Here is a 144,179-nt window from a genome sequence, read left to right on the forward strand (position 1 = left end):
GTGCTGGCGGTAAAAATTAAAAGTGTAAATGGCATTATGCATTATTCGAAAGTGAATATCTCTCCAAGTTTCGTTTAGTATTGATTTTTTCATCACCCACCACCCTTTTAGTATCTTGTTCATCTGGCTTCTTGGTCCTCCAGTATTCGCGCCCATGGTCTAAACGTCAGAAGGGGCAGACCATCCCCCAAAACCTCCCTAACCTGGGAATATAGGAAAGAGATGGACTGAGGGCCTGCTCCTCTCTGTAAAATCTTGTCAAAATTATTCTGTTTCGTTTATTTCGAGGGGTCAGATAATCTATCTGTAAGGAATTTATGAATTTGAGCAAACTGTATGTTTTGGAAGGGACTCAAGTTATATTTATCTTTAACTTCCTGACAAGTCATTCATCTATTTTCTAAATCATTCATCATATGTTTAGCCGTAAGGATCTTCTTCTTTTTTCCATTCCCTAAAAGGCTGTTGTGTCTACCTTGCTCAAATTCTGGATGATTCCATAGTGGCAAATATTTAGATACATAATCGAAATTGCATTCTGATAGCTTTCCAAGCCGCCCAGGTATGTCTAAAAAGAACCGAGTTTCTAAGGTTCATGGGTACATCTTTTAATCTGACATGCAACAGGGTACCTGGGTCCCATGGGGAGCATAAGTTTCCCTCCAGCACATAGTCGGAGTGGAAATTCGTATGTCTTATCCAGTCCATAATGTATCTTAGAAGACAAGACAGATTGTATAATCTGATGTTTAGGATATTCATTCCTCCCTTCCATTTGAGAGCCATGAGCTTTTTAATCCCTATTCTAGGGCGTTTCCCTTGCGACAGGAAATGCGACATTTCACTATGTAACTTAGTTATGTCCATGTGCTTAATTAGGAGAGGTAGGGTTTGGAGGGGGTACAGGAGTCTCGAGAAGCTTATCATTTTGATTAAATGAGCTCTTCCCAGCAGCGACAAGGGTAAATTATGTAATCTATGTAGTTTTTGTGTTATTTTGAGCACTAAGGCCGCGTAATTAAGCTTGTACAAGGAGTCTGTTCTATGTCCTATTTTAATTCCTAGATAGGTTATGTAGTCGCTTGCTATCGGTATGACACATAACATTGGATTTTGAGGAGCCCTCTCCCTATTTTTCTTTAATTGCAAGAGTGAGCTGTAAGATCCTCACCTGCTTTGCACTCCAGGGGAACCAAGAGGGGTCCTCGTGGAGTTGCGGGACAGGTTATGCGTGTCTCTGATGCACCAGCGCTGACCCCTTTGCGAACCAGTGCGGGGATGCGTTCGCGTGGACATCGGAGGGGAGGACCGTCGGAGTCCCGGGGACAGAGTGGTCAGGCGAGTGACAAGACGCCGCGGCCAGGGTTGTCTCCGGTGTCTCCTGTTTCCGCATCTGGGTCCACGCGCTCGCATACTCGCGCTGAGTCAATCATGCGTCCGTGCGTACGCACGAGGGCAGGTTCGCAAAGGGATACACGGTCGCGAGTACGCGCTTCTTATGCGCTTCGTCGACCAGTGGCGCATAATATACTGACTCACAAGAGCAAAGTGGATTAGGGAGCCAGCCATGGGTTAATCAACTTGTGATTGCCTTAGGCCATATACTCAGGTGCAGGGCAATTTGTTCACCTATGGTAGTGGACACTTGGCACCCTGGGATTGGTCAGCAGGCATTTAAAAGGAGGTCTCTCAGGGTGATCAGTGCCCACTGTTATTTTCCCTCAACCAGGTATAGGTCACAACTGCTAGTGACTGAAGACTGCCAGGAACTTTGTCCTTTGCAGCGGACCCAAGATCTGGAGTGACTCGACTGCCAAGTGCACAGCATCATTCAGCACTGGTTGGGACTATTCCTGGAATCTCCTTGCCAAAGTCTTTAATGTTGTTTAACACTTAGGCTACTTTCACACTAGCGGCAGGACGGATCCGACAGGCTGTTCACCCTGTCGGATCCGTCCTGCCGCTATTTCGCTCATTGGTGGCGGAGCTCGGCGCAGCACGGCAGTGCACGGCGAAAGGCCGCAGTACTAAAAGTACTGCATGTCCGACTTTTTAGTCCGGCGGCCTCTCACCGCGAACAGCTGTGCTGCACCGTAGCTCCGCCCACGTTCCCATTATAGTCAAAGGAGATGGAGCGGCGGTCCGGCGGCACGGCGAATTAGCGGCAGGACGGATCCGACCGGGTGAATAGCCTGTCGGATCCGTCCTGCCGCTAGTGTGAAAGTAGACTTAGTGAAGGACGAACATCGGCCGGGACGGTTCGCGAACGCGATTAATTGTTCGCAAACCACAAGTTCGAGGCGGGCCCTATTCACTTTAATGGCAGGTGAACCTGGAAAACCTTTAGGTCATATTTTCAGCCACCAAATACTTGCTAGAAGTGCACAAATAGTCCCACAACATGGACAGTGACATACTAGAGGGGGATCAATGACAAAAATTCCCACAAAAAATATGTATTTTAATCAGGGGCCATTTTTATGCGTCTCAAAAATGTGCCCTGCTGGAGCCTAGAAAATTTTTATTTTAGGCCATGGGAGTACCGGTCCTTAAAATTAGACATTCACCTGACATAAAAGAACAAGTGATTAAGTGGCTCAAGGTAAATCATGCGGTCAATGGATAAAAAAAATTCTGTAGCCCACTGGAGTACAGGCCCCAAACATTAGGCATTCACCGTACAGAAAAGATAAGTGATTATGTGGTTGGAGGTATATTAGGCGGTCACCGTATAACAATTTTACTGTTGGCCAGTTAGATTACAGGCCCCAAAAATTATGCATTCACCGTACAGAAAAGATCAAGTGATTATGTGGCTGGAGGTATATTAGACAGTCATTGGATATCAATTTTACTGCAGGTCAGTGGAGTACAGGCCCCAAACATTAGGCATTCACCGGAGAGAAAAGACCAAGTGATTATGTGGCTGGAGGTATTTTAGACGATCAGTGGATAACAATTTTACTGCAGGCCAGTGGAGTACAGGCCCCAAACATTAGGCATTCACCGGACAGAAAAGATCAAGTGATTATGTGGCTGGAGGTATATTAGACGGTCATTGAATAATGATTTTACTGTAGTCCAGTACAAATACATGTCAAATACATATGTTTAAAAGAACTAAAAATATAAAATTGGATTAAAAACATGGCTAACGAAATCCCCCCTCTTGAATAAACCCCAAATTATAATAGGTGAAATTCGAGAACACGTGATCATCACAGGTGTTGAATTCCTCTGAGGCCACAACAATTAGGCATTCACCGTACAGAAAAGATCAAGTGATTATGTGGCTGAAGGTATATTAGACGGTCATTGGATAACAATTTTACTGCAGGCCAGTGGAGTACAGGCCCCAAAAATTATGCATTCACCAGACAGAAAAGGCCTTTTATGCCGCTGTATTTAGATAAGACAGGGACCATTCTTTGTTCTGGGTCGTGGCGGATATGTGTGGGCTGGCAGGAGGAAATTCAATTAAACGTGGTCGTCACAGATGTTGAATTCCTCAGAGATCCATGCCTCATTCATTTTTAGAAATGTGAGGTAGTCCATACTGTCGTAAGCTAGCCGAGTACGCTTTTCGGTCAAGATCCCCCCTGCTGCGCTGAACGTCTTTTCGGACAGGGCACTCGATGAGGGACAAGCCAAGAGTTCCATGGCAAATCGTGCCAGCTCTGGCCACAGGTCAAGCCTGCACACCCAGTAGTCCAGGGGTTCCTCGGTTCTCAGAGCGTCCACATTGCCCGTTAATCCAATGTCGTCGGACACCTGTTGGTCTAGGCATTCCCTGAGGCTGGATCCGGAAGGCGGCTGTCGATGGGTTGGCTGCAAGAATGATCTCATATCCGAAGTGACCAACATCTTCAAACCGCCCTCTTTTTGCAGGAGCGGTAGGATTGGTACCCGCACCGGTTTCACTGTTGGTGGAAATTCCTCTGCCAGCGCCCACAACAGCAGAATGCAGCATCTCTTGCAGCAAGGCCTGGAAATGCTGCATTCTGACAGCCCTCTGTGTTGCTGGTAACATGTCTGCCATTTTGTGTTTGTACCGGGAATCTAAGTACGTTTCCACCCAGTACAGGTCCTTGACCTTTATGTTTTTTATACGGGGGTCCCTCTTCAAACACTGGAGCATGAAGGCCCCCATTTGCACTAAATTGGAAGCGGTGGAGCGCCCTGGCTCCTGCTCATCGCTGAGGAGAATGTCGCCCTCGGTCTCCTCCCCCAGCCACGGACAACACTAGGGTTCCCTGAAAAGTTTAAAGGGATTCTGTCACCAGGTTTCACCCCTGTCAGCTAAACATATGCTGATGTTCAGGGCCTCATCAGGATTCCTAATGTGGGCTTCTAAATGTGATCCGTAGTCTTATTTTGCTAAAAAACAGGTTTTACTAACCTGTCACTCAAAGAAATAAGGTGCCCAAGGGGATGTCAGGGGATGTCAAGGGATGCAAGGTGCCCGCCGCACCCACCGCCGTTCGTGCCCAGCGCTGCCTTTCCAGACTTCTGCACCGCCTCCTAATCCTCTGTGCCGCCTCTCGCTCTCCCTCCATCCCCCCTCCTCCCTCCATCCCCCCTCCTCCCTCCTCTTGCTGTAAGATCTCAAGCGTGCGCACAGGGCTCTGCCTGATGCGCCCGTGCGGACTTCTCGATTTGGCTTCTTCAAGCGAAGTGCACATGCGCCGGCACTTCGCTCAACCTTCAAGCCTGCTCTTCTTGCTCCTCCTCCTCCTTCCCCCAGCCATCATTCTCCTCTGACTCCCCTTCAGACTCCTGCTGACTTGTCTCAAATGGAGTAGTCCCCCTGGGAATTCATTCAGCATTGCGACTTCCTCTTCTTCCAGCTCCTGCTCCTCGACAGCTTGATCAATGACACGACGCAATGCATGGTCCAGAAAGAAGGTGTAAGGTATGATGTCACTGATGGTGCCCTGGCTGCGACTGACCAGTTTGGTGATCTCATTAAATGGCTGCAGAAGTCTGCATGCGTCGCGCATGAGCAGCCACTGGCGCGGTGAAAAAAAAAAGAAGCTCCCCAGAACCTGTCCTGCCGCAGAGTTCGTACAGGTAGTCATTAACGCCACATTTCTTCTGGAGCAGCCTATCAAGCATGACTTGTCTCAGATGGAGTAGTCCCCCTGGGATTCATTCAGATTGCGACTTCCTCATCTTCCAGCTCCTGCTCCTCGACGGCTTGATCAATGACACGACGCAATGCACGGTCCAGAAAGAAGGCGTAAGGTAGGATGTCACTGATGGCGCCCTGGCTGCGACTGACCAGTTTGGTGATCTCATTAAATGGCTGCAGAAGTCTGCATGCATCGTGCATGAGCAGCCACTGGCGCGGTGAGAAAAAAAAACAAGCTCCCCAGAACCTGTCCTGCCACAGAGTTCGTACAGGTAGTCATTAACGGCACATTTATGCTGGAGCAGCCTATCTAGCATATACAAGGTGGAGTTCCAGCGCATCGGGCAGTCACAAATCAGACAATCGATGTGCAAGTGGTGTCGCCACTGAACGTCAGCAAGGCGAGCCATGGCAGTGTAAGATCTTCTAAAATGGCTAGAGATTTTCCTGGCCTGCAGCAAGACATCCTTGACCCGGGGTATTTGGCAACAAATCGCTGCACCACTAAGTTCAGGACGTGTGCCATGAACGGCACTTGTGTCATTTTGCCCTTTTTCAGCGCGCTCAGCAGATTGGCACCGTTGTTGCACACCACTTTTGTAGCTGGCCAGCTAAGACCTGTCCTAGGTTGCTACTATAGCTTATATGTGTACACAGTTAGACCTGCTAATAACCTTTATACAGTTCCTATGTTTATTTGTTAAAGATAAAAGCAGAGTTATTTACTGTGACATCATGTTTTGCATGTCATATAACTGATATATTTTGTGTTCACAGAAGTAGAAAAAGATAATATGCCTTTAAGATTTATTTTGTAATGAAAGGTAAGCTCAGTGACACAGCAGAAACAACAGAAAGAATAGTGTTAATTTGTTGCTACTGGGCAGAGCAGAAGTCTAGACCAATCACAGCCAGCTTCTCACACAGCAAGAGTTTTCACCAATCACAGCCAGCCTCACACACAGCCTGTCTGGGAATTTCCCCAGCTCCTGCTGCTAGAATCATTATTCACCAGAGACAGGAGCTGAAGAGACATTCACTCCACTGAGAGCTGAGTTTTATGGGAACAAGAGGCCAAAATAGGTATTTAAAACAGTTACAGTGGGATGCGAAAGTTTGGGCAACCTTGTTAATCGTCATGATTTTCCTGTATAAATCGTTGGTTGTTACGATAAAAAATGTCAGTTAAATATATCATATAGGAGACACACAGTGATATTTGAGAAGTCAAATGAAGTTTTTGGATTTACAGAAAGTGTGCTATAATTGTTTAAACAAAATTTGGCAGGTGCATAAATTTGGGCACCACAAAAAAGAAATTAAATTAATATTTAGTAGATCCTCCTTTTGCAGAAATTACAGCCTCTAAACGCTTCCTGTAGGTTCCAATGAGAGTCTGGATTCTGGTTGAAGGTATTTTGGACCATTCCTCTTTACAAAACATTTTTAGTTCATTCAGGTTTGATGGCTTCCGAGCATGGACAGCTCTCTTTAAGTCACACCACAGATTTTCAATTATATTCAGGTCGGGGGGACTGAGATGGCCATTCCAGAACGTTGTACTTGTTCCTCTGCATAAATGCCTTAGTGGATTTTAAGCAGTGTTTAGGGTCGTTGTCTTGTTGAAAGATCCAGCCCCGGCGCAGCTTCAGCTTTGTCACTGATTCCTGGACATTGGTCTCCAGAATCTGCTGATACTGAGTGGAATCCATGCGTCCCTCACCTTTGACAAGATTCCCAGTCCCTGCACTGGCCACACAGCCCCACAGCATGATGGAACCACCACCATATTTTACTGTAGGTAGCAGGTGTTTTTTCTTGGAATGCTGTGTTCTTTTTCCTCTATGCATAACGCCCCTTTGTTATGGCCAAATAACTCAATTTTAGTTTCATCAGTCCACAGCACCTTATTCCAAAATGAAGCTGGCTTGTCCAAATGTGCTTTAGCCCACCTCAAGCGGCACTTTTTGTGCTGTGGGCAGAGAAAAGGCTCCTCTGCATCACTCTCACATACAGCATCTCCTTGTGTAAAGTGCGCCGAATGGTTGAATGATGCACAGTGACTCCATCTGCAGCAAGATTATGTTGTTGGTCTTTGGTGCTGGTCTGTTGATTGACTCTGACTGTTCTCACCATTCGTCGCTTCTGTCTATCCGAGATTTTTCTTGGTCTGCCGCTTTGAGCCTTAACTTGAACTGAGCCTGTGGTCTTCTATTTCCTCAATATGTTCCTAACTGTAGAAACAGACAGCTGAAATCTCTGAGACAGCTTTCTGTATCCTTCCCCTAAACCATGATGGTGAACAATCTTTGTCTTCAGGTCATTTGAGAGTTGTTTTGAGACCCCCATGTTGCTACTCTTCAGAGAAAATTAAAAGAGGAGGGAAACTTACAATTGACCCCCTTAAATACTCTTTCTCATAATTGGATTCACCTGTGTATGTAGGTCAGGGGTCACAGAGCTTACCAAGCCAATTTGAGTTCCAATAATTAGTTCTAGAGGTTTTGGAATCAATAAAATGACAACAGTGCCCAAATTTATGCACCTGCCTAATTTTGTTTAAACAATTATAGCACACTTTCTGTAAATCCAATAAACTTCATTTCACTTCTCAAATATCACTGTGTGTGTCTCCTATATGATATATTTAACTGACATTTTTTTATCATAACAACCAACGTGGCAGTTGCTTCAATGCATTTAGGGGGGTGCTCCTGGTCAAGACAATCTCCTGAACTCCAAACTGAATGTCAGAATGGGAAAGAAAGGTGATTTAAGCAATTTTGAGCGTGGCATGGTTGTTGGTACCAGACGGGCCGGTCTGAGTATTTCACAATCTGCTGAGTTACTGGGATTTTCACGCACAACCATTTCTAGGGTTTACAAAGAATGGTGTGAAAAGGGAAAAACATCCAGTATGCGGCAGTCCTGTGGGCAAAAATGCCTTGCGGATGCTAGAGGTCAGAGGAGAATGGGCCGACTGATTCAAGCTGATAGAAGAGCAACATTGACTAAAATAACCACTCGTTACAACCGAGGTATGCAGCAAAGCATTTGTGAAGCTACAACACGCACAACCTTGAGGCGGATGGGCTACAACAGCAGAAGACGGCAAGGGGTGCTGGCGGGCACCCTGGGTTAACGTAAAACCCCTTGGGCACCTTAGGTAGGTGAGTGACAGCTTATAAAAACCATTTTTTTGGGCTAATAGAGCCACAAGCAGGTTTAATAAGGGCAGTTTAGGATTCATGTTATTAGTACGGACCTGGCCATATGTTTAGCTTATAGGGCTCAAATCTCATGACAGAATCCCTTTAAATGTGATGATACACACAGGTCAGGGGTAGCCCCACCAGAGTGGCCCTGCTCAGGGGGGAACCCAGAGCCCTGGGAGCCTGAGGCTGAAGGCCCCGCAGTGGGGGTATCCACCTCTGAGGAGGAGGAGACAACCCCACTAAATGTGATGGTGGGAGACGTTGAGGAGTTGCCACCAGGACCGGAGTTGGCAGACCTCAACGTCTCTGGTGAAAATGTTGGTACTGCACAGCACCGGGATCCCACCCTGACTCGGGCCTGGGAAAATGTGGTGATAGTAGAGGGTGAGCCGCAACAACCGGGGGCGGAATCTATGTTTACCCGATTTGTCGTTAGCCAAGAATTGCTATACCAGGAAAATCAGTTACGGGGGGAGCAAATTGAACAGTTGGTGGTGCCCAAGCCTTACCATAAGCTCGTATTAGAATTAGCCCACCAATATGTTCTTGGGGTCACCTGGGCCAGCAGAAAACACAGGACCGAGTTCTACAGCATTTTACTGGCCCAGTGCGTTTAAAGAGGTGGCACAGTATTGTGAGTCTTGCCCAACTTGCCAGATTACTAGCCCCCAGCCCCATTTCCATAGTCCCTTGGTACCCCTTCCGATCATCGAGGTACCGTTCGAGCGTATCGCGATGGACCTCGTAGGCCCCGTCCCGAAGTCCGCTAGGGGTCACCAACACATCCTAGTAATCTTGGATTATGCCACACGGTACCCCGAGGCAGTGCCACTTCGTCATACGTCGGCTAAGTTAATAGCCCGGGAGTTAATGGAGATGTTCTCCTGAGTGGGGCTCCCTAAAGAGGTGTTGACTGACCAGGGAACCCCATTTATGTCCAAGGTTATGAGGGAGCTATGTAAATTTTTCTGCATAAAACAGTTGCAGACGTCCGTGTACCACCCGTAGACAGACGGCCTCGTAGAAAGGTTCAACCAGACCGTAAAAAATATGTTAAAACGGGTGGTATCTAAAGATGGGAAGGATTGGGATCTTCTGTTGCCCTATTTTATGTTTGCGGTGCGAGAAGTGCCCCAGGCGTCGACGGGGTTCTCGAACTGTTGTATGGTCGGCATCCGCGAGGTCTTCTGTACATAGCCAAAGAGGCGTGGGAACAACTTACTCCCCATAAGAGCATGATTGAGTATGTCACCCAGATGCAGGAACGGATGGAGACAGTGCTGCCACTGGTAAGGAAACATATGGAAGCCACCCAGCGAGCCCAAGGGGGGGTTTATAATCGCCAGGCTCGGGTGCGGAACTTTAACCCTGGAGACCGGGTTCCGGTACTGGTCCCGACAGTCGACAGTAAATTCTTGGCTAGGTGGCAGGGTCCATACGAAATACTTGAGAAAATGGGAACGGTGACCTACAAGGTACACCAGCCCGGACAGAGGAAGCTGGAGCAGGTGTACCATGTGAATTTATCAAAGCCCTGGCAAGATAGGGAGACCAGTCCGGACGGCCATTCTCGGCCGGGGTTTTTAGGGTTAGAGTGTCCAGTTTCCCGGTCTAACTCGGGGGAAGCTGTTGCCACGATAAAGGTTGCTAACAATCTGTCCTCTAAACAGGCTCAAGAGGTCAAGGAGTTCGTTAGCAGGAACACGGATGTGTTCTCGGACCTTCCGGGACCCACCTCTGTCACGGAAACTCGGGTCAGGGTCCGTTTGAGACCATATCGGGTACCTGAGGCCCGCTGACAAGCCATTTCGGAAGAGGTGCAATGGATGTTACAATTAGATGTCATCGAGGAGTTGAAAAGCGAGTGGGCTAGTCCAATAGTCTTGGTGCCCAAGTCGGACGGGACCCTACGCTTCTGTAACGACTTCCGCAGACTAAATGAAGTCTCCAAATTTGACGCATACCCTATGCCCCGTGTGGATGAGATGATTGAAAGACTAGGACAAGCCCGGTATTTTTCTGTGCTAGACCTCACAAAAGGGTACTGGCAGGTACCCTGAATGGAGTCTGCCAAAGAAAAAACGGCTTTTGTTACACCGCAAGGCCTGTATTAGTATAAGGTATTACCCTTTGGTAATAGAAATTGGCCCCGGCCCGTCACTACTCGGCAGGTAAAATCATTTCTGGGAATTGTGGGATATTACATGAGGTTTGTGCCCCACTTTGCCACAATAGCTGCGCCACTGATAGGGTTATTAAAGGGGCGTAAGAAAGGGGCGTAAGTCAGGGACGGTCTGCTGGAATGAACAAGCGGAAAAGGATTTTTCCTCCTTGAAGTCGGCCGTGTGTGGGTCCCCGGTTTTGGCAACCCCCGATTTCAAGAAGGAGTTCATAGTCAGACCGACGCCTCTGAGGTTGGCCTTGGGGCTGTACTGTCTCAGGAAGTCACGGGGAGGAGCATCCAGTTGTCTTTCTCAGCTGTAAACTCACCCCAGCCAAGGCCAGGTATAGTATAGTGGAAAGGGAGTGCCTCGCTATCAAGTGGGCACTCGAGGCTCTCCGTTACTATCTGTTGGGCAGAAGCTTCCGCCTGGTGACTGACCACTCCCCTCTCAAGTGGATGAGCAGGCCAAAGAAAGGAATGCCCGAGTCACCAGGTGGTTTCTGTCTCTACAGAATTACTAATTTGTGGTGGAGCACAAAGCTGGCCGATTATTGAGGAATGCGGACGCCCTCTCCCGGGTACACTGTTTTTCGGGTGTCCACCCCCTCAGGGTTGATGAAAGGGGGGGGGGTGGTAAGGTGCAGGGTACCGTATTGGATGGCAGGTACTTGTCACCGAGGTTTCTGGCCTCGGTGAAGTAGAGCCCGGGTTTTGTGTGTTAGCAGCAGAGGCTGTTGACACCTTTAATACTTAGTATGGCTGCAAAGCCAATCCGGGCCGGCCTTTATTGGGAGTAGGTAAAGAGTTGGGCGGGTGCCTACTCCCCACGTTCCAGAACCAGGTTTTGGAGCTGGGATTTAAATTCCCAGGCAGCAACCTCAGCTGTGAGGAGAAGGAAGGAAAAATCACAGTGAGCCTGGGTGTTTTTTTGAAGTGTGTGGAGCTGAGGCCTGGACCCCGACACAGGCATACAGAGCACCCAGCATCTTGTGGGAATACCTTATGTGGCTGTGCGATCAGCCAGGACAGGACTCATTCAAGTAAAGGAGCCATGTGAAGCTCTGTGTTATTTTGTGTGTGAACTAACACCAAGTGACTGTTTTGCTTTTTCTGTTTGAGCAAGTGTAAAATAAATGCTCTTTTGCTTCGTTACCTGTACTCCATTTGCCTCTATACTGCACCCGCACCCCTGTCTACCGGAGTAAATCTCCACTGTATACAGGGATCTAGAAGGCAGGGAGACCTGGGAAATGGTCCCTGCCTTCTTTCTAGGTTGCCCTGCTGTCACTGACAGCAGGCCCCCCCGCTTGGCAGCTGCACGATTAGCGTGAACGTCCACCCATAGGACGTTTATTTGATATGGGCGGATGTAAAGTGGTTAAGAGTAAAATATTCCTGCAGGGCGGTGCGAAATAGAAGTAAGTATTCAGGGTTATTCAAAATGGAATTATTCAATCTCCACGGGGCTCGCGAGGGAGAGTATTGTAGGTTAATGAGTATAGAGGTAGGGGCATGGTCAGACCAAGTTATGGTACCGATATCTGATGAAATTATATTTTGTAGTAGTCTTTTATCCACTAATACCATATCTATGCGGGAGTATGAGTTATGGGGGCTTGAGAAAAAAGTAAAGTCTTTTTCAGACGCATTGAATATGCTCCATGGGTCAAAAATCTCCTCTTTGTGCAATAACTCTCTTAATGAGAAGTCTGTCCTTACTGTCCACGGGTGTCTTGTCAATCGTAGGGTCAATAACTTTATTATAGTCGCCGCAGAGTATTAAAAACCCCTGTCTTATTGGTGTCAGTTTGTTGAAGAAGCGATGAAGGAAGTGAAGCTGTGATTTATTAGGTGCATATATGGATGCTATAGTGTATAGCTGATTATTGATTAGACAGACAATGATAATGTAGCAGCCTTGGCTGTCTGTAGTAGTAGATGCCATATAAAATGTACAATGCTACATAGAACAGAGTGCAAAGATGCGTCAGTAAATCAGAAGCGGGTAATGAATGACATGTCACCCTAAAAAAAAAAAAGAATAAACAACAAGGAAGTAAAACTTTTAAGAAACCTTACAGTCTCTACTAGATCGCCAAACCCAGTCACAATTGCCATGTGTAGCGTTGGAGAGAGAGGGGGAGATCCAGTTTGCAATGTAAAAACAACTACATCAGCTGAGAAAAAGAAGAACAAAAATAGCAAAAAACGAAAAAAATAATTATATGTGGCGAAAAATCTGAATTTTATCTAACAGCGGACGTCCAACAGCCACCGCCAAGACATGACTTATTCGATGTCCCAACAGGCAACCAATATCTCGTATATGGGGTAGTCTCCGAAGTAGATGAGAAAGTCAAGGACTATAACATTTGTGTGTTTCGAGATATAAAGATGGGTCAAGAGTGGAGGAAAGCAGACCCAAAGTAGAATGGTGTAGGCAGGTGAGGTAACCTACATGGTTGGCACCTATGGAGGTTATCACTTCATGAATTTCACCACAGTCCATTCTTGGGTCAGCGTGGGTGGCTTCTGTTTCCATGGTGATCTGGCTCCCTCTTGTGGCTGCAGTAAGGACCACATCTCCAGAAGGTTTGCAGCTTGAGATGGAGAAAGTAATATAACGTTAGAGCCATTTCTACTGACAATAAGTTTTACTGGGAATGGGATTCCATTCTCTCTCAGGATTGTGGTATATTTAGCAAGCTCCCTCCTCCTGGCTAGAGTTGCTGGAGAGAGATCAGCATAGAAAGAAACTTGTTTGAAACGCCCAGGAATGTCTTTTTTTTCTTCCTGTGTTCTGTCTTCATACAGGTTCACACAGTGTGCAGTCTGACATTCAGCATAAACCATTCCTGTCTTCCAAATAAGAGGACTGTTCTTTGTAGTCTAACTTGTTTATTGGTCAACAGGTTTGTTCGATTGGCAAAACAGGATTGTTTGATTGGCAAAACAGGATCGTTTGGTAAAACTACTAGAATACAAATAACATGTATAAGTATAAAGTATAGATATCATGTACTAAAACATTTGCATTAATACTGAAGCACATGGTAAAATGGCTGCCTATACATAAGATTACATGTCTATCTAACAGTAGTAACAACTTCCCTGAGTAACAGTTACAACTGACTGAACAGCTCTGCATCACACAATATCCGTGAAATGAAGGTAGATCTCTTACCAGATATGCTTTTACAAGGATGGTGGAGTTTGAGAAGAAGACATGCATAGAACAGCTCTGAACTGTGTCCTGGAGATTTGAGGCTTCTCTTTCCCAGGATGCTTTGCACTCCCACAATGCTTTGCACCACCCACAATGCCGTAGTCTTTGTAACAAGAAAAACAAAGTGTGATATAACTTAACACCGCTAGATGGTGCTATAACCACACTAATCACTACAGAAATACCAAAACTGGGGCAGACGTGATCTGTAATGATTCTCAAACTCAGATGGGCAGAACACTTCCTGTCTGGTGTCAACAGACTCCACTACTGAATTCTTCTTTCTTAGCAATCAATTTTGGTCAATGGAGTCTCAATGGAGACTGTTTGGCCTTTGCTGAGGTAGTCTATTTCTTTAGCATAACATTCACATTGCATAGCGCGAATTATTATACTCTTGGACCTTTCTATATTGGGAGCGTTAAAGGCGTGTTTACAGTGATGCCAACCTTTGCAGGGCTTCTGGCTCATAGGTAGTGTCGACTTGTAAGACTGAGCTATATGAACTACACAGGCTATAGCACAAACAAGCAACATCCAGGTGGAGAACCTGTTGAAACGATGGGATTTGAGTTGGTGGTCCGAAGTTACTGTACGTAGAACAGATACTTCAGGTCAGATTTCTTCATCTGGATCTGGGTCTACCAATTTGAATGTGTCGGATCCGATGCTGCAAGAAGTTGAATGATACAGAAATGCAGGACCCGTAAACCATGTTGTGTCCTTAAGGTGGCTCGCTGTGACAGATCTAGTCGTATGGTCTGCAGGATGATGCTGTGTAACCACCTAGTGCCACTGTTTAGGACAAGTGGATCTCCTGATCCTTAGCACCCGATTGCTGACATAGATGTAAAATCTTCTAGTTTCGTTGCAAATATATCCCAGGACTATTTAAAGAGGACCTTTCACTAGAATAAAACATCTAAACTAACTATACAGACATGGAGAGCGGCGCCCAGGGATCTCCCTGCACTTACTGTTATACCTGGGCGCCGCTCCGTTCTCCCGTTATAGCCTCCGGTATCTTCATAGTTAGGCTCCACCCAGGGGAACCTGTCACCGTCTCCTTCTCCCAGGCTGTAGCGCTGGCCAATCGCAGCGCTCAGCTCATAGCCTGAGAGGCTTTTTTTTCTCTCAGGCTATGAGCTGAGCGCTGCGATTGGCCAGCGCTACAGCATGGGAGAAGGAGATCCCGGCAGGTTCCCCTGGGTGGAGCCTAACTATGAAGATACTGGAGGCTATAACGGGAGAACGGAGCGGCGCCCAGGTATAACAGTAAGTGCAGGGAGATCCCTGGGCGCCGCTCTCCATGTCTGTATAGTTAGTTTAGATGTTTTATTCTAGTGAAAGGTCCTCTTTAAGTACACAAAAAATACGACCCTTAAAACTACAATGTTTATTAAGACTGTTTAAAACCTAATGCCCAAACTATGATTGGATTAGGATACCAATCTAACAAATACCACACTTGATAGCACAAAATTCATAATATATATATATATATATATAGTGAGGGAGGAGTGGGGGTCTCGGGGGAGGGGGATAAATGTACCCTAATTATCACCCTGTAGTACCCCTCAGCCCAGAGAAGAATCCCAATGGTGGAGACTCTCTGTCCTCGTTCCTCAACTCCAATGCCCTAATTAACCCTAAAGGTGTTCAGGGGGAATGACCCCCTAGAGACCCTGATGCGTTTCCCCCACTAAAATGGGTTCATCAGGGGGTAGGGGGCAATTGTAACTTCATGCCAATAAGAAATCTGACTGAAGCAAAAAGACACTTAGCTACAATTACCAAAGCATATAAACAAAGAGATACAAGAAAATACAAAAACGATATGGTAAGTGGGTGGCAAGAATAGACAGACAAAGGATGTCAAAATAAATGTTTGTCTCACGGTTTGGAAGTCCGCTGGAAGGATATTGACTGCCTGATACTTTGACTTCCAAACTACGAGGCCCGCCACCCCTTACTGACACCTGATGCTGTGGGCATATCCTAGGACTACCTTGCTGTCCGTGTAAAGCTCAACTTCCTCGATTTCCAGGTTCATTCCTGTTGCTATAAGTTCAGTCAACTCCACTGCAAGCGCAGCAGCGCAGAGCTCCAGTCTGGGAATCATGTGTTCGCGGAGTGGCGCCAGTTTGGTATGGCTCACGACAAATCCTATATGGCATTGTTCTTTGACATCAATGGTCTTTAGGTATGCTACGGCAGCAATTGCCTTGACTGAAGAATCATAGAAGATATATAGTCTTTGTATATTGACTTCAGTTGATGGCACGGAAGCATAGGGTCGTGCCACGTGAAGGCTGGTCAAAGCTTCCAGAGACCTCCTCCAACCTGTCCACAGGTCCTTTTTCTCTGTGGGAAGCGGATCATCTCAATCAGACGTCTCTGTGGTGAAGTCCCTTAGCATCATTTTACCTTAGATGGTTACAGGCGCTACGAATCCTAGAGGATCATATAAGCTGTTTATGGTAGACAGGACTCATCTGCGTGTAAAGGGCTTTTCTTCCTTGCTAATTTGGAAAGTGAATGTGTCTGGCTTTAAATCCCAGAGCAAACTGAGGCTCCGCTGCATGGGAAGGGAGTCGGTGCTAAGATCCAAGTCCTTTAGATCACTTGAATGGTCTTGGGGTAAGAAGGCCTCCATTAACTCACGGCTGTTGGAGGCAAATTTGTGCAACCTCAGATTAGATAGAGCGAGCATTTCTTGAGCCCTTTTTAAGAGACTGATTGCGGTCTCGTTCATGGGTGTGGATTTCAAACAGTCGTCCACGTAGAAATCTTTTTCCACAAAGGATCTGAGATCTGACCCATACTTTGCTTCATCCACTCGGGCTGAATGTCTGAGACCAAAGATAGCAAATGCAGGCGAAGAACTGTTTCTGAAGATGTGCACTCTCATTTGATACTCTATAATGTCTTCATTGGGGTCGTTGTTGCGGTACCAGAAGAACCTGAAGTAGTTTTTATGTTCTTCCTTGACGAGGAAGCAGTGGAACATCTGTTGTATGTTGGCCACAAATGCTACGGAATCTCTGCGGAAGCGTAGAAGTACCTCCAGAAGTCTGTTGTTGAGGTCTGGACCAAACAGTAAGACATCATTTAGCGAGACGCCTTCGCACCTGGCGCTCGAGTCGAATACTACTCTTATCTGCCCTGTTTATTTAGGATGATACACGCCGAATATGGGTAGGTACCAACACTCCTCAGAGTCTTGGAGCGCAGATGCCATTTCTGCATGGTTGTTCTGGAATATTCTTTCCATGAAAGGTAAAGAAATGTTCTTTCGTCTCCGGTGTCCTCTGAAGTTTGTGATTTAGGGAGATGAATTGACTGTAGACAAGTTCTTTGTTGTTAGATAAGCGTCGTCTCCGGGGTTTAAACGGTAAAGGTGCGACCCATCTTTTTGACTTGTCTATTACTATTCCTTGATCCATGATATCCAAGAACAGCCTTTCTTCTATGGACATTGCGACCCTGTTGTCTTCTCTTGTCCTGTGGAAGATTGTGCACCCTAAGTGATCTTGCTCACCATCACAGGCGTGGTCTTCACAGAAGGTATCTGTGAAAGGACAAGGCACAGGAGCTCTGTGTGGCAATTCTTTTATCAGGAAACTGCTGTGACATGTCTGGAATAGGGAAGGACGTCCATTTTCAAGTGTGTTGGTGAGCATACTGTTGACTGAGGTTGGCTTGTGTGCTTCTCCTAGACAGACATCTCCTATGATGACCCATCCTAAGTCAAGTCTCTGGGGGTATGGAGCATTTTGGGGACCGTTAATCTGTCCTTTAGCCTTATGAACTCGTAGTATGTCTCTTCCAAGGAGTAAGACTATCAGAGCTTTTGGGTCCAGTTCTGGTATCAGGTGAGCTATACGCCTCAGGTGGGGGTGGTATGCTGCCACCTCTGGTGTAGGTATCTCAGACCAGTTGTCAGATATGTGATTGCACTCCAGTATGGTTGGCAGGGACAAGCAGGTCTGACCATCTATGGACTCTACCTTGTACCTAGTTGCTTTCCTCCCCGCCATCTCAACGGTACCTGCACATGTCCTTAAGGAAAAGGGAGAACCGGAACAGGGCCCTACAATTTTGAAGGTGTCGAAGAGGGTGGATTTAGCTAAAGACCTGTTGCTTTGATCATCTAAGATTGCATATACTTTGATCGCCTTATCTCGGTGGCCGACCAGATAAACTCTGACAAGGCAGATTTTTGAGCAGGACTTCCCTCCTGCAAGTCCTTTACAGATCTCTGTACAGTGAGAAGTGACTACTTGGGTATCTATGTCTGTGTCTATCTGCTTTCCGTCATGCTCCTCTGCTTGGGATGATACCTGAGAGGGTGGTCCAGGGTGTAAAGCCGTGTTGTGTTCTGTGCTACCGCATTCTGTGCATGTCACACTGACCTTACAGTTCCTGGCGAAGTGCAATGTTGTAGTGCAGCACCTGAAGCAGATGTTGTTTTCTTTGAGGAATTCTTTGCGGTCCTCTAAAGACTTCTCCCTGAAGGCTCTGCATTTTAGTAGAGGATGTGGTTTCTTGTGAAGTGGACATTGTTTGGTAAGATCTTTGGGTATGTTCTTTTCTTGAAAAGACTTAAACGGCTCATAAGGAGAACCTGTGGAGGCAACGTTAGTTTTGTGGACTGCCACTGGTGTTTTATGAGGTTTGACACAAGGGGTAGTGAGACATGACAATGTAAAGTCAAAACTGGGATCATTTCTAATCCTCTCCTGTTGAGTAAAAAAAGTCTACAAACACCACGAAGGGGGGGGGGGGGAATGGTACATTATGAACCTGTTTATAATGGGAACCATGCGTGATCCACTTCTCCTCTAGATTATAAGGGAGTTTTTGGACAATCGGATTGACACCTCTGGCGATGTCCAGGAATGCTAGCCTTGGCAGATCTCCTTCTGCCTAAGCAACCTGTACCTCTATCAACAAGTCGCTGAGTTCCCTGAGCTTCTGGTAACCCCTACCTACTATTATGGGAGAATTATCAATTCTCTTATATAAAGCATTTTCTCTAGCTTCTATTGACCCATAACACTCATCAAGTCTTTCCCACACCATCTTTAGGCTTTTTCCCAGATAGTTTATGTTAAAGTCTTTTGGCATGTTCAGCAGACTTGTTTCCAAGCCACTTTACCAAGAGATCTAACTCCTCATTACAGGAAAGATCTAAGTCTCTTATGGCGTTTTGGAAGGAGTCTCGCCATGCCCTGTAGTTCTTGGGGCGATTGGTGAACTTTATAAGTCCTTTGGTAACCAGCTACCGTTTAGCAAAAAACTTAGCGAAGTCTATGGCAGCCTGGTTAGCGCTGCATATGTGGTGTATCATTATACCTTTTAGGGGTTTCTGGCTTAGGGAAGTCTGTATAATACCGTTCTGACGTGAAGGTTGTCCCTTTAAGTCGATGCAAAGGTTGTAGCTTCTGTTCTGTAGGGCGGTAGTTGTGGTCAGCATCGCTTTGTCGCATACCGTCCTCCTCAAGGTACTGTGGTTCAAAGTAGGATCTTTGACACTCTGTATATGCTGGCTGATATTCTGGATCATAGTCATCTTCTGTCTTGGGATGCTGATGGACGTAATCTGAGACATGCTGTGTTGGATCTTGTTCATCTAGGTCCGGCCCAAGTACTTGGCTGTGTTTCTTGGGTTCGGGGAACTCCAAGGCTTCTAGGAACTCTGCTTTGGCCACTGTGGCTGCCGCTTCTTTCTCTGCGGTGGGTTTTTACAGTGACGCTTGCAGGCATGCTGTCTCTTCTTCCAGTGCCACTTGCAGGTGTACTCTCTCTCTTTTTCCCTTAGCGCTCTCTCTTTCTTTAGTTGCATCTCTTGTGCAGCAAAGGAAGACCTTACTTTTGCAGCCTCAGCTTCTGCATGGGCCAGAGCAGCCTTTTCTTTTATTGAGGACTTGCTAGAGCAACTTGCTTGTGACCTGGTCCTGTATGATGATGCCTGGCTAGCGGACATTGCGTGCCTTTTGCTGGCTGCTTACTGTCCATGTGCGGATTCAGTCTATGTAGAAAAGGACTTCAGCGTGGTCTGGATCGTATTGCACATGCTGGGGACTGCACTTTCACTTCTTGTGACTGTATGGCAACGACTGCAATCTTGTACGCAGGACCATGTGTGTAATGGCGGCTCGGTATAGTCAGATCCACTATCGCTGGTGTCTAGCATCTGTTTTACTGTTCTGTCTTCATACACGTTCACACAGTGTGTAGTCTGAAATTCAGCATAAACCATTCCTGTCTTCCAAATAAGAGGACTGTTCTTTGTAGTCTAACTTGTTTATTGGTCAACAGGTTTGTTTGTTTATTGGTCAACTTCCCTAAGTAACAGTTACAACTGACTAAATAGCTCTGCATGACACAATATCCCTGAAATGAAAGTAGATCTCTCACCAGATATGCTTTTACAAGGATGGTGGAGTTTGAGAAGGAGACATGCATAGAACAGCTCTGAACTGTGTCCTGGAGGTTGGAGGCTCCTCTTTCCCAGAATGCTTTGCACTCCCACAATGCTTTGCACCACCCACAATGCAGTAGTCTTTGTAACAAGAAAAACAAAGTGTGATACACTAATCACTACAGAAATACCAAAACTGGGGCAGACGAGATCTGTGATGATTCTCAAACTCAGCTGGGCAGAACATCCTGCTTCCCTGAGAAGCTTGTTTTTAAAATGGAAGAAGTGAAGGCGAGCTAGTACATCCCTTGGCGTGCTGTCCAGCATAGATTTGGGTTTAGGGACTCTGTGCGCCCTATCTATAAATAATAATATAGGAAAAGAATCCCAGCAGACGTGTCTTGATGCAAGTAGAGTATCATTTATCCCATAAATGGAAAAAGTCCTATGACCAGGACGCATTTCGGCAATGTGCCTTCATCAACAGGTAATCCAAAAATGATTCAAACAAGCTATATATATTACAGGTACCACCCACAGGGGCGGGAGGTCCATCCCCTAAATGGGAATGGCCGCACAACAAAATAGCCTGTGGTTCGATGCTCACGCCATCAAGTCTTTTAAGCAGGTCCATAGTGTCCCTGACATAGGATGGCAGGGACACTACGACACATCGACGACATCTTCATCATCTGGAACAATTCTAAATCATCTTTCTCTGACTTTGTCGACAAATTGAACTGTAACGACATAGGTCTGAGATTCACACATGAATCTGATCCAGTAAGCCTCCCTTTTCTCGATATTTCCATCTCCAAAAAAGGCATTGATGAACTTTCAACAACTATCTTTAGAAAGCCCACTTCTACCAATTCGGTCCTTCACTGGAGCAGTAGCCACCCTACCCCCCTTAAGAGGGGTATTCCGTGTGGTGAATACCTACGCCTCAGGCGCAACTGCTCCGAGGGACCAGAATTTAAGAAAAGGGCAAATGATCTAAGGACTAGGTTTCTCAATAGGGGGTACCCTGACAATAAATTTAACACAACCAAATTAAGTAGGTCAAACTACTGTTGATGCAGGTATGCTAAACCCTTCTAATCCAGAGAAAATCACTATAAGTGGGTAGCTTGTTTAAAACTTAACATTTAATAATGTCTAATAATAAAATAATGGGCCCAAAACACATGAAACATACAAAAAGCTGCAGCAGGAGGCTGCGTTATCCCCTTGGGCAATTGATGCTAACAAGGAGATGAAAGGGGACCTGCAGGGATAGCGGTGTATAAATAGAGCAGGAGGAGAAAAACATATAGAAAGAGGGACACAGTGCTGGGTCGATCGCCCTAGGTGTCCCTTGCTCTAGTCCCTGTCCTACTACCCTACTACTTTAGCCCTGCCGTCACCCTCCCTAAAAATGGACTGCCCAGCTTTGCCCGATAGACAGAATAAGGTCCGTAGGTTCCCTTAGCTAATCGGTCAGTATAGGAGGGCAGGTGAACTGACAGAAAAATCTGGTTGATTGAACTAAATTGCGGTCTAATGGAAACAGACACTGCAAAAAAATAGTATAATCAACAATCTGACATATATAATATATAAAATGCTAGACACGCAGACAAGAGACATCTGGCAGCATGATGGAGTCAATAGAACCAGGTGACAACTGGGGCTGACGCCACAGTGTATGGTATAATCAACCAACTGGCAGATGTATGGTGTAGCTGCGTATCTAGATATAATGGTAGTCCCGACGCGTTTCCTCAGAGGTTCCTGATTCCTCAGGGGACCAAAAAATGATGATGTCAGTGACCAATCAATCAAGGTCACTTTAATCCAATGGGGTATAAATGGAAGACCAAGTCTTGTACAACACCCTGCAGTGTTAAGCTGCAGTCAATCATGGGTGCTGATGGTCATGTGAGGTCCGTTTATTAGTCCAGTCCTCAACAAATTTCCATTTAAACCGGGCCAGGTAGCACCCTACAGTCAAGTGCTCATGGCCAGGTTTCCCCTCAGTTCATGTGACCAAATCTGTTAGGGTCACTACTCGACTGTTATAGAAACATTCATTCAACAGTGAAGGTAAAGTCCAGATGTATACAAAGCGCAACCTGGATCCTGCACACCTATGTTCATAATAGTGTTTAACTACCACATGTTGAATACAGCTCTCCTGACCATTCACATCAAGAAATATTCAAAGAGCTCTTCAAATGTGTATGCTCCTACATGCTCAGCGGCGGTTTTAAGTAGGTGCATAAGACAACAATGTCACTTATCTGTACAGTCAGAAACAATAGGGACACACCCTTGGCGAAACACGTCAATGCGGTACACGGCGGTGATGTGTCAGGCCTGAAGTGTATGGGCATTGAAGTGGTCGTACGTTCGAGCAGGGGAGGGGACTGGGACAGGAGGATTTTGCAGAGAGAGACCTGGTGGATCTTTCGATTGAAAACTGTAGTCCCTATGGACTTGATGTGAATGGTCAGGAGAGCTGTATTCAACATGTGGTAGTTAAACACTATTATGAACATAGGTGTGCAGGATCCAGGTTGCGCTTTGTATACATCTGGACTTTACCTTCACTGTTGAATGAATGTTTCTATAACAGTCGAGTAGTGACCCTAACAGATTTGGTCACATGAACTGAGGGGAAACCTGGCCATGAGCACTTGACTGTAGGGTGCTACCTGGCCCGGTTTAAATGGAAATTTGTTGAGGACTGGACTAATAAACGGACCTCACATGACCATCAGCACCCATGATTGACTGCAGCTTAACACTGCAGGGTGTTGTACAAGACTTGGTCTTCCATTTATACCCCATTGGATTAAAGTGACCTTGATTGATTGGTCACTGACATCATCATTTTTTGGTCCCCTGAGGAATCAGGAACCTCTGAGGAAACGCGTCGGGACTACCATTATATCTAGATACGCAGCTACACCATACATCTGCCAGTTGGTTGATTATACCATACACTGTGGCGTCAGCCCCAGTTGTCACCTGGTTCTATTGACTCCATCATGCTGCCAGATGTCTCTTGTCTGCGTGTCTAGCATTTTATATATTATATATGTCAGATTGTTGATTATACTATTTTTTTGCAGTGTCTGTTTCCATTAGACCGCAATTTAGTTCAATCAACCAGATTTTTCTGTCAGTTCACCTGCCCTCCTATACTGACCGATTAGCTAAGGGAACCTACGGACCTTATTCTGTCTATCGGGCAAAGCTGGGCAGTCCATTTTTAGGGAGGGTGACGGCAGGGCTAAAGTAGTAGGGTAGTAGGACAGGGACTAGAGCAAGGGACACCTAGGGCGATCGACCCAGCACTGTGTCCCTCTTTCTATATGTTTTTCTCCTCCTGCTCTATTTATACACCGCTATCCCTGCAGGTCCCCTTTCATCTCCTTGTTAGCATCAATTGCCCAAGGGGATAACGCAGCCTCCTGCTGCAGCTTTTTGTATGTTTCATGTGTTTTGGGCCCATTATTTTATTATTAGACATTATTAAATGTTAAGTTTTAAACAAGGTACCCTGACAATGTACTCAGGCAGGCCTACCACAGGGCGGCCGATACGGCCCGCTCGGACCTCCTGGTGCCTAGGGTGAGAACACCTGAGGACCAGAAGATCCGATTGCTAGGTACCTTTGATGGTTGTGCCAACAGAATACGAGGGATCCTCAGTAAGCATTGGTCCATCTTGATGATGGATCCAGACATTAAGGAAGCCATACATGACTACCCCCAGATAACTTTTAGAAGGGGTAGCAATCTGAAGGACCTCCTCGTGCACAGCCATTTTACACCAGTGCCGAGACAGGGCACCTGGCTTGACCGTAGGCCCTCGGGCTGTTTTAGGTGCAGTGGTTGTGTAGCCTGTGGTTTTATTCAAACAGGTAAAACCTTCTTCAGCTCCAACCTGTCAAAAACGTTTCCCATTAAGGATTTTATCAATTGCAAGACGCAGGGCGTTATTTACAAGATCACCTGCGACTGCAGTTTAGAATATGTGGGAAAAACTTGGCGAGCATCTTGGCGATATTGCCAACAACAGGGACACAGCAGTGTCGAGGCATGTTCATGACCACCATCAGGGGAATCCCAATTGCCTTAAGGCAATGGGAATTGAGAAAGTTGTGCGCTCAACCCGTGGTGGAGACTGGGACCGTGTGTTACTCCAGAGAGAATCCCGCTGGATTTACACACTAGGTACAGTCTCACCCACGGGACTTAATGAACAGCTCAATTATAGCTGTTTCATTTAGTCAATCTGTGTTTGATTGTATACTTCTTAATTCAATATTTGTGTCCATGCCGTTTCCCTTTTTGTCTCCTTTGATTCCTTTTCCTTCCCCGCCTCCCTGCCCCTTCCTTTGATATCATCCTCTCTTCTCCTCTTCATATGTGTTCATATACTGCCAACATATTCATGATTCTAATATTGCTCCCTCTTTTGCCATTAAATACCATATATATATTGAGCACAGCTACATATCTGGAGCTGCGCGGTCCGAAGGTGCCTGGAAACAGCGTCCCGTTTGCTTGGCAACCGTCGCGTGATCTCGCGCGTACCAGCGAGATAGGACGCGATGACGTCATCACTATCATTCACGTCCGCCCACTGACCTCCCTCTCTCTATGCGATTTGCCGCTCTGCGCACGCGCGGGCGTGCACCGCTTCCTTTGAGTGAGGTAGGAGTGTCTTAGCCAAGCCTCATTCTGAGGCTGGCTCTCTCTTTAAAAGGTAGCGGTTTTCTTGCGCTACCAAGGCTACATCAGCCCATGCGTCAGAGTTGGTTATCAGGAGAGGGGCTTTATACCTGTACTCCCCTCTTCCCTTATAGCTAGTCTGCCCTCGTGGATCCATATCTGGATCGTGGTCATACTTTGTCTCTGTGCAGAGCGCACATCTGACACTATTGTCAGTGCACCCTGCACAGGTCCAGCCCAAGCTCCCGTGTTTCCCCTGATGAGCTTTTTACTCATCTCCTTCAGCGAAACATTCGTGTAGGGACCAGGTAGGCGAGGGCTTTCTAGGGCGCACTAATTCCAGGGTGAGGTTCCTGTAGGTGACTGGTGGCGGGCTTCCGTTATCCGGTCACATAGGCCATTGTAGGGCTCTAGGGCATCACTAGGGCCAGCCAGCACTACATACTGCCCTGTTTCACACAATTGCCGCTAGCAATGGTGTGCCCATCTATCAACGCCGGCTAGACAATTGCTGTTTTAGGAGCATCTCATCAGAGCGGTAGGACCACCTGGTTATTTTCTGGTGCCGCCGAGCACCTTTTTCTATTGTATGACTAGGTTCTGTGCACTATTACTACCTGTGTGGCAAACCGCCGCGTTGCTTCTTATTTATGTATTGTAATTTATTATCATGGGACCTATTTTCTAAAATTATCAAATTAAATGTTAAGTTTTAATTTTGACCACTCATTACATATTTCTTTTGTCTGATTCAGGTGGTCGCCCATAATTATTAACCACTGTGCCAACCAACAGATTGTTACAGATTGTGACGAACACCGAGGGATCAGGCTAAACCACAGTCAGGGACAGGCTGAGGCCAAGGCAAGCAGAGTAGAAGCGATCCGATCCGCAGTCCGAAGTCAGGGCAGACAGAGAAGGGTCAGCACAGAAATCAGGTAGAGGTCAGGTAAGGCAGTAGAAGGTCAAAATCCAGGAAATAGACAGAAGTTGGTACATGGGCAGACTGAACAGATACAGCACACCTTTCCAGGAACTATCAAGCTAGGAAACCTATTGCTCAGGCATCTTCCTATTGGAAAAAGTGCCTTAAGTTCCCTAGGTTTGCCAGCCATTGGCTGGTGAGAATTTGTAGAGTGGCCTAATGACCCTTAATGGTGTTGAACTTGTCATGGTGCTCCTACCTGGATATCCGGGAACCCCAGGCGTAGCCATCCGAAAGCAATGAAAAGGGGGGGGGGGGGGGGTTGTTGAATAATGGGATGCAAAAATAAATTTAGTCCAGACCTTGTGATGAACTTCATAACAGCTTTAAGCCTCATGCACACGACCGTTTTTCGGGTCTGCATCCGAGCCGCAGTTTTTGCGGCTCGGGTGCGGACCCATTCACTTCAATGGGGCTGCAAAAGATGCAGACAGCACTCTGTGTGCTGTCCGCATCCTTTGCTCCATTCCGTGGCCCCGTACCAAAAATATAGCATGTCCTATTTTTGTCCGTTTTGCGGACAAGTATAGGCATTTCTACAATGGGCCGCCCGTTCCGTTCCGCAAATTGCGGAATGCACACGGGTGGCTTCCGTTTTTTGAGGATCCCCGGTTTGCGGACCGCAAAAAACGGAACGGTCATGTGCATCTAGCCTTACTCGAATAAAAACTTTCATCAGAGAAACAATCTTAAAATTTTGTCTTGGTTACCAGCAAGTTTTAGCATAAATTGGCAGGCAATAACAATCGCGGCTCTGCTACATCAGTTGCTCTCTGGCTCTGCTGTGCTTTCAGGATTAAATAGGAATCTTTTCCTTTGCTTTCTGCTGTATGCTGCAACTTAACTTTTGTAATCTGGTCTGTCTCTACTTTATCCAGGGAACTTTCTCTTCCTGGCTTCTGAGGCTTCGGGCTTTGGCCTCTGTGTCCAGCAGAGCTGAAGGTGCTCTAGCTGGCTTAGGCAGGGCTCGCCCAACAGGGACAAGCTCCTGCAGTGAGCCAGCCCGACAGGGGAATTATACGTGAGGTCACGTTGTGAGCATTAGGTGGGCCGAGGTAAATACAGTTCTGGTTACTCACGGTTATGTCGTTCCTGGGCAGGCTCGCATAAGTGATGAGGAGAACGGCACAGGAATTCTCTGGGGCACACTCTGGTGTAAGGGACACAGGCCAGATGGTGGTTCGAGGTGCCCTTGATGGTCTGTATTAATGTGCCTATGGCAAGGTCCCTTGTAGTCGTGACGCCAGTACCTTTTGTGGTGGTACAACCATTTACTGTAGTGTTAACTGAGGAATTGGAGACTGAGACAAGGATGGTGCAATCCAACGTATAACTTTTACTGAACGTTGCTCCTGGTAACATTACATCCAAGTATAAAGCAGTCTTTGGTACATCCAGGTATGAAATACAGTCTCATGCATATGAGGGTAGGGTAATGTAAGTCCTCAGAATAAAAAAGGCTCTCTGTCTTTTATATGTGAAAGCTACTGCTTCAGACTAGGCTTTGAAGTATAAAAGTCTCGCCTGATTCTAACCTGCATTAAAGGTGGTTTTCTGAATCCTTGAACCTCTATTTCCAGTGTTTTCTGGCAGATGGCCTATCTGTCCTCAGGGTTTAAACTGGAGGTGTGGATGTCGAAAGCTGTGTCCTACACCTGGTTGCAAAGGTGCCTGGGAAGACTTTAAGTATGGCCATTTGCTATCCTTTGACTTTAAGAAAAATATAATAATCCTCTTGAAATACTTGCAGATGAAGCTTGTCACTGGTCACCCTGGAGGAGCGAGCTTTAGAAGTGGCCACAGCAGGCCAGGGAAGATGGAGAAGAGGACTCAGGTGACCAGACCAACCGCAACGAAGATAGACCAGCGGGTCTGGCCCACTAAAAATGCAGCAGTAGGGAGAGTTGAGAGGCAACTGTGGCCGCCCAACTTTGGATGAGCAATCATGACGCTATGTACAAATTGATAGTCACCATTAGCTGTAATCATAGTGCTAGCATTTGATAGTCTGTCGGGAGAAGGAAACTGAAAAATGGGTTCTGCTATTAGGAATAACATTCACCGCTTGAACAATGTGAAAACCAAACAGTAGTTGAGAAAACCGAAAAGATGGTGGTCAGGAACGTAGCTATAGATGCAGAGTTAGCAGTCACACCTGGGTTTTGATGTCTAAGGAACCAAAGGACCCCACATGCCATATGCCACAAAGGAAGACACAAATGTTGGATGGGGCCCTGTTGTAGATTTTGAATTACATGTTACACTTCCAATAGTAGTGTAGCACTACATGTTATGCATGTTTTCCAACTTATTAAAGGGGAAGTTAGGTATAATTAAGCATAATTACCTCCACAAATAACCAGAGCCTTCTCAAATTTTTCCAAAATAATATCTTTATTCTGGCTATTTGTGACTCATTTGGCCTTGTGTCCACGTGTCTCCATCAGCCAAAAATCCTTTTCTATCCTCCTCCTCTATTGTCCATCTTCCACATTCATAACGAGCCTGAGAAGACACTGATATTATAAATCAACTTCATTTTGTGAATTTCCCGTCTTCCTATTTCACAGATATCACAATGTTATTCAATGGAACCAACACAGTTGAATTTTTCATTGTTGGCTTCTCCGATGTCTTGGATTTGCAGATTCCGCTCCTTTTGTTTTTTCTCTTGGTCTATTTGCTGACCATAATGGGGAACCTGATCCTTATTCTTCTAATATGTTCTAACCCTACACTAGACAATTCAATAATCCGCAGCACTCGCCGGTAAATGATGAAAATAGTGGTGATTTATTCACTCAAGCAGCCAGTATACAGCGACGTTTCGACCTCAGTTGGTCTTTATCAAGCAGTGAGTGATAAAGACCAACTGAGGTCGAAACGTCGCTGTATACTGGCTGCTTGAGTGAATAAATCACCACTATTTTCATCATTTACCGGCGAGTGCTGCGGATTATTGAATTGTCTGGATGAGTTGGGACCCCCAGCCAGGATCCCTATCTGCGCGCACCATCTGGCTTGTAAGCCATTTTACTGGTCAGTACCCAAATGAGTGGGATGAGTAGTGCTGCCAACCCCTGAAGTTTCTAACCCTACACTAAACACCCCATTGTACTTCTTCCTGGACATTGTCTACACAACCATCACCTCTCCCAAGTTGATCCAAATATTTGCCACCAGAAATGGAAGGATTACCTTCGCAGGATGTATTTCACAGCTTTTCTTTTTTGTTACCTTTTGGAATACCGAATATTTCCTCTTGACTGTGATGTCTTATGACCGGTACGTCGCCATCTGTAAACCACTACATTACACAATGATTATGAACCGGAAACTGTGTATAATAGCTGCTGTAGGAACTTGGATAGGTGGAATATTGGGGGCAATCTCGCCAACCACTGTCGCATCTATGGCAAGTTATAAGCCTTCCAATGACCTTAACCATTTCTTCTGCGATATCAAAGTATTAGAAACTATAGCTATCAGCGATACTACAAGTATACAAAGCATGATTGTAGTCCAAGGTACTCTACTGGTAATGACTGCATTCCTGCTCACGTTAGTCTCCTACATCTATATCATTTCAGCCATTTTGAAGATCCGGTCTAGAATGGGGAAGTACAAGGCCTTCTCCACCTGTGCTTCTCACTTAACCGTTGTCAGTTGTTTCTATATTTTACTATTTGATTTGTATTTGAGGCCGAAATCAGATGTATCTCTAAATCAGGGCAAGGTGTTGACTGTCCTGTATGCTTACATCATTCCTTTGTTGAACCCTGTGGTATATAGCTTTAGGAATAAGGATGTGAAGGAGGCATTTAAGAAAAGGTGTGTAAAAAAGTAATTTTGTGTAAATTAGTGAAAAAAAATCATTTTTAATCATTTTCGTCCTGTGTTATAATGACCCTGGACTAGTCCTCTGGGAGGAGCCATTTGTTACATTTCTGGAGGTTTTGACTGACAACATTCTTTTTGAAAATATTGTTCCATTTCCCTTTAAAGGCTATGCACACCTTCGCAGACAATTTTTTATATAATTGCATTTTACTCATTTTGGGCTAAAAATCATTTTTTAAATTGGTCTTTATTGAAAAAAAACTTTTTCTAGCTGTGTGAATGGTACTTTCACTTTGGTCATCTAATAACCCCTATCTCTAAATTACTAAAAGGTCATAAACACTTTTTTAAGCCACATTTTTATCAGTAAGATTGAGTGTTTAATGACTGTTTATAAGGTCAGAATCCGAGATAAGGAGCCCGTCAGCTCCCTGCCTGAGGGAGCAGAGAAAATACAGATACTGCTAGTAGATAAACTTAAAGCTGTGCAGGGAAAATGACTCATCATTTTTTATAAAGACCAATTGAAAAAATTATTTTTAGCTCAAAATGAGTACAATGCATTAATAATAATAAAAAAAATTGCCACCAAAGATGTACATAGCCTTTAAGTCTTTTAAGTTGTGAGCTGGGGCTAATTTTTCCAGCAGATTACACAGATGCCAGCGCTTCCATTTGTAACCTCTTCCTCGGTATACGAATACAGTTGAATAGAATGGTGCAGGCTCAAGCCAAGAATGGACCTAGATAGTGGTCACCACTAATGCAAAACCTCTTCTCTCCTTACTCCCCGTTTTGCCCACCAAACTGGGTCATGAAATTATCAGAGGTCAGGACATGGTGTGTAACAGAGCACACAACGTCCTGACCAGGGCCGTACTGGGAATGAAATTCAGTCCTGCCGTTTTAAAACAGACGGGCCTATTTACTTTTTGGTGAATGTGAAATATATTTTTGCATCATATCCAACCTCTTCCTCCCGCTGCAGTGCTAATGGCATATTTTGATGGGCATTACATTCAGCACTACCAAATGTACAGAAGAATATCGAGCTACATACCTAGTATATCCTCCTGTGACGTAGATGTTCTCTTTCCTCATCTTCTCCATTGGGATCAGATCACTATGATGACATCTTTCAGCCACATCTCGTCGCTGCAGAGTTTGCTACAAAGACATCTTAGATTCCTCACTTTTCCATCATCCTCCTCCGCCTGGTGCCCCAACAATATTATCTTGCTGATACCCCCAATACTGTGCTCCCCAATGCCTCCAAACACTACACTGAAAAAATAACAGATAGTCTCCCATATACTAATAGTGCTCCTAAAAGTCCCACCAATAGTAATTCTCTGAGTGCCCTCATCCTATTGTGATAATGCTCCCAGAGACTGCCCCCATTGGTAGTAGCAGCCTCCATATTGTGCCCAATAACAATAATAATGCCCCCACATTACCACTACTAGTAATAATGTCCCATCATGCCCTCAGTAGTGATATAGCTCCCAAAGTGCCTCCAGCAGTAATAAGGCCCCCTAAAGTGCCCTCAGTTGAATTAATGCCCCACAGTGCTCCCAGTAAAATTAAGGCTTCCTAAAGTGCCCCCAGTATTAATAAGGCCCCATAAAGTACGCCAAGTAGTAATAAGGCCCCCTAAAGTGTCCCAGTAGTATTATGGTCCCCTTTAGAGCTCCCAGTAGAAACAAAAGCCCTTTATAGTGCTCCAGTAGTTACAATGTCCTCTATAGTGCCCAAGTAGTTATAAAGCAACTCTTTAGTAACGCCGCTGTAGGTATAATGTCCCCTGTAGTGCCCCTTGTAGGTATGCTGCCTCTATATTGCCCCAGTACTAATAATGTGCCTCCAGTAGTTATACTACTACCTTTATTTAAAAAAAACTCACTGAAATAACAATTATATCACAATTGGGTAGGTATATGGAGGAGTGTCACTGAACAAACTATTTTCTCTTAAAACCTCACTTTTTTAAAAATAATGACTAAAAATATTCCCACATCAAAAACAATAATACTTACATAATACAAATGTTCCAAAGGAGACAATTATCACTATACTGTTGTAGGCATCAGTTATTACCACAGATGTGGTTACTCACGGTACTTTGGACCTCAATAGTGGGGGGATTTCGTTCACCGGGTCACTTTGTGGAGGTGCTTGAGTGCCAGATGCTACAACGCTATTCAATGGATCGTTGAACCATCCAGGGGGACACGGGAAACGACTGGAGCAAATCCACTTGTAGGCAATGGGATACTATCCCTGTTGATCTAGACTGTCCCTGCCTAAAAGTGGAGTAATCGCCCTGAAAGGGGCGGCCCCACTTATTGGTGGCTGTTCCCTCTCCTAAGAATCCCTACTTATCCAAAAAAAACTCCCATATATGATGCTGCCTATGTATAAAAAGATAATTTCCCCATATAGCGTGATGTCTCCAAATTACAGTGCGTCCCGACGCGTTTCCCCTATATACAATAAATCGGTTCATCAGGGGACCATTTCTGTAGGGTGCACGGTGGCAGTTAGATGGAAGAAGCCAGTGGATGTACTGACCTGCAGCAAGGAAATGATTATCCCCCGCAGGTTTAAAATATCCTTCACTGTCCAATGCATCCTAGTCAGTTGCGCATGCGCCCGCAATGTACGCACGTGTGTGCCTATTACGCATGCGCTCGCACTCCTGGCAGGTGGTGTCAGATCACAGTATTGCGCACGCGCTGACTTAAGGAATCTCCTTCTATTGGGTAAAGCTCAGCGCCCCTTTGGGCTGCAAAGGCACTGGAGCATTCAAACACATATGGAGTGCATACACATCAGCCAAAACAGCAGAAGGCACCTAAAGACCATCGTGATACCCCAATAGAAAGAAAAGAAAGGTGTGAAAGATATAATACACATGAATAAAGGCCAGGATGACATTTACATATTGTCCATATGCCTAGCCTACTAAAAACACTGGCTCAGATGTGGATCAAAAATGAGAGATGGGTTACATCAATCTTGATCAAATATATATTAATATTATATCTTTCACACTTTTCTTTTCTTTCTATTGGGGTATCATTTTTTTGGCTCCAAAGTGAGCACTAAGGTCATTACACATGAGGTTACATTTATATAAAAGAAGTATATCTGATTTATTTTGCAATTTAGTGTGACACTGAGGGTTATTGGCACTATATAGGTAATTATCTGAGCTATCTTGAGACCCATTTGAGGTGGGCACGATGCTCTTTAGGTGCCCTCTGCTGATGTGTGTGCACTCCATATGTGTTTAATTGCTCCAGTGCCTTTGCAGACCGCGCAGTACTGTGATCTAACGCCACCTGCCAGGAGTACTTATTCAGTGTGCCTCATAGTCTGCCACTTTGCAACCACCCGTGCTGCCTCATACGCTTCAGGCCTAGTAGAGTAAATGGCAGGGCCGGGAACCATTGGTTTCTATGCTTCACCGCACTATTCCACAGTATTTTCGTTCTGAGGGCTGCAATACAGTTGTGTGGTAGCCACTACTTTTGGGACCCTGGGCAAAAAAATCCCAGGGCCCAAGCCCCAAATGTTTTTACCTAGCAACAAACCAGCAGGTAGCCCACTCCCCCACCAGCCCATCTGGCATTTGCCAGATGGGCCCTGGTCCTGACACTGACATCAGAAACCAGTGTGTGGCAGTCGGCATCAGTAGTAAAAGACGAGTAGGAGCGAAGAGCAGTGAATATAAGTAGTAGTTTGATCTGGGGTCTAAATATTCCCCACCCTCCCTGGTCTAAGATCTGAATACAGGGGCCTGCTTTTGGATTTGAAATCATTTTAGGGTCTTAAATTTTGCTGTGGGGCCCAGTCATGCACCCACATTTATCTGTAGCTGCTGTCCTCAAGTATTATATTTTTGACAGTATATTATTTGAAGGCATTGGCTACACCGTAGTAACAGCAATGGGGGGGCACAACAGACATGTTATTGGTGGGATTAAAGTATAAGGAAGTATTGCAATAGAGGCTGGAGATGGGCTGCAGGAGTTAGGGGCCAATGATGCCGTCATGGCGGTCTGGGCCGGATGGAAAAGATAAGGAAAGTGAAGACATCACCTGTGAGACACTTTTTTCCAGTAATGCACAGGTTCTTTTTGGTTTCCCAGTTTCTCTTCTTCTAGTTACTCATATTTATACACATATATATATATCTTCTATCTATCATACTTTTGGCGGTGTCCATCATTTTAGCTTGTGTTGTATAGGATTGTAATTAAGCAACATTTTAATTAATAGGATACTTGACACTATCTTGAAATAAGTGTTTTAGAAAAATCTCAAATGTTAAACATAATGAGAACTCCCAAAGTGAAAGAGCCAAAGAAGGATGAATAGCTGACCTGCAATACCCCACATAACCTGTGGGTGGACATGTACGGTACTGGTTTTGGAAGAAAGCAGCCATGTTTTTTCCAGTCCTATACAAGCCTTTAAAGATCTACATCCACTTTATTACGAGCTACAGTACTGCCCATGGTAAAATATTCTCAGAAACCTTTTCATGTTTTGATCTATTCACTATAAATATAGACAGGTGTAAGGTTTTACAATAAAAACAGTCACCAAAAATATTCTGCTTGTCATAAAGAATAAGGGCTATATAATGTAAACACACCAAGAGAAAAATTGTATTTGGGTCTGTAGATGGATCCATTTTTTTTTATTTTTTTTTAGTAGGAGAGGCCGGCCATGCAACTATGGTCTAACAGGACAGACACTGATCTGCCTGACATGCTTCACACATAATCATATTGTTGGTGCCCTGCAGCCACCACTAGGGGGAGCTTGCTGCTAATAGACTTATACAGCTGCCTTTGAACTCAATATCTGGCTCTTTACATCAATAGGCAGTTAGCACCCCCTAGTGGTGGCTGTCAAAAAATGAATGTCCTCTTGAAAATGTATGGGGGAAAAAAATCACAACTGAGCATTACTAGCATTTATCCCTGGCAGGCATGCCTCATTCGCAAAGGGAATGATAACAGTAGTCACCTTATTTATATATTTCCAGGAGGAAAAACAGAGGACTAGCATAACACATAGGGGGTCATTTACGAACTGCTATATGCCAGTTTTCTGGCGTATATCTGTCGCAGATTGCGGCACAAAGGTTATTTGCACCGCTATTGGCGACTCACGCCAAGTCTAAAAAAGGGGGTGTGGCGTGGGCCGGGAAGACCACTAGGTCTGTCTCATTTATCATCTTCTACGCCATGTTCCAAATGTATACCAGGTGCCTCTACATAACTTCGGCGGATCCACCGCCAGCGCAGGGGTTATTAGGACCAGTGTCTACAATGCCGGTCTTAATAAATGACCCCCATAGTCTTAAAGCGTAACTGAGATATCAAAAGAAGTTTGCATAATGGCTGTGCTTCCTTGTACGATCATAACTGTGATGGAACAGTGATGTCTGAGCTTCCCTAAAGTCTCTTTCAGCCATATTATTCCCTGTTTTAGATGCATAGCTAGATGCATTTCTCTCACAAGCAGTGGGTGTCTCCCTTCTGGCAGTATTGTATGCAGTCATCTCATTTCCCTTACTTCCCATTATGTTTTATTCTAGAGAGCTCAGAAAGCTGATTAGCAGGAATAAATCACACTTACAGAAAAAAAACAAGACGCAGTTGATTTATTAGGCTCAGAATCTTTGCTAGTTCTGACACGCCAACACTTCCTCTCTGCCGTCTTCTGAGTATCTGTTACCAGTGAAAGATCTTGCCTGCAGGCCAGGCAGTGGACTGAAAATTAGGTGGAAGTGAGACCTCTTGTGGCTATGACTTTACAGCTTTTTTTTTCGCGTGGATGCAGGCAGATTTTGTAAATGAAGTAATTTCGAAATTTGCTATTTGCAACCTTCCCTATTGAATGAAATGAAAGTGTGAAAGTGCAGTCACCCTTTAAGAAAAGAGTTGGCAGTACTGACATTTTATAAAGAATGCTGAACCCACAGTGACTTCACCCTTTAATATCCTTTTTTATTTTTTTAATACTAATTTTCCGATTTTAATAGTACTGGCCTTTTTTGGACGTGGCAATGCCTAAGATGTTTATTTTTTAAATGATTTATTTTTATTTGGGGGAAAAGAGGGTGGTTGGAACACAAACATATATATTTACTTATTTTAAGTCATCATAACAAGCAATCATAAGAATGTCATTTGTATGCTGTAATACATTTTTATCCATTACAGAATACAGCATTCAGTGCCAGCTGCAGGCCTCTAATGGAATATACCACTGACAGGCATCACCGCCTCAAGCAGGCTCCAGCCTATCACTGTAATGTAACAGCCTCCCCGATCTTAGCAGTGGAAAGATGTTACTGGTTTGGGAGCATGCAGCTTCTGCATTTTCAAGGGCACTTTTGACCACCACATCTGAGGAGTTAAATGTCTGTGATTGGCAGACATTAGCCCCAGGCCTCTGCTGTGTAAAACAGCAGAAACCTGGTAGCTATGGCGCCTGCTGCAATCACAAGTGAGTGCAATATTTAAAGACCAGACTTCTGCCGTAAGCGGATGTCCTGAAGGGGTTAAAGCACTCCGGGACTTTTTTCTTTTCTTTCTATAGTAGTGTAGGATAGGCCATTATTAAAGAGAACCTGTCACCTCTCCTGACATGCCCGTTTTAATAGCTACATGCATTCCCCATGTAATAACAATTCTGGAGCATCTATTCTTATGACTCTATGTTGTGCCATTCCTCTATTATTTCTACTAGAAGTTGATGAATGAATTGCTATTAGCCTTCAGTAAGGGTACAGAGAGTGGTAACCAGTTGGGGGTGTGTACCTGCACAGAGTCACTCTATCCAATCAGTGCTGCCATTTTAAGACTGTGCAGGGACACACCCCCAACTGGTTACCGCCCCTCTGTACCCTTACTGCAGACTGCTAGCAATTCATTCATAACTTCTAGTAGAAATAATAGAGGAATGGCACAGCATAGTCATAAGAATAGATGCTCCAGAATTGTTATTACATGGGGAATGCATGGAGCTATTAAAACGGGCATCTCAGGAACGGTGGCAGGCCCTCTTTAAGGAATAAGACAGAGGCTCTTGTGTATGCCTTGGGTATACCGATTTTATTTGATGTGTAATTTGTGGGTTGGCAGCCATATTAATTCCTTCTCCTCTCAGTTATGGTTTTCCTAATGAATCCTGCATTTCCTCTCATGCTTGGCTTTGCAGAGACAGAGGGGCCGGAGTCGCACCACATTTCACTGCTCTGTGTTCCCTGAGGGCAGCAATGACAGATTAGTGACACAGCTGCTGTCCCCCTTCACACTGCAGACATTCTATGTATTCCTATGTGATGCGGCTTGAGCCTGTCTGCCCTGTTATCTTTCTCCCACCCGTCGGCGCGAGAGCAGTGTGAAGCTACATCCCATAGAACTACACTGGAGAGTCAGCATCCACAGACAGTACAGGCAGGACGTGTGTGGCCTGAGAGCTGCTAGGAGGGATTTGATTGGTGAAGATATCATCCTGTAGTTCACAGGAAGTCAACCACACAGGATAGAATGAGTTCCAGTTTACACAAGGTGTCAGACTTGAGATCACATAACTAGGTTCACATAATGAAAAGGTTCAAAATGCATGGATGCAACTGAGTCAAGGTATAACAAACCACACTAGAATACTGGAGGTTAGTAATATAGGTAAAATAAAAAAGGGGAGTGCTTCTTTAATGGCTGATAACAAGGAACTACAGAAAATGTACATAAGATACAGTACGACTTCTTGAAACAAACCACGTATGGATTTACGATGCAGTTATGAGTAAGGTGCCAGACGAATTTGTTGAAAGCACAACATTTTATTAGTGGATCCTGTGGTAAGAAATAATAACACAGTGTTTACAGGGGGGAAAAGGACACACGACTTATCTCTTTGCTATTTAAGACATCGGAGAGAGCACATTTTCATTCTAGACACATTTATTAGCATAAGCACAACATCTCCTGCACTCAGGAACACAACCACAAATCCCACAATGGGTTAAAAACTGGTTGAATGGAACATCTACCCTGCAATGTCGGCACCCAGGTCCCCTCTGAACAACCTACACCCAACATGAACTGCAAAATTTGGCGTTCTCGGCAGGAGGTCTTTGCTGTCATCTAGCCTTAGTCTTGCATTAAGGTCTTTCTGAGGCGTACTAGTTAGCAAGTAATGATGAAGTAACGTAAGTACCTTGATTACTATAAAATCAATTAAAAATAAATTGAACAACCATAGGTGAAATGTATTTACGTGATTGTTTAGTAGATGATGGAAACGAACATGTCTTCCTCTAAGCACTGATTTATCTTCTCATAGAGATGTATAATCCTAAATCCATAAACTGAACGTGGCAAGACTGAGATGTTTCCTACAAGGTGACCTTTCACGTCAGTACGAAAGAACGACCGGGGGTGTCGAGTTAAAGAGGGGGGTGAATGGTCACTAGGAAGGACAGGTCTTGTGGGGCTCACTTTTTTAACCCGATTATACCCTCGCACATGCAAACAGACCAACTGATACCTGTGATGAACTCACGGCAGGCATCCCTTACATACGGGTATATGTACAGAAGTACATATACATAGATATACGTGTGTATGAGTGATGTCATACTCGTGTCTCCTAGACTGTTGGTATCTGCTCCTAAAAAAAAAAGTCACTGCCCCCAAGATTTAAAAAAAAAAAAAGCCAGGAATCGGTAAATCTTTTGGAAATAACTCATCTTGGAAAAGGAACGGAATCATGGGGCAGGAGATTTAGTTTGGGTCTAGCCTAAACTAGTGATGTTGGCACGGCCACCGGGAGGCGCCACAATGCGCTGAGTAGTGCGACGAGGAACCATGTCATCAACCTGTGCCCCTGTAAGAACAAGACATTAGAAAGTATTAGACACACATTGAACCTCCTTGAACACAATTCCGATTTTCTATCTATCTATACACACAGTACTGTGCAAAAGATGCAAGCAAGTGTGGAAAAAATGCTGTAAAGTAATAATGCTTTAAAAATCGTTTTTCTTTCTTTCTGCTAAGTGAATAAAGCAAAGCAGAAATCAAAATCCAAACAATATTTGGAGAGATCACCCTCTGCCTTCAAAACAGCATCCATTCTTCTAGGTGGACAGTCAGGGATTTTGTAGGATACAGGTGTTTGATTAACCAATTATACCAAACAAGTTTGATATTCATTTTCATATGTAAGTTGAAACACTATCATTATCTGAAACAAAAAAAAAGCTGTAAAAGAAACTTAAAACTGAGTGCAGAACAGACAAACTCTGCTACAAAGGTGAGGTTGTGGAAGTTCATTTAGTGTTACAGGTCCTACACAAGACTGTCCACAGCATCATTGTAATCTATCAATGCCGCTCCAGGACATATGGCCCGCTCACGGATCGCATATCTCGGAGGGCATACGGTCGTGGGCAACAGGCCTAAAGAAGGACAAGGAGTCCTGGAAGTGATGATATAGCCCCCACAAAGCCCTGATCTCAACATCAAGTCCGTGAGGGTTTACATGAAGAGACATAAGGATTTGAGCAAGCCTACATCCACAGAAGATCTGTGGTTAGGCCGCCAAGTTGTTTCCAACAACCTCTCTTCCGAGTTCCTTCAAAAAGCTGTGTCCAAGGGTATCTAGTAGAAATAATGCTGTTTTGAAGGCGAAGGGTGGTCACACCAAATACTTAATAGATTTTCATTTATAAAAAATATTATTTTGGCCTCCATTTGCAGATATCTGCTGTGTCTTTTTATTTAGTTGCACTAAGTATCCAATTCTTATCACATATCGTTCCTGATATGCAGTTTACAACCTGTTCCTAGTTTTAGAAATTTCTCATGTGGACTTTTCCTTCTGAGTAATACTTGCTGGGTATGAGATATCGGTGTGTCCAGGATGCTGCCATCTCCACTAGCTCTCGTGTATTAGCACAGCTTTGGTTTTCTCCTATCTCTGTAAACTGATACACAGCATGTGCAGTGTGTGTTTTGTACCCTATCTGCATTTACAATATCCTTCCCCTCCCCACTACTATCTCTTTTATTGAGAGAAGGGAGGAGGAGAAACAGGGGCAGTGTACTGTGATCTATATTAGAAGAAGCAGGGCATCCAGTTATGTACTGGAGTTGCAAAGACTCTGTGGCAAAATGGTAGGAAATGAAGATTTAGAAAGTCACTTAATTTTGCATTATGCAACAGAACAATAAAAATAAGAGCAAAGGTGTTCATGTCCTTTAAGAACTCACCTGACAGGCTGAATCCAGACTGGTGTAGGTTTCTTATGGGCTGCTGCACAGGTTGTTTGGCAGGTGACGTCTTGGCAGAAGAGGCAGGTGTTACTGCTTTTGGAGTCACAGAGACTTCGCAGACAGGTCCATCGTACAGTCCACGAGGAACTCCACGCAGCTCAGCAAGCTGGAGAGACAATATCTTATCATTTAATAAAAGACACCGCAATCGACAAGCACTTCCCATGCATCTTCTACTCCTGGAGGTTTTACAAGACCACATGAAAAACATTCATGTGAGGTGACCCTAGAACCATGCAAAGATCAAACCCACTCTTTTTCTTTTCTTTATGATCATGCTCTGTCATCATGAGGAAGTAATCCTAGAAGCTACCAAAGTGACCAGTCTATTGCTTTTCATCACCGCATCAACTCTGAGTACGTTAGGCACTAAAGTAGTGCCCAAGTGCCGACCAGAGGTCTGATATTGCAGCTCGGCCCTTTTCAAGTCAATGGCCTGAGCTGAAGTACCAGGCACGTCCACATATGTACGCTGCTCCAATGGCCTCATGATCCACAAGGTTCCTCACGATCAAGAACTGATGACCTATCACTTTTCTTCCATGACAGATCACTGTTTTCTCCCTATGGTTTTGCTTTTCGTCTTCCAAAATCCATCAAATGAGAATCCCCGGTATAAATTATTTTCTGTCACAGATACAAGTGAGAATATCAGAGGGGATCCGCGAGTTGGGACCCTACAAATTACCTGATCAAAAAGGCTGTGGAGCCTAGCAGCATTAGGTTCCACACAATCTCAGACCTAGTCCACAGATCTCCATTGCTATTTAATGGTGTAAAAAAAAAAAAAGTGTCATACATATTGGGCACTGTCCTAAGGGGTTTGTGGCCCCCAAGAGGTTGGCGACCCCCAAGATTTGCTATTTTAGTGCACATATTACTCCCTACTAAAGGCAGGGACCAACAGGATGCCTATCAGTGTTATTCTGATAAGCATAATACACTGCAGTACAGAAGCGTGTCAGTCTAGTATGAGCTATCAAGTTCACATTCTATTGGAATGTAAAAAAAAAAAAAAACATTAAAGAAAAAAATGTATTATGTCGAAAAATCTGAAAAAAGTAAAAAAAAAAAACTATTGCTATTCTCACATCTGCAAGGACCAGTTTAACCACCTCAGCCCCCAGTGCTTAAACACCCTTAATGACCAGGCCACTTTTTACACTTCTGACCTACACTACTTTCACCGTTTATTGCTCGGTCATGCAACTTACCACCCAAATGAATTTTACCTCCTTTTCTTCTCACTAATAGAGCTTTCATTTGGTGGTATTTCATTGCTGCTGACATTTTTACTTTTTTTGTTATTAATCGAAATTTAACGATTTTTTTGCAAAAAAATGACATTTTTCACTTTCAGTTGTAAAATTTTGCAAAAAAAACGAGATCCATATAGAAATTTTGCTCTAAATTTATAGTTCTACATGTCTTTGATAAAAAAAAAATGTTTGGGTAAAAAAAAAATGGTTTGGGTAAAAGTTATAGCGTTTACAAACTATGGTACAAAAATGTGAATTTCCGCTTTTTGAAGCAGCTCTGACTTTCTGAGCACCTGTCATGTTTCCTGAGGTTCTACAATGGCCAGACAGTACAAACACCCCACAAATGACCCCATTTCGGAAAGTACACACCCTAAGGTATTCGCTGATGGGCATAGTGAGTTCATAGAACTTTTTATTTGATTTCAAACTCCTTACCACACATTTGGGCCCCTAGAATGCCAGGGCAGTATAACTACCCCACAAGTGACCCCATTTTGGAAAGAAGAGACCCCAAGGTATTTCGTGATGGGCATAGTGAGTTCATAGAAGTTTTTATTTTTTGTCACAAGTTAGTGGAATATGAGACTTTGTATGAAAAAAAAAAAAAAAAAATCAGCATTTTCCACTAACTTGTGACAAAAAATAAAAAATTCTAGGAACTCGCCATGCCCCTCACGGAATACCTTGGGGTGTCTTCTTTCCAAAATGGGGTCACTTGTGGGGTAGTTATACTGCCCTGGCATTTTCCAGGGGCCCTAATGTGTGGTAAGTAGGTAAATGACCTGTGAAATCCTAAAGGTGCTCTTTGGAATATGGGCCCCTTTGCCCACCTAGGCTGCAAAAAAGTGTCACACATGTGGTATCGCCGTATTCAGGAGAAGTTGGGGAATGTGTTTTGGGGTGTCATTTTACATATACCCTTGCTGGGTGAGAGAAATATCTTGGCAAAAGACAACTTTTCCCATTTTTTTATACAAAGTTGGCATTTGACCAAGATATTTCTCTCACCCAGCATGGGTATATGTAAAATGACACCCCAAAACACATTCCCCAACTTCTCCTGAGTACGGCGATACCAGATGTGTGACACTTTTTTGCAGCCTAGATGCGCAAAGGTGCCCAAATTCCTTTTAGGAGGGCATTTTTAGACATTTGGATACCAGACTTCTTCTCACGCTTTGGGGCCCCTAGAATGCCAGGGCAGTATAAATACCCCACATGTGACCCCATTTTGGAAAGAAGACACCCCAAGGTATTCAATGAGGGGCATGGCGAGTTCATAGAAAAAAAAATTTTTGGGCACAAGTTAGCGGAAATTGATATTTTTAATTTTTTTCTCACAAAGTCTCCCGTTCCGCTAACTTGGGACAAAAATTTCAATCTTTCATGGACTCAATATGCCCCTCACGGAATACCTGGGGGTGTCTTCTTTCCGAAATGGGGTCACATGTGGGGTATTTATACTGCCCTGGCATTCTAGGGGCCCTAAAGCGTGAGAAGAAGTCTGGAATATAAATGTCTAAAAAATTTTACGCATTTGGATTCCGTGAGGGGTATGGTGAGTTCATGTGAGATTTTATTTTTTGACACAAGTTAGTGGAATATGAGACTTTGTAAGAAAAAAAAAATAATAATTCCGCTAACTTGGGCCAAAAAAATGTCTGAATGGAGCCTTACAGAGGGGTGATCAATGACAGGGGGGTGATCAATGACAGGGGGGGTGATCAAGGACAGGGGGGTGATCAGGGAGTCTATATGGGGTGATAACCACAGTCATTGATCACGCCCGTGTAAGGCTTCATTCAGACGTCCGTATGCGTTTTGCGGATCCGATCCATCTATCAGTGCATCCGTAAAAATCATGCGGACATCTGAATGGAGCTTTACAGGGGGTTGATCAATGACAGGGGGGTGATCAGGGAGTCTATATGGGGTGATCACCACAGTCATTGATCATGCCCCTGTAAGGCTTCATTCAGACGTCCGGATGCGTTTTGCGGATCCGATCCATCTATCAGTGGATCCGTAAAAATCATGCGGACGTCTGAATGGAGCTTTACAGGGGGTTGATCAATGACAGGGGGGTGATCAGGGAGTCTATATGGGGTGATCACCACAGTCATTGATCATGCCCCTGTAAGGCTTCATTCAGACGTCCGGATGCGTTTTGCGGATCCGATCCATCTATCAGTGGATCCGTAAAAATCATGCGGACGTCTGAATGGAGCTTTACAGGGGGGTAATCAATGACAGGGGGGTAATCAATGACAGGGGGGTGATCAGGGAGTCTATATGGGGTGATCACCACAGTCATTGATCACGCCCCTGTAAGGCTTCATTCAGACGTCCGGATGCGTTTTGCGGATCCGATCCATCTATCAGTGCATCCGTAAAAATCATGCGGACATCTGAATGGAGCTTTACAGGGGGTTGATCAATGACAGGGGTGTAATCAATGACAGGGGGGTGATCAGGGAGTCTATATGGGGTGATAACCACAGTCATCGATCACGCCCCTGTAAGGCTTCATTCAGACGTCCGTATGCGTTTTGCGGATCCGATCCATCTATCAGTGCATCCGTAAAAATCATGCGGACATCTGAATGGAGCTTTACAGGGGGTTGATCAATGACAGGGGGGTGATCAGGGAGTCTATATGGGGTGATCACCACAGTCATTGATCATGCCCCTGTAAGGCTTCATTCAGACGTCCGGATGCGTTTTGCGGATCCGATCCATCTATCAGTGGATCCGTAAAAATCATGCGGACGTCTGAATGGAGCTTTACAGGGGGGTAATCAATGACAGGGGGGTAATCAATGACAGGGGGGTGATCAGGGAGTCTATATGGGGTGATCACCACAGTCATTGATCACGCCCCTGTAAGGCTTCATTCAGACGTCCGTATGCGTTTTGCGGATCCGATCCATCTATCAGTGCATCCGTAAAAATCATGCGGACATCTGAATGGAGCTTTACAGGGGGGTAATCAATGACAGGGGGGTGATCACCACAGTCATTGATCATGCCCCTGTAAGGCTTCATTCAGACGTCCGGATGCGTTTTGCGGATCGGATCCATCTATCAGTGCATCCGTAAAAATCATGCGGACATCTGAATGGAGCTTTACAGGGGGGTGATCAGGGAGTCTATATGGGGTGATCACCACAGTCATTGATCATGCCCCTGTAAGGCTTCATTCAGACGTCCGGATGCGTTTTGCGGATCGGATCCATCTATCAGTGCATCCGTAAAAATCATGCGGACATCTGAATGGAGCTTTACAGGGGGGTGATCAGGGAGTCTATATGGGGTGATCACCACAGTCATTGATCATGCCCCTGTAAGGCTTCATTCAGACGTCCGGATGCGTTTTGCGGATCCGATCCATCTATCAGTGGATCCGTAAAAATCATGCGGACGTCTGAATGGAGCTTTACAGGGGGGTAATCAATGACAGGGGTGTAATCAATGACAGGGGGGTGATCAGGGAGTCTATATGGGGTGATCAGGGGTGATCAGGGGCTAATAAGGGGTTAATAAGTGACGGGGGGGGGTGTAGTGTAGTGTAGTGGTGCTTGGTGGGACTTTACTGAGCTACCTGTGTCCTCTGGTGGTCGATCCAAACAAAGGGGACCACCAGAGGACCAGGTAGCAGGTATATTAGACGCTGTTATCAAAACAGCGTCTAATATACCTGTTAGGGGTTAAAAAAAAACACATCTCCAGCCTGCCAGTGAACGATCGCCGCTGGCAGGCTGGAGATCAACTCTCTTACCTTCCGTTCCTGTGAGCGCGCGCGCCTGTGTGCGCGCGTTCACAGGAAGTCTCGGCTCGCGCGAGATGACGCATATATGCGTGACTCTGCGCAGGGCTGCCACCTCCGGAACGCGAATCTGCGTTAGGCGGTCCGGAGGTGGTTAATCACATTATTTCTCCTTCGCCTTAAAAGAGACGAGAATGGCTTTTTTTACCATCCCACCTCCCAAAAACATACAATAAAAGTCAAAAAAAGTTGCATGCACCCATGAAGACATCTGCTTATCCCACAAAAATAAAAAAAACTCACACAGCTCTGTCGACGCCAACATTAAATAAGTTATGGCTCTCTGAAAATGATGATCTAAAAACAAAAGAATTTTAATAGATTTTTGCTTGTGTGCCAAAGTAGTGAAAGGTAAAAAAAACTATATAAATTTGGTATTGCTGTAATCGTACCGACCAGCAGAATAACGCTAACATGTCATTTCTGCCACACTGTAAAAATGAATCCCTAAAAACATGTCCAAATGATGTATATCCCCTGGAAGGCGGGGATAAAAAAAAACAACTAAATGCTGACAAATAAGGCCACGCCCCCAAGGAGCTCATTATAAAAACACCCACCCTGCTTCGGGCCTTGATCCTCTTGTACACGTAGTCCGGGAATGGTTTCCTGGGGATGTACCGTCCAGATCCCTCGGTGACGTGGAGAGTGCCATCTTCCAGAACGATCTTTCCTTGGCTGATCACCACCAGAGGACCTCCGCGGCACTCCATTCCTTCAAAGATATTATACTCCACAGACTGCAATGAGATACAGTGCAAGTCAAGGACTGTGAAAACTAGGACCACCTGCTTCCACTGGACTGGAAATCTGAAAAACTTACACTGTTGTGAGTCTTGGCTGAGACTGTCCTTATGCTATCTGGGTCCCAGATCACCAAATCAGCATCAGATCCCACTGCAATGCGGCCTTTTCTGGGGTACAAGTTGAAGATCTTGGCAGCGTTGGTACTGGTGACGGCAACAAACTGGTTTTCATCCATTTTCCCAGTGACCTAAAAAGACAAAAAAACAACACTTTAGCTCAGGAACCCACACTTCTGATACTATACTGCAGATGTACTAGAAGAAAACTGGAAAATTCTCTAGTGTATATAAAATGTGAAAACCCTTTTATATCCTAATACTTTCCTGAGATCAGCTTGGTTAAAGTTACAGGCCCAAAGCCTGAGACTGCACTACTGAGAGTCAAATACAACAAAAGCTGTTCATATATGTCAGTCTTCAATCGTCTCCTCGACTACATTGAATTTGACAGAAATTGCTTTATGTCTATAATTACAGTATCAGAACTCTGAACTGCTTTAGGCTACTTTCACGCTAGCGTTTTTTGATGGACCCGTCATGGATCAGCAAAAACGCTTCCGTTATGATAATACAACCGCCTGCATCCGTTCTGAACAGATCCGGTTGTATTATCTCTGAAATAGCCAAGACAGATCCGTCTCTAAAACCATTGTGAGTCATCAGGGGATGGATCAGTTTTCTATTGTGTCAGAGAAAACGGATCCGGTACCATTGACTTACATGGTGTGTCAGGACGATCCTTCTTGCACCGCACCACATAGCGGTGCAGCATTATTCTGTCCGTGATGGGGACACAGCCAAACGGAACGGAACGCATTCTGGTGTGTTCCGTTTCCTTCAGTTTTGTCACCATATGACAAATCTCAATAGCGGAAAGGGAAAGCGCAGATGCGAAAGTAGCCTTACATTGTTTTCAGCTTCTTTTTTTTTCCTTGTCTTTTTTACCCAGTTCCCTATTTTCTAGTTTGTAATTCCTAAAACCCAGTGCAGGTACTTCTATGTTTTTCCCCTTATTCCACACCACCACCTTCAATATATAGTAGCCATAAATATAACCCCCAGTAAGTTCCCAGTCAATCTTCTTCATCCTCTGGAAGCTGTAAATAAAGGCCCCAGTAAGTTCCTCATTCAGTCGCTTTCCCTCTCGGCCAGCCATTAATATAATCCACAGTAACTTCCTAGTCAGTCTCCTACATCCTCTGGCAGCTGTAAATAAAATCTCCAGTAAGTTCCTCACTCAGTCTTATTCCCCCTAGGACAGCTATAAATATAATCCACAGTAAATTCCTAGTCAGTCTCCTACATCCCCTGGCAGCTGTAAATAAAGTCCCCAGTAAGTTCCTCACTCAGTCTCCTTCCCCCTCGGGCAGCCATAAATATAATCTAAAGTAAGTTCCAAGTCAGTCTGCTCCCCATTTGATAGATGTTAATGTAGCCCCAGTCAGCCTCTTTCTCCTTCTGGCAGCCATAAATATAGTCTCTGGAAAAGTCCCAGTCAGTTTCCTTCCCCTTCTGACTGCCAGCAATGTAACAGACGAGTTAGTTGAGTACATCCTCGCTGCAGCACTGGTCTTGCTACAGCCATGATGTACCTCACTACCTTACATGAACAGTGAGGCCTGTGACTGCCTGAGCGGCAGGGGATTAAACACGAGTAAGGCTTTTTTTTATTATTATTATTTTAAAACATTACTTTCATTTAACAAATTTTTGGGGGTCCTGGAAAACCCCAGCAATGAAGAAAAAACCCGCACTCACCCTTTAAATGGACTGCTACTCCCGTTCCTGCAGTGGTCATGTGCCATTCATCATTCACGTGACCGCTGTAGTGAAAAGACCATGAATGGCACATAACCACTGCGGCTAGTGACTAGTCATGTGAATGATGACCAGCACATGACGCAGGGATCGGAGCGGCGCACATTTAAGTGTAGGTTCCTTCTTCATTACATACAGCCCCTTGCTCTATGACAGTTTTTAGAAAATCGTAGACAAGCCCTTTAAGTTTCATTTTGTCCAAGTCTTTGCGCCAACACCCGCCTGTCCATAAGATCTCATCATATCTCCTAGGCTATAAGCTCTGCTCTCATCCAGCTCTGTATACCCACCACAGCTCGGTCCCAGACGATGCTCATCCTCTCCTCTGTTCCATTGGTCCCCTCTGGGATGAGTGTAAAATTGTCTTTTCCAACAGCTTTTTGAGCCGTATTAAAAGTGCAATGTGCACTCCCGCAGACCTGCAGGTCACCACTGGAAAAGGCAGAACAAACATTATCCTTCCAAGACCCAAGTAGCCCTTTACGTCATACCTCTTTAAGGGGTTGTCTGGGATTTAACAACTGATGACCTAGCCCTAGGGCTGATCATCAATATCACATCGGTCCGACACCCTACACCCAACACAGATCAGCTGATCGGGAGTAGCAACAGAACTACACAGCTCCATCCCCTGTCTCCTGCGCACAAGCTACTCCCGATCAGCTGATCTGTGCCGGACCCCCACCCTATTCTAGGCATAGGTCATCAAACCCTGGACAACCTGTAGAACATCCAGGTCTACAATGACTAAGGGGACTGGCTCACTGTTTCATGAAGTGTTGGGGAGACGTGAAACCACCAGCCCCACCACCTCTCCAAGACCACAAGGAACCTCAGCAGAGACCTCAGTTCCATACCACGTGGACTGGTAGCACTCACCAGGCAAGCAGAGAGTTGAGAAAATCAGGAGTACTAGGATCAAGGTTCAGAGGAGGAGATGTGACAAAAGCTGCAGCTTTTGCCCAATTTTTGCTCCAGTAGTGAGAACCATCAGTGCCCAAACTCGCAGTAATGGGCTCTCCATAGACAACCGCACCTGTGAATAGAGAAACCTCATTAGTTTAGCCAAATCTCACACACGTGGATCTGCTCAGGTCATGGGAAAGGGCACACGTCTGCATTAAAGGGAACTTGTGATATCAGTCATGGTCCACCACCTCAAACCCCTGCTGATTTCCAAAAAGGAACGGCTCGCGGCTCTCATTCATCTACAGCCGGGAGCCGTCCCGTGAAAGAATTCTCCAAATCGGCCTGAAAGGTTTGGGTTGGGCATGGGTAACCTCTACTTAGAAGTGGACCAAGCTCCAAGAGCAGCGCATGCACAGCAGAGCAAGGTGTACCGTCTCAGCTTCATGCGCCTGATTCCACTGAAGAAGGGTCCAGGACTCCTTTCCCGATGTTGGAATCTGATTTACTTGTTTTTTGTGGACAGATGGGTTGGCTATGTGCAAGTACGAGACCCTAAACCCCAGCTGTATCATGTGCAGGTTGTTTAGTGGCCCCAAACCAGGTACCGGGTTCCCTAGTAGATCGGCGCTTCATATACAGGGTTGGCCCATCTCACACATTGGGTGGTATATCGCTATGATATGCCACCAGTGTCAGATGGGTGCTATCTCTAGAACAGGGTCCCCAAAGGGAAGGAGGCTGCACCACGCATGCATGACATGCTCTCCATTCATTTCTACGGGATTTCCAAGCGTGCTCGGCTACTTCCGCAACTCCCATAGAAGGGAAAGGAGAGCGCACCAGGCAAGCTCGCTCACCACTCTATTTACCCCTATGGGAGTTTTAGCTCACCCCACTCCCATAGCACTGAATAGAGGGCGGCCAGCCGCACTTGCATGGTGCACCCTCATTCACTAGAGATAGCTGTGTGTTCCACCTCTGGGACCTGCACCTATCTGACATTGGTGGCATATCCTAGTGATATACCACCAATATGTGAGAGGGGCCAACCCCTTTAACACCAGCATATGAAATGCTGACTGCAGAATAGGACTCCTTAATGAACATCCTAAAAGGCATAATGGTGGTCATTAAGGGGTTACATGTCCACATTTAAAGGGGTTCTTTGGGATTTTATGAAAATCTCAGAGCCTTCAGACCCCGTGGAGGAAAGATCCGCTTAGCCCTCAGTCACGCTCCCGATGCTGCCATCTCTGCTGCGCTTGGACAGGGTGCAGGCTCTTCCGCTCAGGGCCGGATCTTTCCCCGAGTCTTCCTGTCCACCTCCATAATGTAAATGCAGCTGAAGAGGGAGACTCAGGGACACATCCGGTCGGAGACGGCAGCATTGGGAGCGTGACTGAGGGGTAAGCGCAGGGGAAACAATCTTTCCTCCACAGGATCTGAGATTTTCATAAAAGCCTGGAGAACCCCTTTAATGCATCGGCGAGCTCGTGCCGTCAGAACGCACCTTTTTTCCTGGACTGTGCGATCACTTCCGCTGAGCTTTTGCTCATCACCTTGGTGACGTAGAGCGGACAGTTGGTCTGGTTGGCGATGGTGATGGAGCGATTGACAGCCTCGGCCTCCACCTGTACAGGGAGGGGAAAGGTCAGACACAGGGACCACTTCTCAAGCAACAAGAAAGCACAGAAATCCCCTCATGCATCAAGTTAAAGGGGAACTCCACACTGACGACGTGGATTTTACTGGCCTATCACAAAGGTGGAGGTGTCATTTCTAGTCCATGGAAAGGACGGCTCTTCTGGGGTGTCTGAGAGCGGAGCGCAGATCTCCCCATGCGACATCTAAATGACTAAATAGGTGATATTGTCTGGGGTTATCTTCTAAAGACAACCCCTTTAGGAGTAAAAATTAAAGGGATTATCCAGTGTATGAAACCCCTTGTTGATGGTGTCGGAGGTTCCATTGCTCAGGATACTCATCTCTTTGTCTACAGTGTTATCTGTCGCTCTGAATGTCCTGCCCTGTGTTACACAAACAACCCGCCATTCATTTGAATCAGCACTTTGCAATTCTTCATTTCCCCTGTGGTGGCGCTGTAGGGAAACACTTTTGTAATTCACCATGTAATTAAAAATTTAGCATGGACACAGTGTTATTCAATAAAATGTATCAGTATGGCGCCACCTGCTGTTTGCTTATTTCTTTGTCCTGCTCACTGAGATGGCCGCACATGCTCAGTTCCATCCTTCACCTGCCTCCTGAGCTGTGATAGTGAGAGCTGAGACACGCCCCCTGAGCTGTGATAGGGAGAGCTGAGACACGCCTCCTGAGCTGTGATAGGGAGAGCTGAGACACGCCCCCTGAGCTGTGATAGGGAGAGCTGAGACATGCCCCCTGAGCTGTGATAGGGAGAGCTGAGACACGCCCCTTTAGCTGCAGCAGAAAAGACACTCCCTTTGAGCTGTGATAGGGAGAGCTGAGACACGCCCCTTTAGCTGCAGCAGAAAAGACACGCCCTTTGAGCTGTCAGCTTGATATAAATCTAGCAGAGCAGTGAATGTGGAGATCTCTGGATCCATGTGAGGTACAGGGCTGGTTCTAGCTTTGTTAGAAAGAGATTGTCATGTCCTATATGATGTATGTTGTTTATTTTTTACATTAGTCATGGGATAACCCCTTTAATGGAGTGGGTCCCCCAGTCAGGACCCAGGGCCCAAAGAGTGTCTTCTTCACTGGAGGACCCAGCACGTCCTGCATTACATGGGCAGATCACCAATTTCAGTGGGAATTGTATATGCAAAGCAGTAATTTCCAGAGACAAAGATGTGTCCCTCTAGCGCCACCTTCTGGAAATGGCTCCCTATAAGTCAATGTATAAGTTTTTTAAATACCGTATTCTCCGGCATATAAGACGACTGGGTGTATAAGACGACCCCCAACTCTTCCAGTTAAAATATAGGGTTTGGGCTATTCTCGCCATATAAGACTACCCCTCCAACGCTATTTACTTTGGCATCAAGATCTGCAGGTAATTGTTGTGCAGTTTTTCGAGTTCTGACCAATGTGGGGTGCCTCTTCTTAATGCACACTTACCCCTTGGCATACTCTTTAATGCTTTTTCATTTGCTTTCCAGTCCCGAACCATCTTTTCTCATACTCCATATTGTCTTGCAGCAGCGCAGTTATGTTCCATGGCAAAGTTTACAACTTTAAGTTTGAAACTGGCTTCATATTTCTTTCTTCTTGCTGGTAGAGCCATGATGGGGTCTTGACTGTTAGCCATTTGTATACTGTACTGTATGTACTGGTGCTGTACTGTATGTACTGGTGCTGTACTGTATGAACCGGTACAGATACTGGTGCTGTACTGTATGACCTGATACTGGTGCTGTACTGTATGACCTGATACTGGTGCTGTACTGTATGTACAGATACTGGTGCTGTACTGTATGTACTGGTGCTGTACTGTATGTACAGATACTGGTGCTGTACTGTATGTACAGATACTGGTGCTGTACTGTATGTACTGGTGCTGTACTGTATGTACAGATACTGGTGCTGTACTGTATGTACAGATACTGGTGCTGTACTGTATGTACTGGTGCTGTACTGTATGTACAGATACTGGTGCTGTACTGTATGTACAGATACTGGTGCTGTACTGTATGTACAGATACCGGTGCTGTACTGTATGTACTGGTGCTGTACTGTATGTACAGATACTGGTGCTGTACTGTATGTACAGATACTGGTGCTGTACTGTATGTACAGATACTGGTGCTGTACTGTATGTACTGGTGCTGTACTGTATGTACAGATACTGGTGCTGTACTGTATGTACAGATACTGGTGCTGTACTGTATGTACAGATACCGGTGCTGTACTGTATGTACTGGTGCTGTACTGTATGTACAGATACTGGTGCTGTACTGTATGTACAGATACTGGTGCTGTACTGTATGTACAGATACTGGTGCTGTACTGTATGTACTGGTGCTGTACTGTATGTACAGATACTGGTGCTGTACTGTATGTACAGATACTGGTGCTGTACTGTATGTACAGGTACTGGTGCTGTACTGTATGTACAGATACTGGTGCTGTACTGTATGTACAGATACTGGTGCTGTACTGTATGTACAGATACTGGTGCTGTACTGTATGACCTGACACTGGTGATGTACTGTATGTACAGATACTGGTGCTGTACTGCATGTACAGATACTGGTGCTGTACTGTATGACCTGACACTGGTGATGTACTGTATGTACAGATACTGGTGCTGTACTGTATGTACAGATACTGGTGCTGTACTGTATGTACTGGTGCTGTACTGTATGTACAGATACCGGTGCTGTACTGTATGTACAGATACTGGTGCTGTACTGTATGTACAGATACTGGTGCTGTACTGTATGTACAGATACTGGTGCTGTACTGTATGTACTGGTGCTGTACTGTATGTACAGATACTGGTGCTGTACTGTGTGTACAGATACTGGTGCTGTACTGTATGTACAGATACTGGTGCTGTACTGTATGTACAGATCCTGGTGCTGTACTGTATGTACAGATACTGGTGCTGTACTGTATGTACAGATACTGGTGCTGTACTGTGTGTACAGATACTGGTGCTGTACTGTATGTACAGATACTGGTGCTGTACTGTATGTACTGGTGCTGTACTGTATGTACAGATACTGGTGCTGTACTGTATGTACTGGTGCTGTACTGTATGTACAGATACTGGTGCTGTACTGTATGTACAGATACTGGTGCTGTACTGTATGTACAGATACTGGTGCTGTACTGTATGTACAGATACTGGTGCTGTACTGTATGTACAGATACCTGTGCTGTACTGTATGTACAGATACTGGTGATGTACTGTATGTACAGATACTGGTGCTGTACTGTATGTACAGATACTGGTGCTGTACTGTATGTACAGATACTGGTGCTGTACTGTATGTACAGATACTGGTGCTGTACTGTATGTACAGATACTGGTGCTGTACTGTATGTACAGATACTGGTGCTGTACTGTATGTACTGGTGCTGTACTGTATGTACAGATACTGGTGCTGTACTGTATGACCTGATACTGGTGCTGTACTGTATGTACAGATACTGGTGCTGTACTGTATGTACAGATACTGGTGCTGTACTGTATGTACAGATACTGGTGCTGTACTGTATGTACAGATACTGGTGCTGTACTGTATGTACAGATACTGGTGCTGTACTGTATGTACAGATACTGGTGCTGTACTGTATGTACAGATACTGGTGCTGTACTGTATGTACAGATACTGGTGCTGTACTGTATGTACAGATACTGGTGCTGTACTGTATGTACAGATACTGGTGCTGTACTGTATGACCTGATACTGGTGCTGTACTGTATGTACAGATACTGGTGCTGTACTGTATGTACAGATACTGGTGCTGTACTGTATGTACAGATACTGGTGCTGTACTGTATGTACAGATACTGGTGCTGTACTGTGTGTACAGATACTGGTGCTGTACTGTGTGTACAGATACTGGTGCTGTACTGTATGACCTGATACTGGTGCTGTACTGTATGTACAGATACTGGTGCTGTACTGTATGTACAGATACTGGTGCTGTACTGTATGTACAGATACTGGTGCTGTACTGTATGTACAGATACTGGTGCTGTACTGTATGACCTGATACTGGTGATGTACTGTATGACCTCATACTGGTGCTGTACTGTATGTACAGATACTGGTGCTGTACTGTATGTACAGATACTGGTGCTGTAATGTATGTACAGATACTGGTGCTGTACTGTATGACCTGATACTGGTGCTGTACTGTATGTACAGATACTGGTGCTGTACTTTGTGTACAGATACTGGTGCTGTACTGTATGTACAGATACTGGTGCTGTACTGTATGACCTGATACTGGTGCTGTACTGTATGTACAGATACTGGTGCTGTACTGTATGTACAGATACTGGTGCTGTACTGTATGTACAGATACTGGTGCTGTACTGTATGTACAGATACTGGTGCTGTACTGTATGTACAGATACTGGTGCTGTACTGTATGACCTGATACTGGTGCTGTACTGTATGTACAGATACTGGTGCTGTACTGTATGTACAGATACTGGTGCTGTACTGTATGTACAGATACTGGTGCTGTACTGTATGTACAGATACTGGTGCTGTACTGTATGTACTGGTCCTGTACTGTATGTACAGATACTGGTGCTGTACTGTGTGTACAGATACTGGTGCTGTACTGTATGTACAGATACTGGTGCTGTACTGTATGTACTGGTGCTGTACTGTATGTACAGATACTGGTGCTGTACTGTGTGTACAGATACTGGTGCTGTACTGTATGTACAGATACTGGTGCTGTACTGTATGTACAGATACTGGTGCTGTACTGTATGTACAGATACTGGTGCTGTACTGTGTGTACAGATACTGGTGCTGTACTGTATGTACAGATACTGGTGCTGTACTGTATGTACTGGTGCTGTACTGTATGTACAGATACTGGTGCTGTACTGTGTGTACAGATACTGGTGCTGTACTGTATGTACAGATCCTGGTGCTGTACTGTGTGTACAGATACTGGTGCTGTACTGTATGTACAGATACTGGTGCTGTACTGTATGTACAGATACTGGTGCTGTACTGTATGTACAGATACTGGTGCTGTACTGTATGTACTGGTGCTGTACTGTATGTACAGATACTGGTGCTTTACTGTATGTACTGGTGCTGTACTGTATGTACAGATACTGGTGCTGTACTGTATGTACAGATACTGGTGCTGTACTGTATGTACAGATACCTGTGCTGTACTGTATGTACAGATACTGGTGATGTACTGTATGTACTAGTGCTGTACTGTATGTACAGATACTGGTGCTGTACTGTATGTACAGATACTGGTGCTGTACTGTATGTACTGGTGCTGTACTGTATGTACAGATACTGGTGCTGTACTGTATGACCTGATACTGGTGCTGTACTGTATGTACAGATACTGGTGCTGTACTGTATGTACAGATACTGGTGCTGTACTGTATGTACAGATACTGGTGCTGTACTGTATGTACAGATACTGGTGCTGTACTGTATGTACAGATACTGGTGCTGTACTGTATGTCCAGATACTGGTGCTGTACTGTATGTACAGATACTGGTGCTGTACTGTATGACCTGATACTGGTGCTGTACTGTATGTACTGGTGCTGTACTGTATGTACAGATACTGGTGCTGTACTGTATGACCTGATACTGGTGCTGTACTGTATGTACAGATACTGGTGCTGTACTGTATGTACAGATACTGGTGCTGTACTGTATGTACAGATACTGGTGCTGTACTGTATGTACAGATACTGGTGCTGTACTGTATGTACAGATACTGGTGCTGTACTGTGTGTACAGATACTGGTGCTGTACTGTGTGTACAGATACTGGTGCTGCACTGTATGACCTGATACTGGTGCTGTACTGTATGTACAGATACTGGTGCTGTACTGTATGTACAGATACTGGTGCTGTACTGTATGACCTGATACTGGTGCTGTACTGTATGTACAGATACTGGTGCTGTACTGTATGTACAGATACTGGTGCTGTACTGTATGTACAGATACTGGTGCTGTACTGTATGACCTGATACTGGTGCTGTACTGTATGTACAGATACTGGTGCTGTACTGTGTGTACAGATACTGGTGCTGTACTGTATGTACAGATACTGGTGCTGTACTGTATGACCTGATACTGGTGCTGTACTGTATGTACAGATACTGGTGCTGTACTGTATGTACAGATACTGGTGATGTACTGTATGTACAGATACTGGTGCTGTACTGTATGTACAGATACTGGTGCTGTACTGTATGTACAGATACTGGTGCTGTACTGTATGTACAGATACTGGTGCTGTACTGTATGACCTGATACTGGTGCTGTACTGTATGTACAGATACTGGTGCTGTACTGTATGTACAGATACTGGTGCTGTACTGTATGTACAGATACTGGTGCTGTACTGTATGTACAGATACTGGTGCTATACTGTATGACCTGATACTGGTGCTGTACTGTATGAACAGATACTGGTGCTGTACTGCATGTACAGATACTGGTGCTGTACTGTATGTACTGTATGTACAGATACTGGTGCTGTACTGTATGTACAGATACTGGTGCTGTACTGTATGTACAGATACTGGTGCTGTACTGTATGTACAGATACTGGTGCTGTACTGTATGTACAGATACTGGTGCTGTACTGTGTGTACAGATACTGGTGCTGTACTGTATGTACAGATACTGGTGCTGTACTGTATGACCTGATACTGGTGCTGTACTGTATGTACTGGTGCTGTACTGTATGACCTCATACTGGTGCTGTACTGTATGTACAGATACTGGTGCTGTACTGTATGAACCGATACTGGTGCTGTACTGTATGTACAGATACTGGTGCTGTACTGTGTGTACAGATACTGGTGCTGTACTGTATGTACAGATACTGGTGCTGTACTGTATGTACAGATACTGGTGCTGTACTGTATGTACAGATACTGGTGCTGTACTGTATGTACAGATACTGGTGCTGTACTGTATGTACAGATACTGGTGCTGTACTGTATGTAATGGTGCTGTACTGTATGTACAGATCTATACTGGTGCTGTACTGTATGTACAGATACTGGTGCTGTACTGTGTGTACAGATACTGGTGCTGTACTGTGTGTACAGATACTGGTGCTGTACTGTATGTACAGATACTGGTGCTGTACTGTATGTACAGATACTGGTGCTGTACTGTATGTACAGATACTGGTGCTGTACTGTATGTACAGATACTGGTGCTGTACTGTATGTACAGATACTGGTGCTGTACTGTATGTACAGATACTGGTGCTGTACTGTATGTACAGATACTGGTGCTGTACTGTATGTACAGATACTGGTGCTGTACTGTATGTACTGGTGCTGTACTGTATGTACAGATACTGGTGCTATACTGTATGTACTGGTGCTGTACTGTATGTACAGATACTGGTGCTGTACTGTGTGTACAGATACTGGTGCTGTACTGTATGTACAGATACTGGTGCTGTACTGTATGTACAGATACTGGTGCTGTACTGTATGTACAGATACTGGTGCTGTACTGTATGTACAGATACTGGTGCTGTACTGTATGTACAGATACTGGTGCTGTACTGTATGTACAGATGCTGGTGCTGTACTGTATGTACAGATACCGGTGCTGTACTGTATGACCTGATACTGGTGCTGTACTGTATGACCTGATACTCGTGCTGTACTGTATGTACAGATACTGGTGCTGTACTGTATGTACAGATACTGGTGCTGTACTGTATGTACAGATACTGGTGCTGTACTGTATGTACAGATACTGGTGATGTACTGTATGACCTGATACTGGTGCTGTACTGTATGTACAGATACTGGTGCTGTACTGTATGTACAGATACTGGTGCTGTACTGTATGTAATGGTGCTGTACTGTATGTACAGATCTATACTGGTGCTGTACTGTGTGTACAGATACTGGTGCTGTACTGTGTGTACAGATACTGGTGCTGTACTGTATGTACAGATACTGGTGCTGTACTGTATGTACAGATACTGGTGCTGTACTGTATGACCTGATACTGGTGATGTACTGTATGACCTGATACTGGTGATGTACTGTATGACCTGATACTGGTGCTGTACTGTATGTACAGATACTGGTGCTGTACTGTATGTACAGATACTGGTGCTGTACTGTATGTACAGATACTGGTGCTGTACTGTATGTACAGATACTGGTGCTGTACTGTATGTACAGATACTGGTGCTGTACTGTATGTACAGATACTGGTGCTGTACTGTATGTACAGATACTGGTGCTGTACTGTATGTACAGATACTGGTGCTGTACTGTATGTACAGATACTGGTGCTGTACTGTATGTACAGATACTGGTGCTGTACTGTATGTACAGATACTGGTGCTGTACTGTATGTACAGATACCTGTGCTGTACTGTATGTACAGATACTGGTGATGTACTGTATGTACTAGTGCTGTACTGTATGACCTGATACTGGTGCTGTACTGTATGACCTGATACTGGTGCTGTACTGTATGTACTGGTGCTGTACTGTATGACCTGATACTGGTGCTGTACTGTATGACCTGATACTCGTGCTGTACTGTATGTACAGATACTGGTGCTGTACTGTATGTACAGATACTGGTGCTGTACTGTATGTACAGATACTGGTGATGTACTGTATGACCTGATACTGGTGCTGTACTGTATGTACAGATACTGGTGCTGTACTGTATGTACAGATACTGGTGCTGTACTGTATGTACAGATACGGGTGCTGTACTGTATGTACAGATACTGGTGCTGTACTGTATGTACAGATACTGGTGCTGTACTGTATGTACAGATACTGGTGCTGTACTGTATGTACAGATGCTGGTGCTGTACTGTATGTACAGATACTGGTGCTGTACTGTATGTACAGATACTGGTGCTGTACTGTATGACCTGATACTGGTGATGTACTGTATGACCTGATACTGGTGATGTACTGTATGACCTGATACTGGTGCTGTACTGTATGTACAGATACTGGTGCTGTACTGTATGTACAGATACTGGTGCTGTACTGTATGTACTGGTGCTGTACTGTATGTACAGATCTATACTGGTGCTGTACTGTATGTACAGATACTGGTGCTGTACTGTATGTACAGATACTGGTGCTGTACTGTGTGTACAGATACTGGTGCTGTACTGTATGTACAGATACTGGTGCTGTACTGTATGTACAGATACTGGTGCTGTACTCTATGTACAGATACTGGTGCTGTACTGTATGTACAGATACTGGTGCTGTACTGTATGACCTGATACTGGTGATGTACTGTATGACCTCATACTGGTGCTGTACTGTATGTACAGATACTGGTGCTGTACTGTATGAACAGATACTGGTGCTGTACTGTATGACCTGATACTGGTGCTGTACTGTATGTACAGATACTGGTGCTGTACTGTATGTACAGATACTGGTGCTGTACTCTATGTACAGATACTGGTGCTGTACTGTATGTACAGATACTGGTGCTGTACTGTATGACCTGATACTGGTGATGTACTGTATGACCTCATACTGGTGCTGTACTGTATGTACAGATACTGGTGCTGTACTGTATGAACAGATACTGGTGCTGTACTGTATGACCTGATACTGGTGCTGTACTGTATGTACAGATACTGGTGCTGTACTGTATGTACAGATACTGGTGCTGTACTGTATGTACAGATACTGGTGCTGTACTGTATGTACAGATACTGGTGATGTACTGTATGACCTGATACTGGTGCTGTACTGTATGTACAGATACTGGTGCTGTACTGTATGTACAGATACTGGTGCTGTACTGTATGTACAGATACTGGTGCTGTACTGTATGTACAGATGCTGGTGCTGTACTGTATGTACAGATACTGGTGCTGTACTGTATGTACTGGTGCTGTACTGTATGACCTGATACTGGTGATGTACTGTATGACCTGATACTGGTGATGTACTGTATGACCTGATACTGGTGCTGTACTGTATGTACAGATACTGGTGCTGTACTGTATGTACAGATACTGGTGCTGTACTGTATGCACAGATACTGGTGCTGTACTGTATGTACAGATACTGGTGCTGTACTGTATGCACAGATACTGGTGCTGTACTGTATGTACAGATACTGGTGCTGTACTGTATGCACAGATACTGGTGCTGTACTGTATGTACAGATACTGGTGCTGTACTGTATGTACAGATGCTGGTGCTGTACTGTATGTACTGGTGCTGTACTGTATGTACAGATACTGGTGATGTACTGTATGACCTGATACTGGTGCTGTACTGTATGTACAGATACTGGTGCTGTACTGTATGTACAGATACTGGTGCTGTACTGTATGTACAGATACTGGTGCTGTACTGTATGTACTGGTGCTGTACTGTATGTACAGATACTGGTGCTGTACTGTGTGTACAGATACTGGTGCTGTACTGTGTGTACAGATACTGGTGCTGTACTGTATGTACAGATACTGGTGCTGTACTGTATGTACAGATACTGGTGCTGTACTGTATGTACAGATACTGGTGCTGTACTGTATGTACAGATACTGGTGCTGTACTGTATGTACAGATGCTGGTGCTGTACTGTATGTACAGATACTGGTGCTGTACTGTATGTACAGATACTGGTGCTGTACTGTATGTACAGATACTGGTGCTGTACTGTATGTACAGATACTGGTGCTGTACTGTATGTACAGATACTGGTGCTGTACTGTATGTACAGATACTGGTGATGTACTGTATGACCTGATACTGGTGCTGTACTGTATGTACAGATACTGGTGCTGTACTGTATGTACAGATACTGGTGCTGTACTGTATGTACAGATACTGGTGCTGTACTGTATGTACAGATACTGGTGATGTACTGTATGACCTGATACTGGTGCTGTACTGTATGTACAGATACTGGTGCTGTACTGTATGTACAGATACTGGTGCTGTACTGTATGTACAGATACTGGTGCTGTACTGTATGTACTGGTGCTGTACTGTATGTACAGATCTATACTGGTGCTGTACTGTATGTACAGATACTGGTGCTGTACTGTATGTACAGATACTGGTGCTGTACTGTGTGTACAGATACTGGTGCTGTACTGTATGTACAGATACTGGTGCTGTACTGTATGACCTGATACTGGTGATGTACTGTATGACCTCATACTGGTGCTGTACTGTATGTACAGATACTGGTGCTGTACTGTATGACCTGATACTGGTGCTGTACTGTATGTACAGATGCTGGTGCTGTACTGTATGTACAGATACTGGTGCTGTACTGTATGTACAGATACTGGTGATGTACTGTATGACCTGACACTGGTGATGTACTGTATGACCTGATACTGGTGCTGTACTGTATGTACAGATACTGGTGCTGTACTGTATGTACAGATACTGGTGATGTACTGTATGACCTGACACTGGTGATGTACTGTATGACCTGATACTGGTGCTGTACTGTATGTACAGATACTGGTGCTGTACTGTATGTACAGATACTGGTGCTGTACTGTATGTACAGATACTGGTGCTGTACTGTATGTACAGATACTGGTGCTGTACTGTATGTACAGATACTGGTGCTGTACTGTATGTACAGATACTGGTGCTGTACTGTATGTACAGATACTGGTGCTGTACTGTATGTACAGATACTGGTGCTGTACTGTATGTACAGATGCTGGTGCTGTACTGTATGTACTGGTGCTGTACTGTATGACCTGATACTGGTGATGTACTGTATGACCTGATACTGGTGCTGTACTGTATGACCTGATACTGGTGCTGTACTGTATGTACAGATACTGGTGCTGTACTGTATGCACAGATACTGGTGCTGTACTGTATGTACAGATACTGGTGCTGTACTGTATGCACAGATACTGGTGCTGTACTGTATGTACAGATACTGGTGCTGTACTGTATGTACAGATACTGGTGCTGTACTGTATGTACAGATACTGGTGATGTACTGTATGACCTGATACTGGTGATGTACTGTATGTACAGATACTGGTGCTGTACTGTGTGTACAGATACTGGTGCTGTACTGTATGTACAGATACTGGTGCTGTACTGTATGTACAGATACTGGTGCTGTACTGTATGTACTGGTGCTGTACTGTATGTACAGATACTGGTGATGTACTGTATGACCTGATACTGGTGATGTACTGTATGACCTGATACTGGTGCTGTACTGTATGCACAGATACTGGTGCTGTACTGTATGTACAGATACTGGTGCTGTACTGTATGTACAGATACTGGTGCTGTACTGTATGTACTGGTGCTGTACTGTATGTACAGATACTGGTGCTGTACTGTATGTACAGATACTGGTGCTGTACTGTATGTACAGATACTGGTGCTGTACTGTATTCACCACCACATGTATCTGCTCCCCAGATAGACTCTGTTTTTTCACCACAGATGAGATGCTCACCAAACTTCATTAGAGATCCGCTGTTCCAACATTAGAATTGGCTGAAGTGCAGATGCTCCTGCTTCCCCCTGCCTTCCCTCAGAATCGCCAATCCAACCCAGTATACAACAACCAGCCAATCACGGAAAGCGATGTACCGGTATTTTCTGTGCACACTGCATACAAAGCCTGCTTGGATTGGGTGGGTCAGCTCTCCCTGCCTGCCCAGCCCTCCCTGTCTTCGGGACGATCTGAGCGGTAGTACGCAATGTGATACTGCCAGCACGAGAAAACCACTGAGAGCAGGGAGAGGGGGCTGCTTCAGGAGCGGCTGGCCGGGATGCAGCGCACGGTGGCTCAGCTAGAGGGCGCCTGTCCCTGAAGCTGGAGAAGGACAGCTTCTCCAGTCCGGCTAGGAAGTAAGTTTCAGCACGCTGTATACCGGCATATGAGACGACACCCGGCGTATAAGACGACCCCTGACTTCTGAGAAGATTTTCATGTGTTAAAAAGTAGTCTTATACACAGGAAAATACAGTAAGTCTTGGAACATGTCAAGGGAAGTTGCCAGGCCAAATAACCATGCTCAGACAGCTGTTTTGGGGTGTTTGCCCCTCATCAGTATGGGGTAGGATTCTGACTGGCTGAGGGAGATACCTTGGACGCAGCTTAGGGGACATGACCCATAGGCAGCCGTTTCCAGTAGGTGGCACCAGTGAGACAGTTCAGTACAGAGCAGGATTCAGGCTGGGTGAGATGGCTTGGTTGCAGTTCAGGATGGGGGCACTAGCTCTACTTCAAGGGGTTGTCCAGCTTTGGGGGCTTTGTTTTTTACAGACCCCTGCAGTGTGTTGTACCTGCTGAAAAACTCATACTCAACTGCTCCCCGTTCCAGCTCCCTTTAGCGGTCTTCTAGTGCCAATTATCTAAACTTCCAGACGGATGGGTTCACGTGCGCCGCTGCAGACAAAATGACGGGCCTCGGCGGTGATGTTGGCTGCAGCAGCACATGTGACCCATCTATTTGGAGGTTTACAGACGGAGACTGGAAGAAGGGAGTCGGAACGGAGCAGGTCAGTATGCGTTTTTCAGCAGGTACAATGCACTGCAGGGGGCCTATTAAAAATGTCCCCAAAGAGTCAATGCTCCATGGGAAGATAATACAGAAAGAGCTATCTCCCAGAGAAAGGGAACCGTCTCACTACTGCCACCTTTTGGAAATGGCTCCCTATGAGTCACGTCCCTTTAAAGGGGTTGTCTCACCTCAGACATTGGTGGCCTAGGATAATCCACCAATGTCAGATAGGTGCGGATACCACCTCTGGGACCAGCACCTATCTCCAGAATGGGACCCACAAAGTGAACAAGCACATGCTTGGCCACCCTCCATTCATTTCTATAGGAGTTCCGAAATATGGCCTTACTCTCTTTGGGAGGTACCGTTTTACATTTTATTTTCCCATGGAGTCTCCATACACAGCCGGTCTCCTTAAGGGGGTCGTCTCACTTCAGCAAATGGCATTTATCATGTAGAGAAAGTTAATACAAGGCACTTACTAATATAATGTGATTGTCCATATTTCCTCCTTTGCCGGCTGGATTCATTTTTCCATATTATACACAGCTCATTCCCATGGTTACGACCACCCTGTAATCCAGCAGTGGTGGTCGTGCTTGCACACTATAGCATAAAGCCCTAGCCCATGTGTGCTCCCATGGTCCTGGCCACCAGAGAGGCGATCACTTTTTCCTATATTGTGCAAGCACGACCACCGCTGCTGGATTGCAGGGTGGTCGTAACCATGGAATGTGATGGGAAAATGAATCCAGCCAGCAAAGGAGGCATTATGGATAGTAACAATACATTAGTAACTGCCTTGTATTAACTTCTCTACATGATAAAGGCCACTTAGTGAAGTGAGACAGCCCCTTTAAAAAGCTTCACCTGGACTAAGAGACATAAGAAGGTTGTGCTCTGCGACTGCATCAATATCATAGATCTGGGATCTGATCGCCAAAGAAGATAAAAAATGAACTCACTTCTTCTGGTCTGCTCAAGACATGTCCCTCTGGGCCAGTGATTCCCTGTTCTAAGACCCTCAGTTGTTCCTGGAATAAGAATAAAATTCGCATAATTACATGGTAAAAGAAATATAGATGTAGCAGAGCTCAACCTGTCAACTGTAGGTAGTTTTCAGGGCTATTGAAACCTCTAGATAAAATCTGATATGCCAAATGACAAACTCAGCTATGTTACATCTGTATACGCAAACACCCACGTCTTCCCAAAAAATGACTGCACATGAAAAGTGTGAGTGTCACCAATTTTTTTTTAACATTTTAATTTTTTTAAATGTGAGTCTTCTATTTTCAGGAAACAAAGCGTTTTCTTTGATGGTTAGGACATGAAACACTTTCTCCCATAGGTGTGAGACTCTACCCTTTAATTCTGCCATGGGTGTGAAAGATTTAGAAAACGGTAGTACCGTAATTGGAAACAATATACAGTATAATGTGACCCACATGCAGTACCTCATTGCAACCACTAGATGTCATTGATGAGACTGCTGTCCAGCAAGAGCATACAGTAAGGGAGCGTTCACATCTGAGTTTCATCTTCCGTTCTTCTGATCCGTCAGAAGAACAGGAAAAAAAAACATTTGGCAACATTTGGCGTCATTTCAGTCAGATATCCGTTTTTTAGACAGGTGCTGCATGCAGTACTTTCTTTTCTGATCGAAATGACTCAAACGGATGCCAAATGTGCAACGGAATCCGTTTTTTTACAGAATGCTGTTTGTTTGTTTTTGTGAAATGAAACTGAGATGTGAACACTCCGTAAGTGGGGCAAAGACAGCAGATCACTGTTAGGGCTCATTGACACGGCGGTTGTTTGGCTGTGCCCGCCCGTATTGCGGTCCGCAAACAGCGGGTCCGCAATATGCAGGCACCGGCCATGTGCAACCCGCATTACGGATGTGGACCCATTCACTTAAATGGGCCCGCAATACGGAAGGTCGGTGCGTAACGGAGGCACAGAACCCTACGGAAGCACTATGGAGTGCTTCTGTGGGATTTCTCTCCGTGCCTCCGCACCGCAAAAAAAACAGAACATGTTCTATTTTTTTGCGTTGCGGACGGATCACTGACCCATTCAAGTTGAATGGGTCTCGCTCCGTCCCGGATGGTGCCTGTGCATTGAGGACCACATATTGCTCCCCAATGCACAGAACAACCGAGCAACAGCCGTGTGAATAAGCCCTAAAACTGTATTTTCATAGTTTTCCTATCAAAAAACATTATAATTAATTGGGAAAAAAATCCATTACTCCTAGCTCCCCCATATATGTATTCTCAGTGAGCAGAGAGCAGCAAGTTGCTGCTGGACCCCTCCCCTGAGAACAAAAGGATTGGCATCCAACATGCCCGATCCCTGTATCTCCAGACGTGTCGGCAGACCCACTAAAATGTGTACAGTTCAGTTGATATAAGTGTATGGCCACCTTACAGCCTGAAATCGGTGTAGTCCTAGCCTTAGGCCTCCTGCACACGAACATATGTGCCGCGTGGCCGCGCTAAGGGACGCAATGTACGAACACCCACCGTCGGGCAGCTGCAGCGGATCGCTGACCCATTCACTTTAATGGGTCCGCGATCTGGCCGTTCCGCAAAAAGATAGGACATCTTCTATCTTTTTGTGGAACAGAAGTAACATAGAAACATAGAATGTGTCGACAGATAAGAACCATTTGGCCCATCCAGTCTGCCCAATATACTGAGTACTATGGATAGCCCTTCGCCCTATCTTATATGAAGGATGGCCTTATGCCTATCCCATGCATGCTTAAACTCCTCCACTGTATGTGCAGCTACCACTTCTGCAGGAAGGCTATTCCATGCATCCACTACTCTCTCAGTAATGTAATACTTCCTGATATTACTTTTAAACCTTTGCCCCTCTAATTTATAACGATGTCCTCTTAGCAGTTTTTCTTCTTTTAAATATTCTCTCCTCTTTTACCTTGTTGATTCCCTTTATGTATTTAGCAGTTTCTATCATATCCCCTCTGTCTCGTCTTTCTTCCAAGCTATACATGTTAAGGTCCTTTAATCTTTCCTGGTAAGTTTTATCCTGCAATCCATGTACCAGTTTAGTAGCTCTTCTCTGAACTCTCTCCAAAGTATCAATATCCTTCTGGAGATATGGCCTCCAGTACTGCGCACAATACTCCAAATGAGGTCTCACTAGTGCTCTGTAGAGCGGCATGAGCACCTCCCTCTTTCTACTGGTAATGCCTCTCCCTATACACCCAAGCATTCTGCTAGCATTTCCTGCTGCTCTATGACATTGTCTGCCTACCTTTAAGTCTTCTGAAATAATGACCCCTAAATCCCTTTCCTCAGATACTGAGGTCAGGACTGTGTCACTGGTTTTATATTCTGCTCTTGGGTTTTTACGCCTCAGGTGCATTATCTTGCACTTATCAACATTAAATTTTAGTTGCCAGATTTTTGACCATTCCTCTAGTTTTCCTAAATCCTTTTCCATTTGGTGTATCCCTCCAGGAACATCAACCCTGTGACAAATCTTTGTGTCATCAGCAAAAAGACACCTTACCATCGAGGCCTTCTGCAACTTATATTAAACAATATGGGTCCCAGAACAGATCCCTCGGGTACCCCACTGGTAACAAGACCTTGGTCTGAATATACTCCATTGACTACAACCTTCTGTTGTCTGTCCCTCAGCCACTGCCTAATCCATTCAACAATATAGGAGTCCAAGCACAAACACTGCAATTTATTGATAAGCCTTCTGTGTGGGACAGTATCAAAAGCCTTAATAAAGTCTAGATAAGCGATGTCTACTGCACCTCCTCCATCTATTATTTTAGTCACCCAATCAAAAAATTCTATAAAATTAGTTTGACATGATCTCCCTGAAGTAAACCCATGCTGTTTTTCATCTTTCAATCCATGGGATTTTAGATGTTCCACAATCCTCTCCTTAAGTATGGTTTCCATTAATTTCCCCACTATTGATGTCAGGCTTACTGGCCTATAGTTGCCCGATTCCTCCCTACTACCTTTCTTGTGAATGGGCACAACATTTGCTAATTTCCAATCTTCTGGGACGACTCCTGTTGCCAGTGATTGGTTAAATAAATCTATTAAATAAATCTGTTAAGTACGGGACGAAACCCCACGGAAGAACTCCGTAGTGCTCCCGTAGGGTTCCGTTCCGTGCTTCCGTTCCGCACCATTCAGCATCTCCAGATTTGCGGACCCATTAAAGTGAACGGGTCCGCATCCGTGATGCGGAATGCACACAGAACGGTGCCCGTGTATTGCGGATCCAAAAATGCAGTCCGCAATACGGCCACAGAGCGCACACATTCGAGTGCAATAAGCTTTAGCGCTGATGAACTACTACTGCTCAGGATGCCGATAAACCAGCAACATCCCGTCCACCACGAGGAGAACAAAGACTCAGCTGCAATACCAGACACAGCCACAGACAAGAGTGGCGCTGTTTCTAAAAGAAAAGGATGCTTTGTAAGGGCAGCACATTACAGCCGCGGGTCTTTACTGCTAGTAGTCAAAATGGCGCAAAAAATGTTGTGGCGTCTGCTGAAAGACTAGATCAGAGAGTTAGACAGGAGAGGAGAACGCCCCCTGCCTCCCCCCCGCCCCCGGGATGGTAACTGCATACACTACAGCCTGTTAATCAATGTTCCAAGAGGATGGAGAGGCGAGGCGCTGCTAGTGGCTGTAATATGCTGCATGTCCTCGTACGGTCTTACCTCCGCTATGACATCACCATTCTCAGCGTGGACTTGTCCAATGGCGCCGATGTCCCGGATCACACCGAACACCTCGTAGATCTGAGAATACAATATATGGTAGAAATACAAGGGCAAGAACCCTGAGGCCTCATCCAGTCGGCCGGCTTTCTTTCCCATGTGTTGACCGTTTTAGCACACGGACCTATACAAGTCATGTGGACTCCTCGCACACCCGTGTGCCCAATCCAAGAGACGGGTGCATGTGATCTCCTGGCCCATAAAGAATAGGAGAGTGAGAAGAACATGGCCGCACACGGGAGCCTTCCACCTGCCACTCCTTTTTTATCCTTTGTAATGCAGGTGAGTAACTAATGCACATTTTAAAGGAGTTCTCCAAGGTTATGATATTGATGGACCATTGTCAATATCAGATCAGCAGGGTCCGACATGCCAGACCCCTGCCGATCTGACATCCTGTGCATAGGCCATCGGTAACCTCCTGGACAACCCCTTTAAGGGTATCGGCTGCTGGTGACGGTCATACAGATGCTGCATCTCCTCCGGTGTCATCCCAAGCTCTTCCATCATTAGCACCAGGGCAGAACCGTCTTCCATCGCTGAACACTATTGCTTGCCATTGATGTCCACATCAGAGTTCTGGGACTGGAGGACCAACACCGGGTGTCATGGTGTGGGGCGCCATTACCTACTATGCCCTTTCCCATTTAGTATTTAGGGAGGGAACATGGACCAGCCTTCGGTATGTCCAGGACATCATGGAACCAGTCCTACTGCCTTTTTTGACTCAGTCAGGAGACATGGTGTTCCACCAAGATAATGGACACCCGCTCTACACAACGTGCTCTTCAGGGTCTCCAGCAGCTCCTCTGACCATCTCCATCACCAGATCTCTCCCCCATCGAGAACGTCTGGGACTGGATGAGATGACGGATCTCTCTTCTACAGCAGCCAACTACCACCTTGGTTGAACATCAGGTCCAAGATGGAAGAGCTTGGGATGACCACTGGAGGACAACCAGCATCTGTATGACCGCTACCATGTCAGAGGGGCAGACTGTTCTTCCCTGATCTCATATAGCCCCTTTAATGAAATATGAGGGGGCATACACAGTTAACGGGATGGGCAGGCAGAGGTCAACGTGCAGACTGTCCCAGGAATGTGGAGTATGTGCTGCGCCTGCGAGGAGGTGGCCGGGGTACTTGGCATGAGCCGGCTTATTTTTATTATTCCACACCCAGACCTGTGCACAGTGTGGCGGGGAGAAGAAGGTGTGCCCCCATCATTACCTGGGAGTCCGTGAGTTGGTACTGATCCTTGTAGACCATGTACACCAGGAAGGAGTTCACACCTGCAGAAGACAGGAGCCAGCGTGAAGAAGACAGAAGAGACGGGTGACGCAGTAACTGGCAATGCAGCAGGCACTGTATGCCCAGCGGAGGGACATTAGGTGCCAGTAACAACATGTCAGTTTAAAGGGATTCTACAGGATTACAAAAACATGGCGGTTCTCTTCCAAAAACAGCACCACACCTGTCCACAGGTTGAGCGCGGTATTACAGCTTATGCCTATTCACTTCAATGGAACTGCAATACCAGACACAACCCACACTGGCGCTGTTTGAGGAAGCACCATATAGTAGCCCACTTATCAGCAGTGCCCACATGGCAGCCCACCCATCAGCAGTGCCACATAGCAGCCTACCCATTAGCAGTGCCCACATAGCAGCCCACCATCAGCAGTGCACACATGGCAGCGCACCCATCAGCACTGCCCACATAGAAGCCCACCATCAGCAGTGCCCACATAGCAGCCCACCCATCAGCAGTGCCCACATGGCAGTCCATCCATCAGCAGTGCCCACATGGCAGCCCACCCGTCGGCACTGCCCACATAGGAGCCCACTATCAGCAGTGCCCACATGGCAGCCCATCCATCAGCAGTGCCCACATGGCAGCCCACCATCAGCAGTGCCCACATGGCAGCCCACCCATCAGCAGTGCCACATAGCAGCCTACCCATTAGCAGTGCCCACATAGCAGCCCACCATCAGCAGTGCACACATGGCAGCGCACCCATCAGCACTGCCCACATAGAAACCCACCATCAGCAGTGCCCACATAGCAGCCCACCCATCAGCAGTGCCCACATGGCAGTCCATCCATCAGCAGTGCCCACATGGCAGCCCACCCGTCGGCACTGCCCACATAGGAGCCCACTATCAGCAGTGCCAACATGGCAGCCCATCCATCAGCAGTGCCCACATGGCAGCCCACCATCAGCAGTGCCCACATGGCAGCCCACCATCAGCAGTGCCCACATAGCAGCCCACCCATCAGCAGTGCCCACATAGCAGTCCACCATCAGCAGTGCCCACATAGCAGCCCACCCATCAGCAGTGCCCACATAGCAGCCCATCCATCAGCAGTGCCCACATTGCAGCCCACCCGTCGGCACTGCCCACATAGGAGCCCACTATCAGCAGTGCCCACATGGCAGCCCATCCATCAGCAGTGCCCACATGGCAGCCCACCCGTCGGCACTGCCCACATAAGAGCCCACTATCAGCAGTGCCTACATGGCAGCCCATCCATCAGCAGTGCCCACATGGCAGCCCACCATCAGCAGTGCCCACATGGCAGCCCACCATCAGCAGTGCCCACATGGCAGCCCACCTAGCAGCAGTGCCCACATAGCAGCCCACCCATCAGCAGTGCCCACATAGCAGTCCACCATCAGCAGTGCCCACATAGCAGCCCACCCATCAGCAGTGCCCACATGGCAGCCCATCCATCAGCAGTGCCCACATGGCAGCCCACCCGTCGGCACTGCCCACATAGGAGCCCACTATCAGCAGTGCCCACATGGCAGCCCATCCATCAGCAGTGCCCACATGGCAGCCCACCATCAGCAGTGCCCACATGGCAGCCCACCATCAGCAGTGCCCACATGGCAGCCCACCCATCAGCAGTGCCCACATAGCAGCCCACCCATCAGCAGTGCCCACATAGCAGCCCACCATCAGCAGTGCCCACATGGCAGCCCACCCATCAGCAGTGCCCACATGACAGCTCACCCGTCGGCACTGCCCACATAGGAGCCCACTATCAGCAGTGCCCAAGCAGCCTACATCAGCACTGCGCACATAGCAGTCCACCATCAGCAGTGCCCACATGGCAGCCCATCTATCAGCAGTGCCCACATGGCAGCTCACCCGTCGGCACTGCCCACATAGGAGCCCACTATCAGCTCTGCCCAAGCAGCCTACCATTAGCACTGCCCACATAGCAGCCCACCCATCAGCAGTGCCCACATAGCAGCCCACCATCAGCAGTGCCCACATAGCAGCCCACCATCAGCAGTGCCCACATGGCAGCCCACCCATCAGCAGTGCCCATAAAACAGGACAAGCAGCAGCCATGTCCATATGGCAGCCCACCATCCATAGTGCCCACTGATCAGCCCCATCTCCCGCAGTGACCACAGCAGTCTCATGACTAAAAGTTTCCTTATGTGAGTCCAATGCTCTATGGAGCTTCTTTTCTTAAAACCCTGTGTTGTGCCACTACTCTGTTATTCCTCCTGGAAATGTATGAAAGTTTTGACAAGTGGGTTTTTACCAATCAGGGACGTGCCCCTACACACTTTGGCAATGTCCAATCAGTCGGTCTGTAGACGGAACTCCCTTTTGACAAGGGGTATTTAACTGCACATTGTTAGGAGGAATAAAAGAGGAGAAGCTCAGCACAAAGTTATCAGATAAGCTTCTCCAGAATTATTATATTATGGGGAATACAAGTAGTTACCAAAGCAGACACGTCAGGGGAGGCGACAGGTCCTCTTTAATGCCTCAGGTACAGCGCTTTTATAGTAGTGTCCATGTAGTCCCGCACCCCCAGCAGTGTCTATATCACACAGTCACATCTCAGAAACTAGCTTCAACCCTAACAGCTGCATAGTAAACAGTGCCCATGTAGCTGCCCCATGTTCAGAAGTGCCCTTTACAGTACCCGTCTGTAATGCTGCAGTCTATGGCCATGTTCACACGTTCAGGATTCAGGTGCGACTTCTGCAGCATTTTATATACCATTCACCTGCATCAGAATCCACGGCATGTTGATTATGGGCGTGGACCAGTTGTAGAGGGTGGCCCTTCCCAGTTGTAGAGGGTGGCCCTTCCCAGTTGTAGAGGGGCCCCTTCCCAGTTGTAGAGGGACCCCCTCCCAGTTGTAGAGGGACCCTCTCCCAGTTGTAGAGGGGACCAGAGGTCGCACTACATTTTTTTCCAGAAGAGTAAAAATACTCCTCTTAACAATTTTGAGGAGTATTTTTAGCCGAGGAGTAGGAATTTTGCGGTAATTCACATATATAATGTACAGGCCCACATGATATTTCTGCAGGGAACCATTGCTAGTCTCCCATGCAGAAATAAATGTAGACAATTTTACATTTATCCAACATCATACACTAAACATAAGACCAGACACTGCCATACACAGGGCCCACCAGATGCTCCCATACACAGCGCCCACCACACGCTGCCATACACAGCGCCCACCACACGCTGCCATACACTGGGCCCACCAGACACTGCGATACACAGGGCCCACCAGACGCTCCCATACACAGGGCCCACCAGACACTGCCATACACTGCACCCACCTGACACTGCCGAACACAGCTACCACCAGACACTGCCGTACACAGGGCCCACCTGACACTGCCGTACACAGGGCCCACCTGACACTGCCGTACACAGGGCCCACCTGACGCTGCCGTACACAGGACCCACCAGACGCTGCCATACACAGGGCCCACCAGACGCTCCCATACACAGCGCCCACCACACGCTGCCATACACAGGGCCAACCAGACACTGCGATACACAGGGCCCACCAGACGCTCCCATACACAGCGCCCACCACACGCTGCCATACACAGGGCCCACCAGACACTGCGATACACAGGGCCCACCAGACGCTCCCATACACAGCGCCCACCACACGCTGCCATACACAGGGCCCACCAGACACTGCGATATACAGGGCCCACCAGACGCTCCCATACACAGGGCCCACCAGACGCTGCCGTACACAACGCCCACCTGACACTGCCGAACACAGCGCCCACCAGACACTGCCGTACCACAGGGCCCACCTGACACTGCCGTACACAGGGCCCACCTGACGCTGCCGTACACAGGGCCCACCTGACGCTGCCGTACACAGGGCCCACCAGACGCTGCCATACACAGGGCCCACCACACGCTCCCATACACAGCGCCCACCACACGCTGCCATTCACAGGGCCCACCAGACACTGCGATACACAGGGCCCACCAGACGCTCCCATACACAGCGCCCACCACACGCTGCCATACACAGGGCCCACCAGACACTGCGATATACAGGGCCCACCAGACGCTCCCATACACAGGGCCCACCAGACACTGCCGTACACAGCGCCCACCTGACACTGCCGAACACAGCGCCCACCAGACACTGCCGTACACAGGGCCCACCAGACACTGCCGTACACAGGGCCCACCAGACGCTGCCATACACAGGGCCCACCAGACGCTCCCATACACAGCGCCCACCACACGCTGCCATACACAGGGCCCACCAGACACTGCGATATACAGGGCCCACCAGACGCTCCCATACACAGGGCCCACCAGACACTGCCGTACACAGCGCCCACCTGATACTGCCGAACAAAGCGCCCACCAGACACTGCCGTACCACAGGGCCCACCTGACACTGCCGTACACAGGGCCCACCTGAAGCTGCCGTACACAGGGCCCACCTGACGCTGCCGTACACAGCGCCCACCTGACGCTGCCGTACACAGCGCCCACCTGACGCTGCCGTACACAGCGCCCACCTGACGCTGCCGTACATAGGGCCCACCAGACGCTCCCATACACAGCGCCCACCACACGCTGCCATACACAGGGCCCACCAGACACTGCGATATACAGGGCCCACCAGACGCTTCCATACACAGGGCCCACCAGACACTGCCGTACACAGCGCCCACCTGACACTGCCGAACACAGCGCCCACCAGACACTGCCGTACCACAGGGCCCACCTGACACTGCCGTACACAGGGCCCACCTGACGCTGCCGTACACAGGGCCCACCTGACGCTGCCGTACACAGCGCCCACCTGACACTGCCGTACACAGCGCCCACCTGAGGCTGTCGTACACAGCGCCCACCTGACGCTGCCGTACACAGCGCCCACCTGACGCTGCCGTACACAGCGCCCACCTGACGCTGCCGTACACAGCGCCCACCTGACGCTGCCGTACACAGCGCCCACCTGACGCTGCCGTACACAGCGCCCACCTGACGCTGCCGTACACAGCGCCCACCTGACGCTGCCGTACACAGCGCCCACCTGACGCTGCCGTACACAGCTCCCACATGACACTACTATATACATATTACATACACAGCTCTACCACATGCCCAATACACAGATAGTTTACTATATACATATTGCAGACACAGCTCTGCTACATGTCCATTACACAGATAGAACTACTTTGTGCACATTACACACAGAAACCTGTACAATAGACTGGTTACACTGACATAGCCCTGCTTTATACACACCTTCCATACATAAAGTACCTCTGCATTCTCCACAGCACAGTCCTACCCCGGGCCTGTGTTCCCCTAACTCCTCCCACACACATGGCTGATCACATGACTGTGACATCACCACAGGTCCTGTAACCACAATGTAGTCTGGAGCTGCTCCTGGTGAGAGAGATGTCCATGAGGGGCGGGACTTCTTGGGAGAGAGGCGGGGCTTCATGTGTGACGGAGCTGTCAGCTTCTGATCCAGCGCTCCTGACTAGAACAAGACCATGAGTCACATGAGTCTTTTTCCAGGGAGTAAAATGGCCTGAACAGGCGTTATTGCGACCTCTGGAGGGGGCCCTTCACGTTTGTAGAGGGTGCCCTTCCCAGTTGTAGAGCGGGCCCCTTCCCAGTTGTAGAGGGGCCCCTTCCCAGTTGTAGAGCGGGCCCCTTCTGAGTTGTAGAGGGGCCCCTTCTGAGTTGTAGAGGGGCCCCTTTCCCAGTTGTAGAACAGTAGCAGAAGAAGCAGTAGTTCACCAATGCAATAGGGTGCACCCAGAAATAACTTGGTTTGGAGCCCCAGAAATGTCAAATCCACCCCTGCCTATAACTATCTAAGCAAGTAATGATAAGGCCGCACTGTGTAGGGTGGCACCTACCTCTCAGGTGGCCACAGGACTTACCGTGATCTTTCACCAGGGCCTCCATTTCCTCCTGGACGCCCTTGTGCCACTCAGTGATGTCCACGTGCAGGGAGTAGTCACAGCAGGTCTTGCTGTCCGCCCACTCTCGCCACTGGTCAAAAGAGCTAACTAGGCTGGTCCCAGGCTCCGACACCACGTGGTCAACTGTAGTCCGGGGCAGAAAAAGGGGGTCAGATTCTGCAGAGTGATAACGCAGCCATACAGACTGCTGCATTTCAGCTCCCTGCCGTTTTTTTAAGAGCTCCGCTTGCTGTGAGTGGGCGGAAACTTTCCTGTTTACATGGACAGACTGAAGGTCTGTCGCTGCTCTGTTTTCTATAAAGCTCTGTGAGCAGGAGAGGATGAGGGCAGTCAATGTTTCCATTCAGTGACAGCAAGACAAGATCTTTAAAATGGCAACTGAAATACAAAGCAGATTAAATACATTGCGCTGGAAGCTGTCCAGACAACATGCATCACCTATATCTATAGGATAAGGTGACAACTGTATGAATGCTGGGGGTCCGACCATGGGGACCCCCACAAAGAACAGAGGCCCCTGAGTACCTTGTGTGAATGGAGCCGTAGTGAGCATGTGCGACTCCTGCTCCATTCACTTGGACTGCAAGAGATATCTGAGTGCTGTTCCTGGCAGTCCCATAGACAGTGATTGGAGAGGTGGTCGCACATGCTCACTAGGGCTGTATTCACATAGTGGTCAGACCACCAGCGATCACACATTTATCGCCTATGCTCTGGATAGGCCACAAATGCTGTCCACGGGCCAACGCCTTTAAGACACCTGTCACCTGACAGCAATTCTTCCCGATCCCACAGTGGACGCTTCATTAGGCAGAATGGTTGTCAGGTGACTCCTGTACTGAAAACAGGTGGGGGGGGGGGGGGGGGGCCACACCATAGGACATTTAGGTTATATACTGTGGATATGCCATACGGGGTTGGGTCACCTCAGACATATCGCTAGATAGGGACATGAAGAAAAAAAATCACTAAAAAATATTTAACAAAAAAGTTAGCTTTAAACAGTAGGCCAGTCTCCGGTGACACACTCCCTTTAATAGGCTGTCTCTATTTTTCAGTATTTTGGGAACAAATGTGAAATATTATCTCTTTTAAAGGGGTTGTCTCACCTCAAACATTGGTGGCATAGCGCTAGGATATGCCACCGATGTCAGAGAGGTGCAGGTCCCACTGCTGGGACCTCAAAGTGAACAGAGAACAGCAGCTCATGCGCAGCCGCCCTCCATTCATTTTTATGGGGGTTTCGAAAATAGTCAAGCGCTTGCGCTGTGCGCTCTTCTATCTTCAGAACTCTTAGGCTGCGTTCACACGGGCGAGATTTCCGCGCGGGTGCAATGCGGTAGGTGAACGCATTGCACCCGCACTGAATCTGGACCCATTCATTTCAATGGGGCTGTTCAGATGAGCGATGATTTTCACGCATCACTTATGCGTTGCGTGAAAATCGCAGCATGCTCTATATTCTGCGTTTTTCACGCAACGCAGGCCCCATAGAAGTGAATGGGGTTGCGTGAAAATCGCATGCATCCGCAAGCAAGTGCGGATGCGGTGCGATTTTCACGCACGGTTGCTAGGTGACAGTCTATACACTGTATTATTTTCCCTTATAACATGGTTATAAGGGAAAATAATAGCATTCCGAATACAGAATGCATAGTAGGTGATCAATTGAGGGTTAAAAAATAAAAAAAATTAACTCACCTTCTCCTCTTGTTCGCGTAGTTCTCCCGGTCTTCAGTTCTTTAAAAAGATGAACTATGGGCTAAAGGACCTTTGGTGACGTCAGATCACATGCTCCAATGACATGGTCCATCACCGCGGTGATGTACCATGTGATTGGAGCATGTGATCTGACGTCACCAAAGGTCCTTTAGCCCATAGTTCATCTTTTTAAAGAACTGAAGACCGGGAGAACTACGCGAACAAGAGGAGAAGGTGAGTTAATTTTTTTTATTTTTTAACCCTCAATTGATCACCTACTATGCATTCTGTATTCGGAATGCTATTATTTTCCCTTATAACCATGTTATAAGGGAAAATAATAACATCTACACAACACCGAACCCAAACCTGAACTTCTGTGAAGAAGTTCGGGTCTGGGTACCACAGTCGGTTTTTTATCACGCGCGTGCAAAACACATTGCACACGCGCGATAAAAACTGAACATCGGAACGCAATCGCAGTCAAAACTGACTGCAATTGCATTCCTACTCGCGCGGGTTTGCCGCAACACACCGGGACGCATCCGGAACTAATCCGGACACGCTCGTGTGAACCCAGCCTTATAGAAGTGAATGGAGAGTGCGTCGTGCAGGTCGTTCACTTTAGCGGTCCCATATGAGAGATAGGTGCGGGTCCCAGAGATGAGACCCGCACCTATCCGACATTGGTGGCATGTCCTAGCAATATGCCACCAATGTCTGAGATGAGACAACCCCTTTAAAAAAGATATTTCACATTTGCTTCCAAAATGCCAAAAAATAGAGACAGCCTATTAAAGGGAATGTGTCATTTGGTGATTTTTTTATTTTTATTTTATTATTCTTATTATTATTTCTCATGTCCCTATTTATATCTGTTTTTAAATCCTAAAATCCTGCAGTTTTCACACTGGCCACTAGGGGCCACTATGTTAGGGCCTCCTGTTCTTTGACAGCAGCCGCATGGGCCAGAAAAAGAATGGACTGAAGGGGACCTCATTGATTTCTATGGTAGAGTTTTCTAGGCGTGTTCTTTGGCCTGAGGTCAGGAGGGAGCAGATAAGCTGTGATATCACCTATTATGAATGGGGGATCCTGTGTTATATATATATATATACAGTACAGACCAAAAGTTTGGACACACCTTCTCATTCAAAGAGTTTTCTTTATTTTCATGACTATGAAAACTGTAGATTCACACTGAAGGCATCAAAACTATGAATTAACACATGTGGAATTATATACATAACAAACAAGTGTGAAACAACTGAAAATATGTCATATTCTAGGTTCTTCAAAGTAGCCACCTTTTGCTTTGATTACTGCTTTGCACACTCTTGGCATTCTCTTGATGAGCTTCAAGAGGTAGTCCCCTGAAATGGTCTTCCAACAGTCTTGAAGGAGTTCCCAGAGATGCTTAGCACTTGTTGGCCCTTTTGCCTTCACTCTGCGGTCCAGCTCACCCCAAACCATCTCGATTGGGTTCAGGTCCGGTGACTGTGGAGGCCAGGTCATCTGGCGCAGCACCCCATCACTCTCCTTCATGGTCAAATAGCCCTTACTTTCAAAGTTTTCCCAATTTTTCGGCTGACTGACTGACCTTCATTTCTTAAAGTAATGATGGCCACTCGTTTTTCTTTACTTAGCTGCTTTTTTCTTGCCATAATACAAATTCTAACAGTCTATTCAGTAGGACTATCAGCTGTGTATCCACCTGACTTCTCCTCAACGCAACTGATGGTCCCAACCCCATTTATAAGGCAAGAAATCCCACTTATTAAACCTGACAGGGCACACCTGTGAAGTGAAAACCATTTCAGGGGACTACCTCTTGAAGCTCATCAAGAGAATGCCAAGAGTGTGCAAAGCAGTAATCAAAGCAAAAGGTGGCTACTTTGAAGAACCTAGAATATGACATATTTTCAGTTGTTTCACACTTGTTTGTTATGTATATAATTCCACATGTGTTAATTCATAGTTTTGATGCCTTCATAGTCATGAAAATAAAGAAAACTCTTTGAATGAGAAGGTGTGTCCAAACTTTTGGCCTGTACTGTATATATATACGTAGGTGATAATTGTCATTGCAATCCTGCCTGTGGCAATAATAAGATGACTTCTGAAAGGTTACCGGTAGAGAACAGGTAGTCTAATCATATAATTAGTGCGGAAACTACATGATTTTAGGTATTCTCTTTTTAAATATAGTTAGTGACATGGGCAATTAAAGCAAAAATCATCAAAATTTATAAAAACAAATATTACCTAACATTAAAAATATGATTTGAACAACAAGTCATTTTCTGCTGATGCATTCCCTTTAAATCTATCTACTGCCATGGAGGTAGGTACAGCCTCCAGTGACCCCAGGGAATGATGCAAGAACTTTTCTTCATGTCATCACCCCTCTATGTGCTAAGAATGACTGCTGAGACAGGAGGTTATGGGTGCAGCCAAAAAAGAAGTACCTCTTGGTTCTAGGTGAGGAGCTGTGACATCAGGAGGAATGATCACAGCATGTAACGGTCACCTCTCCTACCCTACAGCCTCCAATCAGCTCAGGGAATGATGCAGGAACTTTTCTTCATGTCATCGTCCCTCTTACCACAGTATATTACTGTCATCTTTTCCCTGTATGGTGGACGGACCATCTGTCAACATCATGAGTCAAATGTTCACCAGCATCTGCATCACATATTTTTGGTCTCTTCAGTTATCAGATATGTGCATGTAGAGAGAAGCAACCAGTATGTAGTCAATGACCACATTTTATGTCTTTTATGCTTTATTTTTTTACATTACATTTTGATGAAAATTGCCTGAAGGCGCCCATGAGTGTAAAGTGCTGGGTGCCTAAATTTAGAAAATATATGGGTGCATATTATGATTATTATGATTATTATGATTTTTTTTTCTTTTACATTAGAAATCAGGCAGCTTTTGGGCATGTCAAGTGTGAAAACTGTCCCCAAAGCAAAAAGGTTAAAAGATTCAAAAAGGTTAAAAGACAAGTCACAAATTCCCACTTACTGATCATGGTGGTGCCACCAGCCAAAGCTGCTTTGGTTCCCTGGAAGAAGTCATCAGCAGACACCATTCCGTTGCATGGTTTCTGAAAGCAGGTGTGGACATCAATGCCCCCGGGTATTACCATCCTGCCGTGAGCCTCGATGGTCTTCACACCACCTGGCACAATGAGATTTTCACCAATCTGCCTGTGAGACAAACATAAGAAAAAATTCTGAGCAAATCATGGGAGACCATCTATGGTCCTATCTACACATGAGGAACCATGGATGATGTGACAGTGCAGGGTGGGCATTTGCATGATACACCTCTCCTCAGCTCCTCCAGGCTTGAGCAGGTGTACTTTTCTCAACGTTTTCTCAAGAGGTTTCATCGCAACCCACCAATGAGAACAGAGGCTGTATGGGGTAAAATTAAGGTTTTATCACCGGCTGTGGAAGGGCCGACTGAAGATGAAGCTCGGATAAGGCCCAACAGCATCATCAGGGTATCTTCAAATGCCGGATCTACTGTCAAAGCAAAATGATCACAATTTTTGGGGTATTCGCGGAATTTGAATATACCGTGATAGTGCTGCTGAGCCCCATCCCAGCTCCATCTTCAATTGTCAAGCTTTCATTTTACTCCTGCGCAACCTCCTTCTCATAGGTGGGTTGCAGTGGAGCAAGCTCAGCATGACTTGGCTCCTTCCTCAGAGTCCAGGGCAGGTACAGAGCAGGCCATGGTGGTCATGGGTAATGTTATTTCTTATACTACAAAGGTACGTCACATGCCCCGCCCCATCTTCAAGATAGCTAACACTCTGCTTGAAATGGCCGACATCGGTGCTGGCACCGATGTCGGTCGTTTAACCCCTTTCATGCAGTGGTCCTTAGGGACCGCTGTATGGAGGGACTAACCATCGGGCCGCTGCTCTGCTGTGGCAGCAGCCAATGCTTGAAGGGTAAACTGAGGGAGGGAGATCCCTCCATCCCCCATTGGGCCGCTTGCTTGTGGCAGCGTCCCGATGGTTACCATGGCATCCGGACGCCTTCACAGGCATCCGGCTTGCCGTGGTATATCAAAGCCTGATTAGGCTTAGAGTGAGTGCAATATACTGCAGTACACTATATAGTAGGGGTGGGCGATATAGACGATATGCGATATAAACTATATAAATCTAGCCAACGATAGAGATTTCGTTTATATCGCCATATCGCAGATCGCAGTAGAACATGGCATGCGCCGCTCTCAGCACGCACCATGTTCTCCTGAGCCAGCTCAGTGGAGAAGGAAGGAGTCCCTCCCTCCCCACTGTGTGCGGCTGCCGCTGACCACCAATGAGAACAGACTAGGAGGAGGAGGGGAGAGACTGTGGCCACTGCGCCACCAATGAGAACAGAGAGGAGGAGGAGGGGAGGGACTGAAAACAAACGTAGCCTGCATGGGCCGGCCATATCCCATACCCGCCCTCTATTACTACGCACCGTGATCTGCCGCAATTAACCCCTCAGGTCCTGAGGGGTTAATTGCGGCGGATCACGGCTCACAGTAATAGAGGCCAGGTAGGGATATGGCCGGCACATGCAGGCTACGTTTGTATTCGGGAATATTAAAGGGAGTCTGTCACCTACCTGACTGGTTTCAAACAGGTGACATTGTTCAGTGGGGCACAAAGACATGACACAGATGTTACCCAAGTAACATCTGTGTCATGTCTTTGTGCCCCACTGAACAATGTCACCTGTTTGAAACCGGTCAGGTAGGTGACAGACTCCCTTTAACTATATTCATTGGTGGCGCAGTGGCCACAGCCCCTTCCTTCTACTCCCCCTCTACAAAGTATTATATTAATTAAAGTATTGTATTATATTAATTGCGCCCCCCCTTCACACGAATAAATCATTGGTGGCAGTGGCCCCAGGGTGGCAGCTTCTGATCGGAGCCCCAGCAGTGTAATCGCCGGGCTCCGATCGGTTACCATGGCAGCCAGGATGCTACTGAAGCCCTGGCTGCCATAGTCGGCTCCCTGCTGCTGTGTGTACTATGCACAGGGCAGCAGGGAGAGTGTGAAGTCCTATTCACCCCAATAGATCTCTATTAGAGTGAATAGGACAAGGGCTCTAGCCCCTAAGGAGGCTAATAGTTATTAAATAAAAAGTTGGAAAAAAAATAAAGTTTAACCCCCCCGAAATATAAAATATAATAATAATCGTGATATATATATATATATATATATATACACTGCTCAAAAAAATAAAGGGAACACTTAAACAACACAATGTAACTCCAAGTCAATCAGACTTCTGTGAAATCAAACTGTCCACTTAGGAAGCAACACTGAGTGACAATCAATTTCACATGCTGTTGTGCAAATAGGATAGACAACAGGTGGAAATTATAGGCAATTAGCAAGACACCCCCAATAAAGAAGTGGTTCTGCAGTTGGTGATCACAGACCACTTCTCAGTTCCTATGCTTCCTGGCTGATGTTGTGGTCACTTTTGAATGCTGGCGGTGCTTTCACTCTAGTGGTAGCATGAGACGGAGTCTACAACCCACACAAGTGGCTCAGGTAGTGCAGCTTATCCAGGATGGCACACCAATGCGAGCTGTGGCAAGAAGGTTTGCTGTGTCTGTCAGCGTAGTGTCCAGAGCATGGAGGCGCTACCAGGAGACAGGCCAGTACATCAGGAGACGTGGAGGAGGCCGTAGGAGGGCAACAACCCAGCAGCAGGACCGCTACCTCCGCCTTTGTGCAAGGAGGAACAGGAGGAGCACTGCCAGAGCCCTGCAAAATGACCTCCAGCAGGCCACAAATGTGCATGTGTCTGCTCAAGCGGTCAGAAACAGACTCCATGAGGGTGATATGAGGGCCCGACGTCCACAGGTGGGGGTTGTGCTTACAGCCCAACACCGTGCAGGACGTTTGGCATTTGCCAGAAAACACCAAGATTGGCAAATTCACCACTGGCGCCCTGTGCTCTTCACAGATGAAAGCAGGTTCACACTGAGCACATGTGACAGACGTGACAGAGTCTGGAGACACCGCGGAGAACGTTCTGCTGCCTGCAACATCCTCCAGCATGACCGGTTTGGCATTGGGTCAGTAATGGTGTGGGGTGGCATTTCTTTGGAGGGCCGCACAGCCCTCCATGTGCTCGCCAGAGGTAGCCTGACTGCCATTAGGTACCGAGATGAGATCCTCAGACCCCTTGTGAGACCATATGCTGGTGCGGTTGGCCCTGGGTTCCTCCTAATGCAAGACAATGCTAGACCTCATGTGGCTGAAGTGTGTCAGCAGTTCCTGCAAGACGAAGGCATTGATGCTATGGACTGGCCCGCCCGTTCCCCAGACCTGAATCCAATTGAGCACATCTGGGACATCATGTCTCGCTCTATCCACCAACGTCACTTTGCACCACAGACTGTCCAGGAGTTGGCAGATGCTTTAGTCCAGGTCTGGGAGGAGATCCCTCAGGAGACCGTCCGCCACCTCATCAGGAGCATGCACAGGCATTGTAGGGAGGTCATACAGGCATTTGGAGGCCACACACACTACTGAGCCTCATTTTGACTTGTTTTAAGGACATTACATCAAAGTTGGATCAGCCTGTAGTGTGTTTTTGCACTTTAATTTTGAGTGTGACTCCAAATCCAGACCTCCATGGGTTGAAAAATTTGATTTCCATTTTTAATTTTTGTGTGATTTTGTTGTCAGCACATTCAACTATGTAAAGAACAAAGTATTTCAGAAGAATATTTAATTAGTTCAGATCTAGGATGTGTTATTTTTGTGTTCCCTTTATTTTTTTGAGCAGTGTATATATATATATATACACACATATCGCACATGCTTAAAATGATATCGCAATATAGATTTTAGGCCATATCGCCCACCCCTACTATATAGTGTACTGCAGTGTATTGTAAGCCATCAGACCCACTGGATCTTCAAGAACCAAGTGGGTCTGGGTCCAAACAATGTAAAAAAAAAAAGTGAAAAAAGTAAAAAAAAATAAAAAAAACTTAAATAAAAAATGTAAAAAATAAAAAAACACTAAACAGGTTTGGTATCGCCACGTCCGTAAGGACCTGATCTATAAAAGGATCATGTTACTTTTACCGCATGGTGAACACCATAAAAAAAAAAGAAAAACTATGATGAAATTGCAATTCTGCCCACCGCACTTCCCAAAAAATGGTATAAAAAGTGATCAAAAAAGTCATATGTATCCAAAATTAGCACCAATTAAACCGTGACCTCATCCCACATAAGCCAATTGCCAAAAAAAAATAAAAAATATGGCTTTCAGAAAATGGAAACACAAAAACATGATTTTTTTTCAAAAATGCTTTTATTGTGTAAACAAAAATTTTTAAAAATGCACATATTAGGCATCGCTGTGTCCGTAATAACCTGCTCTATAAAAATAGTATGTGATCCAACCCGTCTAGTGAACACCGTAAAAAAAAAAATCTAAAAATGTGCCAAAAAAGCCATTTTTTATCACCTTACATCACAAAAAGTGTAATACCAAGCGATCAAGGCCAGCAGTCTCAGCCGCAGCCAGCAGTCTCAGCCACAGCCACCAGTCAGTGCCAGCAGTCTCAGCCACAAGCCACAGCCAGCAATCTCAGCCACAGCCACCAGTCTCGGCCACCAGCCACAGCCACCAGTCAGTGCCAGCAGTCTCAGCCACAGCCGTTAGTCTTAGCCACCAGCCACAGCCACCAGTCAGTACCAGCAGTCTCAGCCACAGCCGCCAGTCTCGGCCACCAGACACAGCCACCAGTCAGTACCAGCAATCTCAGCCACAGCCACCAGTCTCGGCCACCAGTCAGTGTGGTCAAGTTCCCTTGCCATTTAATATAGACTGTTCCTACTAATGTTTATGCACTACTGTTCTAGCGCCCTCTATTGTAACGGGCTTAATGTCTAGTCGATTTATAATTCTAAAAGAAACCTTTAAGGATGCCTATATTAAGCCACAAAGATGCTATAGTATATAGTGTGGATAGTTTGCTGGTGGGCAAGTTGTCCTAGAATGTGTAGAGGTCATGTAGTCACCAGTGTTGAGAAAACTTCTGTTTTCAAGGTCGGCATACAAGGTTCGGGTTCAAAATATCTAAGAATTCCTAGTAGTCACCACTTGCAGAGGGGGTGGGGCCTCACTACACATTAGACTCTGGTTGGCACTTGCATATACTACATATTGGTGAGCGTTCCTGTCAGGCTGCTCAGCCATGATGGCATATCATAGGAAGGATCGCATCATTACCAACTAGCAGCTCTGCAGAACAGGTTGCTGGCAGCTATTTTATATCATTCCTGGAGAACCCCTTTAAATGGTTTCTGAGATATCCGTCATGCATTTGTCACGGGGTTCCGAAGGTGCACTCGGTCCCCCATTGCCCGCAGAACTGTTGCATAGCTTTGGGAATGATGATCTGTGTTTGACCTCATTCCCAGGGCGGCTTTACTGCTGGGTGGCTCCCTGCTCCTAAGTCTGCCTTGAGCGCCGAGCTGATCACTCGGTGCTCAACTGGTTGGTCTGTCGGTCATGTGACGCTGGCCACGTCACATGACCCTCACTCCCCACTATAAATACAGGCAGCCTGCTAGCCACAGGTTGCCTGTTAATTTCTAGTTTCCTGGCTATTTGTTGGACTACTGAATACTCACCTGATTCCGTTCCCTGACGATTCTCTGCCTGCTCCTCCTGTACTGCGTATCCGTCCTGGTATTGTGACCTCGGCTCCCACCTGACTACTCTCTTAGGACTCCTCTTGTACTTCTCTGCTCTCCTGGTATTTGACCCCGGCTTCTCCTGACCATTCTTTGCTTAACCCTTTGTACTGCGTAGCTCTCTTGGTTCTGACCCGGTCCGTTCATGTTCCGTATTTTGTCTTGTCTGTCTTCCCTGCATGTATCCTAAGTTAGGGACTGTCGTCCAGTTGTCCCCTGTCATCAGGACTCGTGAGGCAAGTAGGCAGGGCCAGGGGTGAGGGTGGAGCGCAGTGGTCACTATCCTTCCCCCTGTGTGTGTGTGGACGTGACCGTTACAGCATTATTGTATTTTCAGATACACTAATGGAAATATACTATATTTTTGAGTTAATTCCCCATGTTCTAACATACCTAGAGGCGTTTACAGGGACCCAACATCTACCATAGATCCGACATGCTGGATTTTTACCTTTCCCACCCTGTGGATTCTCCAGGACACGCCCGCCCCTCTTTATGGACACACTATTCGGAAATCAATCTCTGCTCTACAGTTTATTTGCTTAATTGCCTATGACTGCTGACCCATACCATCCCGATGCACATTATACTTACTTAATGAGCCCATCCTCCATGTAAATGTCAGCATGGAATGACTGGTCATCATTGACGATTTTACCCCCTTTTATCAGGAGACGGTCGCTCTGAAAGGAAAGGAAATTAAGAAGTTAGAAATTATTCACGTCTTACAATGGTTCCCATGGTAACAGACTACAAACAAACCCTGTGTAGTCTGACCTGCAGTCACACTGCCTTCCATTACTTGTCCACTACTTTATGGTAATGTATGTTTTGTAGGATAACAAAAAGTAAAGGCTGGAGAAGAGTATTAACACAGGATCAGACTACACAGGGTTTGTTTGTCGTCTGTTACCATGGAGATACATAGGTCTGTATGGGAGCTGTATAAAAAATAAAAAAAAAGGAAATGTTTAATCATGGACTGGAACAATAGCAAAATTATTGTGTAGGTGGACACCACCTTGAATCAGTGCACGAGGAAAAATTAAGCAACTTCTTGTTATCCTTTTGTGATCACAATTTGAAAATTTTAGTAATAACATTCAGAGGCTAAAAACCTGCTCTGATAATCTCCAGATAAAGGGGTGCATCTAGATTTTTGAAGGATAGAGATAGATAGATAATATATAAGAAGATAGATAGATAGATAGATAGATAGATAGACAGACAGACAGACAGACAGATAGATAATAGATAGATAGATAGATAATAGATAGATAGATAGATAAATAGATAGATAGATAGATAGATATAAGAGATAGATAGATAGATAGATAGATAGATAGATAGATTAATAGATAGATAGATAATAGATAGATAATAGATAGATTAATAGATAGATAGATAATAGATAGATAATAGATATATAGATAGATAGATAAATAGATAGAAAGATAATAGATAGATATATGATAGATAGATAATAGATAGATAGATAATAGATAGATAATAGATAGATAGATAGATAGATAGATAATAGATAGATAGATAGATAATAGATAGATATATGATAGATAGATAATAGATAGATAGATAGATAGATAGATAGATAGATAGATAGATAGATAGATAGATAGATAGATAGATAGATAATAGATAGATAGATAATAGATAGATAATAGATAGATAGATAGATAGATAGATAGATAGATAATAGATAGATAATAGATAGATAATAGATAGATAATAGATAGAAAGATAATAGATAGATAATAGATAGATAGATAGATAGATAATATATAGATAGATAATAGATAATAGATAGATAGATAATAGATAATAGATAGATAGATGATAGATAGATAGATAGATAATAGATAATAGATAATAGATAGATAGATAGATAGATAATAGATAGATAATAGATAATAGATAATAGATAGATAGACAACATCAGCAGTGACTATACGCCCTGTATAGTGTGACACACTGTGCCCATTCTTCCATCAGTCTGACCACACGTGGATGCTGGGGTGTGGCCTTCCTGCGGCCGCTCTCTGCCAGCTCTTCTCAGGAAGCACTAGACTGTGTGCGAGTCACATGTAGGGCACAAGCCCGATGTCTGGTAACCAGCAGAAACCGACGTACACAGAGAAGAATGCCAGTGCCAGGCTGATGTACTGCTGTCCCTGGGGTGTGCCTGCCCTGCAGATGAGCTGGCGCTGCCAGGCTGCAGTACACACAAGACAGCAACGCTTCTTGGCCACTAAAGAAGACTTGGGGGAGACTTATGGAAACCGTCTTTGTTGCCCACCTGATGGCATATCGCTGGTATAAAGCCTTTATGACCTCTGGGATCACAATGATCCTGGGAGTGAAGGGGTGCAGTACAGATACTGCACTGCAACCCTTTCTATGTTTCTGTACACAGCGCCACTCCCCGCCACCTGGCCATGAAGGGAACTGCGGACGCCTTCATTCATTTGAATGGAGCTGTGCTGCAGTTTCCGGTTGACCAGGGTGCTGCTGCACTAGGGGACGCAGAGATAAATCAGTGCTACAACCCCTTCATTCTTGGATCAGTGGAGGTCCCAGAGCAATGTGTCATCACTTTATAAGATGGGAATACCCCTTAGACAAGAACCTCCCCTGTAATCGGCAGTGTGTATTCTGCATGTGACAGTCTGCAGCCTCTCCCGTGCATCTGTTCTGTATGCTATTATGATGCTTATTGGGTCCTAGCTGCTCTCCAATCCTGGTCCCGGCTTGACACACAGGAAACGGCAAGAGATGTTAGCTCAGCCAATCACGAGAAAGCGTTGATAGGCCTCACACATGGATTGGCTGAGCAGGGACCTCAAGTCATTTCCTGCATTTCAAACTAGGACCAGTAAGTGGAGATCCGGTAAACGTCACCGGGTCAACAGCAGAGGCAGAAAAATGGTGGGAGTGAATGTTTTTTTTTTTTTTTCTAAAATAAAAAAGAAAATTCTTCTTTATATATAAAAAATGTAATCCCACCAGACAACTCCTTTAAAGGGGTTCTCCACTTTGAACAATCCCTACTTGTTAAACAGATCCCTTGACAAAAAGCTGACCACAGAGTAACCCCCTTCTTGGATCCCGGCAATCAGCTGTATTCTGTGATGAAACCTGACAGTAAGCGTTCAATTTCCCTGCAGCGCCACCACAGGGGAAAATAGGTATTGCACAGTGTCCACTGAAATCAATGGGCTGCCTGTCTAATGTAGAACAGGACAGGTCCTCCAGAGCAAAAGACGCTCTTTGTACCCGCTCTCTGTTTGTGGCCAAGAGGTCCTTAGCAGAGGAACTCCATTCTATTAACTCCCCAACAGGGCACACGACACTGGACGACCACTTTCTGGATTCGTGGGGGGGACAAACCCCGAAGTGTAACCAGAATCTGACAGATGAGGATGACTCAAGAGGAAAAAATATTCTCGAAATATTTCGAGGGGGCGAGAGTCGTTCCACCCCTGGCAGAAGCGCGCTCCTACGAACACGGTCACACCGGCGGCGCTCAGTGCACTGTCCCAGAGATCGCAGGAGATCAGCGTCAGAGGAATTTCAGGGTTACAGAAAACCAGAAGGGAAGTCCTCCTCTATATAATATATGTACAATGCCACAATCCCGCCTCACAGCAGACCATTTCAATAGCTCTCTCTGCCTCCATGATTTACACTGCATCGCTGCTTATCACACTGGCTTCTGTCTATTCGCACAAGTCTACTGCAGGCTTACGTCAGTGCACGGAAAATGAATTTCCACTGGAACCAAGATTATTTATAAATTCCAAGTATATTATTTAAAAAAAAAAAAAAATTACACGTGACAGACGGTTTCCTGTGCGGAATTCGCCATCATTTCTAGAACCTCCACATATGTAACCATGGCAACTGAGGCTTCTCTGTGGATCCACCAGAGCCTAGGACCCATGGGGAAAACGCATCCATGTACTAGGCAACGGCTGAGCAGTATACACGAGGCGCACGGAGGAGCTGGATACGGCCGGGACTAATTACTGGACGAGTGTGGGGTAAAGGGGGCCTCTACCACCTACTAGTGGTCGGGTACCAATGTGTGTTTTTGCTACAAAAACAGCCCTAGCAGCTTTTGGTTTGACACGGTATCCGTTTTTGCCTAGATTGTCAATTAAATCACTGTAATGAATGGATTGTCGCTGAGGACGCACGGAAATAGCGGATCCTCCGTAGACCCTTTACATGGCCGCTCTCCAAACAACCCCTTTAAGATGTCAGTACAAAGTTAAAGGGGATTTCCCAGACTATGTGAACGGGTGTAAAACTAGCTAAAGTGAGAGAGGACGCGCTTTAAAATCAATCAGTAACACTACGAGATTTATCAAAAGAGGTGTGAAGGAAAATTGTCCTAGTTGCCCATAGCAACCAATCAGATTCCACCTTTCAGTTTTTAGAGCTCCTTCGGAAAATGAAAGGTGGAATCTGATTGGTTGCTATGGGCAACTAAGCCAGTTTTCCATTACACCTATGTGAAAAGCGGGGGAGCAGGGCTTATGGGGACTCCGGGACCACAGTCCTGTGATCAGTGGGGGCCCTTGCTGTTGGACCCCCACCCATCAGATACTTATATCCTGTCCTGTGATCTCATGGTGGGACCGCCCCTTTAATCATGATATCACCTTTTTCCAAAAGAGCTGTAAATTATGAACAGTGTAATCTGATTGGTTGCTAGGGGCAGCTAAGCCAGTTTTCCTTTACACCACTTTTGATAAATCTCCCTCTTTGTGTTGTTTTTTTTTTCAAAATTCCTGTTTGCTGTCTGTGAATGGACACAGTTTTTTCTCCCATTCAGATGCTGAATGAGTACATTTGTGTCATTCCACAACCACTGCCATATATCACTGACATCTCCCCCCCCTCCCTGTATGAGCAAGCAGGTACTGAAAAGCGGTACTGGCCCTTTAAGAGCCTCCCGGTCGGCTTTTCTTCTCCCAGGATGCTGGGGATCATCATGGGCGGATTTATAGAAGCAGAGATAGATAATGTATGGATGCCATTAGTTTCTGTCAGACAGATCACAGCTCTGATAATGGCGCTGGGCGTCTCCTCACAGATTACACGCTCCACATTGCTCCAGTGAAGAGAACGAGCGCATTAATGCACAGCGTCCCCCGTCAGGTGGCAGTGGTTGCCATGGAAACAAGACCCCGCCAATGTATTGTGCCAGCAGTGCTGTACTCGTCTGTCCCCGACCTGGGATGTCACTGAGGGTCTGTGCGCCTCTCCTCCCCCACCACCAATCCACATACAAAAGCACAGTGACAGGACGGGGGTGCCAGTGACAGGACGGGGGGCTCTGCCAGTGTCATGTGGGCGTATCCAAGGGCATAGCAGACCTCGAGAGAGGCACGGGGGGCGACCCAGAAGAAAGATTGATGGATAGAGAGAGGTATTAGATAGATAGATACTAGATAAGATATGAGATAGATAGAAAGATAGATAGATAGATAGATAGATATGAGATAGATAGATAGATAGTTTGCCGGCTGTGACTATTTTTGTGCGGTATATATGTGCAGTGCCCGCAGTACACTGTGCGGTATATATGTGTGGTGCCCGCAGTACATTGTGCGGTATATATGTGTGGTGCCCGAAGTACACTGTCCGGTATATATGTGTGGTGCCCGAAGTACATTGTGCGGTATATACAGTACAGACCAAAAGTTTGGACACACCTTCTCATTCAAAGAGTTTTCTTTATTTTCATGACTATGAAGACATCAAAACTATGAATTAACACATGTGGAATTATAGACATAACAAACAAGTGTGAAACAACTGAAAATATGTCATATTCTAGGTTCTTCAAAGTAGCCACCTTTTGCTTTGATTACTGCTTTGCACACTCTTGGCATTCTCTTGATGAGCTTCAAGAGGTAGTCCCCTGAAATGGTTTTCACTTCACAGGTGTGCCCTGTCAGGTTTAATAAGTGGGATTTCTTGCCTTATAAATGGGGTTGGGACCATCAGTGGCGTTGAGGAGAAGTCAGGTGGATACACAGCTGATAGTCCTACTGAATAGACTGTTAGAATTTGTATTATGGCAAGAAAAAAGCAGCTAAGTAAAGAAAAACGAGTGGCCATCATTACTTTAAGAAATGAAGGTCAGTCAGTCAGCCGAAAAATTGGGAAAACTTTGAAAGTAAGGTCTATTTGACCATGAAGGAGAGTGATGGGGTGCTGCGCCAGATGACCTGGCCTCCACAGTCACCGGACCTGAACCCAATCGAGATGGTTTGGGGTGAGCTGGACCGCAGAGTGAAGGCAAAAGGGCCAACAAGTGCTAAGCATCTCTGGGAACTCCTTCAAGACTGTTGGAAGACCATTTCAGGGGACTACCTCTTGAAGCTCATCAAGAGAATGCCAAGAGTGTGCAAAGCAGTAATCAAAGCAAAAGGTGGCTACTTTGAAGAACCTAGAATATGACATATTTTCAGTTGTTTCACACTTGTTTGTTATGTATATAATTCCACATGTGTTAATTCATAGTTTTGATGCCTTCATAGTCATGAAAATAAAGAAAACTCTTTGAATGAGAAGGTGTGTCAAAACTTTTGGTCTGTACTGTATGTGCGGTGCCTGCAGTACACTTTGCGGTATATATGTGTGGTGCCTGCAGTACATTGTGCCGTATATATGTGCAGTGCCTGCAGGACATTGTGCGGTATATATGTGTGGTGCCTGCAGTACACTGTGCGGTATATATGTGCGGTGCCTGCAGTACACTTTGCGGTATATATGTGTGGTGCCTGCAGTACATTGTGCCGTATATATGTGCAGTGCCTGCAGGACATTGTGCGGTATATATGTGTGGTGCCTGCAGTACACTATGCGGTATATATGTGTGGTGCCTGCAGTACACTATGCGGTATATATGTGTGGTGCCTGCAGTACACTGTGCGGTATATATGTGTGGTGCCCGCAGTACACTATGCGGTATATATGTGCGGTGCCTGCAGTACACTGTCCGGTACATATGTGTGGTGCCTGCAGTACACTGTCCGGTATATATGTGTGGTGCCTGCAGTACACTGTCCGGTATATATGTGTGGTGCCTGCAGTACACTGTGCGGTATATATGTGTGGTGCCCGCAGTACACTATGCGGTATATATGTGCGGTGCCTGCAGTACATTGTGCCGTGTATATGTGCAGTGCCTGCAGTAAACTGTTCGTATATATGTGCAGTGTCGGCAGTACATTGTGCGGTATATATGTGTGGTGCCTGCAGTACATTGTGCGGTATATATGTGCGGTGCCCGCAGTACATTGTACCGTATATATATGTGTGGTGCCCGCAGTACATTGTGCCGTATATATGTGTGGTGCCCGCAGTACATTGTGCCGTATATATGTGCAGTGCCTGCAGTAAACTGTTCGGTATATATGTGCAGTGTCGGCAGTACACTTTGCGGTATATATGTGTGGTGCCTGCAGTACATTGTGCCGTATATATGTGCAGTGCCTGCAGGACATTGTGCGGTATATATGTGTGGTGCCTGCAGTACACTGTGCGGTATATATGTGCGGTGCCTGCAGTACACTGTGCGGTATATATGTGTGGTGCCCGCAGTACACTATGCGGTATATATGTGCGGTGCCTGCAGTACACTATGCGGTATATATGTGCGGTGCCTGCAGTACATTGTGCCGTATATATGTGCAGTGCCTGCAGTAAACTGTTCGTATATATGTGCAGTGTCGGCAGTACATTGTACCGTATATATGTGTGGTGCCCGCAGTACATTGTGCCGTATATATGTGCAGTGCCTGCAGTAAACTGTTCGGTATATATGTGCAGTGTCGGCAGTACATTGTGCGGTATATATGTGCGGTGCCTGCAGTACATTGTGCCGTATATATGTGCGGTGCCCGCAGTACATTGTACCGTATATATGTGCGGTGCCCGCTGTACATTGTGCCGTATATATGTGTGGTGCCTGCAGTACATTGTGCCGTATATATGTGCGGTGCCCGCAGTACATTGTGCGGTATATATGTGCGGTGCCCGCAGTACATTGTGCCGTATATATGTGCGGTGCCCGCAGTACATTGTGCCGTATATATGTGCGGTGCCTGCAGTACACTGTGTGGTATATATGTGCGGTGCCCGCAGTACATTGTGCCGTATATATGTGCGGTGCCCGCAGTACATTGTGCGGTATATATGGGCGGTGCCTGCAGTACACTGTGCGGTATATATGTGCGGTGCCTGCAGGGCAGTGTGTGTGTACCTGAGCTGCTCTGGGGGCATACATGTGACTGCATGCAGTGACATATCTGCCAGGCGGGCTGCTATACACTGTGTCCACTATGAGGGTATAACAGCAGGAGGCTGGTGGGTGCGGGCGACGCTCCTCTTTTGTCATGATGCTGCTGCCCCCTCCTCCTATGTGTCACAGTAACCCATCTGTTCACTGCTATATGGGACTATTATCACTACGATCCCACCCAGAGATCAAGCCTGTACTAAGTGCGGTACCACAACCGCCTGGAAAATAGCTGGCACCATACCCGCAGCAGCCCAGACATGTTATGTAACCTCCTCAACAGTGGGCTGCAAGAACACATGGGCAGAGGTGGGTCACAGGAACATGAACAAGCAGGGGATGCCATTAGAGGGATAAGCCTTCAGAAAAAAGACACCAGCCAAAGGTTATCCAGAAGCAGTCATTACTGAGAAATCCAAACAATCCCCTTCAGATACAGAATGAAAGGCTCATCCCAGCCCCCCCGCTGATGGTACTAGGGGGGGAAGCTGATGGCACTAGGGGGGAAGCTGATGGCACTAGGGGGGAAGCTGATGGCACTAGGGGGGAAGCTGATGGCACTAGGGGGAAGCTGATGGCACTAGGGGGAAGCTGATGGCACTAGGGGGAAGCTGATGGCACTAGGGGGGGAAGCTGATGGCACTAGGGGGGAAGCTGATGGCACTAGGGGGGAAGCTGATGGCACTAGGGGGGAAGCTGATGGCACTAGGGGGGAAGCTGATGGCACTAGGGGGAAGCTGATGGCACTAGGGGGAAGCTGATGGCACTAGGGGGGGAAGCTGATGGCACTAGGGGGAAGCTGATGGCACTAGGGGGGAAGCTGATGGCACTAGGGGGAAGCTGATGGCACTAGGGGGGAAGCTGATGGCACTAGGGGGAAGCTGATGGCACTAGGGGGAAAGCTGATGGCAATGGGGGGGATGATAAGTTTTTATAAAGAAAAACGTTCTTTTAATTAGTTTTTTGTTATTAGAGTACTCGATTAATCGATAGAATACTTGATTACAAATATAGTCGATAGCTGCAGCCCTACTCCTGTATATAGTACCAAACACAATCCCCGGCTGTACGTATATAAGGAACCTTACTGCTGTGGTGTGTGAGTATATATTACTGTATAGAGTACTGTACATAACATACTGTAGTATGTGTGTATATGAGGTATATAGGACCTAACACAATACATAATGTGATGCTTGTGTATATATATATATATATGGTATATAGTACTTTACACAATATACTGTGTGATGTATGTTTTATATACTGTACATATATCACCTGACACACATGCTGCGAGGTATGTACAGTATATGGTAGATATCTAACACACTACAACTGCCGTGGTTTGCATGTATTTGTATATATCTTCAAATTCTACGGTTTTAGAAGGTCTGACAGGCAACCTCAGGTGAACAACAACCTACCAAAAATACATGTGCCGTTATCTATTCAACAAAAATTAGACTAAAATACAAAAGCGGTTTTTCTACTTCAAACTATAATTAAAGAGACTTTCACACAATTTCATTTAATTTAATAGAGAATGGTGTAACGAGCAAATTTTTAAATCACTTCATTAAAAAATTCTGCCTGGATCCACCTGACAAAAAGCTGTGAAGTCATGGCCACTAGTGGTCTCCTAAGTGGCAGTCTACTGCCTGTTGTCAAGCAAGATCCTTCCCCAGTAACTGAGACTCAGAAGACACAGAGTGTAAGTGGGGGGGGGGGGGTGTCCGAGCTAGCGGAGATCCCGCGTCTGATAGAAGATCTGCTTCTACACCGCTTTTGAAAATAGAAGCCTCCTGCCTTTCTGTAAGTGTGATCTCCCCCTCCTTATCTATTCTGAGAACAAACCTAGTGGGAAGTAAGGGAAAGGACGCCACAGCAGTACAGTGCTGGCAGATTCCCCGAAAAAAGATACAAAACATCCTGCACGATATGATTTTATCATTAGAGTGAGGGCTTAGTCCATATGTTATGTTTGCATCTATTGTTTGAGTGCATTATTTTCCGTAACTTTATGCTGTCAGATTCCACAGAAGGCAAACGCCCTCTGCTTCTGAGAGAAATACATCTAGCTGTGCAGCTGAAACAGGGAATAATATGACAGAAAGAGACATTAGGGAATCTCAAAAAACACCAGTTCCTTCACAGTTACAATTGTACAAAGAAGCACAGACATTATGCAAACTTTTTTTTTTTTAAACTCAGGTACGCTTTAAACTCGTTTAAACTATACTTTAAACAGTTACACCTCTGTGTAACTGCCTACATGCTGTGGTCACTACTGACCGCAGCATTAGAAGATGGAGAGTTATCTCCAATTACAGCGGGAGCCCGGCTGCAGTCAACTCTGAGATCCGGAGCGCTGTACCAGCAGGGTCTCCAAGTTCGTGTGGCCCTCACCAGGATAAATGGTATGGGTGGCATGGACTGAACAGCTGATACAGTGCTCCACATGAAAGAAAACAAAAATATAAAAAAAAAAAACAGGCACTAAAAGGCCAAATCTATTGAATGAATTCAATCAAGCTCAGCCCAATACACAATGCATCGGAGAGTCTTCAGACCTTTGCACTTTTTCACATTTTATGTTGCGGCCTTGTGCAAACACTCAAGTTTCCCCCCATCATTCTGCACTCAGTCCCCCATAATGAGAAAGTGGAAACTTTTAAAACTTCTGAAGCCTGTGACTTCTGTCACTGCCAACCCCACCCACACATACAGGTCCCGACACTACAGCAGCCCTGGACCAGCAACCACAGGCCCACTGAGAGGAGGTGCAAGCCCAGGGGGAGGCTCGTGCCCAGCAACTGGAAACCAGTTGCTTGTAATGGAACAGACTGCTGTGCTTGAGAGACTGCTGTGCTTGAGAGACTGCTGTGCTTGAGAGACTGCTGTGCTTGAGAGACTGCTGTGCTTGATAGACTGCTGTGACTAAATCCACACAGAGTGGAGACGTTTAATGTGAAGAGGGCGGCGCAGAAGATGACAGCTGATGACGACATACAGGCCTACCTCACAGTCTTCGCAACGAGAGAGAGACTCCCAGTTACGGATTGGGCCGAGGTTATTGCACCATTATTTCTGGTGGCTGAACCCCCCCCCCCCCCCCCCCCCCCCTTTTCCAAAAAGGCATCTATGATTGTGGACACATATGAACATGGGACCAACACAGATGCCTTCAGCTGCCAAGTGCACATGTAACAGGCAGATGCCCTTTAAACAAAGGGGCATGATTGTTGCCGTGCTTAATGTTTTCTATAAGAGAAGAGCCCCAGACTTCTACAAGGTTTCCTTCCTATGAACTAATCTACATCCGTCACACTTTAAGGCCTCATGCACGCGACCGTTTTTCGGGTCCGCATCCGAGCCGCCGTTTTTGCGGCTCGGATGCGGACCCATTTACTTCAATGGCGCCGCAAAAGATGCGGACAGCACTCCGTGTGCTGTCCGCATCCGTTGCTCCGTTCCGTGGCCCCGCCAAAAAAATAGAACATGTCCTATTCTTGTCCGTTTTGCAGACAAGTATAGGCATTTCTATAATGGGCCGCCCGTTCCGCAAATTGTGGAAGGCACACGGACGGCTTCCGTTTTTAGCTAAAAAAAACGGCACGGTCGTGTGCATGAGGCTTAAGCCATATAGGATACCAGAAGCTTGCAGGGAGGTGGTGTCTTCTGGGGTCAAGTGCATTTTTAACATGGCTGTCACTGAAGAATCTATAAGAGAATGGTCTAGCCCTGGGGGTTAGCAACCTTCAGCCCTCCAGCTGTTGTAAAACTACAATTCCCAGCATGCTCTATTCATTTCTATTCTGAGAAGAGCAGAGCAAGTGAACATGCTGGGAGTGGTAGTTTCACAACAGCTGGAGTGCCGGAGCTTGCCTACCCCTGGTTTAGCCCAATTGTACTAATCCTAAAGCCCAATGCGGACCACTGGCCCACTGAAGTCAATGTATCTGCAAAAAATGCGGATGCAGTACGGACGGTATCTGTATTTTTCATACCTGCAATTTGTGGACTACAAAATACATACGGTTTTGTGCATGAAGCTTTAGAGTAATTCCTGAAAAGTGTGCATTAGGCCTCATGCACACGACCGTTCTGTTTTTTGCGGTCCGCCAACAGCAGATCCGCAAAAAACGGAAGCCGCCTGTGTGCCTTCCGCAATTTGCAGAACGGAACGGGCGGCCCATTGTAGAAATGCCTATTCTTGTCCGCAAAATGGACAAAAATAGGACATGTTATTTTATTTTTTTGCAGACCACGGAACGGAGCAACGGATGCGGAAAGCACGGAGTGCTGTCCGCATCTTTTGCGGCCCCATTGAAGTGAATGGGTTCGCACCCGAGCCATAAAAACTGCGGCTCGGATGTGGACCAGGACAACGGTCGTGTGCATGAGGCCTTAGGCTCAGAAGAAGCTAAATACCTTGAATGCATCAACGGGTTAATTAAGCCTCATTGTCACGTAAATCCTGCGCCTGCGCCGTCCCGTTTAGTATTCGGCGCAGGCGCAGTGAGTGAAGGACGCGCTCCTGGTGCCGGCTTCCTTCCTTCCCTCTCATTACAGAAACCCTTTAACTGTGACCTCCACCCTTCCCTGCCCCCTTAACAGAAACCTCCACAGCGCCCGCCCCTTTAACAGTGACATCCACAGCATCCTGCCCCCTTAAAAGTGACCTCCATAGTAGCCCGCCCCTTTAATAGTGATCTCCACAGCTGCCGCCGCTTTATTAGTGAGCTCCACAGTACCCCATCAACTAAACAGTGATTTTCACAACACCCCGTCCTCTTAAGGCCCCTTTCACACGGGTGAGGTGAACGCATTGCACCCGCACTGAATCCAGACCCATTCACTTCAATGGGGCTGTTCACATGAGCGGTGATTTTCACTCATCACTTGTGTGTTGCGTGAAAATCGCAGCGTGCTCTATATTGTGCGTTTTTCACACAACGCAGGCCCCATAGAAGTGAATGGGGCTGCGTGAAAATAGCAAGCATCTGCACGCATGGTTGCTAGGAGACGATCAGGATGGGGACCCGATCTTTATTATTTTCCCTTATAACACTCATCACATGGTCCATCACCATGGTGATGGACCATGTGATGGACCGTGTGATGAGCGCAGTGACGTCACCAAAGGTCCTTTTCTCCCAGGTTCTCAAAGAAGAAGAAAGACAAGCCGAGCTGTATGAACAAGTGGATGAGGTGAGTTTAATTATTTTATTTGTTTTTTAACCCCTCCATCCCTAATTTACTTAGCATTCTGTATTAAGAATGCTATTATTTTCCCTTATAACCATGTTATAAGGGAAAATATTAAAATCTACAGAATACCTAACCCAAACCCGAACTTCAGTGAAAAAGTCCGGGTTTGGGTCTGGGTACCACATTCAGTTTTTTCTCACGTGCGTGCAAAATGCATTGCACTCGCGCGGAAAAAAACTGAAGAACGCAACGTAATCGCATACAAAACTCACCCCACTCGCAGGCGAAATCGCACGATTTTCCCACGACGCACCCGCATCCTATCCGGCCCTCACACGCGACGCCCGTGTGAAAGAGGTCTAACAGTGGCCTCTACAGCAATCTCTCCCTTAACACTGACATCCATAGCGGACAGTACCCTTAACTGTGACCTCCACAGCAACCTGCCCCCTTAACTGTGACCTCCACAGCACTCCGCTCCCTTAACAGTGTCATCCACAGCGCCCTGCCCCTTTAAAGCTGACCTACAGAAGTGAAGAAAAATTGCTGGGTTGTTATGGAAACCTGGCGTAATACTGTGTGTATGTGGAGACTAAGGACCTGTGAGCTTCTATTGGCTGATAAGGGTCATGTGACCCTGTGTATGGCAGTTGGGACATGAGGAGAAAGACGTGCAGCCTTCTATTGGCTAATGTAGGTCATGTGATGGTGCCATATTTGCATTTTTGGGCAATATCTCAGGAACGGTACATGCTAGAGAGCTGGTATAAAACCTTCCCGGACACCTAATGTATCTGTGTGCCAAATTTCGTGATTGTAAATGCGACGGTGCGGATTCCTTTAGCGGAAATACACTCGTACGTACATACATACACTCAGCTTTATATATTAGATATACTGTATTTTTGCCCCATAAGACGCGTTTTTTCCCCCAAAGTGGGGGAAAAATGTCCCTGGGTCATATGGGGTGAATACTAATGAGCGCTTCTATTATGGAATTGCTCATTAGTACCGGAGGACCATGAAGCGGTAAAGGATCTGTACTCACCGCTTCCTGGTCCTCTGCTGTCGGCTGTGCTGTGGCTGCGCACAGCATGAGGGCGCTCTGTGACCTCACACTGTGCGCGGCGGTTCACAGCACAGCCAATGGCGGAGAAGGAAGAAGAGCGCTGGCGGTGTGGAGCAGCAGCGCCCGATGCAGGGAAGGTAAGTGATTTTTTTATTTTATGTCATCTGAGGCATGGGGCACATCTGAGGCATGGGGCACATCTGAGGCATGGGGCACATCTGAGGCATGGAGCACATCTGAGGCATGGGGCACATCTGAGGCATGGAGCACATCTGAGGCATGGAGCACATCTGAGGCATGGAGCACATCTGAAGCATGGGGCACATCTGAGGCATGGGGCACATCTGAGGCATGGAGCACATCTGAGGCATGGGGCACATCTGAGGCATGGGGCACATCTGAAGCATGGGGCACATCTGAGGCATGGGGCACATCTGAGGCATGGAGCACATCTGAGGCATGGGGCACATCTGAGGCATGGGGCACATCTGAAGCATGGGGCACATCTGAGGCAATGGTGGCTGATCAAAAGAGGCAAGAGGCTAATCAAAAGAGTCTTGTGGGCTAATACGGGACTGGGGCTGATCAAAAGAGGCATGGAGGCTGATATGAGGCTGGGGGCTGATCAAATGAGGCATGGGGGGCTGATTTGAGACTGGGGGCTGATCTGAGGTATGAGTGGGGGTCATTTACTTTTGGATGTGAGCTGAGGACTGATTGTGGGGCTGATCTGAAGTCTTATTGGAGTCTTATTAACATTGGGGTTCAGATTGTAGCTGTGATCTGAGGTCTGATTAACATTGGGGTTCTGATTGCTGGTCTGACCTGAGGTCTAATGAAAAATATTTTTTCTTATTGTCCTCCTCTAAAACTTAGGTGCGTCTTATAGGGCGAAAAATTTAAAAAGGGAGGAAACTGCAGCTCTCACCTGTGTTCGCTTAATGGGAGGCACTGATTAGAGCCCAGACTTGGCTGCAATAGTATGAGGAAAATAAAGGTGAAATCCAGCTTCCCATAAAAACGATGTCTTTATTTCTTCAGCAGTAAAAGCATATTCATTACACCTAAGGTCTACGCGTTTCGGACAGTAAAATCTTAGTCCTTAATTATGACATACGGTGTATATATCTATGGTACAGTATATAGTACACTACACTGCTGTATATATCTATGGTACAGTATATAGTACATAACTGTGCTGTATATTTATATAGTACAGTATATAGTACACTACACTGCTGTGTGTGTGTGTATATATATATATATAATTGTGACACAGTGAGAGGTTTGGTCTGTGAAAACAGGTATTTTCCTCCCAGCATGTGCTGCTGGGCTGATTTACAGCCAGGTGAGTTCAAATACCGGACCAGATTTTAAATGCCAGTCCGGGTTTTGGCAGCACCTGGCTGTCCTTAAATAGCCAGCTGGGCTCAGAAGCCATGTCTCTGTGTTGGGATCTGGGAGCCTTGTGTACCTGTTTGGTGTGAAAACAGGTTGGTGCTGCTATCAGCAAGGACTCTTTGAGGCAGAATTGCCGCATGGTGTGAATTACCACCAACACCACAAGGTGACTTTTTGTTTGAATATGACTGCTTGGTTTGTCACTTGCAGAAAGTGTGAATAAAACACTGAACTGTTTGATCCAAAGAACTTGTTGTTGCCTCTATACTGCGTCCGCTAATCCTGTCTACCAGAGCGAGTCCCCACAACATATACACACTGCCTGTCCAAAAAAAAGTCGCCACCTGGATTTAACTAAGCAAATAGTTCTGAGCCTCCTATTGGATAATTACTGCATAATGTCTTTCAGCTGGCAACAAGTTATTTAACCCCAACTGGTGCAATGAGTTGCTTCTCATTTCTTAAACAACCTTGTCGAAAGACACATCTCGTGGTCGTGGAAAAGATGTTAGTCTGTTTGAGAAGGGTCAAATCATTGGCATGCATCAAGCAGAGAAGACATATAAGGAGATTGCAGAAACTACTAAAATTGGGTTAAGAACTGTCCAACGCATTATTATAAACTGGAAGGATAGTGGGGACCCATCGTATTCGAGGAAGAAATGTGGCGGGAAAAAAATCCTGAATGATCGTGATCGGCGATCACTTAAACATTTGGTGAAATCAAATCGAAGAAAAACAACAGTAGAACTCAGGGCTATGTTTAATAGTGAAAGTAAGAGCATTTCCACAAGTACAATGCGAAGGGAACTCAAGGGATTGGGACTGAACAGCTGTGTAGCCATAAGAAAACCACTAATCAGTGAGGCAAACCAGAAAAAAAGGCTTAAATTTGCTAGGGAGCATAAAGATTGGACTCTGGAGCAATGGAAGAAGGTGATGTGGTCTGATGAGTCCAGATTTACCCTGTTCCAGAGTGATGGGCGCATCAGGGTAAGAAGAGAGGCAGATGAAGTGATGCACCCATCATGCCTAGTGCCTACTGTACAAGCCTGTGGGGGCAGTGCTATGATCTGGGGTTGCTGCAGTTGGTCAGGTCTAGGTTCAGAAACAGTGTGTGCTCCAAGAATGAGGTCAGCGACCACCTGAACATACTGAATGACCAGGTTATTCCATCAATGGATTTTTTTTCCGCTGATGGCACGGGCATATTCCAAGATGACAATGCCAGGATTCATCGGGCTCAAATTGTGAAAGAGTGGTTCAGGGAGCATGAGACATCATTTTCACACATGGATTGGCCACCACAGAGTCCAGACCTTAACCCCATTGAGAATCTTTTAATTTTTTTGGTGGCAACTTTTTTTTTGGACAAGCAGTGTGTATATATATATATATATATATATATATATATATATTGTGAGGCAGTGACAGGCCTCATGGTTGTTAGGGGAGATATATGGCAGGATTTGCTGTGTCTTCCCCAGAATCACCAGGTCTGAAGAAAGACCAGGTGCAGTAATCACCTGGGGATAAAGGAATCCTCAGAGTGAGAGGGGGGGGGACTTGCACACAGAAGGCTGGAGTGGCTCTGTGGGGTCTGAGCCGGGAGGGCTAAGAGACCACTATCCCACAAGAGACACTGGTGTGGGAGCAGCCTGGAGGCTGCTGGAGGTTGGGCTGGGAAAGCCGCATCTCATCACGGGTGTGAACTGTGGTACGCTTTAGGTGAGTCAGGAAAACCTATGTGTTTAGATAGGGCCCTGACGGGCAAGGTATTTTATTTTGGCTTTGTGTGTTTTTCTTTATGCCGTGTGCCACAATAAAGCACAGTTTGGCCCCTAAATCCTGGTGTCTGTGAAGAAGTGTGTGATTGCAACCCCCAGAAAAGAGCTAATCCCCCACAATATATATATCTATATATATATACAGTACAGACCAAAAGTTTGGACACACCTTCTCATTCAAAGAGTTTTCTTTATTTTCATGACTATGAAAACTGTAGATTCACACTGAAGGCATCAAAACTATGAATTAACACATGTGGAATTATATTTATAACAAACAAGTGTGAAACAACTGAAAATATGTCATATTCTAGGTTCTTCAAAGTAGCCACCTTTTGCTTTGATTACTGCTTTGCACACTCTTGGCATTCTCTTGATGAGCTTCAAGAGGTAGTCCCCTGAAATGGTCTTCCAACAGTCTTGAAGGAGTTCCCAGAGATGCTTAGCACTTGTTGGCCCTTTTGCCTTCACTCTGCGGTCCAGCTCACCCCAAACCATCTCAATTGGGTTCAGGTCCGGTGACTGTGGAGGCCAGGTCATCTGGCGCAGCACCCCATAACTCTCCTTCATGGTCAAATAGCCCTTACTTTCAAAGTTTTCCCAATTTTTCGGCTGACTGACTGACCTTCATTTCTTAAAGTAATGATGGCCACTCATTTTTCTTTACTTAGCTGCTTTTTTCTTGCCATAATACAAATTCTAACAGTCTATTCAGTAGGACTATCAGCTGTGTATCCACCTGACTTCTCCTCAACGCAACTGATGGTCCCAACCCCATTTATAAGGCAAGAAATCCCACTTATTAAACCTGACAGGGCACACCTGTGAAGTGAAAACCATTTCAGGGGACTACCTCTTGAAGCTCATCAAGAGAATGCCAAGAGTGTGCAAAGCAGTAATCAAAGCCAAAGGTGGCTACTATGAAGAACCTAGAATATGACATATTTTCAGTTGTTTCACACTTGTTTGTTGTGCATATAATTCCACATGTGTTAATTCATAGTTTTGATGCCTTCAGTGTGAATCTACAATTTTCATAGTCATGAAAATAAAGAAAACTTTTTGAATGAGAAGGTGTGTCCAAACTTTTGGTCTGTACTGTATATATATATATATATATATATATATATATTTTAGAGCTGCAGCTAACGATTATTTGAATAATCGATTAGTTGTCGATAATTTCATCGATTAATCAGGGAAAACACCAAAATGACAAAAAAAAGGGGTTTATATGATTTTACTTGAAAAATTATGTTCAAAGGCCATATTAAAACATGTTTAGGAGTTACATAATAATTAAAATTTTGCATTACAATGTAAAAAATACAAGTTATGGGGGATCTGTGGATGACACTGTTATGGGGATCAGTGGATGACACTATTATGGGGGATCTGTGAATGACACACTTATGGGGGATCTGTGGATGACACACTTATGGGGGATCTGTGGATGACACACTTATGGGGGATCTGTGGATGACACACTTATGGGGGATCTGTGGATGACACACTTATGGGGGTATCTGTGGATGGTACTATTATGGAGGGTATCTGTGGATGCCTGGCACTGTTATGGAAAGGATCTGTGGATGGCATCTGTGGATGGCACTGTTATGGAGGGTATCTGTGGATGGCACTGTTATGGAAAGGATCTGTGGATGGCACTGTTATGGAGGGTATCTGTGGATGGCACTGTTATGTGGAGGGGGATCTGTGGATGGCACTGTTATGGAGGGGATCTGTGGATGGCACTGTTATGGAGGGGATCTGTGGATGGCACTGTTATGGAGGGGATCTGTGGATGGCACTGTTATGGAGGGGATCTGTGGATGGTACTGTTATGGAGTGGATCTGTGGATGGCACTGTTATGGAGGGTATCTGTGGATGGCACTGTTATGGAGGGGATCTGTGGATGGCACTGTTATGGAAAGGATCTGTGGATGGCACTGTTATGGAGGGGATCTGTGGGTGGCACTGTTATGGAGGGGATCTGTGGATGGTACTGTTATGGGGAGGTGGATCTGTGCACTGCCATGGGGTGGGGGATCTGTGAATGGCACTGTTATGGAGGGGATCTGTGGATGGCACTGTTATGGAGGGGATCTGTGGATGGCACTGTTATGGAGGGGATCTGTGGATGGCACTGTTATGGGGAGGGAGATCTGTGCACTGCTATGGGAGGGGGATCTGTGGATGGCAGTGGTACTGTTATGGGGAGGGGGATCTGTGGATGGCACTGCTATGATGAGGGGGATCTGTGGATGGTACTGTTATGGGGAGGGGGATCTGTGGATGGCACTGTTATGGGGAGGGGGATCAGTGGATGACACTGCTATGGGGGGGGATCTATGGATGACACTATATAGCATCGTATGCTATATGTGTCATCCACAGATCTCCCCCATAACAGTGCCATCCACAGATCCCCTCCCCATAACAGTACCATCCACAGATCCCCCTCCCCATAACAGTACCATCCACAGATCCCCCTCCTCATAGCAGTGCCATCCACATATCCCCTCCATAACGGTGCCATCCACATTTCCCCTCCATAACAGTGCCATTCACAGATCCCCTCCATAACAGTGTAATGCACAGATCCCCCTCCCCATAACAGTGCCATCCACAGATCCCCCTCCCCATAACAGTGCCATCCACAGATCCACTCCATAACAGTGCCATCCACAGATCCCCTCCATAACAGTGCCATCCACAGATCCCCCTCCCCATAGCAGTGAACAGATCCCCCTCCCCATAACAGTGCCATCCACAGATCTCCCAATACACCGGCCACATCAGTATTCAGACTATTCCTTAACTGGCAGTAACTTTTACTTGAACTTTAAATCAGCTCTATAATCTTTATTACCTTACAAATACAATGAAGCTCCAGTAACAGGCAGAGCAGGCGGCGGCGTAACGTCACTCACTCACGTGACGCGCCTGCTCCGCCCACTTTATGAATGAAGCAGGCGGAGAAGGCGCGTCACATGAGTAAGTGACGTAACGCCGCCACCCGCTCTGCCTGTTATTGGAGCTTCATTGTAAGTTAGTAAAGATGCGCTGATTTAAAGTTGAAGTAAAAGTTACTGCTGGTTAAGGACCCTGACCGCCCGCTCCCGCCCCACATAGCAACGAATCGGCCGATTATTTGATAACGTGATTCGTTGACAACGAATCCCGTTATTGAATATTATCGATAACTTTGATTAATCGTTGCAGCCCAAATATATATATATATATATTTATATGTATATATAGTACAAACCAGATTCCAAAAAAGTTGGGACACGATACAAATCGTGAATAAAAACTGAATGCAATGATGTGGAGGTGCCAACTTCTAATATTTTATTCAGAATAGAACATAAATCACGGAACAAAAGTTTAAACTGAGAAAATGTACCATTTTAAGGGAAAAATATGTTGAATCAGAATTTCATGGTGTCAACAAATCCCCAAAAAGTTGGGACAAGGCCATTTTCACTACTGTGTGGCATCTCCCCTTCTTCTTACAACACTCAACAGACGTCTGGGGACCGAGGAGACCAGTTTCTCAAGTTTAGAAATAGGAATGCTCTCCCATTCTTGTCTAATACAGGCCTCTAACTGTTCAATCGTCTTGGGCCTTCTTTGTTGCACCTTCCTCTTTATGATGCGCCAAATGTTCTCTATAGGTGAAAGATCTGGACTGCAGACTGGCCATTTCAGTACCCGGATCCTTCTCCTACGCAGCCATGATGTTGTGATTGATGCAGAATGTGGTCTGGCATTATCTTGTTGAAAAATGCAGGGTCTTCCCTGAAAGAGATGACGTCTGGATGGGAGCATATGTTGTTCTAGAACCTGAATATATTTTTCTGCATTGATGGTGCCTTTCCAGACATGCAAGCTGCCCATGCCACACGCACTCATGCAACCCCATACCATCAGAGATGCAGGCTTCTGAACTGAGCGTTGATAACAACTTGGGTTGTCCTTGTCCTCTTTGGTCCGGATGACATGGCGTCCCAGATTTCCAAAAAGAACTTTGAATCGTGACTCGTCTGACCACAGAACAGTCTTCCATTTTGCCACACTCCATTTTAAATGATCCCTGGCCCAGTGAAAACGCCTGAGCTTGTGGATCTTACTTAGAAATGGCTTCTTCTTTGCACTGTAGAGTTTCAGCTGGCAACGGCGGATGGCACGGTGGATTGTGTTCACTGACAATGGTTTCTGGAAGTATTCCTGAGCCCATTCTGTGATTTCCTTTACAGTAGCATTCCTGTTTGTGGTGCAGTGTCGTTTAAGGGCCCGGAGATCACGGGCATCCAGTATGGTTTTACGGCCTTGACCCTTACGCACAGAGATTGTTCCAGATTCTCTGAATCTTCGGATGATGTTATGCAAAGTTGATGATGATAGATGCAAAGTGTTTGCAATTTTTCGCTGGGTAACACCTTTCTGATATTGCTCCACTATCTTTCTGCGCAACATTGTGGGAATTGGTGATCCTCTACCCATCTTGGCTTCTGAGAGACACTGCCACTCTGAGAAGCTCTTTTTATACCCAATCATGTTGCCAATTGACCTAATTAGTGTTAATTGGTCTTCCAGCTCTTCGTTATGCTCAAATTTTCTTTTTCCAGCCTCTTATTGCTACTTGTCCCAACTTTTTTGGGATTTGTTGACACCGTGAAATTTTGAATCAATGTATTTTTCCTTTAAAATGATACATTTACTCGGATTAAACGTTTGATCTGTCATCTACGTTCTATTACAAATAAAATATTGACATTTGCCATCTCCACATCATTGCATTCAGTTTTTATTCACAATTTGTTTAGTGTCCCAACTTTTTTGGAATCCGGTTTGTACATTACACTGCTACATATATATATGGTATATTCAGTATATAGCACATTACACTGTGGAATATATATATATATTACAGTATATAGTAAATTACGCTGCTATATATTTTTGGTACAGTAAATGCATTTTTGGGGAATATCTCAGGAACGGTACATGCTAGAGAGCTAAAACCTTCCAGGACACCTGATGTACCTGTGTACCAAATTTCGTGATTGTAAATGCGACGGTGCGGATTCCTTTGGCAGACATACACACATACATACACTCAGCTTTATATATTAGATATATACAGTGAGGAACAGAAGTATTTGAACACCCTGCAATTTTGCAAGTTCTCCCACTTAGAAATCATGGAGGGGTCTGAAATTCACATTGTAGGTGCATTCCCATTCTGAGACAGAATTAAAAAAAAAAAAAAATTCAGGAAATCACATTGTATGATTTTTAAAGAATTTATTTGTCTTGCACTGCTGAACATAAGTATTTGAACACCTGAGAAAGAGCAAGAATTCTGGCTCTCAAAGACCTGTTACTGAGCCTTTAAAAGTCCACCTCTACTCCACTCATTAATCTAACTTAGTAGCACCTGTCTGAGCTCTTTAACCACCTCAGCCCCCCTAGCTTAAACCCCCTTAATGACCAGGCCACTTTTTACACTTCTGACCTACACTACTTTCACCGTTTATTGCTCGGTCATGCAACTTACCACCCAAATGAATTTTACCTCCTTTTCTTCTCACTAATAGAGCTTTCATTTGGTGGTATTTCATTGCTACTGACATTTTTACTTTTTTTGTTATTAATCGAAATTTAACGATTTTTTTGCAAAAAAATGACATTTTTCACTTTCAGTTGTAAAATTTTGCAAAAAAAAAACGACATCTATACATAAATTTTTCTCTAAATGTATTGTTCTACATGTCTTTGATAAAAAAAATATGTTTGAGTAAAAAAAAAAATGGTTTGGGTAAAAGTTATAGCGTTTACAAACTGTGGTACAAAAATGTGAATTTCCGCTTTTTGAAGCAGCTCTGACTTTCTGAGCACCAGTCATGTTTCCTGAGGTTCTACAATGCCCAGACAGTACAAACACCCCACAAATGACCCCATTTCGGAAAGTAGACACCCTAAGGTATTCGCTGATGGGCATAGTAAGTTCATAGAACCTTTTATTTTTTGTCACAAGTTAGCGGAAAATGATGATTTTTTTTTAATTTATTTTTTTCTTACAAAGTCTCATATTCCACTAACTTGTGACAAAAAATTAAAACTTCCATGAACTCACTATGCCCATCACAAAATACCTTGGGGTGTCTTCTTTCCAAAATGGGGTCACTTGTGGGGTAGTTATACTGCCCTGGCATTCTAGGGGCCCTAATGTGTGGTAAGTAGTTTGAAATCAAAAACTGTAAAAAATGGCCGGTGAAATCCGAAAGGTGCTCTTTGGAATGTAAGCCCCTTTGCCCACCTAGGCTGCAAAAAAGTGTCACTCATCTGGTATTGCCGTACTCAGGAGAAGTTGGGCAATGTGTGGGGAGTCATTTTACATATACCCATGCTGGGTGAGAGAAATATCTTGGCAAAAGACAACTTTTCCCATTTTTTTATACAAAGTTGGCATTTGACCAAGATATTTCTCTTACCCAGCATGGGTATATGTAAAATGACACCACAAAACACATTGCCCAACTTCTCCTGAGTACGGCAATACCACATGTGTGACACTTTTTTGCAGCGTAGGTGGGCAAAGGGGCCCACATTCCAAAGAGCACCTTTTGGATTTCACCGGCCATTTATTACAGATTTTGATTTCAAACTACTTACCACACATTAGGGCCCCTAGAATGCCAGGGCAGTATAACTACCCCACAAGTTTCCCCATTTTGGAAAGAAGACACCCCAAGGTATTTCGTGATGGGCATAGTGAGTTCATGGAAGTTTTTATTTTTTGTCACAAGTTAGTGGAATATGAGACTTTGTAAGAAAAAAAAAAATCATCATTTTCCCCTAACTTGTGACAAAAAATAAAAAATTCTAGGAACTCGCCATGCCCCTCATGGAATACCTTGGGGTGTCTTCTTTCCAAAATGGGGTCACTTGTGGGGTAGTTATACTGCCCTGGCATTCTAGGGGCCCTAATGTGTGGTAAGTAGTTTGAAATCAAAATCTGTAAAAAATGGCCGGTGAAATCCGAAAGGTGCTCTTTGGAATGTGGGCCCCTTTGCCCACCTAGGCTGCAAAAAAGTGTCACACATGTGGTATCGCCGTACTCAGGAGAAGTTGGGCAATGTGTTTTGGGGTGTCATTTTACATATACCCATGCTGGGTGAGAGAAATATCTCGGCAAAAGACAAATTTTCCCATTTTTTTATACAAAGTCGGCATTTGACCAAGATATTTATCTCACCCAGCATGGGTATATGTAAAATGACACCCCAAAACACATTGCCCAACTTCTCCTGAGTACGGCGATACCACATGTGTGACACTTTTTTGCAGCCTAGATGCGTAAAAGGGGCCCAAATTCCTTTTATGAGGGCATTTTTTGACATTTGGATCCCAGACTTCTTCTCACGCTTTGGGGCCCCTAAAATGCCAGTATAAATACCCCACATGTGACCCCATTTTGGAAAGAAGACACCCCAAGGTATTCAATGAGGGGCATGGCGAGTTTTTTGGCACAAGTGAGCGGAAATTGATTTTTTTTTGTTTTTTCTCACAAAGTCTCCCTTTCCGCTAACTTGGGACAAAAATTTAAATCTTTCATGGACTCAATATGCCCCTCACGGAATACCTTGGGGTGTCTTCTTTCCGAAATGGGGTCACATGTGGGGTATTTATACTGCCCTGGCATTTTAGGGGCCCTAAAGCGTGAGAAGAAGTCTGGAATATAAATGTCTAAAAAATTCCGTGAGGGGTATGGTGAGTTCATGTGAGATTTTGTTTTTTGACACAAGTTAGTGGAATATGAGACTTTGTAAGAAAAAAATAAAAAAATAAATTTCCGCTAACTTGGGCCAAAAAAATGTCTGAATGGAGCCTTACAGGGGGGAGATCAATGACAGGGGGGTGATCAGGGAGTCTATATGGGGTGATCCGTAAAAAACATACGGACGTCTGAATGGAGCCTTACAGGGGGGTGATCAATGACAGGCGGGTGATCAGGGAGTCTATATGGGGTGATCGCCCCCCTGTCATTGATCACCCCCCTGTAAGGCTCCATTCAGATGTCCGTATGTGTTTTGCGGATCCGATCCATGTATCCGTGGATCTGTAAAAAACATACGGACGTCTGAATGGAGCCTTACAGGGGGGTGATCACCCCATATAGACTCCCTGATCACGCCTCTGTCATTGATCACCCCCCTGTCATTGATCACCCCCCTGTAAGGCTCCATTCAGATGTCCGTATGTTTTGCGGATCCGATCCACGTATCCACGTGGATCCGTAAAAAACATACGGACGTCTGAATGGAGCCTTACAGGGGGGTGAGCAATGACAGAGGGGTGATCAATGACAGGGGGGTGATCAGGGAGTCTATATGGGGTAATCACCCCCCTGTAAGGCTCCATTCAGATGTCCGTATGTTTTGCGGATCCGATCCACGTATCCACGTGGATCCGTAAAAAACATACGGACGTCTGAATGGAGCCTTACAGGGGGGTGAGCAATGACAGGGGGGTGATCAATGACAGGGGGGTGATCAGGGAGTCTATATGGGGTAATCACCCCCCTGTAAGGCTCCATTCAGACGTCCGTATGTTTTTTACAGATCCACGGATACATGGATCGGATCCGCAAAACACATACGGACATCTGAATGGAGCCTTACAGGGGGGTGATCAATGACAGGGGGGTGATCAGGGAGTCTATATGGGGTGATCACCCTCCTGTCATTGATCACCCCCCTGTAAGGCTCCATTCAGACGTCCGTATGTGTTTTGCGGATCCGATCCATGTGTCCGTGGATCCGTAAAAAACATACGTACCTCTGAATGGAGCCAGCCTTACAAGGGGGTGATCAATGACAGGGGGGTGATCAATGACAGGGGGGTGATCACCCTCCTGTCATTGATCACCCCCCTGTAAGGCTCCATTCAGACGTCCGTATGTGTTTTGCAGATCCGATCCATGTATCCGTGGATCCGTAAAAAACATACGGACGTCTGAATGGAGCCTTACAAGGGGGTGATCAAGGAGTCTATATGGGGTGATCAGGGGTTAATAAGGGGTTAATAAGTGACAGGGGGGGGTGTAGTGTAGTGGTGTTTGGTGCTACTTATTACTGAGCTGCCTGTGTCCTCTGGTGGTCGATCCAAGCAAAAGTGACCACCAGAGGACCAGGTAGCAGGTATATTAGACGCTGTTATCAAAACAGCGTCTAATATACCTGTTAGGGGTTCAAAAAATCGCATCTCCAGCCTGCCAGCGAACGATCGCCGCTGGCAGGCTGGAGATCCACTCGCTTACCTTCCGATCCTGTGAACGCGCACGCCTGTGTGCACGCGTTCACAGGAAATCTCGCGTCTCGCGAGATGACGCGTAGATGCGTGACTCTGCGCTGAGCTGCCGCCTCCGGAACGCGATCCTGCGTTAGGCGGTCCGGAGGCGGTTAAAGACACCTGACCACCCCACAGTCAGTCAGACGCCAACTACTACCATGGGCAAGACCAAAGAGCTGTCAAAAGACACCAGAAACAAAATTGTGGACCTCCACAAGGCTGGAAAGGGCTACTGGGCAATTGCCAAGCAGCTTGGTGAAAATAGATCAACTGTTGGAGCAATTGTTAGAAAATGGAAGAGGCTCCATGCAAGCTGGGGCTGAGGCAAGCTGGGGCTCCATGCAGGATCTCACCTCGTGGGGTATCACTGATGATAAGAAAGGTGAGAAATCAGCCCAGAACTACAAGGGAGGAGCTGGTCAATGACATGAAGAGAGCTGGGGCCACAGTTTCAAAGGTCACTGTCGGTAGAACACTACGCCGTCATGGTTACAAATCATGCATTGCACGGAAGGTTCCCCTGCTCAAGTCATCACATGTCCAGGCCTGTTTGAAGTTCGCCAATGACCATCTGGATGATCTAGAGGAGGCATGGGAGAAAGTCATGTGGTCAGATGAGACCAAAGTAGATCTTTTTGGTCTAAACTTCACTCGTCGTGTTTGGAGGAAAAAAGAAGGATGAGTTGCATCCCAAGAACACCATCCCTACTGTGAAGCATGGGGGTGGTAACATCATGCTTTGGGGGTGCTTTTCTGCGAAGGGGACAGGACGACTGCACTGTATTAAGGAGAGGATGAATGGGGCCATTTATTGTGAGATTTTGAGCAACAACCTCCTTCCCTCAGTCAGAGCATTGAAGATGGGTCGTGGCTGGGTCTTCCAACATGACAACGACCAGAAGCACACAGCCAGGATAACCAAGGAGCGGCTCCGTAAGAAGCATATCAAGGTTCTGGAGTGGCCTAGCCGGTCTCCAGACCTAAATCCAATAGAACATCTTTAGAGGGAGCTGAAACTCTGTGTTGCTCAGCGACAGCCCCGAAACCTGACAGATCTAGAGGAGATCTGTGTGGAGGAGTGGGCAAAATCCCTGCTGTAGTGTGTGCAAACCTGGTCAAGACCTACAGGAGACGTCTGACCTCTGTAATTGCAAACAAAGGCGTCTACACCAAATATTAACACTGATTTTCTCAGGTGTTCAAATACTTATGTTCAGCAGTGCAAGACAAAAAAATCTTTAAAAATCATACAATGTGATTTCCTGAATTTTTATTTATTCTGTCTCAGAGTGGGAATGCACCTACAATGTAAATGTCAGACCCCTCCATCACTTCTAGGTGGGAGAACTTGCAAAAATCGCAGGGTGTTCAAATACTTCTGTTCCTCACTGTATATATCCAATATATAAAGCTGAGTGTATGTATGTGTGTGTGTCTGCCAAAGGAATCCGCACCGTCGCATTTACAATCACGAAATTTAGTACACAGGTACATCAGGTGTCCGGGAAGGTTTTAGACAAGGTCTCAGCTCTCTAGCATGTATCGTTCCTGAGATAGTCCCAAAAAAATGCATTAGCCAATAGAAGCCTGGTCACATGACCCTTATCAGCCAATAGAAGCTCACAGGCCCTTAGTCTTCACATACACACAGTTTTACACCAGGTTTCCATAACAACCCAGCCATATTTGTTCACTGCTGTAGGTCAGCTTTAAAGGGGCAGGGCGCTGTGGATGACACTGTTAAGGGAGCGGAGTGCTGTGGAGGTCACAGTTAAGGGGGCAGGTTGCTGTGGAGGTCACAGTTAAGGGTACTGTCCGCTATGGAGGGCAGTGTTAAGGGACGATGTGTTGGGGAGGTCACATTTTAAGGGAACGGAGCTCTGCGGAGGTCACTGTTAAGGGGGCGGGTTATTGTGGAAATCACTGTTAACGAGACGGGGTACTGTGGAGGTCACTTATAAAGGGGCATCCGCTGTGGAGGTCACTGTCAAAGGGGAGGGCGCTGTGGATGTTACTGTTATGGGGGCAGGCTGCTGTGTACTGTAGGTCACTGTCAAAGGGGAGGGCGCTGTGGATGTTACTGTTATGGGGGCAGGCTGCTGTGTACTGTAGGTCACTGTTAAAGGGGAGGGCGCTGTGGATGTTACTGTTATGGGGGCAGGCTGCTGTGTACTGTAGGTCACTGTTAAAGGGGAGGGCGCTGTGGATGTTACTGTTATGGGGGCAGGCTGCTGTGTACTGTAGGTCACTGTTAAAGGGGAGGGCGCTGTGGATGTTACTGTTATGGGGGCAGGCTGCTGTGTACTGTAGGTCACTGTTAAAGGGGAGGGCGCTGTGGATGTTACTGTTATGGGGGCAGGCTGCTGTGTACTGTAGATCACTGTTAAGGGGGGGGTGCTGTAGAGGTCACTGTTATAGTCGATACTGTCGATATCTTTTAACGACACACAGAACCATTAAATGAAATATACCCCTGTGACGCCGGGTCCTTCTGCTACTATACATATATATATATATAAAGCTGAGTGTGTGTCTGTATGTGTGTGTCCGCTAAAGCATTTACAGCCACGGAGGTTGGCACACAGGTACATCAGGTGTCCGGGAAGGTTTTAGACCGGTCGCGGTTCCCTAGGACGTACCGTTCCTGAGATATTCCCCAAAAAATGCATTAGCCAATAGAAGCCAGCAGGTCTTTCTTCTCATATCCCAACTTCCATACACAGAGTCACATGACCCTCATCAGCCAATAGAAGCTCGAAGGCCCTTAGTCTCCACATACACACAGTTTAACACCAGGTTTCCATAACAACCCAGCCATTTTTCTTCACTGCTGTAGGCCAACTTTAAAGTGGCAGGGCGCTGTGGATGACACTGTTAATGGAGCGGTTTGCTGTGGAGGTCACAGTTAGGCCCCTTTCACATGGGCGAGATTTCCGCGCGGGTGCAATGCGTGATGTGAACGCATTGCACCCGCACTGAATCCGGACCCATTCATTTCTATGGGGCTGTGCACATGAGCGGTGATTTTCACGCATCACTTGTGCGTTGCGTGAAAATCGCAGCATGCGCTATATTCGGTGTTGTTCACGCAACGCAGGCCCCATATAAGTGAATATGGCTGCATGAAAATCGCAAGCATCCGCAAGCAAGTGCGGATGCGGTGCGATTTTCACGCATGGTTGCTAAGATGACAGTCTATTCACTGTATTATTTTCCCTTATAACATGGTTATAAGGGAAAATAATAGCATTCTTTAATACAGAATGCTAAGTAGAAGGTCAATTAAGGGTTAAATAAATAAAAATAAAATTTTTAACTCTCTTCCTCTAATTGATCGCGTATCTGCCAGTCTCCTGTTCTTTCTTCAGGACCTGTGGTGACATCACTGTGCTCATCACATGATCCATCACCATGGATGAGTTCAGTGACATCACCACAGGTCCTGAAGAAAGAACAGGAGACCGGCAGCTACGCGATCAATTAAAGGAGACAGGCGCGGGATTTGAAATGCTGACAGGGCCAGCCGGAGGAGGAGAGCGCTCGCTGGCCCTGTCAATCAACTGGAGGAGGGGGCGTTTTTTTAAAAGGAGGATGCGGCGGCTACCAGCAAGTAGACGCCCTACTTGCTGGTGGTGAAGTTATTTGCATATTTTAAAAGATCGATTTTTAATGAAACGAAGCCACAGACCAAGGTAAGAGCCCTATATAGGGGATAGTCGTTCAATAAGGATTTTAACAACGCCAAAAATGAAAAATGTGTTTTGGGGGGTGACAGAAGCCCTTTAAGGAGACGGAGCACTGTGGGGGGTCAGTGTTAAGGGGCGAGGTGCTGTAGAGGTCACTGCTAAGGGGGATACTGTCAATATCTTTTAACGACACACACAAACATTAAATGAAATAGATGAAATATACCCGTGCGACGCGGGGTCCTTATGCTAGTGTGTATGTATATATATATAATTCAGTATATAGTACATTACACTGCTATGTATATATATATATATGTATATATATGGTATATACAGTATACAGTACATTACAATGCTGTGTATATATATACAGTATACAGTACATTACACTGCTGTATATATATATATGGTATATACAGTATATAGTACATTACACTGCTGTATACATATGGTATATACAGTATACAGTACATCACACTGCTGTATATATATATAAGGTATATACAGTATACAGTACATTACACTGCTGTATATATATATAAGGTATATACAGTATATAGTACATTACACTGCTGTATACATATGGTATATACAGTATATAGTACATTACACTGCTGTATACATATGGTATATACAGTATACAGTACATCACACTGCTGTATATATATAAGGTATATACAGTATACAGTACATTACACTGCTGTATATATATATATATGGTATATACAGTATACAGAACATCACACTGCTGTGTATATATATATGGTATATACAGTATACAGAACATCACACTGCTGTATACAGACCTGTATCCTGGTGCACAGTGCCCTACACACAGCAGCCGGCACCTGATGGGCATCCCCCGTGCCCTCTCCCATCACACCCCGGGCACAGCTGGCAGCATCCTCACCATCCTACAGGCGATGCACTGTATACAACCCCTGGGAGGGCACTACTACTCCCATCCGCTGGCTGCAGCCTGCCTATATGACAAAGCTGTCGCCTGGCATCCCCCGGCAGACTGTGCAGACTGGCGGGCTCTGCTGCCCCCGGTGCCAATCACTGCCACTCACCGTGATGCGAGGAATGTTCTTCTTGCCCTGGTAAGACATGTTGGCGGCTGTCCCCTCGGAGCAGGGCGGGGGGCTGGCGGACACAGGACCGAGCTGAGGAGGAGGCGGATGAGGATGCGCTGCCCCCGATCTCCCGACACCCGGGCTGCAATAAAGGACTTGCAGCAAGGGCCAGTGCGCATGCGCCCCGCCACTCCCTGGCCTCATCCGAGGCAACAGCTCCAAGAGCTTCTGATTGGCCGAAGCGGCTGCCGCTATGCAAATGACAAGCCCGGAGAATGGGCGTGGCCGCGGCGAAGGATGCAACCACTGCAATGCAGTGCGGGTGAGATTGATGCGCTGCAATCCAGTGGCGGCCTCTAATGACACTGCAAAAGCCAGCCTGATCCAGTGCTATCACCCTGAGCGCCAGGGCTGGGCTATGAAATTACAATACAATCCAGTGCTTCTCTGCAGTGATGGGTAACGGCAGGGGAGGACTGGGGATGTACAGTGACCCTGGAAAAAAAACTGAATATGACCCCATGTTGTAGGCGGGTCCAAACTGACAGAGGGCAGGGCTAACAGAAGTAGGTGGAGTCAGCAAGATCATATTGTGGGATAATATACTGCCCCAGCAGAACCAAATACCACAGTGCATCACAATATACTGCCCCAGCAGAACCAAATACCACAGTGCAGCACAATATACTGCCCCAGCAGAACCAAATACCACAGTGCATCACAATATACTGCCCCAGCAGAACCAAATACCACAGTGCATCACAATATACTGCCCCAGCAGAACCAAATACCACAGTGCAGCACAATATACTGCCCCAGCAGAACCAAATACCACAGTGCAGCACAATATACTGCCCCAGCAGAACCATATACCACAGTGCATCACAATATACTGCCCTACAATGTAAATACCACAGTGCAGCACAATATACTGCCCCAGCAGAACCATATACCACAGTGCATCACAATATACTGCCCCAGCAGATCCAAATACCACAGTGCAGCACAATATACTGCCCCAGCAGATCCAAATACCACAGTGCAGCACAATATACTGCCCCAGCAGAACCAAATACCACAGTGCAGCACAATATACTGCCCCAGCAGAACCATATACCACAGTGCATCACAATATACTGCCCCAGCAGATCCAAATACCACAGTGCAGCACAATATACTGCCCCAGCAGATCCAAATACCACAGTGCAGCACAATATACTGCCCCAGCAGAACCAAATACCACAGTGCATCACAATATACTGCCCCAGCAGAACCAAATACCACAGTGCAACACAATATACTGCCCCAGCAGAACCAAATACCACAGTGCAGCACAATATACTGCCCCAGCAGAACCAAATATCACAGTGCAGCACAATATACTGCCCCAGCAGAACCAAATACCACAGTGCATCACAATATACTGCCCCAGCAGATCCAAATACCACAGTGCAGCACAATATACTGCCCCAGCAGAACCAAATACCACAGTGCATCACAATATACTGCCCCAGCAGATCCAAATACCACAGTGCAGCACAATATACTGCCCTAGCAGATCCAAATACCACAGTGCAGCACAATATACTGCCCCAGCAGAACCAAATACCACAGTGCATCACAATATACTGCCCCAGCAGAACCAAATACCACAGTGCAGCACAATATACTGCCCCAGCAGAACCATATACCACAGTGCATCACAATATACTGCCCCAGCAGATCCAAATACCACAGTGCAGCACAATATACTGCCCCAGCAGATCCAAATACCACAGTGCAGCACAATATACTGCCCCAGCAGATCCAAACACCACAGTGCAGCACAATATACTGCCCCAGCATAACCAAATACCACAGTGCAGCACAATATACTGCCTCAGCAGAACCAAATACCACAGTGCATCACAATATACTGCCCCAGCAGAACCAAATACCACAGTGCAACACAATATACTGCCCCAGCAGAACCAAATACCACAGTGCAGCACAATATACTGCCCCAGCAGAACCAAATATCACAGTGCAGCACAATATACTGCCCCAGCAGAACCAAATACCACAGTGCATCACAATATACTGCCCCAGCAGATCCAAATACCACAGTGCAGCACAATATACTGCCCCAGCAGAACCAAATACCACAGTGCATCACAATATACTGCCCCAGCAGATCCAAATACCACAGTGCAGCACAATATACTGCCCCAGCAGAACCAAATACCACAGTGCAGCACAATATACTGCCCCAGCAGAACCACATACCACAGTGCAGCACAATATACTGCCCCAGCAGAACCAAATACCACAGTGCAGCACAATATACTGCCCCAGCAGATCCAAATACCACAGTGCAGCACAATATACTGCCTCAGCAGAACCAAATACCACAGTGCAGCACAATATACTGCCCCAGCAGAACCAAATACCACAGTGCAGCACAATATACTGCCCCAGCAGAACCAAATACCACAGTGCAGCACAATATACTGCCCCAGCAGATCCAAATACCACAGTGCAGCACAATATACTGCCCCAGCAGAACCAAATACCATAGTGCAGCACAATATACTGCCCCAGCAGAACCAAATACCACAGTGCCGCACAATATACTGCCCCAGCAGAACCAAATACCACAGTGCAGCACAATGTACTGCCCCAGCAGAACCAAATACCACAGTGCAGCACAATATACTGCCCCAGCAGAACCAGATACCACAGTGCAGCACAATATACTGCCCCAGCAGAACCAAATACCACAGTGCAGCACAATATACTGCCCCAGCAGAACCAAATACCACAGTGCAGCACAATATACTGCCGCAACTGAACCTAATACCACAGTGCAGCACAATATACTGCCCCAGCAGAACCAAATACCATAGTGCAGCACAATATACTGCCCCAGCAGAACCAAATATCACAGTGCAGCACAATATACTGCCCCAGCAGAACCAAATACCACAGTGCAGCACAATATACTGCCCCAGCAGAACCAGATATCACAGTGCAGCACAATATACTGCTCTAGCAGAACCAAATACCACAGTGCAGCACAATATACTGCCCCAGCAGAACCAAATACCACAGTGCAGCACAATATACTGCTCTAGCAGAACCAAATACCACAGTGCAGCACAATATACTGCCCCAGCAGAACCAAATACCACAGTGCAGCACAATATACTGCCCCAGCAGAACCAAATATCACAGTGCAGCACAATATACTGCCCCAGCAGAACCAAATACCACAGTGCAGCACAATATACTGCCCCAGCAGAACCAAATACCACAGTGCAGCACAATATACTGCCCCAGCAGAACCAGATATCACAGTGCAGCACAATATACTGCCCCAGCAGAACCAAATATCACAGTGCAGCACAATATACTGCCCCAGCAGAACCAAATATCACAGTGCAGCACAATATACTGCCCCAGCAGAACCAAATACCACAGTGCAGCACAATATACTGCCCCAGCAGAACCAAATACCACAGTGCAGCACAATATACTGCCCCAGCAGAACCAGATATCACAGTGCAGCACAATATACTGCCCCAGCAGAACCAAATATCACAGTGCAGCACAATATACTGCCCCAGCAGAACCAAATATCACAGTGCAGTGCAATATACTGCCCCAGCAGAACCAAATACCACAGTGCAGCACAATATACTGCCCCAGCAGAACCAAATACCACAGTGCAGCACAATATACTGCCCCAGCAGATCCATATATCACAGTGCAGCACAATATACTGCCCCAGCAGAACCAAATACCACAGTGCAGCACAATATACTGTCCCAAGAGAACCAAATACTACAGTGCAGCACAATATACTGCCCCAGCAGAACCAAATACCACAGTGCAGCACAATATACTGCCCCAGCAGAACCAAATACCACAGTGCAGCACAATATACCGCCCCAGCAGAACCAAATACCACAGTGCAGCACAATATACTGTCCCAAGAGAACCAAATACTACAGTGCAGCACAATATACTGCCCCAGCAGAACCAAATACCACAGTGCAGCACAATATACTGCCCCAGTAGATCCAAATACCACAGTGCAGCACAATATACTGCCCCAGCAGAACCAGATACCACAGTGCAGCACAATATACCGCCCCAGCAGAACCAAATACCACAGTGCAGCACAATATACTGCCCCAGCAGAACCAGATACCACAGTGCAGCACAATATACCGCCCCAGCAGAACCAAATACCACAGTGCAGCTGTCACGCTTTGGTGTGGGAAGGAAACACCACACCGAGCATAGGAGGGAAGGGGGAAGCAGGGAATCAGGCCTGAGAACTAGGGAAGGAAAATGGACACCTCCTAGTGAAAACCCTAACCAAAATCCTGACTGACTACCAGTATGAACAGACCCCAAAGGTAGGTGAGTTCATACGCCGGAATACCTAGAGTCCTATCTAGCCCTATAGGACCCTGGTACTAATGGCAGGGACAAGACTACCTGTTCCTCCAAAAAGAAGGACGAACAGGAGTTTCCTTCTGGCATAATGCAAACAATAGGGAAAAACAACACACAGAACCGAAACAAAATACAAAAGGGAAAGGAAAGACTTAACTTCAAAGGAGCAATGGAAGCACCAGGAACTCAGCAGAGATTCAACCACAATCTATCCAAAGGTCCAAACAGAAGCTATCCGCATAGCATTGTGGTAAAAGAAACTATAAATAGAGAAGGTTAAATGACCATAATAGCCATACCTGGGGAAAGAAGGTGTTGCGAGCACCAGAAACAACACAGATGTCATTTGATCCAAACGGAAAACATGTCAGATCAAACCACGTGTTGTCAATCTCACCGATCTCCTGCCACCTGTTGCGGGAACGTCGGTAACAGCAGCACAATATACTGCCCCAGCAGCACCAAATTCCTTCACAAAAGCTGCCCCTCAATGATGGTCAGAGCTAGATGCCACACGGTCTTCCTACTGCAGTTGCCTGAGGATGGCAATTCTGTTGAATACAGGAGTCAGGAGAGCACCCGCAGACGCTGGCTAAGTACATAAGTACTAGGTGCTCTTAGCGTTAATAACTCTGAGGGTGTCAGATCATTACCTGGCTGGCGGTCATGAGGGCTCAGGTGGGTTGATGGGCTGTGATATAACAGTGTGATCCAGTGATGGGCTCTGATATAACATTGTAATCCATTGATGGGCTCTGATATAACAGTGTGATCCAGTGATGGGCTCTCATATAACAGTGTGATCCAGTGATGGGCTCTCATATAACAGTGTGATCCAGTGATGGGCTCTCATATAACAGTGTGATCCAGTGATGGGCTGTGATATAACAGTGTGATCCAGTGATGGGCTGTGATATAACAGTGTGATCCAGTGATGGGCTGTGATATAACAGTGTGATCCAGTGATGGGCTGTGATATAACAGTGTGATCCAGTGATGGGCTGTGATATAACAGTGTGATCCAGTGATGGGCTGTGATATAACAGTGTGATCCAGTGATGGGCTCTTATATAGCAATGTCATTCAGTGATCGGCTGTGATATAACAGTGTGATCCAGTGATGGGCTCTCATATAACAGTGTGATCCAGTGATGGGCTGTGATATAACAGTGTGATCCAGTGATGGGCTCTCATATAACAGTGTGATCCAGTGATGGGCTGTGATATAACAGTGTGATCCAGTGATGGGCTCTCATATAACAGTGTGATCCAGTGATGGGCTGTGATATAACCTTGTGATCCAGTGATGGGCTGTGATATAACCTTGTGATCCAGTTATGGGCTCTGATATAACAGTGTTATCCAGTGATGGGCTCTGATATAACAGTGTGATACAGTGATGGGCTGTGATATAACAGTGTGATCCAGTCATGGGCTGTGATATAACCTTGTGATCCAATGATGGGCTGTGATATAGCCTTGTGATCCAGTTATGGGCTCTGATATAACAGTGTGATCCAGTGATGGGCTCTGATATAACAGTGTGATCCAGTGATGGGCTGTGATATAACAGTGTGATCCAGTGATGGGCTCTGATATAACAGTGTGATCCAGTGATGGGCTCTGATATAACCTTGTGATCCAATGATGGGCTGTGATATAGCCTTGTGATCCAGTTATGGGCTCTGATATAACAGTGTGATCCAGTGATGGGCTCTGATATAACAGTGTGATCCAGTGATGGGCTGTGATATAACAGTGTGATCCAGTGATGGGCTCTGATATAACAGTGTGATCCAGTGATGGGCTCTGATATAACAGTGTGATCCAGTCATGGGCTGTGATATAACATTGTAATCCAATGATGGGCTGTGATATAACCTTGTGATCCAGTGATGGGCTCTGATATAACAGTGTGATCCAGTGATGGGCTCTGATATAACAGTGTGATCCAGTGATGGGCTGTGATATAACAGTGTGATCCAGTGATGGGCTCTGATATAACAGTGTGATCCAGTGATGGGCTCTGATATAACAGTGTGATCCAGTGATGGGCTCTGATATAACATTGTAATCCAATGATGGGCTCTCATATAACAGTGTGATCCGGTGATGGGCTCTCATATAACAGTGTGATCCAGTGATGGGCTCTCATATAACAGTGTGATCCAGTGATGGGCTGTGATATAACCTTGTGATCCAGTGATGGGCTCTCATATCTCTAGGTTTTGGTGCTATAGTGTAGGATGGTCACAGTATCTGACTTCTCAGTGTCAGCCTGTGAGATCTAGATGGTGGTTCTGATATTCCTGGACAATTCAGTCCCGGGTTCTGCTGTTACCATGCTATTCAGTGTCAGGTTCTGATATTACAGTGTCTCCAGTGCTGAAATGTGATATTATTTGTTCTGTTGTTCAGTCGCGCTCGACTTTTTGCGACCCCCATGGACCACAGCACACCAGGCCCCTCTATCTTCCACTGTCTCTCGCAGCTTGCCTAAGCTCATGTTTGTTGCTTCCATGATACTGTCCAGCCATCTCATTCTCTGCCGTCCCCTTCTCCTTTTGCCTTCGATCTTTCCCAGCATCAGGGTCTTCTCCAATAACTCCTGCCTTCTCCTTATGTGTCCAAAGTATTTCAGCTTCTTCCAATGAACAATCAGGGTTCATTTCTTCAAGAATTGAATGATTGGATCTTCTTGCAGTCCATGGAACTCTCAGAAGTCTTCTCCAGCACCACAGTTCGAAGGCGTTGATTCTTCGACGCTCAGCTTTCCTTATGGTCCAGCTCTCACAACCATACATTACTACAGGAAAAACCATGGCTTTGACCATACCAACTTTTGTTGGCAAGGTGACATCTCTACTTTTAATTACACTGTCCAAGTTTGCCATTGCTTTCCTTCCAAGAAGCAAACGTCTTTTAATTTCATGGCTGCAGTCACCATCTGCAGTGATCTTTGAGCCCAAGAAAACAAAATCTAATATTGTTTCCATTTCTTCCCTCTCTATTTGCCAGGAGGCGATGGCTCCTAATGCCCTGATCTTAGTTTTTTTTTATGTTGAGACTTAGGCCAACTTTTGCTCTCTCCTCTTTCACCCTCCTTAATTCTTCTTCGCTTTCTGCCATAAGAGCCATATAATCTGCATATCTGAGGTGGTTGATATTTCTTCCAGCTTTTGCTTTATCCAGTCCAGCATTTCTCATGATATATTCTGCATATAAGTTAAATAGATAGGGTGACCTGTCAGTGGCGGGAAGAGCTAACCTCATTAAAATGGTGTTGATGCCTCAGCTACTTTATGTTCTACATAACTCCCCGGTCTGGCTGTCAAAGTCCAAATTTGTTCCAATCAATGCTATCTTCAGGGAGCTCATATGGCGTAAGGGGCAACCGAGAATTAAGCTTGAAACGTTACAATATCCTAAAACAGAAGGGGGCCTTGCAGTGCCAAACCCCTGGGTGTACTTCCTGGCTGCGCAATGCCAACATTTCAAGGGGTGGATGGAACTGGAGTCGAGTGAGATGTCGTGTCAGTTGCTTAAACATTGCTTGTCCTCTAATGACCTAATGCTGATCCTTGAGACTAGGGGGACTGGAAAGAGTGGTCCGATGGGCGATTTGGGACACTTGATGCAGTCCGTATGGAATAAGGTCAAGCTCCTGAGGGGGGTTCTCGGCAATACTGAATACACTCCACTGTGGGACAACCCCGTGCTGCCGGAATTCCTCTCCTTGTCTGAGTTTGGGGCATGGAAAAGAAAGGGTATTCTGAGGTTGAGCCACCTTTTGGAGGAAAGGAAGTTCATGTCATTTACCAGATTTCAGGAGAAGTATGAACTGCCTAGAACTCACTTTTATAAGTACCTTCAGGTGAGACATGCATACAACGCCACATTTAAAGGTACGAATGAGGTGGCAGGGAGAGATGCTGCACTGCACCAGATTTTGTCTAGAGGGGCGAGGAGAGGTATGATATCCTGTATATATAAGCTATTGCTTGATAAGTTTCTAATGTCACATCCGCTTGCGGCTAAAAGTAAATGGGAGAAAGATGTTGGCGAATTAACTGATGACCAATGGTCTGACATACTGGAGGCGATACCTCTCTCTTCCCTGAGTGAAGGACGTAAACTCTCGCAGCTGTTTATTGTCCATAGAGTCTACAAAACTCCGGTTTTTTTGTTCCGTATAGGGTTCAGGCCCACGGATGAATGTCCAAGATGCTCTGTGGTTTCTGCAGATTTGTTGCATATGATGTGGACGTGCGAGAGGTTAGGGAGATACTGGGAGTTGGTACGTCAGACAATACAGGACGTTTACAAGGTACGAGTACCCTCTGATCCTAAAGTGTGTGTGTTGGGATATGTCTCTGAACTGGCCACAGGTCAGGTACATAAAATAGCTATAGGTAGAATGTTATATGTTGCTAGAAAGTTAATCGCTCTGCATTGGATACAGACAGCGCCGCCAATCCTAGGCGAATTCCTAAGCGCGGTTTACACGATGCTGAGTTATGAACGGATGGTATATCAGAAGCGTGGATGCCCAGCGAAATTTGGAAAATTATGGGATTTATGGCTGTCGTTTCGACGTCTGAATGGAAATGTTTAAAATGTGCCTTTGTACTTTGCAGGTTAGGGAGGGAGGGAGGGGGGGGATCGGTTGGGTACTTAATTAATACACATAGGCTGATACCCTTTATGTTTTTAGCCTTATGGACAGTATATTTCTATGTCATCCTTGTTTACAATGTGTTAAAATGTGTATTTACACTGTAAAATGTTTAATAAAAAAGATCTGATTCAAAAAAAAATAAATAGGGTGATAATATACAGCCTTGTTGTACTCGTTTTCCGATATTGAACCAATCATTTGTTCCATGTACAGTTCTCACAGTTGCTTCTTGACCAAGTTCCTCAGGAGACATGTTAGGCGATCCGGTACTCCCATCTCTTTAAGAACTTGCCATAATTTATTGTGATCCACACAATCAAAGGCTTTGGTGTAGTCAATGAAGCAGAAGTAGATACAGTGAGGAACAGAAGTATATGAACACCCTGCAATTTTGCAAGTTCTCCCACTTAGAAATCATGGAGGGGTCTGAAATTCACATTGTAGGTGCATTCCCACTCAGAGAGACAGAATAATAAGAAAATAAAAAAAATCAGGAAATCACATTGTATGATATTTAAATCATTTATTTGTCTTGCACTGCTGAACATAAGTATTTGAACACCTGAGAAACAGCAAGAATTCTGGCTCTCAAAGACCTGTTACTGTGCCTTTAAACCTTTAAGGACCCATGACGTAGCTGTACGTCATGGGTCAGATCCCAAAACATGGCGCCTGCATGCACGTACAGTGGGCGCCATAGCCGCGGGGTTTCTGCTATTTTAAATAGCAGTGACCCGCGGCACATGTATGTGATCAGTCATAAGGCTGATCACATACATCTTACCCTTAAGATGCCCTTAAGATCGCATACATCTTACCCTTAAGTCGCGCGCTTCCGGTAACAGCTTTCCCCGGCTGAGATGGGGGAATCTGTTACCTTGCGCTAATTGACCGAAGCTTCAAGCAGGCTTCAGAGTCAATTAGATGTATATATCAATACAGGCCACTAGGTGGCAGCCTTGTATTGATATAGTGCAAATGCAGTCTTCAATAATGGCTATTTAGCCGTCACTGAATACTATGGGCAATCGAATGATTGCCAGTTATTGTCACCCAAGGTGACTTAAAATAAGTAAAAAAAAAAAAAAAGTTAAAAAAAGTTTTTAGAAATATAAAAAAAAATAAAAAAAAAGTTCTAATCACCCCCCCTTTCCTTAAAATAAAAATACTTAACCAATAAAAAAAATAAACATCATGGGCATCGCCGTGTGCGAAAAATGCCCATATTATTAAAATCTAACAATATTAATGGCATACGTCAAATGGCGTAGCGGGGGAAAAAATTAAAACAGCCAATTTGCCATTTTTTGTCACTTCAACTACCCAATAACTTTTTAATAAAAAGTGATCAAAAAGTTGCACACACTAAAAATTGGTATCACTGAAAAGAACAGATTGTCCCGCAAAAAATGAGCCCTCACACAGACCCGTACACAAAGCTACAAAAAAGTTACAGGGGTCAGAATATGGTTATGAAAAAATGTTCTTTTAAAGGAAAAAGGTTTTAATTTTTTTTTCAGTATCAAAACGCAAAAAATATTATACAAGTGTGGTATCGTTGGAACCGTACTGACCTGGAGAATGAAGGTAACAGGGGAATTTTACTGCACAGTGTACAGTGTAGAAAAAAAAAAAACCTTTATCAGAATTGAGTTTTTTCCCAATTCTACCCCATTTGGATTTTTTTTCCCGCTCCCTACTACATGGTATGCAACCGTAAATGGTGCCATTAGAAAGTACAACTTGTCCCGCAAAAAATAAGCCTTCATAAGGTGATGTGAATGGAAAAATAAAAAAGTTAGGACTATGGGAAGGCGGGGAGTGAAAAATGATAACACAAAAATGGAAAATCCCAGGGTGATTGAGGGGTTAAAAAGTCCACCTCTACTCCACTCATTAATCTAACTTAGTAGCACCTGTCTGAGCTCTTTAAAGACACCTGTCCACCCCACAGTCAGTCAGACGCCAACTACTACCATGGGCAAGACCAAAGAGCTGTCAAAAGACACCATAGACAAAATTGTGGACCTCCACAAGGCTGGAAAGGGCTACGGGGCAATTGCCAAGCAGCTTGGTGAAATTGTTGGAGCAATTGTTAGAAAATGTAAGAGGCTAAAGACGACTGTCAGTCTCCCTCGGACTGGGGCCCCATGCAAGATCTCACCTCGTGGGGTATCACTGATAAGAAAGGTGAGAAATCAGCCCAGAACTACAAGGGAGGAGCTGGTCAATGACATGGAGAGAGCTGGGACCATAGTTTCAAAGGTCACTGTCGGTAGAACACTACACCGTCATGGTTTCAAATCATGCATTGCACGGAAGGCTCCCCTGCTCAGGTCATCACATGTCCAGGCCCATCTGAAGTTTGCCAATGACCATCTGGATGATCTAGAGGAGGCATGGGAGAAAGTCATGTGGTCAGATGAGACCAAAGTAGAACTTTTTGGTCTAAACTTCACTCGTCGTGTTTGGAGGAAAAAGAAGGATGAGTTGCATCCCAAGAACACCATCCCTACTGTGAAGCATGGGGGTGGTAACATCATACTTTGAGGGTGCTTTTCTGCGAAGGGGACAGAACGACTGCACTGTACTAAGGAGAGGATGAATGGGGCCATTTAGGGCTCATTCAGACGGCCGTATGCTGTCCGCAAAAATACTGAATGCTATCCGTTTTTTTGCGGATCCGCAAAAAAACGGATCTGCAAAAAAACGGATAGCATTCAGTATTTTTGTGGACCCATAGACTTCAATGGGGCCATGTCCTGATTTTCACGGACAAGTATAGGACATGTTTCATTTTTTTTGCGGATCCGCAAAAAAACGGATAGCATTCAGTATTTTTGCGGACAGCATACGGCCGTCTGAATGAGCCCTTATTGTGAGACTTTGAGCAACAACCTCCTTCCCTCAGTCAGAGCATTGAAGATGGGTCGTGGCTGGGTCTTCCAACATGACAACGAACCGAAGCACACAGCCAGGATAACCAAGGAGCGGCTCCGTAAGAAGCATATCAAGGTTCTGGAGTGGCCTAGCCAGTCTCCAGACCTAAACCCAATAGAACATCTTTAGAGGGAGCTGAAACTCTGTGTTGCTCAGCGACAGCCCCGAAACCTGACAGATCTAGAGGAGATCTGTGGGGAGGAGTGGGCCAAAACCCCTGCTGTAGTGTGTGCAAACCTGGTCAAGAACTACAGGAAACGTCTGACCTCTGTAAGTGCAAACAAAGGCTTCTGTACCAAATATTACACTGATTTTCTCAGGTGTTCAAACACTTATGTTCAGCAGTGCAAGACAAATACATTAGTTAAAAATCATACAATGTTATTTCCTGATTTATTTTTTATTATTCTGTCTCTCAGAGTGGGAATGCACCTACAATGTAAATTTCAGACCCCTCCATGATTTCTTCGTGGAAGAACTTGCAAAATCGCAGGGTGTTCAGATACTTCTGTTCCTCACTGTAAGGCCTCATGCACACGACCGTTGTTGTGTTCCGTTCCGCAAAATGGGGTTCTGTTGTTCCGTGATCCGTTTCCGTTTTTGTTTCCGTGTATCTTCCTTTGTTTTTGGAGGATCACCAGACATGAAGGAAAGTTAAAAAAAAATTCTAAGTCAAGTTTGCCATGCAAATGATAGGAAAAAAACGGACGCGGACGCGGACGACAATCCTGTATGCCTCCGCATTTTTTCACGTTCCCATTGACTTGAATGGGTCCGCGAACCGTTTTCCGTGAAAAAAATAGGACAGGTTATATTTTTTGGACTGACTGGAACCACGGATCACGGACGCGGATGACAAACGGTGCATTAGCTGAGTTTTTCACGGACCCATTGAAAGTCAATGGGTCCACAGAAAATCACGGAAAACGGAACAACGGACACGGAATAAAACAACGGTCGTGTGCATGAGGCCTATGTGATATTATGGTGTGAGTCAATGCTGGGCTCTGGTACTGCAATATCATTCAGTGGTGTAATATTATATTACCCTCCAGTGTCAGACATTTACAGTATACTACAGTGTCATCCAGCACTGGACTATATGTATTGTGTGAACTGGGCTCTGGTATTACAGTATTATCCAGTGATGACTAGTACAGTCGTGGCCAAAAGTTTTGAGAATTACATAAATATTGGAAATTGGAAAAGTTGCTGCTTAAGTTTTTATAATAGCAATTTGCATATACTCCAGAATGTTATGAAGAGTGATCAGATGAATTGCATAGTCCTTCTTTGCCATGAAAATTAACTTAATCCCAAAAAAAACTTTCCACTGCATTTCATTGCTGTCATTAAAGGACCTGCTGAGATCATTTCAGTAATCGTCTTGTTAACGAGCACAAGGCTGGAGATCATTATGTCAGGCTGATTGGGTTAAAATGGCAGACTTGACATGTGTGGAGGGTGGGGGGATAGGGATAAGGGGAGAAAAAGAGGCTATCAAATATATGGTGTGCTCACTCAATTTCTTGTTCACTGTAATGTTTTTGATATACTAATAAAGAGACTAAATTTTAAAAAACCATGGTGACCTGCAAAGAAACGCGTGCAGCCATCATTGCGTTGCATAAAAATGGCTTCACAGGCAAGGATATTGTGGCTACTAAGATTGCACCTCAATCAACAATTTATAGGATCATCAAGAACTTCAAGGAAAGAGGTTCAATTCTTGTTAAGAAGGCTTCAGGGCGTCCAAGAAAGTCCAGCAAGCGCCAGGATCGTCCCCTAAAGAGGATTCAGCTGCGGGATCGGAGTGCCACCAGTGCAGAGCTTGCTCAGGAATGGCAGCAGGCAGGTGTGAGCGCATCTGCACGCACAGTGAGGTGAAGACTTTTGGAAGATGGCCTGGTGTCAAGAAGGGCAGCAAAGAAGCCACTTCTCTCCAAAAAGATTGATCTTCTGCAGAAAGTTTGGTGAATGGACTGCTGAGGACTGGGGCAAAGTCATATTCTCTGATGAAGCCTCTTTCCAATTGTTTGGGGCATCTGGAAATAGGCTTGTCCGGAGAAGAAAAGGTGAGCGCTACCATCAGTCCTGTGTCATGCCAACAGTAAAGCATCCTGAGACCATTCATGTGTGGGGTTGCTTCTCATCCAAGGGAGTGGGCTCACTCACAATTTTGCCCAAAAACACAGCCATGAATAAAGAATGGTACCAAAACACCCTCCAACAGCAACTTCTTCCAACAATCCAACAACAGTTTGGTGAAGAACAATGCATTTTCCAGCACGATGGAGCACCGTGCCATAAGGCAAAAGTGATAACTAAGTGGCTCGGGGACCAAAACGTTGACATTTTGGGTCCATGGCCTGGAAACTCCCCAGATCTTAATCCCATTGAGAACTTGTGGTCAATCCTCAAGAGGCGGGTGGACAAACAAAAACCCACTAATTCTGACAAACTCCAAGAAGTGATTATGAAAGAATGGGTTGCTATCAGTCAGGAATTGGCCCAGAAGTTGATTGAGAGCATGCCCAGTCGAATTGCAGAGGTCCTGAAAAAGAAGGGCCAACACTGCAAATACTGACTCTTTGCATAAATGTCATGTAATTGTCGATAAAAGCCTTTGAAACGTATGAAGTGCGTGTAATTATATTTCACTATATCACAGAAACAACTGAAACAAAGATCTAAAAGCAGTTTAGCGGCAAACTTTGTGAAAACTAATATTTGTGTCATTCTCAAAACTTTTGGCCACGACTGTACATACCAGTGTGTGCTAGACTCATATTACAGTGCGCTCCAGTGCCAGGCCCTGGTTTTCCAGCATCATCCAGTGCCAGGCTCTAATGGTGCTATTATAATAGGGTTCTGGTACTACAGTCCAATCAAGGACATGTTTTCTGCATTACACAGCCATGCTGGAGTATGACAGTGCAATACATGCTACATTCTGTTCTCTTGTCGCAGTGCGATCCAGTGTTCCAGTTCCATTGTCACAGTATCACCCAGTGCTGGGCTGTGATATAAGTGTCGCCTAGTTTTGGGAAAAGATGGTACATCTCTTATCTTAAATTTGGCATAATCCAGTGTGCCAAAATGCTGCATTCAGCACGCCTTAGGGTCCATTCACACGTCCGCAAAATGGGTCCGCCTCCGTTCCGCAATTTTGCGGAACAGGTGCAGACCCATTCATTTTCAATGGGGCCGGAATGTGCTGTCCGCATCCGCATTTGCGGATCCGCACTTCCGCATCCGTGCTTCCGTTTCCGGAAAAAAATAGAACATGCCCTATTCTTGTCCGCAATTGCGGACAAGATTAGGCATTTTCTATTATAGTGCCGGCGATGTGTGGTCCGTAAATTGCGGAATGCACATTGCCAGTGTCCGTGTTTTGCGGATCCGCAAAACACTTAACGGACGTGTGAATGGACCCTTATAATGCTTTCCAGTGTTGGAGTCTGATATTACAGTGTATGAGTCTGTTGGCGCCATAATAAGAAGATTTATAATACGGCCATGTGTACAAATCCTCAAGTTGTCGAATTACTCATCTACAGTCGTGGTTTTTAGTTACAATCCCAATGGCAGTCATGGCAACCAATACGGCCATGGCGTCAGACTACCGATTCCGCAGATTGGTCGAACTGTGCTGACACTTATAAGTGACCAAAGCAGCGGGCACAACGGATGGCACTCTCTTCTGAAGGTAGGGAGAACAAAACGTCAAGGGTTTTTTATAATTTTTTTGAATTTTTTATTTTTTTTCTGCCCCACCAGTGCTCCGCCACTTGAACTGGACCGTCACTGGATGGGTGTAACCCTTTATATACACCAATCAGCCATAACATTATTGTGTCGCGAAAACCTCTGACATATGTCTGGGCTCTGATAGTACTATATAATTCATGTGGTCAGAGCCCAGGGACCCCCAGCAAACCCTAAAACGAAGGGGCCCCATTGTTAGGTAAAGTTGGAAGCGGTGTTGTGAAAAAATCTGAAGGGGCCACTGCGGCTTACCTATCACTGCGGCCCCTCTGCTCTAAGGATTGGTTGGAGTCCCAGAGGTTCAGTGGGGGGCATTCACACCACCACATTCACACCACCGCATGTATTTTGCGTCCATGTTGCATACGTTTATTTGCGCACCTATTAGCTTCAGTGGGGCCGTGGTCCACATTTTGTGGCCAAGAATAGGGCATGTTCTACCCTTTGAGGAACGGACATATCTGATCCGTGCGCACGTCCTATACTTGGTCGCAAAATGCAGACCACGGACCCATTGAAGTCAAGGGGCCATAAAAAAATGGATACAACACGGATGTCACATGGACGTCATCCGTATTTTTCAGATCCGCGTTTTGTGCACCGTGAAAGACATAAGGTTGTACAAGGCCTTACAAAACGTGGCCTAGCTGATAGGTGGCGTCTTGTAGGACTATTGTGAACATTTTTGTCTGCTACAGCATGCCTCTGTAAAGTTCTCAGGAGTTACTATCTGACCTCTGTAGGACTTAGGGTGGATGGTGCCATATGCAGAATGTTCTGCCCCTTATGGAGAACTATATGGTGACCAATCCACGAGTAATGTGGTGGATCCTGTGTAGCTGCATTTCCATAGGCATGTGTTCAAGGCACAGGGGCTGGGTGCTCAGGCCCACAAGGCAAGTGGCGCCCCCTTCAGTAGTGATGGGTGATACACATCCCTAAAGCCATCCCTATTACTACATGCAATTATTATTAAGGTTCGTGGTGGTCACAGGCCTCAGGTTTGTTGCTATGGGCAGCTACTGGTGGTTACTGGTCTCACATAAAATGTCCATTCACTTTTAGTGAGTCCAGGGTAAGCACAGACGTGTTTGTAAGGGAACTGCATACATAGCAATCCCCTGACAGATCTGAACAGCCTATAGACACATATAGCCTTCATATATACTGGCTATGTTGCCCATAGAAACCATAGTTGTCAACAAATTTGGGCTCTCCAAAGCCGAAAATTGGTGTGGCTTATGTAAGCCCTGCCCATAAGTGGACAGTCCCGGGTGGGTTTGAGGGGCATTCCTGGGAGCAGGGCTTGACAATGTTGGTGTGAGTATGAGCAACCAATCACAGCTCAGCTTTCATTTCCTAAACTGCTCTGGAAAAATGGAAGCTGAGCTCTGATTGGTTGCTATGGGCAACAGGGACAGTCTTACTGTTTTGATAAATGAGGTCCTTTGTTTGGCACCTTAGACTAAAACCATCAAGTAGGCCACAGCTCAAACGGGCTTTCAGGGATCAACATACTGATCACCTATCCCATGGATTGGCGGCGGTCTATCAAACAGGACCCCCATCAATTGGCAGTTAGCGGCAGCCACTTGATGGGGTGTACAGATCCAAAACACCACATCTCCATACATTGTGTTGTGGCCTATACATGGCCAACACTGGATTTGGGGAGTTCCCAGAACGGACGACTTACATGCCCTGAATTTACCAACTACGGTATTGGTAAGTATGATGTGGCATGGCTAAAGATGGCCATATGTGGCTTTACGGATCTCAGTTTATGGAAGCAGATGGGGTCATGTCGTGATCCCCAAGTTGCCGTTGCCTCTTTCATTAAATTGCAATCCAGGCAGTACTACACTATGGGGGAGATTTATCAAAAACTGGATTAGTTGCTTATAACAACCAATCAGAATCCACCTTTCATTTTTCAGAGCTCCTTTGGAAAATGAAAGGTGGAATCTGATTGGTTGCTATGGGCAACTAATCCAGTTTTCCTTTACACCGGTTTCGCTAAATCTCCCGAATAATGTACTTACTAATAATACCCACTGTTCAGTATTCATGTGTAAATTCTCCATTCAGCAGGCGTCCCCCAGCCAGGGCCACCCATAGGCACAGGCCTACAGTGCCTGCAGGTGAATAAGTCCATGAGAAGCGCTCTCTGATAGAGGTTTTGTGATATCTGCCATGTTGCAGATCTCTGATACAGTAATTAGCTATCTACCCATTAGCTGGAGCCTGGTGCGCACTCATTAGTGATTGCAAGACAAGCAGAAATAGGATTATGTCAGCCATTATAATCTATTATGTCCCAATTACATCCCATTTACCAGCATCAGTACTGGGGAGTAATGGATAACCATTATGTACAGGAATGGGTAAGGACATACAGTGGGATGCGAAAGTTTGGGCAACCTTGTTAATCATCATGATTTTCCTGTATAAATCGTGGATTGTTACGATAAAAAATGTCAATTAAATATATCATATAGGAGACACACACAGTGATATTTGAGAAGTGAAATAAAGTTTTTGGATTTACAGAAAGTGTGCTATAATTGTTTAAACAGAATTAGGCAGGTGCATAAATTTGGGCACTGTTGTCATTTTATTGATTCCAAAACCTATAGAACTAATTATTGGAACTCAAATTGGCTTGGTAAGCTCTGTGACCCCTGACCTACATACACAGGTGAATCCAATTCTGAGAAAGAGTATTTAAGGGGGTCAAATGTAAGTTTCCCTCCTCTTTTAAGTTTCTCTGAAGAGTAGCAACATGGGAGGTCTCAAAACAACTCTCAAATTACCTGAAGACAAGGATTGTTCCCCATCATGGTTTAGGGGAAGGATACAGAAAGCTGTCTCAGAGATTTCAGCTGTCTGTTTCCACAGTTAGGAACATATTGAGGAAATGGAAGACCACAGGCTCAGTTCAAGTTAAGGCTCGAAGTGGCAGACCAAGAAAAATCTCAGATAGACAGAAGCGACGAATGGTGAGAACAGTCAGAGTCAACCCACAGACCAGCACCAAAGACCTACAACATCATCTTGCTGCAGATGGAGTCACTGTGCATCGTTCAACCATTCGGCGCACTTTACACAAGGAGATGCTGTATGCGAGAGTGATGCAGAGGAAACCTTTTTCGCCGCCCACAGCACAAAAAGTGCCGCTTGAGGTGGGCTAAAGCACATTTGGACAAGCCAGCTTCATTTTGGAATAAGGTGCTGTGGACTGATGAAACTAAAATTGAGTTATTTGGCCATAACAAGGGGCGTTATGCATTTGTTTCTTCCCTTCGCCCACCATTAGCATGATACTCATCTGTATCCTTCCGGTGCCGGCATCGCGCCCTTTGCGGTTCACGATGCGTTCCACGGCACCGGAAGTGACTTAGGCCGGAAGTCCCGATGCGTTCCAATGTGCGTTCCGGAAACCGGAAGTCGATTTACCGGCGTCCGGACGCTCTGAACCTGCTCCATAAATAGTGGCCTTTTCAAATCAGCAAGTCTCCTGGACCTCTGAGCAGGCTAGCTGAGAGGGGGGTAACATTGCCAGTATCACTATCATGTAAGTCCTTCCTGCTTTAAGAACTGTGACTCTGTGACCTTGAAGCTGTGACCACCTCCACTTTACTTTATTATATGTGATGTAACTTACCACTTGTATCCTATTACACCATTCTAGGTATTCTGTGATGGGGGCTTATCTTGCCGCCTGGTAGCCATTGAGCTTCTACTTCCCCGTCTTTCTGAAGCATCTATAGCTAAGTATAGACCCACATTTATTATCACATTTTTCAGTCTCAGGTTTTGTCTGTACCATCCCTGGACTATGTCCAAGTACCTATCTACCTCCTGATGAACCTGCCTCGTTTCAGGTGAAACGCGTCGAGGTTTTTGTATTAGGATGGGCATATGAAAACGTACGTGTTATTGTTATTGTGAGAGGATTGTGTGCTATCTTATAAATCTACCCCCTCTCTCCTCTCCTCTTATCCTGATTAATTCCGGTGTATGCCCCGAGTGGGCCGGTGGTTATTCCATATCTTTGGAACACCTTCCACTTGCGGCTTTATGGGCCTTTTTTTAACTGTTTTTGTGTATCCAATACTTTTTCCCTGGATAGGGTCGATCTAGGGATTCATTAGCCCTAGGTTCGGGGACAGGGAACTCCCACCATCAGGGGGCGACCCTGGGCTGAGCAGACGTTAGGACGTCTAGGGTAAGCAACTGTCTGCCCTGCCCTACCGCAGTACATGTCTTCATTCCTCGAACTATCAAGTATCTAGACTATCTGTGTGTCACTAATGTATGTTGAGGGGTCGCTACTCCCCAGTCAAAAGTAACTTATATATAATTCTTTTGAATTGTAGCATTGTCTGTTGGTATATACATACCTATACCCGCACGTCGATTAATAAAGGTAATTTTAAAAGTCACTAAATTAATAAATGAACATGTTACAAATCTAAGTGATAAGGAATCTTCTAAATAATCTAATTAATTGGTAATTTTGAAGGATACAGAAAGCTGTCTCAGAGATTTCAGCTGTCTGTTTCCACAGTTAGGAAGATATTGAGGAAATGGAAGACCACAGGCTCAGTTCAAGTTAAGGCTCGAAGTGGCAGACCAAGAAAAATCTCAGATAGATAGAAGCGACGAATGGTGAGAACAGTCAGAGTCAACCCACAGACCAGCACCAAAGACCTACAACATCATCTTGCTGCAGATGGAGTCACTGTGCATCGTTCAACCATTCGGCGCACTTTACACAAGGAGATGCTATATGTGAGAGTGATGCAGAGGAAGCCTTTTCTCCGCCCACAGCACAAAAAGTGCCGCTTGAGGTGGGCTAAAGCACATTTGGACAAGCCAGCTTCATTTTGGAATAAGGTGCTGTGGACTGATGAAACTAAAATTGAGTTATTTGGCCATAACAAGGGGCGTTATGCATGGAGGAAAAAGAACACAGCATTTCAAGAAAAACACCTGCTACCTACAGTAAAATATGGTGGTGGTTCCATCATGCTGTGGGGCTGTGTGGCCAGTGCAGGGACTGGGAATCTTGTCAAAGTTGAGGGACGCATGGATTCCACTCAGTATCAGCAGATTCTGGAGACCAATGTCCAGGAATCAGTGACCAAGCTGAAGCTGCGCCGGGGCTGGATCTTTCAACAAGACCACGACCCTAAACACTGCTCAAAATCCACTAAGGCATTTATGCAGAGGAACAAGTACAACGTTCTGGAATGGCCATCTCAGTCCCCAGACCTGAATATAATAGAAAATCTGTGGTGTGACTTAAAGAGAGCTGTCCATGCTCGGAAGCCATCAAACCCGAATGAACTAAAGATGTTTTGTAAAGAGGAATGGTCCAAAATACCTTCAACCAGAATCCAGACTCTCATTGGAACCTACAGGAAGCGTTTAGAGGCTGTAATTTCTGCAAAAGGAGGATCTACTAAATATTGATTTCATTTCTTTTTTGTGGTGCCCAAATTTATGGACCTGCCTAATTTTGTTTAAACAATTATAGCACACTTTCTGTAAATCCAATAAACTTCATTTCACTTCTCAGATATCACTGTGTGTGTCTCCTATATGATGTATTTAACTGACATTTTTTATCGTAACAACCAACGATTTATACAGGAAAATCATGACGATTAACAAGGTTGCCCAAACTTTCGCATCCCACTGTACATAATACATACATGTGAGATGTGTGCAGTCCGCCGTGTAGGGGCCACCATCACTATAACTGACCCTCATATCCCTCCTCCTCCTCCTCCATTCACCTATGCATTTCATATAATTCTTCTCAGTAGGTCTTATGACTAAAGGGGTTCATTGAGGCATACCCTTAAAGGGGTTGTCCCATCTTGGAAGTATATCGCTAGAATATGCCCCAATGTCTGACAGGTGTGGGACCTGCACCTATACTTAGAATGGAGCCTGCAAAGTGCTGGAGGGCGCACAGCGCATGCGCGGTGGCCCTCCATTCATTCCTGCGGGACTTCCGAAAATAGACTTTTTCCATTAGCCCCATAGAAGTGAATAGAGCGGTGGCCGCGCTTGGTACTTTCGAAAATAGCGGAAACACGGCGCTCGGCTATTTTAGGCAGTCCCATAGAAATGAATGGAGGGCGGCCGCAGGTGAGCAGTGGACCCTCCGGCACTTTACAGGCTCTGTACCTATCCACATTTGTCAGACATCGGGGGCATATGCTAGCGGTATGCCCTGCAATGTCCAAGAAGGACTCCTTTAAATTTAAGTTTTTATTTTTATTTATTTGTTTATAGAATAGGAAATCCTACAATTTTCTAATTTACATGTATGTAAAAGTCTAAATACATACATTTCTTATATCAGGCAGTTGACCCCTATATGCCGTAGAATGGTACAACCCATGTATCAGTCCTGTGTAATCGTTCCATGGCCTAACTGGAACATAGCACCTGTCATGTGACACTCTTCACATCATGTAATTTCCGACATTATCTCAGTAAGCAGCAGTGTTACATGACATATATGTGCTGGGTCACCACACAGGACACATCCATGTGATAAGTGAATAGGACTAGTGGTGGAATCATGATTGTTATTGTGGCTGTTACAGTAATTACATCACTGTGTGTATTTACATGGCTGTATGGCTGTAGTTGATGTTATAAAATGGCTGCCTGTCTCTAGGTGATGTTGTCATTGTATTTTTCGCTCTATAAGACGCACCTTAGGTTTTATCGGACTTCTAATGTTAATAAGACCCCCAATCAGACCTCAGATCAGACTCCCATGTTAATAAGACCCCCATTCAGACACTCAGATCAGACCCCCAATGTTAGAACCCCTATTCAGACCTCAGACCAGACCCCCATGTTAATAAGACCCCTATTCAGACAGTAATATCAGACCACCAATGTTAAGACCCCATTCACACCTCAGATCAGAACAGCATGTTAATAAGACCCCAATTCAGACAGTAATATCAGACCACCAATGTTAAGACCCCATTCACACCTCAGATCAGAACAGCATGTTAATAAGACCCCAATTCAGACACTCAGATCAGACCCCCAATGTTAAGACCACCATTCAGACCTCTGATCAGACAAAAACAATAAATCAACTTAACTCTCCTGGTCCGGACACCGCCGCCGCTCCGGGGATCCAGCTCTTCCTGCCGCGCGCTGTGCTGTGACTGAACACGCATAGCGTAAGGTCACAGCGCGACGACATCCTCATGCTGTGCACAGTCACAGCACATCGAGAGGCCCGAGGACCAGGAATCGGTGAGTACAGAGCCCGGGGAGTGCTGCATTCACTGCTTCCCAGTCCTCCTATACTAATGAGCTCTTCCATAATGGAAGCAATGATTCGTATTGGGCCCATAAGACCCACTGACATTTTTATCCCACTTTGGGGAGAAAAGGTGCGTCTTATAGAGCAAAACATATGGTAATAAAGTTTAGTGTAAATAAACCCACAGATGGAGCTCTGAAAAACTAAAGGTGGCATCTGATTGGTTGCTATTGGCATATACTTTACACTAGTTTTGATAAATCTATTCCAGGTAGCCATACTGTATATACTATATATGTTCTGCTCCTCATTACACTACTATTCACCTGTTAGATACCTGGGCAGTCAACTGAAAGCCAGGTCACATGATACTTGTGAGTGTCACATGATGGTTCACATGACTGATGCCATGTTTAGTCCATTCCAGATCTCCTATGGATGCATTTTACAGGGCTAAAATGGGTCATACCATTTTTTTTCTTTAGGAAGAGGCTACTACATGGATATAATAACTGTGAGCAAAATTTAAAATAGTCGTATGTTAGAATGGTTCTAAATAAATACATGTAATCATTAAAACCGGAATACCTCTTTAAAGGCCCCCCCCCCCCCCCCCATTAAGGGACCACACGTTATACTTATTACATCACTCTTGGACATGTGGGGTCACCAAGCCTCAAACCAACTAAGGTCCCATTTTCACACGCTTTAGCCATCTTAGTTTTTTTTCCTTGTGGCACTTTACCAATGCCAGTTGGTGATGATAAATCCAAAGTCCCCAGATGGAATCCTGTTTAAACCAGTAAGCTGTGGCCTACCAACCATAAACATTTTATGGACTTGAAGAGCTTCTCAGGTATGGAAAGATTCCCCAGAGACATGTGGTAGGGATAGCTCTGAGGCCAATGTCTTCAAAACTCCAATATGGACCCTGAAAAGACCATCTCAGAGGGTCACACAGGTGAGGTCAACATCTACCAACTCCAACATTTCCTAGTCTTATAAATTTAGCTATAATTGACTTTCTGAAAGCAAGTCATCATGAATCAGGATTTTCCCAGCCACCAGAGTGTTCAGAGACATGGATATTCTCTGTCCTAGATCACCCTGTGATGTCCATTTTTTGGAGCACGCTGTTACATCCATATATGTGGCCCTGTAAATATCTAGACAGCACAGGTCTGGAGGACCTTGCTTCCTTCAGGAAGAACGGTATGGGGTGACTATTGTCAAACTGGTGCTCGTCATCTCCATGTTTGAACTCTACTGCTACAGCTGTTACAGAGTTATCAGCTCTCAGAATGTCTAAAAGATCCCAGAAAAACAGGAGACATCCCCAGACTCCAAGAAGGCAGATGAGGAGCACTGCAGGAACCTGGAGTAGTGAGAATCTGCATGTCTAGTCTGCGGTTTGTATTTAGGTGATCTGGTCTGAAGTCTGTATTTTTAAGGGTGGTGTGGTCTTTGGTCTGTATTACTTCATGGGGTCTGTATTTGTTAATGGGTTATGGTCTGGGGGTCTGTATTTCTTTAGGGGGTCTGTAATTTTTTACAGAGGTCTGGTCTTGGGTCTGTACTTGCTTATGGGGTCTGGTCTGGGATCTGTATTTGCTTATGGGGTTTGGTCTGGGGGTCTATTTTTCATTATGGGGTCTGGTGTCTGTATTTGTTTATTGGGTTTGGTCTAGGGGTCTGTATTTGTTCATGGAGGTCTGGTCTCGGGTCTGTACTTGTTTATGAGGCCTGGTCTGAGGTCTGTATTTGTTTATGGAGGTCTGGTCTGGGGTCTGTATTTATTTATGAGACCTGGTCTGGGGTCTGTATGTGTTTATGGGGTGTTATCTGGGGTCTATTTGTTTAGGTTGTTTGATCTTGTATTTATGGGGTCTGGTCTAGGTTCTGCATTTGTTTATGGAGATCTGATCTGGTGTCTGCATTTGTTTATGGGGTTTGGTGTGGGGTCTGTCTTTGTTTATGAAGTCTGGCCTGGGGTCCCTATTTTTTTATGGGATCTGTATTTGTTTATGGAGGTCTGCTCTGGGGTCTCTTTTTGTTTATGGGGTCTGTACTGGGGTCTGTATTTTTTTGTGGGGTCTGTTCTGGAGTCTGTATTTGTTTACTGGGTCTGGTCTTGGAACTGTATTAGTTTATGGGGTCTGGTCTGGGATCTGTATTAGTTAATGGGGTCTGTATTTATTTATAAGGCCTGGTCTGGGTTCTGTATTTGTTTATGGGTTCGGTCTGGGGTCTATTTGTTTAGGTGGTCTGGTCTTGTATTTCTGGGGTCTTGTCTGGGGTCTGCATTTGTTTATGGAGGTCTGTTCTAGGGTATGTATTGGTTTATGTGGTCTGCATTAGTTTATGGAGGTCTGGTCTGGGGTCTGTATTAGTTTATGTGGTCTGTATTTGTTTATGGAGGTCTGGTCTGGGGTCTGTATTTAGTTATAGGGTGCAGTCTGGGGTCTATTTGTTTATGGGGTCTGGTCTGGGGTCTGCATTTGTTTATGGAGGCCTGGTCTGGGGTCTGTATTTATTTATGGGGTTTGGTCTGGGGTTTGTATTTGTTTATGGGGTCTGGTCTGGGGTCTGTATTTGTTTGTAGGATCTGTTCTGGGGTATGCATTTGTTTGTGGGGTCTGTTCTGTGGTCTGTATTTGTTTATGGGGTCTGGTCTTGGATATGTATTTGTTCATAAG

The 144,179-nt window shown here is 45.7% G+C and overlaps 1 protein-coding gene across 1 annotated transcript; it reads right to left on the bottom strand.

The window, feature by feature from the left end:
* Positions 1–37,685: 37,685 nt before the first annotated feature.
* On the bottom strand, positions 37,686–118,531 carry DPYSL2 (dihydropyrimidinase like 2). The gene is made up of 14 exons (XM_040414864.1): positions 118,343–118,531; positions 87,008–87,096; positions 80,689–80,873; positions 75,916–76,080; positions 69,926–69,987; positions 68,636–68,716; positions 64,872–64,940; positions 50,211–50,331; positions 48,671–48,827; positions 48,082–48,223; positions 45,991–46,161; positions 45,728–45,907; positions 40,017–40,185; positions 37,686–38,628 (listed from the first exon to the last, which is right to left on the bottom strand). The coding sequence occupies exons 1-14, from the start codon at positions 118,379–118,381 to the stop codon at positions 38,537–38,539; spliced, it is 1,722 nt and encodes a 573-aa protein (XP_040270798.1). The 5' UTR covers positions 118,382–118,531; the 3' UTR covers positions 37,686–38,536.
* Positions 118,532–144,179: the final 25,648 nt, after the last annotated feature.

Source organism: Bufo bufo, chromosome 1 (assembly GCF_905171765.1).
Source record: "Bufo bufo chromosome 1, aBufBuf1.1, whole genome shotgun sequence".
Lineage (NCBI taxonomy): Eukaryota > Metazoa > Chordata > Amphibia > Anura > Bufonidae > Bufo > Bufo bufo.

Excerpts from the sequence above, each read along its gene's own strand:
- DPYSL2 (XM_040414864.1), bottom strand. The coding sequence starts at position 118,381 with ATGTCTTACCAGGGCAAGAAGAACATTCCTCGCATCACG. Across the intron at positions 69,988-75,915 it reads GGCCCTGGTGAAAGATCACG|GTGTGAACTCCTTCCTGGTG; the intron begins GTAAGTCCTGTG and ends TGTCTTCTGCAG. Across the intron at positions 48,224-48,670 it reads CTCAACTCTCTGCTTGCCTG|TGGTGACCTGCAGGTCTGCG; the intron begins GTGAGTGCTACC and ends TGCCTTTTCCAG.